At 37.6% G+C, this 144179-nt stretch overlaps 4 protein-coding genes across 4 annotated transcripts; 2 read left to right on the top strand and 2 right to left on the bottom strand.

Moving 5' to 3' along the window:
* Positions 1 to 14085: 14085 nt before the first annotated feature.
* On the top strand, positions 14086 to 15538 carry LOC140172464 (cholecystokinin receptor-like). The gene is given in 2 exon segments (XM_072195614.1): positions 14086 to 14384; positions 14386 to 15538. Coding segments are annotated over 2 exon segments (1311 nt in total). The 3' UTR covers positions 15398 to 15538.
* A 3435-nt stretch (positions 15539 to 18973) lies between these two features.
* LOC140172454 (scavenger receptor cysteine-rich domain-containing protein DMBT1-like) lies at positions 18974 to 45322 on the bottom strand. The gene is made up of 24 exons (XM_072195604.1): positions 45063 to 45322; positions 43871 to 44179; positions 43310 to 43443; positions 42620 to 42794; positions 36981 to 37202; positions 35602 to 35697; positions 35161 to 35307; positions 34731 to 34904; positions 33489 to 33651; positions 31902 to 32047; positions 30929 to 31231; positions 30383 to 30516; positions 29851 to 30028; positions 29081 to 29392; positions 27575 to 27892; positions 26339 to 26647; positions 25662 to 25798; positions 25287 to 25461; positions 24891 to 25039; positions 24151 to 24316; positions 23241 to 23552; positions 21348 to 21656; positions 19811 to 20149; positions 18974 to 19278 (listed from the first exon to the last, which is right to left on the bottom strand). Exons 1-24 carry the CDS (start codon positions 45193 to 45195, stop codon positions 18974 to 18976), a joined length of 5145 nt encoding a protein of 1714 aa, XP_072051705.1. The 5' UTR covers positions 45196 to 45322.
* A 17718-nt stretch (positions 45323 to 63040) lies between these two features.
* Positions 63041 to 75732, top strand: LOC140145736 (uncharacterized). The gene is made up of 5 exons (XM_072167419.1): positions 63041 to 63231; positions 66732 to 66968; positions 67929 to 68113; positions 69393 to 69490; positions 72405 to 75732. The coding sequence occupies exons 2-4, from the start codon at positions 66799 to 66801 to the stop codon at positions 69446 to 69448; spliced, it is 411 nt and encodes a 136-aa protein (XP_072023520.1). The 5' UTR covers positions 63041 to 63231; positions 66732 to 66798; the 3' UTR covers positions 69449 to 69490; positions 72405 to 75732.
* A 1793-nt stretch (positions 75733 to 77525) lies between these two features.
* On the bottom strand, positions 77526 to 142469 carry LOC140172444 (scavenger receptor cysteine-rich domain-containing protein DMBT1-like). Its single transcript, XM_072195595.1, is given in 31 exon segments — positions 77526 to 79835; positions 82318 to 82638; positions 84568 to 84696; positions 87168 to 87353; positions 89030 to 89341; positions 90319 to 90633; positions 92042 to 92353; positions 92907 to 93206; positions 96745 to 97074; positions 97736 to 98074; positions 109753 to 110055; positions 110741 to 111020; positions 114042 to 114175; positions 115577 to 115888; positions 116806 to 117114; positions 120940 to 121088; positions 121791 to 121953; positions 123862 to 124176; positions 127407 to 127715; positions 129115 to 129429; positions 130346 to 130490; positions 133298 to 133461; positions 133652 to 133826; positions 134741 to 134823; positions 134994 to 135193; positions 136305 to 136505; positions 137429 to 137537; positions 137540 to 137572; positions 138673 to 138807; positions 139434 to 139598; positions 142160 to 142469. Coding segments are annotated over 31 exon segments (7053 nt in total). The 5' UTR covers positions 142347 to 142469; the 3' UTR covers positions 77526 to 79512.
* Positions 142470 to 144179: the final 1710 nt, after the last annotated feature.

Here is a 144179-nt window from a genome sequence, read left to right as displayed (position 1 = left end):
ACACAATTTTAATTTTCGCTGCACGCTGGGATCACTGAATAAGCCTTTACCAATGTGCGGTGAATTAAACTGATTTTGTTTTCATGAGTACCATCCTGGTTTCCTTTAGGTTGGTTATGCCTGTTAGAACAACTTCCGTTGTGGCTAAAATATACTTGTTTCAACTTGTGATTTAAGCCACAGTCATTTGCCATTGTTGCCGCTTCGTGCAAATTCCGTCTCATCCAAGTGAGTTTTAATTTCAACGTGGATACATCTTTTGAATTCTACTACCAGAACCAATTCTACATGAAACCAGTAAATTCTACATGAATTTGGTCTCTAGAACCTTCCGTCATCAACATAGTAAAATGAATAACAATCGTTTGCATTTTGGCCTTGCTTGGAATCGCTCCTGTTTGTTTTTACATTTCTGACTGAACTCTTGAAATAAAACTGAACAAGTTTTATTCTTTATTTATCAGAATAAAACACTGCATCTGCCATGCTATGGCTGGGCCTACTCAAGTGCCCCGCCAAATGCACGGTGGCTGTGCCGGACGGTGGTGTAATGAACCTCGTGTTGCATTATGTCACGTAAAGAGCTTGGTTAGGAATGTCTGGAATGCGGGCTAAGTACGTAGGTTGTGAACTTGACATTCACAGGGGTACTAGTAGATTATGTCATGAAAAGGATAGTTACATTTGTTAACATTAACTTGTAACCTTTTTGGGGGACACCTGGTAACACGATAACGTCGGGTCTGTAACGTGTATTGTTATTTTACCACAAAAAAAATCTTTGTAAACTAATGGTATAGCGCCATCTATGTTCTTGTGCAAATTGTTGCAATCTCTCATATCCTCGGTAGGGGTCGCTAAAGATGTTATAAAAAGATAAACCATGAAATGAATCACCCTACTAAATCAATATGCTGATCTGTAACGTGTATCGTTATTCCTCTAAAAATAAAATCTTTGTAAACTAATGGTATAGCGACATCTATGTTCTTGTGTAATTTGTCATATTCTCTCATATCCTCAGTAGGGGTCGCTAAAGATGTTTTAAAGACATCAACCATGAATTGAATCACCCTACTAAATCAATTTGCGGACGAATTATGTTTATTTTGATTTACATCAATTATGCTGATTAAGATGCTTCAAATATTCCGTCAGAGGCCTTCAAAGTTGAGAACAGTGTTTACGAATGTGAGAAAAATAGTTTGATCTGGATGTGATAAAGTTAGCACGTGCTCTTAAACGCTCACAATTCCTGTCTTTACGAGGAGGGCATGAATTGTTACAACATAATGATTATCCATATGATATGAAAAGTGTTTACGTTACAATTTGAAACGCTTTTTGTTCAGGACCATGAATTTAATTCGTCGAAGCAAATGATGTCAGATTTGAGTGTCACGTCCGAATTTATCAGATTTTCCTAACAAGAATCCACCATTTATAGTTCCCCGGTTACTCGATAAGATACGGACATTGCGTGTTGATGTCGTTGTGTATACCCAGTAGACATGCAAAACAAACAGGGGTGCAGGGGTATTACAAAAAATAGATTTTCGACGGAGATCCTGCGCTTGGAAAACATACATTATCCTCATATTTGCAATGCCAGTAAAGCAAGTCATGCAGAAATAAAGGTGTACATGTCAGTGGTACTGTTTTCTTGTATATTTTATAGGTAAATGGGGTGAGGTGTGGGGGCGTTTTTATGGGTGTAAAAAAAAAAAAGAGTATTTTTAAAACGTTACATGAAAACGTTACTAAAACGCATTCAAAACTCCACACTTTTACGTTTTTAAAACGTACTATTGAAACGTTTTCGTAACCAAAGCGAACCGTTTTTTTAACGTTCTAAAAACGTATTTTGGCTAGCTGGGATGGGATTTTTTGGCTGTATGTAGTACATTATTTAATATATTTCTATATTTAGTATATTAATTTAATATATTTCTATATTTAGTATATTTTAGTTTATTTCAGTTGTAGGTTTAGTTATGGACTTTTTACATAATTTATCTTTAGTTCTAATTGATTTAACAAGGCCTATATTGATCCAGGGCTTACGAGGTAATTTACGCTTGGACATTTTAATTAAGAAATAAAGGGTAATGCATGATCCTTTACACGAAAATAATGTGTTCGAGGCAGTAAAACGTAAATAATGGGTGAGGCGCAGCCGAACCCATTATTAAACGTTTTTACTGTTTTTACTACCGAGGACACATTATTTGCGTGTAAAGGATAATGCTGCACCCTTTATTTCTATTCTATTACCACAAAATAGTGTGATTTAAAGAGAAAATATCAAATTTTTTGCCCAAATATTTCAAGTTGTTTACCCCTATAAGCAGGTATGCACATACAATAACACACCCCTGACATTCCATTCTCCCCTACATAAGCAGGTGTGCTGTGCGCTCTGCTGTGATGATAGAAGAACATAAAGTTCGTTGCCCTTGACACTTTATCGCTAATTAATGGTCTGTCACGTGACGCGTTTCAACAAATCACAGTGCGCGATTTTGAATAATGGGTCGTGGGGTAATAGAATTGTTTTTATTGGGCAGTGAATATCTAATAGGTCAGTGGTTTTATTAATGAATTTCGTGATGAGTTTTCAGGATTATCATCGTCGAGTACAAAATCCCAATTGACAAGGGATAGGGAATTTTTAAAGCCTTTAATATTATTTGGTTTGAATTGCCTGGTTTGTTTAGTGGTAGGAAGAGAAATGTTATCAAAACGAGATGAGAGTCTTTTACAGAGACAAAATTTGGGAAATGGTCCGAGAGGTCTGTAACCAGGTTACCAGATGTTATTTTGTTATCAGCATCATTTGTGAAAATATTGTCAATTAGCGAGATTGTGGTACCGGTCTGGGTTGTGTAAACCCGGGTGGGTCGATCAATACAGGGGGAAATGAATAGGCGTACATTAGGCCAATTACAATTGATTCTTAGTTTCCTGTTTCCCGCCCGCGTCCAAAGTAGAGAATTGCAAAATATTTAATTATTTTATTTATATTTTGGATTTTCTCTTTAAAAATAACTTTTAATGACTAGGCCTACCATTTGCTACTTTCTGACTTTGATCATATCATCTATAATGATGAATAAACATAGAACCTAATTGTACCATTACTTATGTATAAAATCGAACATAGAAGTAAAATAATTAAATGCATGCTCCTTGTCCAAATGGCTTGATGTAGGTTGCGACCACTTATTTTAAAATAAAGAAAATAAAAGATAATTAATAATTAATAATTAATAATTAAAAGTCGCCTCATCCCTGGTTTTCAACCATAAAACAGGAAACTAAGAATTAATTGTGAAGGGCCTTAGGTTAACGAATGAATTGACATGTTGGTTTTGGTCAAATTTTAAGAGATCGATATTAAAATCGCCCAGGATAAAACCTTTTTTTCTTTCTTTAGAGATGGTGTTCAGGGCTGATTCTAGGTCAGAAATGAATTGATGGTAATCAACAATATAACCAACGATTATATTTTATCACGTATTTCTATGAAAACAGAGTCGCAGTCTGGGGCTTTTATTTTGAGGCCAGGCCTATGAATGAAATAACGTTTAGAATGGATAAATAGGGACGCACCTCCGCCACATCTAGTGGGTCGTATACAATCTAGTCTGTCATAGTCGTCAAGGTCAATTAAATTGGACTCATCGGTTGAATTGAGCCAGGTTTCTGTAAAACCTATGTCAAAATCGTGATTTAGAAAAGAAATGTAGTCCACAATAAACTTTTTATTTATACTTCTGTTGTTGTGGTGGAATAATGAACATTTATTTTGGCGGAGGGCACTTTCATTAATGATCGAATTAGTATCGTAGTATTTGCATTAGCAGCACAGGTTTAGATCAATGTTACAGGAATTATCTTAAGTTTGGGAATGTGAATTGAGTACGCTACTAAATTTAGACGGAGTGAATTTATGTTCTGACATAAAATTTGACAAGTCGGACATGGTGCAGACGGGGCAAAAGGTGCGGGAGAAAAATTAAATTAAAGTGGAATTTGCTAAAAACCAATAAGGTTGGATTTGGTGGTAAAGGAGGTTATTCCTGAATGAAAAGAGGAGAAAAAGCCATATTACAAGAACAATATAAAACCACTTATAGTCCCCTTTGATAGATACAAAACATTGTAATTCCAGCTGTGTTATGTTAGTCAGCTTTTTACGTGTATCGGCGTCTTGTTCACTTTCTTCAATCCTTCTACTTCCAGGGACAACCACACGTATTGTTCATGGAGCGCGAAAAAATATTTTGCAATATTTTAGCCAAAAATCAAGATATAATACCGAATATTGCCAGTATTTTTATAGTACGTCTACTTAGACCAAGGAAGTATTTGCCGAAACGTGGGGAAGCGACATATGATATTGTGTCCCTCCCATCCCAAAATGTGGAGGAGACATGTCCCCCGTCCCACACCACCTCCCCCCTCCCACCCCCGGATTGACGCCCATGGCTTGACGGCCCTAATTTCGTGAATATAGGAAACGGAAAATGGAATGAATTACTATAATTAAATGACGTATCGAATATAAGAACCGAGAATGTGTGACGGTGTTTCCTGTGTATCACAGACCAGCACATTCCATACCCCACTTCAAAACTCATTTGGCCCCAGGACCGTGATTGGTGCTTTCACTATCAGTAGCGATGTTGTCATTATTAGCCGCGATATTGGCTTCACAAGCCGCGGAAATTGAATCATCAGTACGGACATTGGAGTCATTTGTGTCTCTATCATTAGCGATATTGTCGTTTACAATCTTACTGCCGCCAACAGCCGCGCTATTAGCGCCATCAGGAATGTTATCGGCGACATCAAAAGTGTTATCATGATTATTGGCGACACCGTCACAAGCTGCGTCAATTTTGAAAGCATCGTTATTAGTGTCACCAATGTCATGAATAGTGGATTTATCGTTGTCACCTGGAACGCTATTTGCGTCATCTGCATGACTAGTGGCTTTTCCGTTGTCACCTGGAACGCTATTTGCGTCATCTGCATGACTAGTGGCTTTTCCGTTGTCCCTTGCAATGTTATTTGTGTCATCTGCATGAGTAATGGCTTTTTCGTTGTCATCTGCAGCGCTATTTGCGTCATCTGCAGGGTTTTCAACACAGTCATTTTGATTTGGATCAGAATTGGCCAATCCTTTGTCAGTGTCATTAACAACGTTTCTAGATCTTTCATTGGTGTTCAGTCGTGACATTTCAGTGTCCATCATCTCATAATGAATAATAACAACAACAACAATAATAACAATGATGATGATGATGATAAGATGATGATAATAATAATAACACTAATAATGATGATGATGATAATAATAATAATAATAATAATAATAATAATAATAATAATAATAATAATAATAATAATAATAATAATAATAATAATAATAAACATTTTCCTAATTATTATTTCAAGACAGATTAATAAACAATGTACTTACCCGAGGTTCATCAGATACTTTATTCATCAGCAGCCGCTTCCATTCTTGTTGAAAACTTTTGCGCACCTAATCGGGGAAAATCACTCATAAACTGAATAAAATTCAGTTGTAATTCAATGATATAGTTACCCTGAAGATTGGGTAAACGATTAGGTAATCTCAACTATCCCTTTGGCTTATCATAGGTATTGTGCGAATATAGAGACGGTGAGATGCGCTTGTATGTGTATTATACACTTTAATTTCACATTATTCATTTTTTAAATAGAATCCCTACTCGTTTATTTTTGATCCCGTAACTATTCGTTTTGATGAGATACATTGTATATTTTGATTAAGTATATTAGCACTTTGAACTGACAATCTTATCATAATGCATAGTTTCAATTTTATTTTAATAAGTAACTATTTAAATTGAAAAGATCTTCAACTCATTATTTGATAATTTAATTTGACAATCTTCTGTTATATCCCCCTCAGAGAAGATAAACTATTCAAAAAGTAATTTTGAAAAGAATCTATTTATTCTATAATGATAGAGATTGACTACAATATATCGTAATGAACACGGCAGAGTGCCGAATACGCAAAATTGCTGTTCTGAGTAAACGGCGTTTGAAAATCTTGGTACCATTAGTCCTTCTAAAAAGGTAGAACATTCGTCATGTTCGTGAGCACTCATTTGAAATGTATATTATAGAGGTGAATGTACACGAATTATTGGCAATACTTACATGTTCTGAAATAATCGATATATCCCTTAAAACGCATTTTTACGGTTTTAACAGCTGTTCGGCTTTATGCTGTATCCAGAATGTCTCTACCACTGCGCAGAGAGAGGTCGAATACGCATTCAACTACGTGTAAACCAAAGCACGCATTTTGGATTTGGGGCATTGATGTAGAAATCACTGGTTGTCCTAAGGCTATGTAGACTTAACTTGCTATATAATTTATAAATACTCATTCCTGTAATATTATTTAGCAAAAACTCGAGGATTGTAAAGCAAAAATAACAATATTGACCTATATTTTGCGTATTATTTTCCGTGATTTTTCCAATTTCACGGGCGCGCACTCACATTATTAAACCACAGCAATATCATATGGGGCATGTTTGTACTTATTTTGGTATCACTGAATAGAAGAAATTTCGGGGTTTCCCGCTATACAATACTATAGATCAACATGGTTTGTACAGCTAAGTATACGATTCACAGCGTCATCATCCTATATCTTCGTGTCAAAAATTGCCGTGATAGTACGGCGAGTCCACTCTACGCATGGCGATTTTGTTCGAGATAAGCCGAGCGACTCAGGCTAAGCATATCAATTACACAATATGAGATACCGCAGCGTTTCCATTCATAGTCCTGGCCCTGTCTTATTTTACTGCATTTTCAGCATAAAGATTTTAAATCGTGCGTCAAAATTGTTATATATTAAACTGTTTGAGAATATTATTTATGAAAAGAACGAAATGAAAGCCCATTCTAAGACCACGGTGCTGTACACTGGCTATAGAATATTAAATCACAAATCTATAATACACAGTGAATAGCTATAAAACTTTCTTTATCTGCGTCAATAATATAATATTGATTGAAATGGAATTGAATACATGAGTTTGTACACTCGTCACTGAGCGATCTAGCGATCGGTTTCTAGCCAATCAGATAGGACTCCTTTTCTTGCGTTCGGAAAGGCGAGGTATCTTATTAGTGAAATACCAAGCGCCCGTCGCTCATCAACGGAGTATATTAGGACGTGATTCATTTCAGGGGAAAAGTATTTATTTAGACGCTGTCGACACTGTGCGATTCGTCTCTCTGCCGATTTCATTTATCGCACTTAGGCGCGATTCGTCCAAATCAAAATTTCAATAACTACGTCGGTGAGTAAGATTTGCCATTAATTTTTGGTGGAAATAAAAGATAACCTGAAACATAATTAATCTTCCACACAGGGTCAAAAGAAAGGAAATTCTGAAACCAATCTCAACTGTCATTGAGGCTAATATCATAATAACTATCATACCCAGGTTATCACATCGTAATAATAATATTACATGGTATTTTAAATAATTTAGTTTTCAATTTCTCGCTTTAGAGGTTTCAGTTTCAAGTTCAACAGCAAAATAAACAGACTATATCCGTCCCTACATTTATCACAATTTATTGGTCCAATTATGCTCTGTAATCGCACCGTGTAAAGAGTCAAATATATTTACGAATCATCCTTCGTTGTCAAGCTCCTCGTCGCGTCTTGATTTCAGAGTCCAGTCGTTGGCAGTGCGATTCACAATCAGTGACAATTCAACGGTATTTTACCTTTCGTATGCATAAGTACAATCAAATTGATTGGTTGGATTTTAATCGCCTACTCTAGCTACCGAACTATGAGCCTAGATCGTCATCACCAAGTGTTTGTAGTTCATGAGTTCTCAACGTATTGTTAAATCGGAAATAAGGTGTGTTTGGTAAGTCGTCTGTTCTGTTGTTCTCATAGATTAATGGCAATAGTCACAATGCTGACAAATCAGAGCATAAATGGCAGATCAAATCTTGTTTTATAGATAACACAATGTAATTGTGACTGTGGATTTATACACAAAGCAAGACGTCAGTGCTTATATACGAGTTGATTTTACAAGATGCATATGGCAGTTTAAAAGTAAGTATCACAATTGACATAAAATATCATTTTATTTTTTAAAGAATTACGGCAATTTAGTTTGGAGAAAAGTTTGGAAATCGTATTTTGTGTATCATATTATACTATGCTATTCAAATTGCAGCGATCAAAAGGTGTGTGGGAGTGATTGGGGGTTAGTGTGTGCGGCGAGCGGGTGGTGATTGGTGATGGGGTGGATAGGGAATTTATGTGTCTATGTGAAAACAAGGAAATCTTCATAGATGATAATTATTGTCTGTGTGTGCACTAAAACACTGTTCGTCAAGGAACTTTCCGGAATACTCTCCGCACTCAACAACAACAACAAACCATGGCGCTCTATACCAAAGTCCATTAGGCGCTCAAGTTTTACCAAAAACCCAAAAAATACATAGAGAAAATAAGCAACATTATATTAGTATGCAATTTATTGTAAATAATTGACTTTGCAGAGATGTTTTAAAATTATTTGCAGTCTCAGTGTTTTTCACATGTAATGGTTAAATGTTAATACAATTACGGTACGATTAGGACTAGGGTTTAGATTATCATTAAGATTAAGGTTAGAGTTAAGGGTTAGTGAGGTGTGGTAGGCCTTATTCTTAAGTTGCCCCATGTGTGCTTAATTATAGACTATTTTAGATTTCAATAATGAGCCAATGAGACTAATCGATGATTTCAAGGTACCAACTATCAGACTATTAAAACGAATCGTGTTTTCCACAATGCAAAAATAACAAACAATCTATGCCATGTTGGTGCAATTGATTTATTTTATTGAAAACCGTTTTAGAACAAAAATGACTTGGCATTCATTTACACATTGTCACGTTTTTGATCATCTACAAGTTGAGCGTCATGGCGAGAAATGTGTAACTATTATGGTAATTATGTACCGGAATATGTAAGTGAAGTTTGATCCTTACAACCATGGTATTTGAAATATTAAATTTTTCAATTCGACGTTACTAGCACTCGAGAAGACCATTTTATTTCCCAATTATAACAAACAAAATCAAAGGTGGTATGTTTCAATTATATGTAGTGAGTAAGGATATTGTTTAGCCGTCACTACCAATAGAGGGTGTGCGAAATGCGGTTAAAAGGTTCAACGTCTAGAGGATTATAAAAAAAAAATTTAAAAAGCGCAGTGATTTACAGTGCGCTGCGCACAGGCACCACGCCTAGACGTTGATCCACAAGCCTCATCACACTTTACAGGTTGTCGCTGACCACTACGGCCCACATCATTCCATAAACCATTATAGTGGATTATCTATTCAAAACCACTCTGCCATGAAAGCCTCTAGAAGTCGATGTGAACGCGAAAATCTATAGTGAGCAGTAAATTATGAACGAAAATACGTTAATTTAAGAACAATAGTTTCCATAATTCCTCACAGACTTCAAAATTACCTTTTATGTATTATCTTAAAAGACCAATTATTGGAAATATAATAATTATAGTTTTGGGTAAAAAACACGTCAAATGTTTTTTAAATTTATTCATTGAATTATGCTAAAATAATTTTCTGTTCCAAACGTCAAGCTTGATATATACTTTTTTTCGTGCTCATGACGAACAACTTCAACGGCAAGCGGTTCAATCGTAACGGGAAGAAACAAGTTTATTTTTTGGTTTTGGTTTTAGTGAAACTGGTTTAATAACTAGCTCATAAAAACTTTTTTAAACGATACATTACAAATACATTTTTCAAACTGTTATTGTAAAATATCTTTTGCAAACTTTTGCCAAATATTTCGTCAACGCTTAAACAACATTATGTTAGAATACTTTGAAGTAGGTTTTCAAAAAATGTTTTGAAATGTTATAAAAACGTTTTATACCGTTTATATACACTTTATGTTTTATGTTTCCACTTTTCTGGCAAACTTGTCTAACCTTTTGCAAATAATGTCGAACACGTTGTGTGTTCACTAGATACCTTACAAGATTTGTCTTTAATAGTAATATATGTATTCCTTAATCATTTCTTTCAACGTCATTATTTTATTTTTGAAATTCATTTGTATTCTTCCGTTGTCACATTTCAACCTTACGTACATCCTTTTTGCACGGCAGTCATTATTATTGATGTCTTATGATCAAAGTTTAACGATCATTAAATGTATCTATTACCCAGTAACATGTTTGAGTTGATTCTGCTAGGCAATCTTCATGTATTTACTTACCAAATAATGTTTTAGCTATATGTTTGGCTAAGTAAACGTAATTACTGCACAACCTACACATTTCTGATGCAACAGATAAATCAATTCGACCACCACGCATCAAAGCGACTATGCAGAGCTTATAAGACACCGATTCCAAATGAAAAGATCAAAAAGCATTTGACAAAGTCATTTAAATTCTAATAGAATTGGCAAATCAATTTGTATTTAAATTTTCCGAGCAAATTTTGATTCTTTTAGCTACAAAATCTGTTAAGCCCAGCTTCATGAAAATACTTTGTGTCTAAGTTTAATTAAAGCCATAATGTGTGATTTGCTTCACAGCGACGCCCTCAATTTTACTCGGATTTCTACTTTTTGCATAATTATAATGCCCAGTGGGGTACTAAAATACCACGTAAAAGACTAAGCCTGAAGTGCTTTAATAACAGTAAAATTTAACTTTTTATATTAAAACCGGGTCGACCCGGTTTTATTCAGAATTCATCGATCGACTGCTTGCTAACATTTGTAGGCGCTGGAATGAATTCGCAATTTTCTTCATCATACCTCATTTGTTTGGATCGAAATTAAAAGGGGATAATGTGATCAGTGAAAACAAACATTTAAATAGGAATCTATTCTTTATGCAAATCACACATTATTGCTTTAAGTACATTATAACCAGATAATGGCTATTTTCCCCGTTGATAATTACTGGTCTTTTTAGTGCGAGAGGCACCTATTTTCCTCTTAACCAAACGAAGCTTAACCTTTTGCGAATGATGTCGAAAACATTTTGTGTTTGCTGGGTTATCAGCAATGAAATGTGCATGATTACTAAGAAAGAAACAATGAAAGCAATTAAACAAGTAACATGACAAAGAAAGCATAGCATAGATACATAACAACCCAAAATGTTTGATTAGTTTGGTGGTGATGACATCGATTTTATTCTCTGTTTGTGTACATATCTTCTGTCTTGGTTTGAAGCACTGCTGATAAAAATCTAATTAAATTATTTGAATATGAATCACGTACGCCATATAGGTAAAACAAATAACGGAAGTCTTAAGGTCCGATGATTAAGCTAAAAAAAGCTTTTTCTTTCTTTCTCCCTCCATTTCTTTTCGATCTCTCTTCTTACGTTCTCTCTGACTTCCTTTCCTAATTCAGACGTACTTTCAGTGAAAATAGAGTTCTTAAAAATTGCCTTTTGTGACAAAAGTTTTGTCGTATTTATCATATGATATTTTGTAAGACTATCTCATTTCACTTAGAGAAGCACTTGGGCACCATTACAGTAAGGACAAGTGTGCTTACAAAATATGACATTACGAGTGTAAATAATATAAGTAGCTAAATAAAATTGATCTGAAGTGCCCAATGACAGAAGTAGAATATTACACACAGAAAGATAATACACCGTAATAGGTCTATTCTGCCATGCTTGTTAACGAATCTGCAGGCAATATCTACTTTATTTACAAATACTACGTTTTACTTTGCAAAATCAAAACACATCATCTGCCATGTATAGTACACTTCTAGATATGTTAAAAACATAGTGATTAAAGCTCTCCTGTAGCGTAAAAAGCGGAGTGGGGTTAGAATGGCACAGACATACCTCCTGACAAAACATGAAACACTTATAAAAGCAGGTTTAGATTTATAACTAATTACTTTAGTGAGGACATTCTTTTTGTGTTGTGTTTAGGGAAGACATCCAAAATGGTTCACTGAGCTTAGCCAATCTTCGCTGCTTTCGGTAACGCATTCCAGCGAAGGTGTACTCGGCTTTTAGCAAAGCCTAATCCCATAAAACTGTAGAAAACTGACAAGTTCAACTGATACAACTGTTGACCAAAATCGATCGAATCTATTTTACAACCATGCTTGAAATGACAATCCCTTGGCATTCAATTAACTTTCTATTGACCGCAGACAACGTTTAATGACCATTTGAGAATTTTATGAGTGGGTCGTTACGTACGTCAACACAAAGGAAATTGATTATGGTTGTGTCATCGACCTGTGTTTTTATTCCTGCTGCTTTGATGAAGGCTCTGATACATATCTGCAAAATGGTATACTGTTTTCTCGTTAGTATCGAAGACTCTAGCGAAGCTGACCCGTCAGCGAAGGTAGCAAAGCTTGGCTGAGCTCAGCAAACCATTTGGCTGTACTCCCTTATGTATGTTTTCAAGGCAGGATCTTCATCGCAAAAATATGTATTATGGTTGGGCGAATAATTTCTTCTGGGGATTTATTGAATGATCGATTTTTGAAATTGTGGCAGACAGGAGTTACCACGGGATATTTATTTTTTTATTGCATTGCTTTTGTCTGCAGAATGGAAATATTAGTATATTTTGAAAGTATGTATAAAATCGATTTTTCAGCCTTGATTTGTAAAGCCTGTTTAACCAGCAACAATATCAAATAAAAATGAAAATGTATATCACTTGATAAATGAATCATTTCACGCATCACATATTCTTACGAATATTCCTAAGGAGAGATGTGTGTAATTTAATACTCGTTTTATTGTGTAATTTATGAACAGGAAAAACACGTTTATTTAACTTTATGTTTATCTGTATTTTTTCCAGATCAAGAAGATTGATAACGCCGGAGTTCTACAAATGCAATATTTCATGCAGAAAAAACCGTGCCATATCAACTGGCTTGATTCAGCTGAAAAATCAATAACAGCAACCTCGTTTTATGTTGTATTTTCTTATCAAATTGAATCTGGGTTATGCGTTTTATTGAAAGCATTAGGAGCTTTTAGTTTGAAGACCTGGACATCCATTTACTGTTCCGCACAGCTTCAGGCGACAATAGTTATCTGTATGCGTTGAAATTTAAAAGCATATCTTAAGCGCATGGCTGATTCACTGTGGCATATTCTCGGCATTCATGGCAGTGGAAATTACGAATTGGACACTATAAGCCCAAATGCGCCCATGTTAAATTAACCTCGTTTGCACAGTGTTTGTAACCAGCGCATACATGTCATTCTGGAGTGTGTGCAAGTATATAAAGAACTGCGTAGTGGCAGATTGGCATACTTGGGATTTCGTAGGATTTGATTGACACGATTTTGCATCAAAGCACGATAGTAATAAAATGTTATCAAATGATCATGATGATGGGGTAATTGTGCATAATTCAATGACAGACGAATCATATGTACATACGAACACCGATTGGAAACTACATGGAATACATTCTTGATATTACAAACGTTTGAATTGAAATGAGATCAACATTGTGATCGAATGATTAATGGAGCTGAGCCTGAAATTATATGAACACCATCGTGTTTTATACAACACACAATCGATGCGAACTACGTTTTTATTTCGCCACTGAGTATTCCAACATCATCTCAGAGATACATCTAGAACTTTAAATGACCCAAAGCATTGATTCGATATCGTGAAATTTGGATGCGTACACCAGACTACTATTATTGTGACGTGCTCAGTAATGTATTGTTATTAAAAAGGAATACCACTCTCCATAGAGCGCAATCAATTCTAGATGATAACAGTCTAATGCAACGACTTGTTCCGAGTTTGCTGCTCTTTAATTGCATCAGAACTTGATTGCTTTAAATAGAATAATCTGATTTTCTTTCTTCAAATGGCAAATTGTACTGAATGGTACTGAAGGTCAAACACAATTCATGATTTACAACTTTTCTTATTAGAAATAATTCGCCTATAAGTACAACATCAACAGCAATGGTTTATTCCATTTCTAATGTAACCTTAACAGCGGAGCCGACTCTTGAAGACCAAGAGAGTCTTGCCGAACAAATCGCATTCAATGTTATTAACGCAGTAATTGGTGTCCTTGGGATAATCGGGAATGGTCTTGTCTTGTCCGTCTTTATCACCAACTGGAAATCTTTCCAGTCTCTTACACATCTTCTCATCTTACATCAATCCATCATCGATTTCATAAGCTCTTCAGTGTTTACTCTATTACGTATGGATCGCTGGCAACCTCTACTTGAGAAAGAGGGTATTGTGGGAGATATTCTGTCGACTTTGGTATTCCGAGTATCCATTGTGGGCACTTTTTATGACGTCAACACTAAATTTGACATTACTATCAACAGAGAGGTACATCGCAGTTGTGCATCCAGTAGTTCATTTGAATAAGCTTACTCGAAATAAAGTCAAAGTATCTATGTATGTTATTTGGGTTGTTAGCTTTGCTTACCAGTCATACTTAGCATTCACTAATACAAATATAGACGGACAATGCGTACTGGGGTGGACAGAGGGGACTGAGTCTATACAAACTTTAATGGGTATTTTAACATTCTTATTTGAATATCTGTGTCCTCTTTGTGTAATGTCTGTTGAATATGCACTGATTGCGGTTAAGTTACATGAATTGGATAAAAATAGGGAGCGAAGGCGACGCGAAACGTTAACTGTAAGGAGCTCAGAATATTCTAGTACAGCACGTCTTAATACATCGACAGCACGTCTTAATACATCGACAGCACGTCTTAATACATCGGCAAGAAACTCGCTATGTATTCCTTCATCCGGTACAATTCCCACTGGTGAACAAAATGAAAATGAACACGTCTTATTACAACAACAATATATAGCAGTGAACGGACCAAATGGGGATAATCAAGCGACTCCCAGTCGGGAATTAGGAAGACGTGAACAAGAAATCTCACAACATCGAAGTGTTAGTCTTGTAGTCCCGCCAGATATACGTAGGGCTTCTGTGATTGGTGGACCGGAAAACAAATTTTCGCGCGCTTTTCGAAATGTCATCAGAACTCTCATCGTTGTGTTCCTAGTAAACGTCGTCTGCTGGACACCAGCAGAATTTGAATATTTCATCTATAATCTTGGTGGTAATATTAATTTCGATAGTGTATTCCACAAAATTGCAGTGGTTTTAATCCTATGTAATATGGTGTGCAATCCTTTCGTTTATTGTGTCCAATATAAAGAATTTCAACGTAGTTTCAAACGAACGTTTTGTTTCTGTTTTCGACGAAATAAAGTAGACACCACAAATTAACGCAGATCTGTAACAAATATTTCTTTGACAGTAAAACAAACATTGACTCGCCCTGGTTATTCAGAATGACAATCGTTCATCCTCACTTCCGGTTGGAAGAATCACAACTGTAGAGAATGTAATATCAGCCGGTAGATGATAACCTACTGCAAATATAATAACATAATGTTATTTGAGTGTTGACAAATAAAATTGGCAAAAGTGTTTGCAGAAAATATTTTACAATAACCTTTTGAAAACATTTTATGTCACTTAAACGATTTTATCTAAACCAAAACCCAAAGTATAACATCTTTAAAACGTTTTAAAAACATTTGTGACGTGTCATGTCAAAAGGAGACACTTTTGGGCAGGTTATCAATTTTGAGGTTTTTACATATCTTAAATATAGAGATATTTTGCTCCACAATGCCGTTTTCCCCAATGTAATCGGACATTCCTAAGCGAAGATATTGAGTTCGTAAGTTATGGTATTATAAAATTGGAAATTAAGATATCGGCCTTTGAAAATATTATTGACAATGTTGAGAGTATGAATTACCTTGAAAAATGTCTCAAAAAATACAAGATGCCAGTTATATTCGGGTCTGAAACTATCAGACAATAATTTTAACATTAATAACATCACAAATTCGCAACAAACCGAAATTGTGAAAATATCACCCCGGGCAGATTATTGGCTATTTCTCCATTTACGATCCTGCCCAAAAGTGGCTCCTTTTGACATGACACGTCACATTTTTGTGTTTGCTGGGTAATCACTTTGATACAGCCTGATCTAGTAATATATGTTTGATCTTTGTGTTTAAGACATGAAAGAAATAAGGTATCCTGTATTTTTACTTGTCATAATGTCTGCTTATCATTTTATTAACATTGATTCATTTGAGCGCATAGTTTTATAAACACAACTGAACTTGACTATTGTTCTCTACATGTAAGATTAATGAACCTCTAAAACTTCAATTAAAAGCACGGTTTACCTCAATTACATGTGATATAGTCGTTATTTCATCAAGGCGGTCTAAAGGTCGATTACTACATTGTATGTATGTAATGTGATTTGTCTTGGAAGTAATTCTAATCTATCAATCATATGGCTGAGCGGCAGAAAGACGTATCTCCATCAGCTATAGCGCGAAACCTATATTGTACACCATACACAAGTGAACTCAGACATAAACATATCATTTCATATTGTACACAACATCAGAAAGATGAATGTTACTTTAAAAAATCTTAGCGTAATTAAACTATAAACAAAAGCTCAAAAGTATTTCAATTGCTATCATAAAACTTGATCACACTTGCAGATATGTGCAGAGAAATGGCAACCCTGTCTGCTAAATTTCCTGGTTGCCGCTTATTTATGAGTTGGTCATACATCTTGTCTAGATTATACCCCCGTCTCGGTCTTTTTCATGGTGTTCTGTTCTCTACTCGGTATCCAGATTGCATATAATTAATACAGATGATAACGCATTTTTTAATCTCATACAGAAAACATATTTTGTCACCCTACTATTGTATGATAATATTGCCCAAGTCATTTTTTTTCCTCAAAATTACAAAAAAATTACTTCGACAATTACCGTAGTAGGCTGACGATATTCTGATAATGTCAAGTTGTCGAAGTTGAGGAGACCGCGGTGTCTGTGGACATTATGACAATCAACACGATTGATCACTTATAAAGTGGCTTTAAGGTGGGCTTACACGATGAAATTTCCATTGCAAGGCCCATTACTTAGTGGGTGAGATTATGTGCTCACTGACCATGAAGCTAAGCAATTGAACAAAATACACGGAGCAATGGGTGGCCTTGCACTTCCTTGAGCGTGCTCATAGGTTTGGGGATATACTCAAAACATAAGTAGTGGCTAATGATTTTCGTAATCATATCCAAATGGCTCATGTGTTGTCCTGAAAGCAAAAGATTGCCATCCTCTCCTGTATATCTATACAATTTTCCATAAAGAAAAGGCTAAGGAAAACTAAGATCAAAAGGGCTAAACACCACCACCACCAACAACATAGACCTACAAAGTGTATTATAATGTAGCATGTGCACACATTTACCATGTTGTGGATGGTGAATCAAGATGGTCCCTACATTTCCCAAATGAATACAGCAACCAGCTCGTGTTCACTCAGCTGATTGGCTGAAGGAGGTTAGATTGCATGCAACAACCTTGAAAGTAGAGCATGTCTCTACCTTTTTGCCTGTTGCTTGGGGGATTAATTTGCCTGATGCACGGGGGATTAATTCCTTGCAAATCCAAAATACACGGAGCAATCTTTTTCCAAGGTCTGTGCAACAGGCAATTGCATGGAAAATTGCATCGTGTAAGCCGGCCTTTACTCATAGACCCTGGAAGATACTTTACTGTAGTGTTATGTGATATTAATAAAGCGCGATTTCTTGAATGGAGCAGTTACACAAAGCATTTTATGCCACAAAAATCCTTCATTGTGGCGTTAATTGTATGGATTGAAAATGGAGGACTTGTCATCGCCTTTGTAATATAGACTAATCTAACGATCCAAGTTATGATCAGAATATATTCGGCCATTAAAGCCGCTACAGACGTTTTAGTGGATGTAGAATATTCGATGTAATACGTCTTCGCTATTAAGGTTAGCAACTATTTTAAACTGTTGCAATTTGGTAGTACACAGCATCTTGCGAATTGTAGTGAACTTTGGCCAAAATTGCATTAACCATTTCATAGCGAGCGTGTAGAATCCAAATATGACAGATATAATTTTGTAGGTCCTGTGGTTCTTCAGTAATGTAAGGCTGAAACAACAACACTTTTGTAAAACGTACATAACTTATTAACAACAATAAACCAGCAAGTTTTCTAACTATATAATTTGTAGAATGAACTTTTGCAAAATATCAACATGTTATTTTTCAATAATATATTTATTTAGATAATGAAAATCAATTTTTGGCTTGCTTCGACCAACAATACCTAGTCTACCCTTAAATATATTCCCATTCTATTTCCAGTAATGTTTAATTCTAACGGATGTTTGATGACGTAAAATCGATAACATATTTCCACCAGACATTCTACATAACATATTATCGATTTTACGTCATCAAACATTAATAAACCTTAAATATTACTGGAACTACAATGGGAATAGATTAAAAACATGTTACATCCAATATCAAGAAGTCTGTAGCGGCCCATTGGGGCATATCTGCACGAAATCGGTGTTGTAACTGCTTAATTGGGTGGATATAAGCCACTTAAAAATCCATCTTATATTGTATTGTAATGTAAACTTTCAGCATTCTTTTGACTACTTGTAACACGAGTGATGGAATGCAGTATAAACTCCCCGCCACGACATGCGATCATATTTCAGGTTGGACGGACCCCGTCAATTTTTTGAGGTGTTTGAATGCATAAAATTGGATTCATCTAGTTCTATATGCCAGGGGTTCGAGGGGTTCTTCTTTTCCCACATTTACAAACAAACCACATTGTGAATATATTTACCAAACTACGGAACAACTAAAACTAAAGCAAAATCTAATCTTTTGACTCTTAACCAAAATATTTATGCACAGCGTATTGCCACATCTTCCGGGACATCTTCATAATGTTGGCAGTTATGAGCGCTACTATGCGGACAATCAAATAAGCTGTTTTCATCTCCATGACATTCCACGTTATCCATCAATATGGGCTCCATCTCCTGATCTGGCGCATATGCCAACTGAGCAGACACACCAGACGTGAATCCGAGCTCTTGACAAGCGACTTCAGCGTCGGTGTTATCCCACAAATCATCGCACACACTTCCCCACTCTTGGTTGATGTAGACTTGCAGTCTGCCTTGATTAGATGTACCAATGAGTCTTACTGTAAGGAAACATAACCGTTATTAGGGTCCAGGGTCTGGACAGGTTTTATAAAAAAAACGATACAAAAGTGGGTGTCGTTCAGATGTGACGTAGTACACTATGGTCTCATCATCGATGGCATAGTTCAACGAAGACATACAAGCATATAAGCATAATTTGAACTGCTACCACAAAATGAGTATTACGTCACAAGTTGGTATAGTTTCGAGACCACCTGGCTACTTTGTTGGTATTCTTTATTTCACAGGCACCTGTTCAAGCCAGTAATATGATTGTCATGTGTACATGGGCACAATGGGCCATTCACGAAGTACATTCTACTGGCTTGTACAGGTGCGCGGCAAACGAACATCAACTCAGCATGCTCAGTCAGCCAGGATGTCTCGAAACAACCAACTTGCAACTTTACGCTCATCTCGTGGTAGCAGGTCACATGTTGATATGTAGCAGTTACATTGCTGATATTCATAGTTATTTAACAATTTGGACAAAACACTGAAAAATATAATATGCCAAAGCATAATGTGTACCTTTAGGTGTGCATTTAACGCAAGCATAACCGTAACATATCCCCATTTCGCTGCCCACTTTGTAAAGACAATCGCTCAAAGCGTCCTCAACGCCGGAACACTGCACATTCCCTATTGATGTGATCACTGTTTCGGTAGTGTTGTTGTCAACAGACCCGGATTCCGAGTTGTTATACGTATACACGTATCTCGCCGATGGGTAACCAAGTTGTCTGCACAGAACATTACCGTCTGCTAAATCCCAATCTGTAGAACAAACAGGTCCCCATTGGTTCCCGCCAAAATTGATCTCCACCATGCCTTCACGGTGTGATTCTCCACTGACCAAGCGAACATCAGCTGTTAGTACAATAGTGTATTTTGATATGTCACATTTTTATTAGTTTAGAATTTAAAGGATGTCTCCGGCAATCGCAACATTATATGATATAAAATTAATTATCAAGCACGAATCACGTAGTTTTATTTGAAACAAACACATTGACCATAAAAACAAATTAACACGCGATATTCAAAATTCCCGGGCGCCGAAATTATCCAGTGTAATGACGTCGCAGTAATACAATGAAGGCTGACAACAACAAGTTACCATGACGTCATAGAGCACAATGAGCACAAGTAACCATGACGTCATTGCACTGGACATTTTCGGAGCGGGAATTTTGCGTGTTGAGAGCCGGCTGTTTTTATTCGTTTTTATGGTCAATATGAGTTTGTTTTAAATAAAACCATGTGATTCGTGCTTGGTAATTATTTTTCTAACATATACGGCATATAATGTTATGATTGCCGGAGACATCCTGTAAAATACATTCTTAGTCAGTGGGAGTGGTCTAGTTCGTAGACACATTTCTAATTGGACAATCGCATGATTTCGGGTGTCGTCTATCAGGCCGTAGACGACCCCACGTCATCATACGTCTTGATAATGCGTAACACGCGTGTAGAGGTGCGCGTATGTATCGCGCTGGATGCGTAGACTAGTGCGGAATACGCGACCGCGCTAGCAGTACGCGCAACAGAATAGGTGAAGTTATAAACAAGTTTCGTTCAATTTATAATGAGGGGAGTTTTTATGACGGTAACTTAGTTTTTGCTTTAAAAAAATTGTTTACAGTTATTAAAATAATATTTAACTGACTAAGAATGAGAATAAACGATAGGAATTTTTATTTTGCCTATCCTCTACCTATGATAGACGACATGCAGGTCCATATTTTTTATCGTAGTGGATACCGGCTGCGCCGGCATCCACTACTCAAAATATTGACCTGCCTGTCGTCTATCACACGGTAGAGGATAGGCAAAATAAAAATTCCCATCGTTTATTCTCTAATAAACCTACCGCAAATAACAATATCATAAAATGGCCTGAAGCAATAACTTTCGATCACCTACTACATGCAAATGACATGTACAGGGATTCTGTAATTATGACAATAAGACGCATGTCATTTTATTTTTTAGGGGCGGTTTACGGCAATCTTGGATTCGTTCCTATGTAGTTTTCACGGCTATGTAATTCGCGGTTCCTCACCTGCATCACTGCAGACAACACCTGCATCCTCAGGATGACCACAATTATGGTTACCCAATCCAGAATGCGCACACTCCAATAGAGAGGTTTCACTTCCGGTGCAAGTGACATCATCGAGGTGTATATGTCCGGCGCCAGATCCAAAGTACGCCTGCGTGGTGGCCTGTTTCGCTGAATTGAATCCCAGTTGATGACAGACGACTTCGGCGTCTGATATGTCCCACAAATCGTCACACACAGTTCCCCATGTATCGTCAACAAATATCTCAACTCGCCCCTCCCTATTTGTGCCACCATCAACAAGACGTACTGCAATGTATAGAAACAAGATTGCTAAATGGCGTCATGAAACCCAGTCAATGTAGATAAAATATCCTTCATAATGACCACAAGCACGGTTTGCAACCAACATTGTTTCTTTGAGTAACGATAAGCTGTACACTAATTTTAATTTAAAAACCTCTGAGAGAAACAGTCCCTTTTCCTGTTTTATATATTCCTACTTTTCGGTCATTGCTTCTGTCTGCTTTCAATATCATTTACTTTGTTAGGCGATTTCCTCCATGGCCGCTATTAAGGCGCACTCTATTGAATAGTGTCCAAACAGCATCAGGACAGATTGAAACACTGACATTCGGGGTTAACACCATATTCTTTTCCTTTTCGAACCTAAGTAGGATTTTCATGTACATAGGACTGCACATGGGATAGTTTAAGAGTCTTGTTGAGACATTCAAAGCTTTATATATTCATTCACCTGGTTACAACACTTCTTATTTTCAAACCCGGACCCACAAAACGTCCTACGCACTTCGCTCTGACCCTGCTGTCACATTAAAAGTGCCTCGTTGCAAAACCAAGCTGAGGGGCCACGCCTCTGGAACGAGTTGCCTACCACCATTCGAGGTCAAGAAAATATCACCACCTTGTTTAGCTATTTTCATTTCAAGTTGTTCTATTTTAGAGCTTTGCCTCATTGTACAGGCCGCTTTACAAGTACCATTATGTGTCATGATGCAGTCATGTCTACAGTAGAATTCATCTCGACCTTTGCAGGACTTAACCCCATTAAAAGCTATTAAACCAAGATAACACTCATTGAAACAGCTCAACTGATTAAATCGGATCTTCTCTGGCTGTGCACATGTGACTGCTTTCATGTGCGATATCGCAATAAAGTTTGTATTAAAGCTTCAGTTGGGTAACCGATTATAAAGGAAACGAAAGGAAACAATGGTATGTGTACCATTGTTCACGAAATGAGACAATGGCGTTCTTTTTGTAAACCAGCATTCTTGAAAATGAGCAACATAATGATTGTTGACTTAACACGGTTTGGAAATAATTTCTTCATATTTTTGGTGTTATCTGTCGTTTACATATCCTTCCTAAAACACAAAAGTACGACCCTCTCCAAACACCTAAATTAGCTAAAAATTTAGGACATGTTACAAAACTATATTGTCTAGAATTTTAGAAGAGTACTTTTAATATTGGCCAGTTATTTTTCACACAGCGACGTTAACTAGGCAATGTACTATTACCTATAACATTAATTAAAACACCAAAGTACGAATATTTCCAAACATCTAAATTAGCTAAAAATTTAGGACATGTTAAAAACTATATTTTCTAGAACTTTAGAAGAGTACTTTTAATATTGGCCGGTTATTTTTCACACAGCGACGTTAACTAGTCATATCCCCATACTGTTAACGTAGGGCTATTTGTAGAGGTCACGCGTCAATGGGAAAGAGCACTGTGTATTGTGTATAGGAAAACGGACAGTAACTGCAGTATGTATGTTTATAGTGGCTTATATGTCCCCTCCGAAGTGCAGAATATTTGAATGATTGAAGAAGAAATAGAAAAAGATAGAAACGGAATACTTACCTTGAGGTAGACAAACAACGCTAGCATCCTGACCATGCCCGCAAGTACCACCATCACCTCCACGCATGCATTTCAGCAGAGACCTCTCATCCCCTACACACTGCATCTGATCAAAATGAATTGGTCCCATGCCCTCTCCAAAAGTGGCTTCTTCTAGTGCATCAACCACACCAGGATAACTCAGCTCACTACACACAACGGCGGCATCATCGATGTCCCATCCATTATCACACAGTGTCCCCCATGCATCGTTGTAGAATATTTCGACTCGTCCTTCATTTGATGTTTGGCCTCCAGAGAGCCGCACGGAAGCTTTATTGATAAATATGAAGATTGTACAGGAGAATTATCTGGGTTTCTTTTCCGTTCTCGTCTTCAGTTTAATCCACATTCGACAACGTTTGATTTACGTGACGTAATTAAAACTGTTATCACGCAATCGTTTTATCACGCAATATCTTATCTCATCAAATTTCGTCCGAGAAGTGATTGCTTTTATATATGCGGTTATACTACGTTTTTGAGTTTTCCGTGCGCCTTAAATATAAACAATACAACTTAACCAACTGCATCATCAGGATTGAAAATTACAAATAAATCACAGCCGAACATATGAATATTCTTATTTAGGCCAATCCTTCAGAACAATAATTAATATATACTACTTACAGCAAGATCTTATAAATGAGAGTGATATTTTAGTTTGCATAGATAACACTAACACTTGAGTAGCAAAGAGCGAGGTGTTCAATGCACAATCATAATAGATGTAAGGCAACTTATTTCAAAATTGATGTATCAACGTTGATGTGTCAGTGTGTGGTCTCTGACTGGAGTCCATGGTTCTACGGCTGCATATATCTGCAAAATAATACTCACCCAGGCCTGGTTATAAGCTGAAATATCTTACCTGGCGCAATACAAACGACCCCAGCATCTTCCGTGTGGTCACAGTTATGTCTCCCCATCTGTCCATGCTGACACTCGTAAATTGTAGACTCCTGACCAGTACATCGTACATCATCAAGATGTATTGGCCCAGATCCACCTCCATATGCTGACTGCGTGGTGACGTCCTGCATAAGACAATATTCACATTGAGGTCCTGACTCGTAACTTCAAAGTGCTTGCCAATGTCTTTAGGCATGTTAGGGAAGAGTAGTTCTTGAATCAACTCTGGAGTTCTATTGCGGCATTCAACAGTATGAATATGAACCGAGGTTTTTTTAGTAGCTACTGTCCGTTTTTTGTTTTGTATTTTTGTATTTTTTGTTTTGTTTGTTTGAATGTTTGTTTGTTTTTGTGTTGTTGTTGTTGTTTTGGGGTTTTTTTTTCAACTAAGACCAGTCCACTAAAGAGCAGTCTATTTTTAACAAAGAGGATATGGGAATTTGAAAACTCTTAATTCTAAAGTAATATCGATGTTTAACGTTTAAAATCAATGATAGTGAATTTGTTTCATACCTGTACGAAAATCATCTACTTTATCTGAGCGATCCAATTACCGTACATATTGACCATTGCAGTATTTCCAAAGCCTTTTTCACATCCTTGTCTATTCGCTCACTGCCATTGCGTACGTTCGACATGTTTTGGTTTCTTTTGCAGGGGATTTCTAACATTACCAAAATAGTCAATTAAACTTCTCACCTGTGCTTCAAGATATCCCAGCTGCCTGCAGATCACGTGACCGTCATTAATATCCCATGCGTCATCGCACACGCTACCCCACAATCCATTATGATATACTTCTACTCGCCCTTGATTTGGAGAACGACCGCCCTCTAGTCTAACAGTTTCTGATAAGAAAAAGGATATGTTGTGTGTATATTCTAATGCATCGTCAATACATTTATCATTACGATACAGATCCCTTAAACACTTTGTCATGTTTTACAAACGTTTAAGCTGAAACAGGGGAGGGGCCAATACTATATACTAGTATGACACATATTTAACGGCAACAGTCAGTATTTGACTACAAGTGTGTAAGACGGAAGTCATTGTTCATTATTCAGTGATTAGCATCCGGGGTGCTACTCTCACCTGGTACTTGACATATAACTCCAGCATCGTTGGCGTGGGTACATGTAGTTATTCCTAGTGAAGATGCATAGGGACATTCAATGATCTTATCTTCGGTCCCATTGCATCGTACTTCATCTAAGAATATCATACCGGCGCCTTGACCAAAACGAGCTAGTTTTGTGGCTTCTATTGCCTATACAAGAAAATAACATCTACATGTATTAATCATAGAACAATACTATTGACTTTTACAGTGATGATGATGATGATGATGCTGATGATAATGATGATGATGATGATGATAATGATGATGATGATTTATAATGTTATGGATCAAGTCAAGCTTTCATCCAAACACATATTTAAGTACCACATTAGAACCTTGCTAATTACCTGTGTGAAGCCAAGTTCTCTGCAGACCACATGTGCGTCATCGATATCCCACATCGTGTCACATATGGTCCCCCACATTCCATCAAAGTATAATTCAATTCGCCCCTCATTACTTCTGCTACCACCAACCAAACGTACTGCAGATGAATGTAAACAAAGTTGCCACAGTAAATTTATTGAAGGCATAGTGAGATGGGTCGATGTTACCAATTTTGTTTCCTAAAGTCTTCACAAAAAATTAACACAGTCGTTATAAATACGCCTATTAATCGTATTCATAACGGTAATCGTACTCACAATATTTCAACATAGAAAGAAGGATATTGTATTTACGCCCATTTTGATACTCCCATTCCTCCAATGGCGTTCAATATTAACAACACAGAAGGGGTTTTTTTAAAGAAATATATACTCGAATTTTAATTTTTAAATTCCGATATTTTTCTTTATAAACATTACAGTATTGAACGACATTAATTGACGAAGTGGGTATCAAAATGCGCGTAAATCAGTGGCGTAGTTTCACACCGGTACCAAAATGTAATCTCTTTGAAATGAGGAAACTCTAGACTTCTGCCCGGACCTTCTGAATTTGGGCTCTCATGTCCCTTTCGGCCTTGTCGACGAGCCTCCTCTTACCAGTAACCTCTGACAGTTTTTTTACAGACAACACTTACTTGGTACAGAGCAGATAACGCTCGCATCATACTGATGTCCACAGCTATGTTCCCCATATTCGCTATGGCTACAATCCGATAAAGCTGCTTCCGTTCCTGAACAGCTAACATCGCTCATATGAATAGCTCCGACTCCTTCACCAAAGTTACCAGTCAGACCCGCACCCAGTGCGGAACCGAACCCCAGCTCTCTACATACTACCGTAGCGTCGTTTAGATCCCAGTTGTGATTGCATACTGTGCCCCATGTACCTTCCATAAAAACCTCCACTCGGCCCTCATTAGGGCTAAAACCACCTACCACACGAACTGTGGGCATTAATAGTAATTATGTTATTTATTGCTTGCATATCGCTCAAATATATTGAACAACACTTTTAGTTTTCAAGTACAATTTTGCCTAAATATTTAAAGTACAGTTGGGGTAATTATCATGATTATGCCGCATGTACATGGGTCTTGTCCCTCAAACATTGTCAAAGAAAAATAGAAATTGGTGTCTAATTTCTGTTGGAAAATGCAGAGAAAATGTCATCTTCTACATATACAACCTTCTATGGTCCGCGCCGGTGTCTACTGTTGTCTTCCGCAATAAAATGTAACAAAAGTATATACTTGTGGTACATAAGTACTTTTTAAACACACCTTCCACTCATTCCGGCTAATAGGTATGACGACATTTTGTTTTGGTAAATTTTCATCTCAATTTAAAATACATGCAAAGTTCAGCATTATTCTATCATGGGATGGATAACACCTAAAAGCACTGATACATTATGTGAACGTAATGTCGGCATTTTCATTTTTTGAGATATTAGGCAGGCAACTTGTCCTCAAGATAAGCTTTACATTGATATTATTATATGTCCCTGTTGCTTGTTTGCAAGGTAGTGAAAAATCAGTAAAATAGTAGGGTAATCCTTTGCTTTCTATTGTTTTGGATATTCACATAATTGCACCTGTCCATACCGTAGAATTCCGTCTAGAAGCATATATGCCTCAAAACGAGGTTTTTTTTAACGAAAGATATGAAAGGCCAATACCCTTCTCAAAAACATTGCAATAGATTGGTCTTACAAATATACATGTTTGTACAGACGCCTTTATCAGTAATATAGTTGTTCAAACTTCAAATAACGTTTTTGTTGAGAGTGTCTGCATCCTGTCTCTTGTGTCAAAAAAACCTCGTTTAGAGGCATATATATGCTTGTAGACGGAATTTTACGGTATACCAACCTTTTGGTCTGCAAATCACCCCAGCATCTTCCAAATGATTACAATCGTGGACACCAATTTCAGAATGTGCGCAGGCTGCCAATGAGACTTCATGACCGTTACACTGCACATCATCAAAAGCAATGGCTCCCTGTCCAGGACCAAACAATGCCGACGACACGGCGGCAATGGCTTCACTGAAACCCAGTTGTCGACATATGACATTGGCGTCGTTTAGGTCCCACGAATCATCACAGATGGTCTGCCATTGGTTATCGACGAATATCTCGACGCGACCTTCATTCCTTGTATGCCCATTAACGAGTTGCACCTCAACACCTGTAAAGAAATCATCTACGTAATGTTAATTTTTCTTGCATCTTCTGACGGCCAAAATGAGGTAGGTATTGTTCATTTGCTAAATGCCGTATATATCATGTAAATACCTAATAAATGAAACTCTAATCCTTTATCCTGTCAATATCATGCAGCAAGTGGTTTGAACCGGCGACTTTTGATCCAGAGAAATCCCTTACACTTTTATTAATAGCCGAAAAGGGTGCCACAATAACACGCTCTGCGTTTAAGTGGCATCATAATCATTTTCACAATGTTGACCGGTGTTTGTAAAAGCTTTTACTATTGTAATTATTTGTATGGTTCGTATCTGAACTGTTATCGCCTGCGTGTATTTAGAAATATATTTAACATAATGTCAATGACGCATTCCCATTGCTTGCAAAAAATATATTATATAGGCTATATAATTGAAGACCAAAAAAAAAATAGAATAGTTTGCGTTTGACGTCCTGTCAACCAGACCAAAAGTGATGTAATGCGCAGGTCAGCAACCAATCACTTAGCGCCTTTGGCCTGACGTCAGAAGCAAACAAGTCTTTTTAATTCGGTCTGTATAGTGGCTTTCACGTGCTGCACATCGCCATCATCCCTATATCTTCGTGTTAAAAATTGCCGTGATAGTACAGCGAATCCTCTCGTTTTTTAACAGCTACGCATCGCGATTTTGTTCGAGATAGGCCGAGCGACTCAGGCTAAGCATACCATGACTATCATATGAGATACCACAGCGTTTCTATATTCTACACATCATTACGATTTGTGCATGCTCTAGTACCCCATATGATGTTTCTATTACAAGAAAAAATTTGTTTTCAGGTAAAACCAGGGGTTTGTTTCCAGAACACTCACTCGAAAAGCAGTACACTAATTAGCGGGGCCTTGCAGCTTGCTGTGGATATCTTTTACTGCATTTTTAATGTAAAAAATTTGAAATCCAACGTAAAAATTGAGATATATTTAATTAAAAATGACAATAATACTTTATAGGTATAAAGGAACGCGTTTAGCCCATTTAGTTAAGTTCCAGGTGCACGTCCTATAACACAATGCATATGTAATCTTTCTTTATCTGTGTCAATAATAGAATATTGATTTCAACGGAGTATTGAGCTGTATGGAAAAAAATATTTATAATACAGGGTGTTGACACTGTGTGCTGGTACTTACCCTCCCTACAAATAACCCCAGCATCCTCATGGTGCCCACAATTATGTGTCCCAATCTCATCATGTACACATTCAATCAAAGTGCTCTCTGTTCCGCGACATACAACATCATCCAGATGGATAGGACCTTGACCTGCACCAAACCGTGCTTGATGGGTGGCTTCCATGGCAGTAATGTACCCTAGCTCTCTGCAGACAACTTGGGCGTCCTGAAGATCCCAGGCATCATCGCATACTGATCCCCAAACGTTGTTATGGAGTATTTCCACGCGGCCTTCTGAAGCTGCGCTGCCTCCAACAAGACGAATGCTTTCTGTATAACAAATGGGGATATTTGATGAATGTAAAACGGGAGGTTTACTATAACAGTCACGCAAAGAAAGAAAGCACGTGGAAATGGCATAATGATGTAAGTTACTGAAAAATTGCTTTGCGTTGTAGTATAAGTTCACACTAAAAATCAATCCTATCAACCGTGGCGTAAAAGGGTTTATAACCACTCAGTCAGTAGTTGAATCCCAAGAATTCTAACTGAACAATTTAAGTGTATAATGGAAACGATGCATACTGCACCCTTCCCCACCCCCACATCACACACCCACCGCACGACCGCTATGAACTCTGATGCCTATTCGTACAATTCCGCAGTACATTTTATTATATGACCGATACCACAGGGACAGTGAGATGCCAATGCTTTATGAACGCAAACCCTTTAATTGAAAATCCTCCAGTTCATTTGCGGTCTTACGATCCCACAGAGTATCTTACCATTACTCTGACAAATGGCCCCTGCATCCTCATGATGCCCACAGTTATGCATTCCTAATCCAGGACTGGGGCAATCCAAGAGGTCGGATTCGTCTCCCTGACAATCTACGTCATCCAATACGATTGGACCTTGTCCTAATCCAAACCGGGCTCCCGTAGTCGCTTCCACAGCACCCTCCTGTAAGATAATTAATATAACAGGGTTTTGTTACATAATCATTGGCGTAACCAGAGGGTTGGGAAAGGGGCAGAATGTTCCTTGGGAATATAATTTTAGGAGACATCAGGACAGAAAGTGTTAATGAAAACTACTTTTAAGTCTTTGTATCGAGACAATTCTCAATGTTTATTCCAAGTTTATATAGACTTCATTCTGTTTACTACGAAATGATATATGCATTTTAACAGAGATGGTTTGTAGAATACAAGTGAATTTACTTTCGGCTGGAAAATCTTCTAGCATCTGTCAAAAGATCAACAACATAGGGTATTTTTATCATATCATAGAAAAAGAGGTCGCTATTTGTCTCACCGTGTATCCAAGCTGTCGACACACCACGTTGGCATCCGTTATATCCCATCCATCATCACACACAGATGACCATTCACCATTGAAATAAACCTCAACTCTTCCTTCATTGGGTTGGCTGCCTCCTGACAAACGAACTAGTTGATATCCAATTGAAAAAAAGAGCTTAGGTCACATTTTTACACCACATGCTACATTATTGATTATGGTGCTTCAAAATGTAAAGGATACTTTTAAGACAACTTGCCAACAGTACCGCTGAGATGTTATTCGCTCATATGGAAATCAAAACGGGTCAAAATAATTTAATAATGTCCACAGAAAGGATTGTTTAAATGAGTTTATAATGTGTGAGATACACACAAGAAATGCTGATAATGTGTTTTTCTCAATAGCTCTCAATGTTGAGCTATGTTGTATTATGGCTTCACGCAGTCCTGTGCACCTTGCTTTCCACGTAACAACAATCTTGCTACCACGGAACAACAATCTTGCTACCAAATTTAAGTTTCCCGTGCAAATGTAAGTGCATTTTAAAACAATTATTACCTTTAATGTCACAAATGGCCCCTGCATCTTCAGAATGCTGGCAATTATTAACACCATTATGCGGACATTGAAACAGCGAAGTCTCACTGCCATCGCATTGAAGATCACCCATCACAATTGGCCCTCTACCTTCTCCGAAGAGTGCCCTCACCGGTGAAGCAATTGCGGCGGGAAATCCAAGTTGTTTGCAGACGATTGATGCATCAGTTATATCCCAATTATCATCGCATATCGTACCCCATTGATTATTAGCGAACACTTCCACGCGACCCTTGAAAGATCCAGATCCATTGATAAGACGTACTTGAAAAGAAACCAAGGTGAATTTATACTTGAATCGTATAAAGGCGACGGGTTGGGCGATTACTTACCTACGAATTTGATCTGATACGTTATCGTTCGTTATCAATCGACATAATATTTAAACATTTCATTCAAAGTTATATTTTCATATACGAGAACCATGTAAGCAAAGTTTCCATGTCGTGTTATTACTTTTCTATGCTGACGCCCTCTCAATAAATCTGCTTCAATGGGCTAGAAAATAGATGCACACCCCCTATAGAGGAGTTTGGATATCCGGAGTTTTTGTCCAATCGTGACTGTTGGAAATCCAGACTTTTAAAGTGCCCAAAGGCAAACAAATCCGGCAGAAAAATAGTTCAAAATCAAAAATCCTCAATTTGAGAGCTAATTTTCAACATTTCGGTGATTTTTCCTTCATTTGATTGGATTTCCAAGCTTTTTCCAGTAACATTGGCAACTGGAATTCCAGTCGTTTTCAGAAAGCAGACTTGGAAATCCGGACATTTCTTTGATTGAAAATTTACTCCTCTATAGGGGGTGTGCACCTATTTTCTGGAATAGCCCAATGCAACAATCATTATGGCGCCATCGTACATCATTATTTTACAGCTACAAAAATCCATGTAGCGCCATCACAATTTAAAAGGGAAATGTGGGAATTTAGTACCTCCGACTCCACACACGGCACCGGCATCCTCTGCGTGAACACAATTACTGTTGCCAATACCCACGTGTCCACATTCAAATAACGACTCTTCATTCCCTTCACAATCAAGATCATCCAGATGTATTGGACCAGAGCCTTCGCCGAATCTTAAGGACAAAAAGAATAAGGGAGTTAGTAACGTAATCAAGCTCTAGATCATCTCAGTTTTTCTGACAATTTCTGGCTTCATTTCTGTATTGAGAAATTCAAATGCACTCTTTGGTTCCCTTCAACTGCAAAATGGCTCGAAAGATATATATCACTCGTATATTCTTCAGGAAAAGAATCCCGGTGGGTTCAGTTTGTATTTAAAGGTAGGACGTATGACCGTTCCAGGATTTGAAAATGACCCCTATTTCACGGGGAATCGAGGACATTTGCAGCAATTTTACCCCCTATTTTGCGCGAAATCAAGGACAATTTGCCCCCAAATACCTCCCCTATTTTTATCATTTTGAGGACGCATTTTCATTTCACCCCCTTATCACGAGGAATCGAGGACATTTTTCCGAAATAAATACCCCTATTTTTACCATTTCAAGGACGCTTTTGAATTTCCCCCCTATTTCACGGTTAAATGAGGACAATAACAAAAACTGTAGCGGTAAAACGCGGACAAAAGTCCTAGAAATACACCCTTTTTTTCATTTCAAGGACAATTTTGCTTCAAAACACCCCTAATTTGGACAATCGCGAAAAATTTTGTCCTCGAAAATTCCGCGAACATTTCTTGAAAAGTACCCCTAATTGGAACCATCATGCGTACACATTGTCAGTGAAGACTGAACCCACCGGGAAAAGAATTAAAGCTTAACTATGATTCTAACTTTTAACTTAATCATAAAGTGCATGATAATAAGATAAGCTCAAACCCAATCTAATCATAAAGTTTGGGAGCATAAAAGTATGGTTCTTTAAATCTTCCATGGGCAAACGATGCTGATGATCTTCAGGTGTTACAGTATGATCTCATAACAAAGCTTATTTAAGAAGTACAAAATGATGGACATAGATATGCGGATTGATTTGGCGATCGACAGATCAAGAAATGTCATGGCCAGAAGTCAACCTGGACATCTGTGGATACTTATGGACAAAACATGTAGTTTCTGGACTTCAGGTCTGTTTATGGCTGTTATAAAGTTTCTTGTTGATGAATTTACTTAACGCTCTCGCTCCATTTTCCAGGATGAAAATATGAAACAATTTTCCAAACATATTTTAATGAAGTTTCATAAGAAAATTAAGAAGGAAGGGAAACATTATTCAATAGAGAGTGATGTTGGGCAGTTGAGATAGGATTTTTAAATAATTTCTTCTCTCTTGACCCAAAAAAGACTGACAGCAAAATATTGTTCACATGGGACTGACCTTCCTTTCCTTGTCCTGAATCTTGAATTATGTTTTGTTTTTTGTTTTCATTTCCCTACATGTCAGCATGCTTGTATGGGCTTTTTAACCAGGTTTATCCATTATGCTTGTGTCTGGTCCCATCAAGCCTCAAGTGTGTTTCCGCACGAAGTGACCTTTTTTAACAATTAGTCAAACCTGGCTGAGTGTAGGGCTGCAATGGCGGCTGGATAACCGAGTTGTTTGCAGACGACATTAGCATCAAGGATGTCCCAATGATCATCGCAAATACTACCCCAGTGGTTGTCATGGTATACTTCAACTCTGCCCTCGCTTGGTAAACTGCCTCCAATCACACGGACTGAAAATGAAATTAATTATTTATTTTAAATGTAAGTTTTATACCATAATGCACCCGCTCGGGTCCCGAAAGGGGTGCAAATGATGTACCGCCAGTCATGCTAGTGGGTAAATAAAAATCGACCCAAAATTATAGTTGCAAATCAAGTTATGACCCATTCATATAATACATCGCACAAATGAATCCGCACACTTAAAGGAGTATTTCGTGATCCTAACATTCTCTTTTTATGACATTTTTCAGTAATATCAACGAAAAAAGCTTATTCCCAAAATTTCAGTTGAATCTGTTTTGGGGTTTGCGAGTTATGCATCATTTAGTGTATTACACTGCTCCATAGGCGAGCGTTGTAATTTCGTTCTGGTGTACCAGAACGTAATTCAAATTTCACGATATTTTTGCTAAACAAATGAATCTGCAAGAATTTTTTTGTACACATAAACATTATGTAGCTGGAGGACTCCAGTGGTATATAAATTTCGACTTTTTTTAGAAAAGCGGGGGAGGCTGTTGATTACAAAATGCCTTTTAAAACAAAAGCAATTTCTAAAGACAAAAACGTTAGAAAAATGCGAACCATGCATTAATTGTGTATTATATTCATTTTTCTTGTGAGTTGATGCATTAAATTTGCTTGTATTTCCCAACACAAAATCATGGGAGTGTTTTTACGAAAAAGGGTATCACTTGTAGCGCGAGAAATTGCATTTGTACTTAGATGTTGATGCGTATATCCACTCCTCCCTTCGGGGCTCGTTCATTAGACGCACCAACATCTCAATATGCACCATGCGTGCATTATTTGGATTAATTTCTGGAGCTACAACTTACAAGTGATACGTATTTGTGAACCTATTTTGTACTATTTCACTCCTTACAAGTGATACGCCTTTATTAACCTATATATAAATAGTCAAAAGATGGAGAATTCTGATGTACAAAGTTTTTACTGCTGCTTTTGAACAATGCTAAGAAATAAGTCTGATCCTTTAATTTTTGAATGGTGTTGACGTCTACAATATAATTTAATAATAGGGGTGACTTCGAAAAATAATGGATCAACGTATTATATTTGTTACCAGCTCGTTGACAAATGACACCAGCGTCCTCACTGTGGGCACAATTATGACTCCTTCCCGTCGTATGAGGGCAGTCTAATAGCTTAGTCTCAACACCAATGCACGAGACATCATCTAGAAAGATTGGGCCAGATCCTGGACCAAATTGAGCTGAACCTGGGGCTGCAATGGCACCTGATAATGAAAACAAGAAACCATACTTTATATATTTCGTTAGTTAATAGCTTAGCTTAATTAGAACTCTTATTATTCTTGAGCATGAGCAGAATCACCCTCTTCGCCTCTAATTTTGGTTCTAAATAAGGTTTTTGTAACGGATCGACAGTAACCGGAGCAAGAATCATATTTTTATAAGTAGGAATTTCAATTGAATGGACGCAGCTAATATTTTAATATTCTAGTGTTGCCTAGCTGACAAAGAAGAACATACCTGGGAATCCCATTTGTCGGCATGCAACATGGGCATCATTAATATCCCATGCGTCATCACATAGAGATCCCCATTGAGAGTTGATCCGAATCTCAAGTCGACCTTCATTACTTGTGATTCCATCGACTACACGAAGGTTAGGAACACCTATATTGATTAATAGAAATGTCATTGCTGATGGTGCTTAAAACCAAGTATTATTTTATTATTCGTCATCGTTGTCGTCATCATGTTCATCATCATATTCATCTTCATCATCGTCTTTATCATCATCATATCACCATCAAGTATCATCATGATCATATTGTCAGCATCATCATCAGCAGCAGCAGCATCGTCAGCATCATCATCATCATCAACGTCGTCATCGTCGTCCCCATCATCATCACCATCATCATCATTACCATCATGATTTAAAGCTTAGTAGAGTAAATGTCTTACTGGTAACGTGACAAATAACACCGGCGTCTTCTGAGTGTCTGCAATTATGAGTTCCAATCCCTCGATGAGAGCACTGCAGAAGCGATGCCTCACTGCCTGTAAGAGTATAACAACTATTCTTAAACACTTGAGAATGTTTCTGCAATCTTATTGGTTCTTACCCGTGTGATATGACACGATATTACACGGGTCAGCGCGTGTGCATCGACGCGATACGCGAGCTCGCTATTTGAACCAATCGGAGGCGCATAGCAACAACGGGACTGATCGATTTTAAGCCCTAGGTATAATTCCTTGCAAAATGTAGGATTTAATTCGATTAAAATTTGTAATACTTTATGATATTTTTATTTAAATTGAAGTGTTTAAGAATGAGAATAAAGGTATTGTTTTTAGCCGCTGTTGTGCATCTATCGTCTCATATAACACGGGCGACACATTATTTTTGGCGTAAAACAACTCGGTTCCGCCTCGTTGTTTTACTTAAAGCCATATTATAACATTTTCAAACAAAATAGATTAGCATTTCTTTGCCATAAAATGTTAGCTTTTACTGTCAGATATATCCCCTTTTATTTTTGAGCCGAACAACTACGGCAAAGCAAAGAAAATTAGAATTTGCTACCAGCTCACATGTCGCCAATATGTACCACTCCTTCGGTCATGTTGTGGTACGACCCTTTGTTGTGTATATCACCATCATACCGGCACGCCGTGTACGTACTGTGTGTTATGAACATTGTGTATGCGTTCGACTAATAATTCCATCGTAATAATAAAGCGCCGAATCAGGCGTTTTATTCAAAATCTCGGATTTTGACAAAACTACAGCACCTAGAGTCTTGATTTTTGCAGGGTATATTGGTTTAATAAAGTACAATTTAATCGTTTAAAAAAAGGAATTTTAAAAATTCAGTGAGGGCGTCTTCCTCAGCAAATGTTATAATATGGCTTTAATGATGTCGCCCGTGTTATATGAGACGATAGATGCACTCCAGCAGTTAAAAACAATACCTTTATTCTCTTATTATAATAAATGCTATATTGGATGGGACATTGAATCCTTACATACAAACTCTGAATCATAATTAAATGCTTAATTCTTTAACTGATTTATTTTAGTCTATTTCGTCTTTAATAAGGTATTTTGATGTATTTATTGATTTTCAAGTAGGTCGTACATGCATACTCATAATTTATCTTAATAATTTCTAAGATTTGTATTATATCGCCAAGAAAACAATTTGTTGTGCTGAAAATAAATAATTAAAGACTTTTTTCATCATTGTAAATCAATTTTGAAAGTACGAGATTATTTTTTGAATGACTACCCAGCCATTTAAAATGTTGCATTATTAGTCAATTAGACTTAGCCATACCTGTACACCTGACATCGTCCAGAAAAATCGGTCCAACTCCTCTGCCAAATCCTCGAGCGGTTGATTGTACCGCAGTAGCATCAGTGCCAAACCCCAACTCTCGACAAACAACAGTGGCGTCAAAATTACCCCACAAATCGTCACAAACTGTCCCCCAAACACCATTATAAAATACTTCCACTCGACCCTGAGAAGCGACGGTACTATCACCAACAAGGCGCACTGAAAGTATACAAAAGATACAAAAAGGTTTTCAAACATGAAAATTTGCCCAACTAGAGAATTTTGGAAAAGTACCACACTGCAAAAAAGTTGGTCAAATCTTTCTACCTATTTGGTTGGGCAAACTCTTTTACTTATTTGTTGGTCACGGCTTGCCCAATAATAGTTAAATCTAAATTCCTATTGGGCAACGTCTTATTTTGACCATTTATTTATCTCTATTTTACTACGATAGGAGTAAAGTTGGTTAAGTTTTTGGCCACGTAATTTATATACGACTGTTGTGCAAAATAAATCACATCAGTTGGGCAACTTTGTAGTAAATTGCGTGAATTACAAGTTGTTGGGCAAAAAGATGTAAAATGTTGAGCAAAGTTTTCGATCATGCGCACTGTTATCTTTTCATTGAACAACAGTTGGTCAACATTCGCGCGGTTCGGTTCTGGAAAGCACATTTTCGATCTTATCGTAAAATGGCGGATGACGCATGACAGGGGTGCTGGCAGAGTGGGGGGCTGGGACAGCTAATTGACACCTTTAAAGGTGAGTTTTCTCTAAATTAATTATAAATACATACATTATTACACGGTGTTACTTGCCTCATTTCATTCTGACCACTGTGTATGAAAAATACTGAGAAATTTAGTGAAGTTGTTTTACGACATGTACGAGTCAGACACCCGTGATATGCACGCATGGCCATGCATGCATGATGACAGTCTATACTGAGTAGTTAGTAAGCTTACGTATCAGTTTTTATTAATCAATCAAGTATTTGAAAATAACTTCACTAAATTTCTCAGTATTTTTCATACACAGTGGTCAGAATGAAATGAGGCAAGTAACACCGTGTAATAATGTATGTATTTATAAATAATTTAGAGAAAACTCACCTCACAATTGAAAAATATTTGTCCAACTAATTTGGCAAATATTTTGCTTAATAGTTAAGCAAAAAATAAACCAACATATAAACCAATAATGTGTAAAATGCCCAACAGTTTAATCAAATTTTGTCCAACAATTGGTACAATCAACTATTTGCCAAACAGTTTTATCAAATATTGCCCAACAATTAGTGAAAAATATTTACCCAACTATGTTGGGCAAATATTTTGCTTAACAGTTATGCAAAAAATAACCAACATATGAACCAATACCGTGTAAAAATGCCCAACTGTTTGATCAAATAGTTGATAAATAGTTGGTAAAAAAATTGCCCAACTATGTTGGGTAAATACTTTGCCCAATATTTGAGCAAGTTTTTGTAAACCAACTGTTGGTCATAATTTTTGTACAACTCTTGTTGGTCAAATTTTGACCAACTGTTTCATGTGTTGTATATAGACCAAACTGTTGGTCATTTTTTTGACCAACATTATTTGCAGTGCATACTTCTTTAGAAATAAACCTCTTTAGATTAGCACACTTTTGGTCTGAGACAAACGAAATGGGAGTTCCAGCCCCTTTGCCCCGAAGAGAGTTGCAAGCCCCATCATTGCCCCACATTTTCCAGGATAGGGGGACCCCCCTCCGCCAGATTTTTGTTTTTACTTTTAGGGATAACATGGGGACGGCAAAGAGTGTCAAGTGTCGTTAAAATGGCTAAAATGGGGCCAAAAAATGACAAATATGAAAACGTTTTAAACACTTCAGATAACCTGACATTTAAATTTTTCTGGCAACCTTTTCTAACCTTTTGTGAATAATGGTAAAAATGTTTTGTGTTTGCTGGGTATATACATAATAGCTACATATAATACACAATGACTCTTATAGAAACACCAACATTGTATTTCGTAATCAATTTTGGCAGACCGAAGAGGCAGAGAAAAAGGTCTGGTGGCTTCTATACCTTGACTCTATCCAGGATCCTGTCCAGGATACCCGTAGGCCCGGGATGCGTCCTCCGCGGATAGAGTCCCCATTTATCAGCATCAATATATAGAGTTAAGTGCAAGAAAGCCCCTATCTACAATAGCTGCCAAGTGTCGCACTTTTAGATAATGTGCAATATAGAATGCAGAAAGGGTCAAATATCTATAGGGCCGCTATTGATGCTAGGACCCTCTTGAACCAACCCCTTGCGATGTGTTGTCCTGGAGTGATCTCTCTGCGAGTATGAAATAGCACTGAGTTCAACAACAAGCAAATCAACAACATATATGAAGATTAAGGTTACAACAACAGCTTACCTGGGACTTACCATGTTGTTAGATATATTTACTGTAATGCTCATTTCATACCAAGCAGTCGCAACAAGCGTATCTGAGTTTTTTCAGTGGCGATACTATTGAAAAAAACTCAGCTCCGCTCCTTGCGATTGCTACTGCTTTAATAGTATGAAACAGACACAACACGACTCCTATAGCACCTTGCGTGTTTCAAGGTTTTAAACTGCCAGAGGTATGCCAGATATTCTTATGATCATCTTTGAATGTGTTTTGTAGAATCATTACCTAATAGTATGCTTCTATATTTGACGGTACTTCTCAAGTTCCCCGTCAAGTTTTATGTCCAATTGAAACGTAATACAGTATCAACATATAGTGTTTCAAAAATGTTGCCAAATTTGGATCAGAATGATGTTTCTCCCTCCGCAGGAAGACTCCTTTTCTTGGATTTCGACAGAACCAGGTCGGTTAAACGTTAACGCCCGGGTTAACGTTTACACGAGCCCAATACTATGTACCCATTTACAAAACCAAAACGTAAACAATGAAAGTTTCTGAATTTTTCACAAATTAAAATAGTGATAATCTCTTTGTTACCTACTATTGCGTTAATTGGCACCTGGGATCTGCAGTGTGGTCATGTCGACTAATATGCAATCCTTCACCACAATGATAACATTTTAACAATGCTTTGTTACCTACTATTGCGTTAATTGGTACCTGGAATCTGATGTGTGGTCATGTCGACTGTAATGCAATCCTTCACCACAATGATAACATTTTAACAATGCTTTGTTACCTCCTATTGTGTTAATTGGTACCTGGAATCTGCAGGGTGGTCATGTCGACTATTATCCAATCCTTCACCACAATGAGAACATTTCAACAATGCATTGTTTGCCTACTATTGCGTTAATTGGCACCTGGAATCTGATGTGTGGTCATGTCGACTGTTATGTAATCCTTCACCACAATGAGAACATTTTATCAATGCTTTGTTTACCTACTATTGCGGTAATTGGAACCCGAGGCTGATGTGTGGTCATGTCAACTGTTATGCAATCCTTCACCACAATGAAACATTTTAACAATGCTTTATTACCTACTATTGCCTTAATTGGTACCTGGAATCTGATGTGTGGTCATGTCGACTGTTATGCAATCCTCCACCACAATGAGAACATTTTATCAATGCTTTGTTACTGACCTACTATTGCGTTAATTGGTACCTGGAATCTGATGTGTGGTCATGTCGACTGTTATGCAATCCTTCACCACAATAAGAACATTTTAACAATGCTTTGTTACCTACTATTGCGTTAATTGGTACCTGGAATCTGAAGTGTGGTCATGTCGACTGTTATGTAATCCTTCACCACAATGAGAACATTTTAACAATGCTTTGTTACCTACTATTGCGTTAATTGGTACCTGGAATCTGATGTGTGGTCATGTCGACTGTTATGCAATCCTTCACCACAATGAGAACATTTTAACAATGCTTTGTTACCTACTATTGCGTTAATTGGTACCTGTAATCTGAAGTGTGGTCATGTCAACTGTTATGTAATCCTTCACCACCATGAGAACATTTTAACAATGCTTTGTTACCTACTATTGCGTTAATTGGTACCTGGAATCTGATGTGTGGTCATGTCGACTGTTATGCAATCCTTCACCACAATGAGAACATTTTAACAATGCTTTGTTACCTACTATTGCGTTAATTGGTACCTGGAATCTGAAGTGTGGTCATGTCGACTGTTATGTAATCCTTCACCACAATGAGAACATTTTAACAAAGCTTTGTTACCTACTATTGTGTTAATTGGTACCTGGAATCTGATGTGTGGTCATGTCGACTGTAATGTAATCCTTCACCACAATGAGAACATTTTAACAATGCTTTGTTACCTACTATTGTGTTAATTAGTACCTGGAATCTGATGTGTGGTCATGTCGACTGTTATGTAATCCTTCACCACAATGAGAACATTTTAACAATGCTTTGTTACCTACTATTGTGTTAATTGGTACCTGGAATCTGATGTGTGGTCATGTCTGTCGACTGTTATGTAATCCTTCACCACAATGAGAACATTTTAACAATGCTTTGTTACCTACTATTGCGTTAATTGTCACCAAGAATCTGATGTGTGGTCATGTCGACTGTTATGCAATCCTTCACCACAATGAGAACATTTTAACAATGCTTTGTTACCTACTATTGCGTTAATTGGTACCTGGAATCTGATGTGTGGTCATGTCGACTGTTATGTAATCCTTCACCACAATGAGAACATATTAACAATGCTTTGTTACCTACTATTGCGTTAATTGGTACCTGGAATCTGATGTGTGGTCATGTTGACTGTAATGTAATCCATCACCACAATGAGAACATTTTAACAATGCTTTGTTATCTACTATTGTGTTAATTGGTACCTGGAATCTGATGTGTGGTCATGTCGACTGTTATGCAATCCTTCACCACAATAAGAACATTTTAACAATGCTTTGTTACCTACTATTGTGTTAATTGGTACCTGGAATCTGAAGTGTGGTCATGTCGACTGTAATGTAATCCTTCACCACAATGAGAACATTTTAACAATGCTTTGTTACCTACTATTGCGTTAATTGGTACCTGGAATCTGATGTGTGGTCATGTCGACTGTTATGTAATCCTTAACCACAATGAGAACATTTTAACAATGCTTCGTTACCTACTATTGCGTTAATTGGTACCTGGAATCTGATGTGTGGTCATGTCGACTGTAATGTAATCCTTCACCACAATGAGAACATTTTAACAATGCTTTGTTATCTACTATTGTGTTAATTGGTACCTGGAATCTGATGTGTGGTCATGTCGACTGTTATGTAATCCGTCACCACAATGAGAACATTTTAACAATGCTTTGTTACCTACTATTGTGTTAAGTGGTGCCTGGAATCTGAAGTGTGGTCATAAGGATTTAAGATCCAGGAGCAATTTTGGGAGTTTTTGTGTAAATATTGCCCCTGGTCTATACAAATACACACAGTTTTGTTTCAGAATCAGGGGCATTTTGCCTTTTAGCAGGGGTAAATTTGCCCCTTCCTCCTGCTTATTTCAAGCCCTGCTTCACCACAATGAGAACATTTTAACAGTGCTTTGTTTACTGCGTTAATTGTCACCTGGAATCTGAAGTGTCATTTTGGTCATGTCGACATATTTCCCTATATGAATAACATACCTACCATTAGGTTGGCACCTTACAGCAATGTCTTCATCATGTCGACAGTTATGTACTCCGATACCACCATGGCTACATTGCAGCAGTGAAACCTCACTCCCATCGCATGCGACATCATCTAGATGTATTGGTCCAACTCCTTGTCCGAATTGAGACTTCGCCAAAACTTCTATCGCACCCTACATTAGAAAGCAAAAGAGATTTAAGATGGCTGTATCATAACAAGAACAAAATTCCACAAATCCCGGCACTGTGCCGTAACTATTAAATAATACATTAAAATGTACATTGATTTCGCAATGAATTGTGAGGAAATCAGCTGCTGAAACTTATTGTAATCTTAGTGCATGAAGGTGACACTTAGTCACTTCCTGCTTTTATGTTATAGTGTAATACAATACAAAGACGTTTTGCCAAACTGACACTCGGTGGCACGTGGTCTTTACGTAAAATCCACATTGCCCACTTATGTGCGACCACAGATCCTGGTGCGACTTAATTAATAATTAACAACAATCATAATGATCACGATCCTGCATACTGACGAATTCTATGATGCATAAACCGTCCGTTAATTTGGTATTATAATGACCAATTAGGAAGACGTCTTCGATTGTTTGCAGCGCAAAACCGTTTTTCGCTCCGCAAATAGCGATTCGTCTTTATGCGCAAATCCCAACTTTTAACCATTTACCTCGTAACCAAGTTGTCTGCAGACGACATTAGCATCGTTCATATCCCATGCATCGTCACACACCGAACCCCATTCATGATTAAGAAAGACTTCTATGCGACCAACATGTCCAACAGTACCACCAACGAGACGAACTTGCAGTAAGAAACAAAGTATCAGCAGATTACAACAAACGTGTAGACATTAATTTTAAAATCCCAAAACATGAATTCAAACAGGGCCCACAAAGAGAGTCGTAAATTTAAGAGTGGTTCTTTCAATCTTTCAAGTGTACTTTCATACGAGTTGTCGAAAGACCTAAAACATGTAAAACAGGGGTCAACTTTCAAAGTTCATCACCTCAGTCCATCTAAACACACTATAGTGTATATACATCTTTCAATCTAAACATTAATGCATATAAGGTCTTCTTGAACATGAACATCTTAATGTGGTAATTTCTAAACGACATATATGCCATTTGATATAACATTGTAGCCCTAAAAACTACTTGGCCCATTAAAAAAAAATCAGATTTAATACTGGCTAACCAAATGGGTTGAGTTTCTTCATCATACTCACTAGGACTTTGGCAAATGACTCCCGCGTCTTCTGAGTGCCCACAATTATGTGAATCAGCGGAGGAACATTCTTGTAAAGAGGCTTCATCTCCCAAGCACTCCAAATCATCAAGTAAGATTGGACCCGAACTTCGACCGAATACTGCCGATCCATGAGCGGAGATTGCTGAAGGGAATCCGAGTTGCCGACACGCTACTGATGCATCGTTGATATCCCAGAAATCGTCGCAAACTGACCCCCATACTCCATTCACAAGAACTTCAACGCGACCTTCATTTAGAGATGATCCTCCGACGAGTCGTATAACATCTAAGTGATTGAATCAATACCGTAAAAAAATGCAAAAAAAATGCATACATTTTGTTTTGGCTGAGGGCAAAACTTACAACACTACTTCGCACAAGCGATATACGTCGTAAAAACAAAGATTTGACCAGCTCTTTAATCGGCGGGCCGGGCCTTATAACATCGCGGATTAATATCAATATATCTTATTTGGAGAATTGTCTTGTGACATCTCGCCAGAAGTATTACAAATTATTAATTGAAGTCATATATGTTGTCAACTTTCTTTAACACGCAGATCAACAATATCACTCTAAACGTGAGTCTACTTTCGGCGTAGTAATAAAAGCCTTATAATTTCCGCCGATTACGAGCTGATCAAAGTATAATATGACTTTTCTGACTTCATGGACTTGGGGAAAAATATTAGAAACATTTTTCAATTGGCCTATTAGTAGAAACATATCCACACAAATTGACTGGATTCTCAATAAGACCACAACAAGAGCCAAATTTTGAATAAATGCATTATCAAAATTATGTTCCCCAAAACGGGAAACTTTCTCCAAAACGTTTTATTTTTTCACCAAAATTGTTTAAAATTACATTTCAGAGACTTTCAGAAACAGTCAAGTCGTTCTCTGAATTATTTATCATGAAGTGCGCAATCACTGTGTCAGCTTTGGCATATAGTGGACTTGTAGTCACGTAATGACTCATGACTTGATAACAACAGGTATGACTCGACTCAACTAATGATCTTACGTTTCCTACTGAAATTGTACGGAAACTCGACTCGACTCGCTCGACCTGAAAAATAAGATCTGCCGATCGTCAGTCTGGTCTTTCGGCATTATCGGCAATAGTCCACAACATAGCCATGATATACATTGTGTGACAGTTTTACCTTGTTCAGTTGTTGGGTTGCCGTCTCGTTTTGTCCTCTCATCCTCAAGATCTGTCCCCCATGGTAGAGAAATCGTTTGCCTGAAAAATAAACTGATTAAAACCACGGTTGCGAGAACCGAAAAATTGCCCATTTTACACCACAACACGTTCAGTATTGGCACCTAAATATGACCGTTGGTCGTTGGCAATTACCAAGTTTCTTTTCATACGTGAACTATTTGGTTCTGTTTCAGGAGGATATAGCTAGGGTCAGTCACATTCGAGTACCAATTTCATAATATTTATAAACAATACCATTTAGTGATATATCTGTTTGTCACTGACGACTCTATAATGTAAGTAATACCATTATTTCCGTTACACAGAGGATGAAGAAGACCACGACCAAGGTCTCATTGATCGTTTTGCTGTTGAGGTATTGTCACTGCCAAAAAGCTCACACCCCGGGGCTCACACCCTTCAAGGAAAGACGAATAGAAGAAAAAAAGGAGAAAGCTTATATTTTTCTCATCATCCCGATTATGAAATTGTTTAGGCTAATTGTTTAAGGTATTCAACAAAAAGTGGTAGCCCATCTTAATATATGAAGATTTTAGCTTCCAATATCAAAATGCTAGAACAATAATTTTAACTCAAAAGTTGAAATCAAATTGTTTTGCTGACACTCCTCCATTGGCCCGCGGGAAGCATTAAAATTTATGCGGGAGGACATATTTTTCCGATGTTTTCATGGTTTGGGGACATATGCAAGAGAAACGCTAGAAAATTTTTAATTTTAGACTATCTTAGCCCCAAATGGAGGCGAATTTGGACGGACGGATTGGAAGGACGTCCGGGAAGGACGTCTCCCATCCACCACTCCGCTGCCTGTGCACACCTCCATGTAAGGAAACATACTCTCTAAATGTACACTGAGTGGAAAGAGTGGAAAAAAGAGTGAGAGAGTGAAATGGAACCCATTTTTGAGTGGAAAATTTTTATTCTAAAAGGATTGAAAAAAGTAGTCTCTCAAAAAGGGAACATTGCCTAAAGAAAATATATTTTCTTTCATTTTAGAGTGAAACAAACACAGGTTACCATTCGTTCAACTCATTGAAAGAGTGAAATTCACTCATTTACATTCAGAGAGTATGGAAATATCGGATCACCCGGCTTTAAGCCTTTCGTATTCAAAAGTCAACTTTAAGGTCCACCTGACTGACCGACATTTTGGTTTAATATCCTCGCTCAAATGTCAACCACCCCATCTCAACCTTATGCTAGGATGCCCACAATTAAATGTTATAATATTTCAAGCGGCTATGGTTTCCTTAACTAAACTCCTCAACAATAGTTTGGAAAGTTTTTTCAAGCATCTGTGTCTCCAATTATTTGTGACATATTCATATCGTGTTGCATATCAATGGATAGCTGCAATACTCCCCTTTACAATGACACCCCATTTGAAACAATTAACATTTTTCACGGCTGAGTACACACCTTGTGAATGTAGTGGGGTCTCAAACAGAATTTGCCAAATTGACCATTATTCTATGCTCAAACAACGCTAGCCACTAACCTCAATAGCGGGTGGAAAAACCATAGGCAGCCACAATAGTCAGGCACCTTCTCCTCATGCTGCTCACCGACCTGGTTACACGTAACTATGGGATGGCATTCCTTTCTTCAACAAGGATTCGTCGCAGATCATTCAATGCTGTTGAATATGTGCTTCTCTGGCACGCACAGCACGATCAATCTGGTCCCACAAGTGTTCAATTGGGTTGAGGTCTGGCCCCTGGGTCTGGCCTGATGGCAGGACATTTTGACTCTACTCCCATATTCTGTAGATAGTCGTTGACTACTGTGGCTATGTGGGGAGGATTGCATTAGGTCCCAGATTGTGAAGATATGGGATTGCAGCTTGCTGCACAGAATAACGGTCAATTTGGCAAATTCTTTTTGACACCCACTACATTCACAAGGCGTGTACTCAGCGGGGAAAAAATGTTATTGTTTCAAATGGGGTGTCATTGTAAAGCGGAGTATTGTAGCTATCCATTGATATGCAACACGATATGAATATGTCACAAATAATTTGAGATACAGATGCTTGAAAAAACTTTCCAAACTTTTGTTGAGGAGTTTATGCATTCAAATATCTTCAGGAAAGTTTGCCCTATAGTAGAGGACCAGCCTGTAGAATCCGTGACTAAATCATAGAACAAAAGTTTGAGAGTCATTTTGGATCTTTGATTGATTCTGAATAAATTTAGCTTGGGCTCACCTCCTGAAACTTCCGGGCATGCCGGGGAGGGGTCAATCAAAAAAGAAAACCTGTACAAGGAACCGATGACCTCCTAATTACAATATGGATGTTTTTAGCAGCCTTGTTGCAAAAGAGGGTCACTCATCAGTACCTTCCCAGCAAACACAAAAACGTTTTAAAAACGTTTTAAATAAATTATATTTTGGCTTTTGGTTTAGGTAAAAACGTTTTAATAACAATAAAATGTCGGGTTATATAAAGGCCATGATAACGTTTTAAAACGTTTTGTATGAAAACACACTACAACAATATTTTTAAATGTTATTGTAGACTATTTTTGCAAACATATTATAATGATGTCGAAAACGTTTTGTGTTTGCTGGGTTGTACAGTTTGTTTTTAAATTTGCTTAGTTGTATTTCTCATGCAAGAAAACATATAATTAGATACCAAAATCCCCAAAATCGGACGTTGTTAACTATGGTCAGAATTCAAAAATGTTGTTGACCTTTGAACGTTTTTCGTCATAACACCTCTTGAAAGGTCTGACACATAACCGGGCACATAACAAACTATACATATTTTGAATCCTCATAACCATACGTGTAATTTAATACAATACTTGACATAATTGGAGCATTCTGAAAATTCGACCCCCATGTAACCTTGATTGACCTCTCCCCGGAATGCCCGGAAGTTTCAGGAGGCGAGCCCAAGCTAAATTTATTCAGAATCGATCAAAGATCCAAAATGACTCTCAAACTTTTGTTCTATGATTTAGTCACGGATTCTACAGGCTGGTCCTCTACTACTAAGCATGAGCCAAAGAGCGTATTTCTATTGAGCAAACGCTTGACGGTGAATTCGAGTAAGTACTGGGTGATCCAAGGAAAACGTACGTGTTAACGGCCCTAGTAGAAACACATCGGGTGAAGGTGAATTAGTGGTGAATACGCGGTAACGCTTTTTTGAAGAAAAAAACAAGAAGGTGGTGGTCAATACGTGAACTTCTAAAACAATTTTACAAAAAAAGTTCTACCTGAAATAAAAGAACAAAAGATATTTCAGAATTTTTTTTATAAAAAGGAAGCTAAACATTTTTTTTTACTTGGCCTGACAGGAATAGGTGTCGTATTTCAGTTAACAAAGTGTTTCATGTTAAACAAGACAACAAACAAACACATATCCCGTCCGATACACAAGCCAAGTAAAGCAAGGGAACGTGCCGGCATGTGATTCGAACCCACGACCTTCCGATCACTAGACGGATGCCCTCAACATTAGTCCAGCTCCCACTGATAAACGGTGCTTGAAACTGGGACTAATGTAGGCAGTCGAGGTATGCAATACACGCAAACATAGTTACGTACGTACACAAGTATGGGAGATCATAATTGGTGTTTTATAATACTCGTTTCCCCAGCATTATACAAGTAAAGTAATTGGGCAACGCATCCTGCACATGAATATGCTGGTATAAACACAATTAGCCTTTTTGAATTATGGCGGGCACAAAGGGAGAGGGCGTACTTTGATTTGGGTAATCTTTTGTCAGCTGAGAAAGCATAATTAAGATTACCCAAATCAAAATACGCCCTCTGCTTTTGTGCCCGCCATACTTCAAAAAGGCTTATGCATGGGGAACGATTGTTGGCTACAAGTAGAAACTGCCGTGCGTATAGGTTAAGAGACTGGCGGATTTAGACTAATGTACTCGCACTCGGCCTACAACCCACAGTTCAGTGCCCTTCCATTAGAGAATGAATTTGGAGAAAACCTGATGATAATTACAAACACTCGCTGAGCAGCAAGACCTTCCCTCTAAGCTTTTAATCCGATAAGCTGATTATCTACCGGTATTTGTTTTGGAAGACATTCTTTGATGCATTACTGAGCTCAATCATCTGAAATTACTGGAGCGTGAGCCACACAGGCTGGTGGCTCAGCATAGTATTTTATTAACAGAAGGTTTTCTCCAAATTCGTTTCCTAATGCGGACGCGTTTTTCTTGCGAGTTGATATATTTATATTTATTCTTATATTTCAACATTTTAGTGACAATATGTTATAAAAATACCAAAAATCGTATGATATGAAAAAAGTTAAAATGGTTAATAAATGCGTATCACTTGTTGGGAGTGAAATTGTACAGAATAATGCACCCCTCCCCATCCCCTGCGGATTTCATGTATTCGGACACATCAACATCTCAGTACGCGTGCGTTATTTTGTACAATTTCACTCCCAATGAGTGATCCGCATTTATGACATAGCGCAACATTCAGGCACATTTTTGACAGAGCTTGTCATGCTTGTTGTCAGGCAAAAAAGGCATGTACTCTCTTAGCCCCAGGCACTCCACATGTTTGAATTAACATTGATAGTTGATATCCATCAAATAATTACAAGCATCTCAGCTGAGTTCCTGGGACAACCCTGCATGCTTGACTCGGATGTCTATCTGTCATCCAATACTTCCAGGAAATACATGCTTTCAAAGAAGGGACAAATGGTTTACGCGGACAATATTGCACATTGCCCGAATCTTTTTCGTGCAATGAAGATTTAATACGCGGAACTGTACTGGGCCCATGGATCTTATACTGGCATTTTGCGCGGAGTGTGCGGGAGACAATTTTGAGATTTAATGTTATTGTGCGGGAATGTTAAGAAATATGCGCAGAACTTTCGGAGATTGAGAAGGATTGCGCAGAAATTTCCCAAGTTGCCTGCTCAGAAGATAGTTGAAAATCATTTGCACGAGGTTGCGCGAAACCGCAGATCCTGGAGGCGAAACTAAGTTGCGTGGGATACGTGTCGGACAAGACTATGACATTTTAAATGAAAAATGGGTGATTCTCTGAAAAGGGGAACTTTTAAGTCCCGCGACTTTCGCCGTTCATAAAAGTTTTAAAAGCGGATTTTTTTTTTCTTTTTTGGCTTAGTCATGGACTTTTGTATGTATAAAAATAGTTAAGAACGTCCAAGTGGGGAAAAATTAATTTCTTGGAGTCAAAAAATTCTTTAATATCTGACGACCCCCCTGAAAACCCCATGTCCCGATGTCATGCACCGAATTTTAGTGATTTTGTAGTATTTTTGTGAGCAAGTGTGGGAAGTGAAAATTAGCACTGACTGGGGTAAATATCATGTCTAAGAAGGTTTAAATGCTTAAAACCACTTCTAAAGTCAATTTTATGGAATAATTCCAATATTTGTGTCAAAAAATTGCTGTCCCTTGGTTTTGCATCATTGCCGTCACATTGGCATCAAAAAGGCTGGAGGTGAAGACCAAATATCAGAGGTCAATAATTTGACCCTGTACGCTGCCTTTTACAGACGACGAAAAACATCATCCCGGAATAGGTGCACATTGGCACTCTTTTCCTGCCAATTTTGAGGGTATCTTCAAGTATACACGCGCGTACCTTTATTCAACATCATCTCCAAACGTTTTTGATCAATTTGATATAAGTCTTATTGTTGCATTTTTCCGGAAAATAATGATGGTTGAATATGTCCCACAAGCTGTTGTGGTGATATGTAACACGTGGGTAAGCTTAACCCTGCTATTAATCGTAAGCAATGTCTGAACCATCATCTCCGCTACATCAGTTGGCGTCACAATTTGCCGTGGCGGAGATGATTCTCTAAAGGAATTCGTGTAGAAATATCATCTCCGTCACATCACCATCATCTCCATCACATCACCGGATCTTGAGAAACAGCGAAGTCCAGTTTAGTTTATCAGAAAATGCTTACCAATTCTAAACCTTCTCATCTGTATGAATTTCATTTTCAAGTAGTGTGAAAACATTACTGAAATCAAATGTCTGTGACGGAGATGATTCTCTATAGGAATTTGTGTAGAAATATCATCTCCGTCACATCACTATCATCTCCATCACAGCACTGTCATCTCCATCACAATTGTTGTTGACCTTTATTTGACCTTTGACCCAGACAACATGGAATTTACTATTTGGAAATGTAATTGATATTGTATGTGTTTACTATGTCAATAGAAATTTATTTAGTTATTTCAAGCAAAATTATAAATATACTTAAGTTTGTATTAAAAAATACTAACAGACATGACATTCTCCGTACAGCCTGCCTCTCATTGTCCCAACTAAATGACGAAAGTACAAAATCATATTTTTTAAATGAAAAAGCAAACATGAATCAAGCAACTTACAAGTTATCCATAAAACTCATAATTAAGAGTTTTAACAATTTTTTGTCCTTTTTCCTTTTTGGCCTAAATGTGACGGAGATGATGCTCACCTGGCACAACCTGCAGATTACGCCCTCTATAATATAGAGCGCGCCCTAAAGATTGCGCCAAATATTGTTTTCATGCACTAGAGACTTACATCCTTACAGATATGTAAAGGAAACATTTTTATAATCATTTTCAAATTCATATTTGCCTATCTTCCAATAGTACACCTTTTCAGAGAAATACCCAAATATGTTATTAATCATGATGAACACATTCAGTTGAATTTTTTTATCGCCAATATAGTTTTCAATAAATGGCTACACTGCAAAATATTTAACTCAACATGAGTAAAAAAGTAAAAATTTATTCAACATTGAGCTCATATAGTCACAATTCAACAAATGAGTACAATACTCAAAATTGAGCTCATATTGATAATATTACCCAACATTGAGGGTAAAATCTATTAAAATGAGCTCAATGTTGGGTATTATTTACTCAATTTGAGTAATGTTTTACTCATTTTGTTGAGTTGTGACCTTTTTACTCAAGTTGAATGAAATATTTAATAATAGAGTGCATAAAATAGGTTTAATAGGCAAGGAAAAACATCAACGGAAGCATATATTTTTGAAATGCCAAATTTGGCAAAAAATGAAGAAAACAGCAGTACTGACGAAGTTCAAGCCCCGCCATTCAAATACTTGTAGCTAATTTTAGATACTGTCAGTATCTAAAAATACAGATTCGTGTAAAATGTCTTATTTTGTCTTAAATAGGCCTACACGGCTTTTGGCTGAACCATTCGCAGACTTAGCACATCTATGTAATAACAAAGGTACGGTACCAAAATTTTGATGATTTTTACGATCGTCCGGATGAGCAAATCACTGAATGGGCCTTTAATTAACCCTAACTGAACACAAGGGATTTTTGCTATCGGAAGGGAAAGAAGAAACGAAAAAGGAGAGAAGATGAAGAAAGAAGTCACTTTGCACCCCCGGGATTCGAACCTCGGACCCCTCGCATGCCACGCAGAAGATCCCAGCGTGTAGCCACACAGGTGACGTTGGCCCGGCCAACGATTCCCTGGGCATATATGGCTTAGGCTGATTGCGTCATCAAGTCACGTGCAATGCGTGCACGAGCAGCGATTTTCATAGTGAGATTCAGTGAGATTTAGTTCAGAAAGGGTTAATCAAAATTTTGATGATTTTTACGATCGTCCGGATGAGCAAATCACTGAATGGGCCTTTAATTAATAATAGATAAGCTGCCTTTAAAAATATTATTGACAATGTTGAGAGTAGGAATTACCTTGAAAAATGTCTCAAAAATACAACATGCCAGTTATATTCCGGTCTGAAACGATCAGACAATATTTTAAACATTAATAACATCATAAACCCAAATCGTGAAAAAATCACCCCGGGTAGATTTTTGGCTATTTCTCCATTTACGATCCTGCCCAAAAGTGTCTGCTTTCGATATACCACGTCACAAATACTACACTGCACTGACTGCAGGTTTTAGTTAAAAGGGCATTTCGTGATCCACAGCATCATCCCTAACTTTTCTCAAAAAAGTTGAGATTTTTAAATCACTGGAAACCTCTGGCTACATAATGTTTATGTACAAAATATTTCTTGCAGATTAATTCGTTTAGCAAAGTAATCGTGAAATTTGAATTTCGTTCTGGTATACCAGAACAAAATTGCATCACATTGTGTACACATAACCATGCATAACTCGTAAAGGCAAAATCGGAATCAACTGAAATTTTTTAGAATAAGCTTTTTTTGTGGATATCTACTGAAAAATGTCATAAAAAGAGGATGCTAGGATCACGAAATACTCCTTAAATTCGCCATATAACATAATATAAACTCACCTTACATGTACATTTTTTATTTTAAAATAATTTGATATTAATTCGCAATGTATAGTTTACTATAGGCCTGTGATAGATGGTGGCAAGAACATTTATAAAGGACTGATTACTCACTGCAATCTTCACTCTTGTGTGTTTTGACTGTAAGTTTATGAATCAAATAAAAAAGATAGAAAGTAGCTTCACTTACGTTATGTGTCATTTTATTTATAACATAGAAGTTATTAAATTAATAAAGTAAGACAATTTATTTATCTATATTAAAGTGCATGTCAAATGGGTACATTGTTCAATACTATAGGCCTACATGCATAAATTATGCCCATATTATAGCTAGGCCCTAAAAACTTTATTTTGCATCGGATTTTTCCCGTTGAAAAGGCAAAACTAATGTTCATGATAGCAACTATTTCATCAATAGCATTTTGAGTCATTTTTATCCATAAAACGACACAGGATAGGATAGATAATTACTTTGACATCAATATGGTCCATATGATGAAGATTTTGATTCTTAGATCTGTTATCAACATGATATCACGCTGTTCAGTGGTCAAGGACCCCGGGTCAAAGACACTGAAATGACATACTTTTCTTCTGCTGACCATATGATGCTGTATATTAACTATTATTGTTACATTTTAGGCCTATACCTAAAACTTTTAAAGTCATATTAATTCAAACATAACTTTGGTAATACTCACTCGTTTTCATTCGTTGAAACGGCAAAACATAGGCCTACTTACTTTTCCTTACACATCGAATTAAAATATTTTTAAAAAAATTCAACCACAAAAAGTTTTAACAAAAAGTCATTCCAATACCAATAAAAATTAATCTCTTGAGCATACAAACACGATCCCAGAAACAGGTACCAGCCCGATGGGCTGGCGAAAAGGGGTCGGAATTACCCCAGTCTCCCCTAGGTAGGCTACCGCGTGAACGTTGTAATGAAGGGCGATAATTATATTGTATAATTGTATTTATCTAGGCCTATTGCTATGAAATCCTGTTACAATTACATCATCACTTCTACGGCGAATTTGCATGGCCTATTTAAAGTTTACATAGCAACAGTTACATAACCTTATCATGTTCTTGCGAAAAGTCATACTCCCGGTCATGTAACCCCCATGTGGATTATATCAACACGCTTCCTCATGTCACTCACGGCACGCCATGACCTCAATCAAGGTCGCACGAGCCATGTGTTTCATCACCTCCCTGACACGAGTATAAACGTTCACACGATGCTCATAAACTCTAGCTTTTTGTTCCTAAATTGCTAAGCTTGAAGCTTCTGGACTCTAACGCGAATGTTGTGAATTAAGCTAACGCCTTTGCAAGTGGGCAAGCCGGGTGGGCAAGCCGGGTGGGCAAGCCCGGGAGTTCAAGGGCAAGTGGCTGTAGGCCTATGTCTTTGGCCCAGTCTTTGGACTTTAATATTGAAAGGACAGAATAACCCTTGTCTTGACAGACACAAAATATGGTGAAGATCCGCAAATACTCGGATCATCAAAGACTGCCGGGACTTGAGTTGGGGAGAGTCAGCCAAGTCAGCACACCTTCATTCGGGGATATGAATCAATAGTCTGAAATTGATATTATTCCCGCTTCGCATGTCGACCCCCCCACACACACACACACAAAAAAATGTTTCCACCGTGAAATGATCAAACAGGACCAAATATGTATACGAGGAGTGTTCATAACACTAAACATGTTGCTATTAAAGGTGCATGGTGACGGTGAACTTAAATGTTGTTGACTTCGAGGTAAAATAGCCCCCCCCTAATAACAGTTTCAATACTTGCCCAGCATGTTGCAGAAAGCAAATTGGAATTTTGATCTACCTTTTCATACACTTAAATATTTAATATCCAATTAATTTTAAATTTAATTTTAACTTTTGAAGCAAATTTGAACTTTCTTTATCACAAATCAAGTCTAATATATGAATATGACGAACGAGATTTTTAAAATGCAGAATAGGCTTTTTTGCTTTAACATATTAAAATCCAAGTTTTGAGATATTTTCTTTAAATATCAAGAACTAATAAGAACCACTGAACCAATACTAAACTTCTTTGTACTCATTTTTCACGTTGACCCCAAATATGGTCACAAGTATTTACATTATTTTTAACTTGTCGTCTGCAGTCGACACCCGCGTGGAGAGAGCCTACATGTAAAACCACTTGCTCATTCAGAACTAGATGTATTAAATATAGTTTGTATTTTATCTATTGACATTAACGCTAATTATTTCACTAAAGGCGTAGTTACAATTCTATATTTTAGGGAATAATTATTGTGTGCATCAGCTGAAACTCCCGACTGAACTTGGAAAAGTTCAACTTTTCCAAGTTCAGTTTCCAAGTTCAGTCGGGAGTTTCAGCAAAATATGTGTTGAAGTATTTCTTTTCATTAACATTTTTTTGTTTTGTTTTTGCTTGTTTCATTTTATACTTAAAATCTCTAGACCAATTTCGTAATAATTAATGTTTGAGTCATTTCAGTTTTAAAAAGTAACAAAATTTGCATATTTTTGCTGAAATGTCGTCTGCAAAACTATTTTACTAATAGAATTGTCTGCTGGAAGTATGGCAATAGCAATACCAATTTCACGATATTAATTGTAACAAATTTTAATCTATTTATTTTAAAAAAAGTAACAAAATTGACATTATTTCTCACATGTAAACAGGTAAATCGTCTGCAAGATTTCTGCATCAGTCCTCGCTCGCGTGTACTAGGTAAACGACCTGGTGCATGGTGGAAGTCCTACCCTGGGGGACAAGGGCAAATTGTTATAGATTTGTATCCAACATGTCGATCCTAAGTGACAGACTTCATGTTATCCCACAATGCAATGCTGCATTCTACTTGAAATTGTAAATATGAACGGGGAGATGTGTTGAAATTGATCGTGTATCTATTAAAGTGGAGTATTCTGGGAAGGGTGTAAACCAATCCATAGTCGGTCCCTATGAACAACAGCTGATTTGATGCTGAAAATAGTATGTGTCAATGGACACACCCCATCACACCACGAGGAATTCCACCAATCAGAGGCCCCGATTTGGGTGGGTGGAAGAAAGGCGTATCTCTCATATCGACCAACCAGAGTACACGTCATATTTTTACTTCGAATGAAATTGCCTGGTGCTCTTGCGCAATACTTTGCACAGCTAGAAAAATAGAGTCTTCTAAGAAACTTGCATTTGCATTGATACTACTTCTATGTACTGGCGGGGCTAAGAGTCATTAACCCCTCCACCATGTCCACGCCCGCCAAAAGTTGCACTTTTTCAATGTCAAAATATTTTAATTATTAAGCAGGCTATTTGTGTTTGGGTGAAATCGTTAAAAAATATAATAGTAGTACTATTTATGCTTTAGGTAATAATACTCTTAAGTCTTAAACCATAAAAAACTTAACAATAGGCAAAACAATTTACATATATAATGGGTATGAAATTGTTTTCGCTCACATGTTTGGTAAAACAGCTGGATTGTACTATGGTCAATGTTTGGGCGGGCTAGTGGTTCTTCCATCCAGACAAGATGGACATGTTCAAAAGTAGTTTAGAGTCTATGTTCACATCCACCTTGGTTTGTGTGCCAAGATAATAATTATTCATATTGAAATTGGTCACGCCACCAACCAATTTGCTCAATTCAACCACTTCACATATTTTTGAAAAAAATTACTACAAACGAAAATGGTAAACTTGTTTTTCGTTCAACATTTTATCGATATCGATGGATATTGACCCAAAAATATCGAGCGTTCTTACACCCGTTGATTCAATGGGTGTTAACATGGTTAAGCGATCAGCTGGGAATCAGCTGATAGCGTCAAAACATGCTGCATGCGGATTGAATGCCAGGCAGAATGCCGTGCACGAGTTTGCCAATCATTGAATACACGGCAGGAGAGAAATGAAGAAGAAACTTAATTTAAGAAACTTGAAACATATTTATAGAGAAACATTATACATGTATGAAAGCACGTATAGAGTTACCTATATCTAATATAGGATCGCGTGAACTAATAAAAGGACCGTTGCCATAAAATGATCAACACAAAAAGTAACCCTGCCAAGCTATAAGTGCAGTGATGATGAAAGTAAATGTTTGCTTGGAATTTGAAATGTTCTCATCTTCTCTGCTTTGGTAAATTAACAAGCAATGTCACTGTACTGAGCCAGGATTATTTTAAGGGTTGCGGGGCCCGGCCTAAAAAGTGGAACTTTTGAAGAAAAAAAACTAAAAAAGGTTGATGTCAATGTTTTTACAGAAAAAACAGACCATCTGTGGACTTTTCCTTCAGGAGGCTGATTTTCAACGTTTTTACAGAGAAAACAAACTTTTTTTCTAACTGGATTAATTTTTTGCCGGGTGGGTCGCAATCCTGCTCTCCCTCTTTAAATCATGTTTTTCCTGGTGATTTTTCTTGACCGCGCGATCTGTTTTCATTATAAATGCTGTTTCTATCATAAAGCAACGCCCCTCTTTGGAATCGGACATCTGAAATCAAATTTTGCGTATCCAAAAGGCTACGCGTTGTCCTACAAACACAACGAGTTTGGCTGATACAAAATTTTCAAACATTTTTAAAAATTTGAAGAAAAATATTGAAAAAATGAGGTCATTCATTCAGGGGAATGAGAGATTAATTCCCTATTTTTCTTTAAAGGTGTTTTTTAGGTGACAGGAAAACAAAAAAAGAGGGGTCATTGGGTGAGAGGGAGTTCTGTAAATAAAACAAAAAATGGGGTCATTGAGTGACAGGGAGTTGACAAATGGGGTCAATTTGTCCGCACATCCCCGTCACCCATAGAGAGTACCCCCTCCCCCGGATGGTTGTAACTCATAACTCCGGGCATGTGTAAACATAATATGCAAAACAAATCAATTCCATTAAAAAATATCGTACATTTTCTTGTGGCGTAAGAGGTAATGACGTCATTCGCAATGGCTACACATTATAAACATCATAATAAGCCTACATTGTTTTCATTTAGAACAATACATAGGGAACAAAATGATCTATTGATAGCGAAAAAGAACGTGACATTAATTTTAATAAATGATGCACAGGTGAATTCTTTCTTACATCATTGTTTATTGCAACATATCTTTTTTCCCTGACAACATTTTCTTTTTCAGAAATCACGTCATATCACACTGATTTGGGAATATAGGCCGTTTGGGTTGAGATTGCGCATGTTTCCTGCATATAATACCTGAAGGAACGCCACACGTTCCAATAATTTCCTCTCACTGAATTGATTGAAGATGACGTTCGATTTCCTATAGAGTGAATGACGATTGACGAATTGACGATATTATTGCATCTAGAAGAATAATTTTAAGCAAAAATCAAACACAACATAATATTTTGACCCAACTCTCTTAAATTGCCCTATTATAATCATCAAAATCATCTTTTGCCGTACCGAATTAGGAACTGGGGGAGCAAACCTTTTTCGATTGAATTTTCTGAATTAGGGACAAATGTTTTCCAGTTGAATTAAAGATTGAACATATTTTTTCTAAAACAAAGTTTGTATTCTCATCCCAAATAATGCAACACTCGCCATTTGGCAGTAAATTAGGAGTAACACATGATTGGATAGTGAAATCAGTCTACAAAAAGAGTTCGAGTCAAACCATTTGAATCTACTTTTCAATCTAGATTTACTTAGATTGATTAACCGTTAAAAGATTGAAATTTCAATTGGCCAAGGCGGGTCGAAGAGGACATTGTACTCAAATAAAGCTGATACACAAGAGGAATGGTGTTGGTTCTGTAAAGATGATCCCAAGGCTTAATATAACTCAGGGATGTCACTTCGCCCCATGTGCATGATTTTGTGTATGGAGGGTAAATATAAATGTGATTATCATTAGGAAATGAATTTGGAGTAAACCTTCTGTTAATAAAATACTATGCTGAGCCACCAGCCTGGGTGGCTCACGCTCCAGTAATTTCAGATGATTGAGCCCAGTAATACATCAAAGAATGTCTTCCAATTCATGAAGACAAATAGATAATCAGCTTATCGGATTAAAAGCTTAGAGGGAAGGTCTTGCTGCTCAGCGAGTGTTTGTAATTATCAGGTTTTCTCCAAATTCATTCTCTAATGATTGACTTCCTTTACTCATTAGATCAATGTATTAATATTAATTGCAGTTAAAACTGGAAAAATATTGCTCCTGCCATCCCACTTATCTTATTAAGAACAAGTGAGGAAACAACTTGAGAAAGAAAGAAGAAATGGAAGGGGGGAAAAAGGCGTTCACTTTTCTTGCAATTTAGGAGTTTAACAATTCAGTGCTCCAGTTTGTACTGATGGCCTATGCCTTTTAAACCATTACTTATCACTGTTATCACAGATCCATCATTGGCGTTACTGCATCTTGGTCATGTGTTCACATGTGGTTAGTCGGCGTGCCGTCTCGGATGTCCCTCATACGCTTCCGTAGTTAAGTCAAATCCGGACATCAAACAATTCAAAGAAAGAACATGATCACTGATGATCAAAATGTACAGTACATATCAAATTCAAAACAATAAATATAATTAATCATTAAAGATCACTCCAGGAGATTCGTAATGGTTATGATTTCACAATGTGCAAACGTGCGAGGGTGAAATATCACTGTAGGCCACTGAACTAAACAGCTGACGAGGGAGTAAACACCATTATGCTAAGATAGATCTCGTACATGCATACTCATCTATCAAGTCGCAGTTCTTTAAGCCCAAATATTGCATGTACTTTCATAGAATGACCTTTAATTTATGGGTTCAAAAACTCATACCCAACAACATGAGGTCAAAATTTGAGCTTTACTTGTATACTGAGGTCATTGAGCTGTGTCGTTGGGTATGATGAAATTATGGCTCACGGTGATGGAATCCAAAGGGATCTTGAAACGTGCAACAAATAGATGAAGCTTATAATTGAATTGATAGAGAATACATACATATGGGACGCATCCTCTCAATAAGAAATCTGCTTCCCATATAAAAGGCGCAATGCAGAAGTGTTTCAGCGTGTAACGCGCGTTTGGAAAATAAAATCTGATCCTTAACTAAGGGTTTTGGTTTTTAGTCATGTCTTTTTTTCTGACAAAATAATGTAGATTCTCGTCCCATGGGCATTAGCGTCAATCCGGATAGAAATGTAGGGTGGACAATCGGCCTGAATTGTCAAAAAGTGGCTGAAAAGAACAAAAAATGGGTCATTTTGCCGAAAGGTGTGGGGACACGCCCCCCCCCGGATTGACGCCCATGCCCATGGGAAAATAAATTGCCGGGGTGCATGGGGGCATTAAGCTAGTTTCATAGTGGGGGTATGTGGGGTGGGTGGGTGTGCAGGTGAAAGAAATGCCACCGTTAAGTTTAAGTCAGGCCTAGTGCTAATAAGCTGCGTACATGGATGTTGGTGTGCTTACGGGTTTGCGCATTTAGTGATGGTAGGGTGTGTATGCAAGGGTTATATGTGTAGCGGTGTGTTCGGGTGTATGTATGGGTCAGGGTGTTTGCTCTGAGCTGTGCATTGGTCGAGTGGAACTTGCTCTTATCAACTTGTCATGAATTTCAAATAAGCTACAGTTTTTCAGCATTTCTGATCACGCTGTCTCTTGTTCAAACACAAAACCATTTACAAAATCAGCTCAGAAAAGCGTAATTTAAGTATCAAATTGTAGCTGTGAATGTTTTCCCAGCCTTCTAGAAAACACACACCGCTATCTGCATTCGTTCTTGAGATAATTATTAAAATGCTGAAGTACCCCGTTAATACCGAGATGCTATATTACCCGTTTGTGTGTAAAGGTGAAAAGCATGGTCATCTTCTACAACTCGCAAGATTTGGTTACCCATTATGCAATTATAGCTGTGACCAGGTTTATGATATTTTTAGATGTGTATCAATGCAGAATTGAGTCAGTTGTCTATATGGAAGGGCAGCTATTTGAATATTAAGCTAACTGTTTATTATACATGTTATAGGGCAGTTATTGTAGACAGTTACTTTTTGTACCACTCCTTTGATTTGTTTTGTCATTTTGTGACCTTAATTCAGGAACAATAACTACAATTTTTTTATAATTTGAATTAGGATTAAACGGTATATGAACATGATAAGCATAACATCAATAATTATTAAATTATTAATTACATACCTTGTATTGTGCAATAAAGGACAAAGCCTAAATTTCTTTTATAGTTTGAATTGGCATTGAAAAGTTTATGAACACAATCAGCATGAAATCAATATTATTAATTATTATTTCTCTCGTGTTCTTGATCAATGATTCCGATGCTGAAGATTGTAGAATACATTGACACCTGATTCAGTATTTGTTTCTTCATGTAGGCCTAAGGTACCGTAATTATGATTGGTGTCAAAAGTTCAAAACCGCGAGAACATCCATATTTAGCATGTTTAGAGGAGATTAATTTTTAATACGACGGGATGAAATTACGCCTTAAAAGATTCGTATTGCCCGACCGACCTTAAAATTTGAAAAATAGGGTCGCGGTTTTTTTTTTTCATATTTGAATTTTCATATTTGATATAAAATTAACAAAAATATTGCGAAATGTTTTGCCTGTAATTCGTATGTTTAGAGTGAGGTTGTATGGTAACATATGGCGCAATTACTTATATTTATTTTCAAATCAGTGCAGAGTATAAAGTTAAATGTGAAAATAATTTTCACAGGATATTTAGTGATTTCATATTGTTTATAAGCAAATCAAAATTGTTCATAATTTTTTTTTCTATGCAGAGGATATCCCTCTACACGGTAAAAGAAGACCTGGAAGGCAAAAAACATCCTACTTGTCTTATGTGCAAAAACTTTTGGGGGAATTCGGCAACTTTTTATTGCCAGATGCTATAAGTATTATCGTTTTAGCTTTAAATCGTAGTATATTGAGAAACTTTGTACAAATTGTAGTTGCCTGTTTTCAAATAAAAATTAAAAAAAACTCTGGTAACATTTTAAAGGGGAATTTCGTGATCAACAGACTCATCCCCTCATCCAAAACAATTGAGATATTTATACCACCGCATATCTCTGGCTATGCATATTGTTAAATAATAAAATATGCAAAATATTTTTAATACTTGTAGATTCATTCGCTTTGCTAAATCAGGAACAACAACCATGACAACTGCGGATCAATTCTGATTCATTCCAGCTCCAGGGAAGCTGTGATGAAAACCTGGTGACCATATCCTCGTTTCAACTTCGATTTTCCATCTCTCTCTCTCTCTCCCTCCCTCTCTCTCTTTCTCTCTGTTCATGCCTTTCCATCTCTGTCATTTCACTTACATGCAGAGAGTGAAAAACAGCTGATCGAGCGACACTTTTAGTGCCTGGGGGAAACGTGGGTCTCCACATGAACCCTGGAAAACCGGGAATTGCCTCACTCCTGGCGCGTGCGCACTCCATAAAGGGACCATGCATGACGTCATCTAGTGAGAAATATCAGCTGATAAGGGACCGATCAGCTGGTTAACATTTGAATGAATGGTGCTGCCCTACAGCAAGCGGGATTTAATCAAGCATGGGCCCTATAAAAAGGGAAGCAACCCAGCTGATCGGCGCATTTTGCCTTGTCCGTCTCACCAACATCGAACGTGCAATATCGACCATCAGGATCCGCTCACGGAGAAAACTTAAGTCTCAGAATTAGTTATTTTTAATAATCTTAGCTGAGATTTTATACGGTGCAATATATACCAACACACCTTGAAGAGAAGAAATACTGGCTGGTAAGTTTAAAATTCGTTGTTTTCGTGATTTTATGCTAATTTGTGATTTTATCTAAAAGTTTTCGTTTCACTTGCACTAGACTTTAGTGGAGAATCACCTCGCCGATCTATACAAAAATCATGTTTCTCACTGATAAGGCGTTGCAATCTTCATGTTCTAACATTTTTAGAAATAGGTTATACATGTGAAAGTAAGTTAGCAATATAACTTGTGGTAACATAATTTGTGATTTTATCTCAAGTTTTCGTTTCACTTCATGATTTATACTAGACAGTGTAGAATCACCTCGATCTATGATACAAAACTCATGTTTCTCACTGAGAAGTAGATGGCATCGTCATGTTCAGGTGTTTTCTAACATTTTTAGCTTATAGTAAAGTAACTTAACAATAACTTATTTTTGACAGCGAATCATGCTTGTACCCATCTTCATATCCAGCACGTGTTTTCGCTAGTCCATTATCTGAAAACTTGGCATATGGCATTGACAGAGCATTCGTGCAAAATTTCACGTCAATGTCTTTGATTGTCTTTTCTTTACAAATTCATTTCAACATTTAATTCGATTTCCGTGCAAACGAAAGCCACTTCGAACAATTTATTAATGTTGCTTTACTGTCATGACTGTTTTTATCATGACCGATATATTGCATTGCTCTGCGTCAATCCGTCTTGAAATTAGGAGGGGGGGGGGGGGCAATCGGCATGAATTGTCAAAAAGTGGAAAGCGGCTGAAAAGAACAAAAATGGGCCATTTTGTCAATATATGTCCTATTGTATGTGTTACATTGTATTTCATCATACTGAGTACATAATAATTTCTTATGTAAAGTTGATAATATTGCTCCTTTGGCATTACCATGACATTGTGGGCTTTAAAAAATATTTTTTTATGATTTAATATGTGCTGATATACAATAAGGTACAACTGGGTAACACGTGTATCCTAACAATCCTGGGTTGGGTCTATGGACTATATACATGTGTAGGGGTGTGTCTATGCCTATAATAAGTGTCTATACAAACTTGTCAATGCGAAAACTCGTTAGGACAGTTGATGTTTTGAAGATCAAAATCATGTGAATTGAACATGAGGCTGAAAATGCCTGATACGTTTCATAGCTCATGTTTACATGCTTACTCCCCTTCCCTTCTCCTGGAAGGAGCAAATTATTCAGCGTAACCACTTGCATGACTTGACTATTTTTCAGCATTCAACATTAAATTAGGCGATGCGTGAAATATAATGTAATGTCCCAAGCTTTTTGCGCAGGATTGTAGGTATTCTTCAGATACATTTTTTCGTTTTGATATCGGACACTTTTGGCGAAATCATGCAAGAGAAATCCAAACTGATCACCATACATTAATAGCTATTAATATCGTATGTTGCAACTATTTCTTTGTTATTCAGAAATGTGTCATTCCATTTTTGCATCATATGATCATCATTGTGTAGCCTACATCATCTTGTATTGAAATCAGCTGATTTCAATCAATAAATGCAAAATACCAGTGCTCACCACGTGAACACCATACATATTTTATCGATGAACACTAACAATTGATCATTCGATATATTTCGCAAGTTGCGCAAAATTTAAGTTTTAATTGATTAAAAAGGTGTTGCTTAACATAATCAAATGGAAAGTGTTTTATTGTTTGGTTTTTATTCACAGAAACAATACTAGGGACTTAGTAATTTGCATAATTTTGCATAAACAATAGAATATTATTCATACGTAGACCTAATTGATACATAGAACAATTGAATATCATAATGTATTAATGATATTAACAAGTTTGTAATGGCGTGTCATTATTGTGCAATCATCCCTTACATTTATTTGTTTTACTTTATAGATTGATTGCCAATTTAAATCGTGGATTGTGAAATCCCTGTCGTTCAATATTTATGCCAGGGGGGAGAGTGGGAGCTAATTATTTATCAAAATTCTGATTTTCGATAAATAATTAGTCATTTAATTAGTCATTCAATTAGTAATCAATTCGTGCACGTACATGACTAATTATCAGTCATAAATTCGTCATTAGTCGTGCAATTTCTTATTCTTTACAAATTTAATATTATAAGTCTTTAAAATATATTGAAATGATGCAAATTAATGTGAAATTATATTACTGTTCTTCTAGCATTATAAATACATAGGCCTAATTTCAGCATTATTTTCCGTGAATAAAAAAATTATATCTTGTAAGTTGTGTGACTAATTTTAGTTAGTCGAAAATTATATATAGTCGAATTAGACCTTTTTTTAGATGTGCGTTCCTGTCGTGCAGTATTTTTTGATATATTTCACCCTTCATTAAGTTTGGGTATTCAAGGCCAAGCGCTCCCTTTTAAAGGGATTTTTATTTGACTAGCTCAAGTTTAACAGTGTATACTTTTAAAAGTAAAAAATTACATGAGCTCGGATCACAACGTATCAAATTAATCCTTAGCCCAGACTTTTCCTTCACCCGGCGAACTTGACATTGAACTATAGAGTCAAATTTGTGAATGATGATTTTTCCAGTCGACTTTATAATCTCACCTCAGAATCACACCACTTTTCGTTCAATTCACAAGACCCTGGAATAACAAATCAAATCGCTTGAAATCAGGCGATGTTTGTGTCGAAGTTAATTTTTGCTTTGGGGTAATTGATTAAGGAAACTGGGTCATTAACCAAGGGACCAAGTCTCAAATCTGAGCGTTCACATGGTGTACGTGTCGGCAAGCCCAAGTCGTAGGCGGAGCCCAAAAGCTTTGGAAGATTTTCAACATTTTTTTTGGGGGGCAAAATGAAAATTTGTTGATGATCCATTCTGGGGGGTGCCCAAGGCCCGTGGAGTCAAAAATTGTTTGCAAAATATTCGTCAAAAACACCACTTTTCCTGGTACGTATCATGATGGCACCCGGGATGGCACCAAAAGTATTAGGGGTGGGGCTGAAGGGTATTGGAGCCCCAACTCCAACAGATCTAAAGTCCCAGCAAACACAAAATGTTTTCGACATCATTCGCAAAAGGTTAGAAAAGGTTGCAGAAAACGTAATGTCGGGTTATATAGGCCTAAAGGGTAGGCCCTATTTAACGGGTATAAAACGTTTTCATAACATTCAAAAACATTTTTGATAACTTACAGCAAACATTCTAACATATCGTTATTTAAGTGTTGACAAAATATTTGGCAAAAAATTTTTGCAGAAAATATTTGACAACAACATTTTGAAAACATTAAAAAAATTGTAGTGTGTTTTCATAGCAGAATGTTTTAAACGTTTTCATAACCTTTATAATTACCTGACATTTAATGTTATTAAAACGTTTTTACCAAAAGCAAAAGCCTAAAATATAACCTGTTTAAAACGTTTTGTGTTTGCTGGGTTATGTCAACTGGACGTTTTTCGTAAAAGTATACAATTATATCATGTATGTTGGCCTATCTACACATAATCTAATCATTTTCCAATTTTGCTTTGTTTTCTCTTATTAGGAAAATCAACATCCTGTCACCAAATTTTAATTTTCTCCAAAAGTACCAACAAAACCAAGCCAACAAAATGAGCGCAGCAGCCCTGATGTCACTTTTATACATCCTCAGTATCTTCCTGGTGGTCGAGTCCTGTATGAAAATCACTGATGTTCACACAACACATGGTTTTCCCATAGATGACGAGAACGATAACACAAATGACAAAAAGAGTAGACCAGTACCCCCTCATCCATTCAGGTAAGACGCCCCCTTCATTCACTACCCCTCCCCATTGTTGTTTTAGTAACCCCAGCCCCCCCATGCATTATGATCCATTGCGCATCCTAAAGACTAAGTCAGTTGCTTTATGTAGAATATAGCCTGATCTTTCGGAGACCCCCTACACCCACATAAAGCCTAGTACACATAGCCTACACCGAGCTGAGCACACTTACATTAGGGGCTAAGCAATAATTATGAGCCCTGGGGGAGGGTAACATTTGGGGGGGGGCAAGAAATATTTGGCGAGCCGAAAGAGGGGGGGGCAAGCATTTTTGGCAAGCCGAAGGGGGGGAAGTGATATTTGGCACACATTCATGGGGCGCCTTTTAAATAAAACGCTCAAAAGCCTTAGGAAAACAGTACGGAAACGCTTTTAAGCATTTATGCAGGAACATTTGCATATTTAAAAATATGCAAATTTTCCTGCTCGCAACATATATCTAGACCATTTGAGGTTTGTAAATATTGGAATCCCAAGGGGAAATTTGGCATGCGCAAGGAGGGGGAGGGGCAAAGAATTTTTGGCGGGCCGAGATTGGGGGGGGGGGGCAAGCGATTTTTGGCGAGCCGTTTGGAAATTTTACCCCAGGGGAGGGGCTCATAAATATTACACAGCCCCTTATAGTACAACAAAGGTTCTATACCCATTCACTCACCAACACACACCCCACCCACCCTCTGTAAATATCCTCACTTTCCCTCCCTCATGCATATCGCATTCAAATCCGCATATATTATTATACTTGTATGAGCGTTTACATCCCGGTAACGATAACCATGATAACTGCAAAATGATTAAAATTAGCTATATGAAATTATAAATATGTGAAATTGTTTAAAATATTCAAATATCTGCAGTAAATTGTTGCTGTAACCAATGATCCACCAACATACAATAACATATGAACTAACCACCTCACTTATTTTCGTTTTCAGAAAGCGATCAGTCGACGGCGATGTGCAATTCACCAATTTGAATGACTTTGTAATCGAGAAACTCCATGAAATCTTTGACGATTTAGACAAAAACCATGACGGAAAAGTTACTGTAACAGAGTGGGTGAGGCGGAAAGCTGGCATCTCAGAATATTCAAGAATTTTAAACAAGGTTGACACAAACGGTAAGAAACAAGACCATTTAGAGCCTAATTGTTATCTTTTGTTGTTTGTTTCAGCTTTTCCTGTCCTGTTTTTCAAACTTTATCTGGATCCTCTTGCCATAACTTCTTCCATTCTATCCTCAGCATTTTACTTCTTCCCATTTCTCTTGTTTGAAATTTTTTCCAATTCCCGTATACGCGTATGTCACCGTTATCCCCATTTCTCCGGTTTGTTCACCCCCCCCCCCCCATCCCAGCTTTATTTTACCTTGTTTTCTTCATACTTCATCTTTGTATACCCCTTCTTAAGACCACTTCATGAGCGTATCTACCGATATATAATGAGGGGGAGGGTCGTCTGAGCGTCACGGGTTGCGATCTAAAGTCGCTGAGACAAACTTGTTTATTATATCAATTATTTTGCCTAATATTAATTAAGCTCTATGATTAGTACATACAATTTTTTTTTAATAAGTAAAACATGTTCCTTTATCACACCCTCTTAAATATTAACAAGCTCTATGATTAGTGCATACAATTTGTTTTAATAAATAAGTAAAACATGTTCCTTTATCACACCCTCTTAAATATTAATAAGCTCTATGATTAGTGCATACAATTTGTTTTAATAAATAAGTAAAACATGTCCGTTTATCACACCCTCTTAAATATTAATAAGCTCTATGATTAGTGCATACAATTTGTTTTAATAAATAAGTAAAACATGTTCCTTTATCACACCCTCTTAAATATTAATAAGCTCTATGATTAGTGCATACAATTTGTTTTAATAAATAAGTAAAACATGTTCCTTTATCACACCCTCTTAAATATTAATAAGCTCTATGATTAGTGCATACAATTTGTTTTAATAAATAAGTAAAAATGTTCCTTTATCAGTTATCACACCCTCTTAAATATTAATAAGCTCTATGATTAGTGCATACAATTTGTTTTAATAAATAAGTAAAACATGTTCCTTTATCACACCCTCTTAAATATTAATAAGCTCTATGATTAGTGCATACAATTTGTTTTAATAAATAAGTAAAACATGTTCCTTTATCACACCCTCTTAAATATTAATAAGCTCTATGATTAGTGCATACAATTTTTTTAAATAAATAAGTAAAACATGTTCCTTTATCACACCCTCTTAAAATCGTGCCGAAATACATTTATTCCGTTTTTAATGTGGATGTTAAACTCCATAAGACATACATCATGCTTCTTGTGGGATTTCATTCCCGAAGAATAAGCAAACTAATTTATTCATTTATGTTTTTTTTTCCTTTTTCAGAGGATAGAGTATTATCATTTGACGAGTTCCTGGAAGCATCGACTTACTATTCGTGAGATACCAACATGTGCAATACAAAGATTTTTATATTGAACTAGGTAGGTCCACTGTAATATTATAATACTTGGCATAAGTTTGTACAGCTTTTGTTGTAGTAGTGTGTGTAACAGGAGAACATGGAACTTTTTAGATCAGTGAAATTAACATAAACGGTGAGTTAGTCATGCTCTGTGTGCTAGCCATAGGCTTCAACATAAAAAGTTCAATGTCAAGAGCTATCTCAAGAATCACTGAACCCATTTTAATGCATTTTCATGTTGATTAGTCTAGCCGAGCGGCGGCTAGACTCCTGTTTCCCAGTAGTTTCTTTCTTCTTCTTCTTCTTCTTCTTCTTACCTAGCTGGGGGGTTTTCAACCCCCCGAGCTAGGTACTGTTTTGCTATCGGATCTTTCTTCTTTCCTTCTTCTTCTTTCTGGCAATAAATTTGAAAATGCTTCTCCTCCTGCATGTTACACCCTACAATTACGTAACTTGCACATATGTATTGGCTATATCCAGCGCCCATAGGGTCTAAACGGAATTGGGGTAAATGGTCATTAAGGGGGCATTTCCTGTATTTAACCAAATACCTTCAAAATGCTTCTTCTGCCACATATTATATAGTACAATGATGTCATTTGCATATATGCATCGGCTATACCCCACGCCTAGAACTTGCATACAGAATTGGGGTCAAAGGTCATTAAAGGGCAAAATCTTAGAATTGCATTATCTGGACATCTGTAAGGGGTATGGGGATCAAACTCGGTGACAACAAATCTCATGACCGGGGGAACAATTTGCACGGGTCAGGTCAAAGGTCATGCAGAGGTCAAATTTTAGAAATGAATTTCCTGGACATCTGTAAGGGGTACGGGGCTCAGACTTGGTGACAACAACCTTAATGATCAGGGGGACATTTTGGAACACTTTGCAGGAGTCAGGTCAAAGGTTATCTGGGGTCAAATTTTATAATTTAATTTTCTGGATATCTGTAAGGGTTATGGGGCCCAAACTCTGTGAAAACATATCTCACGATCAGGGGAACATTTTGCAGGGGTCAGGTCAAAGGTCATGCAGAGGTCAAATCGTATAAATGTATTTTCTGGACATCTGTAAGGGGTACGGGGCTCAAACATGGTGACAACAAACTTGATGACCAGGGGAACATATTTGGAACATTTTGCAGGGGTCAGGTCAAAGGTCATCTGGGGTCAAATATCAAAATTGCACTTTCTGGACATCTGTAAGGAATACGGGACTCAAACTCGGGGACAACAAACCTCATGACCAGGGGAACATTTTGGAACCTTTTGCAGGGGTCAGATACCTCCACAACACCAATACGCCCCAGCTAGGTTTGTGGTCTATGACCACCATTTGCCACTAGTTCTTCTTCTTCTTCTTCTTCTTTCTGTCAACATTTAACATAATTTGCTCTAGCTCCTTTATTATTTGACCGATTATGACCAAACTTGGGCACAAGCTCCACTACCCCAGCCTTTACATTTGACATGACCCATTTGGGGTCAAACGTCATGTATGAGTAATTTTGGCTAAAAATGTGATTTTTACCAAAAATGCTTCTTCTCCTACAGATTACATGGTACAGTAATGAGATTTATACATTGACCTTGGCTATAGCCGGGGCCTATGGGGTCCTCACAGATTTGGGGTCAAAGGTCATTAAGGTGGTATTTCCGGCACATAACCAAATACCTTCAAAATGCTTCTTTTCCTACAGATTCTATGGTACAGAGATGCGACTGACACATATGCATTGACATTAGTTGGTGTCTATGGGGTCCTCACAGATTTTGAGTTCAAGGTCAAACAGGGACAAAAATGGTTGATTACTGAAAATCACTTTACAATTCAATATTTTCTGCATATTACGTGCTGTGATCATCAGAATAATGCCAAAAGGGCTCTAGCATTATGTTCATATTCGATTGTAATCAGATTTGGCTTAAACATGGAGGAGGGGTCTGTTTTGGGGTCAAAAGGGGTAAAATTCTAAAGTTTGTCCAATTTAAATGAAAATTAGTATATGTGATCTTTATATGATTCAAAATATATTGGAGGTCATTTCAAGGTCACCAGAGGTCAACGAAAGGTCAAAAGGGGTCAAATTCTAATATTTGTCCAATTTAGATGAAAATTAGTATATGTGATCTTGATATGATTCAAAATATATTGGAGGTCATTTCAAGGTCACCAGAGGTCAACTAAAGGTCAAAAGGGGTCAAATTACAAAGTTTATTCAATTTGAATGAAAATTAGTATATGTTATGTGGATATGATGCAAAATGTGGTGAAGGTCATTTCAAGGTCATCAGATGTCATTTCAAGGTCACGGCTAGACTTCGCAGCCTTACTAAGGATGCAATATATCTAGTTCCACTTGTAATGAAAATGCAGTTGACACCCGCGTGGAATAGCACGTTCAGGTTCAATCGAGATCAAATAGACAATGCTGGTTCAGTGCAGATCCCCTGACATTACAAAATCTGTTTAATACACGATTTCTGTCCAATTTTAATTTGATTATTCCTTGCCAAATAATTATTAATAGGCCTAAATATTATTAGTAACAACTGTAAGGAAACTGTTCTGGTCAATTTAAGCCAAACTATTCTGGCAAAATTAGAGAAAACTCACTGTGTTAACCCTTTAACTGTAGTGTTCTATGAGGGTTTGAAGTCATAATTCACATTTGCTCTAGCAAAACAATGAATTTGGATGAATCCAATAATTCCAATTAGGTGTAAGTTGGAACAAATATGCCATAAAAATCAGGTTTGAAAATTGTTTTATTTTAGCAGTAGCTGCATTGAGCGTGAAAAGCCTGAAAATTAATCATACAATGGCTTTAAAACAGAATGTTACAACCAAATTTGAATTGAATTAAAAATCAGTTACCGGCAATGGCTAATATTAGTGTTTGTGTTGTTGTTTGTCTGTTTTTCCAGATTTGACCAATGATGGAAGGAGTTGAACACCAACTTATATGAGTGAAGACAACGAGTAATCAAGTATCAATGTAAACCATGAAACCAAAGAATTCATAAGGAACCAAGTTTTCAGCACAAAACTTTCACAAAAAGTACAAATGTTGAAATATTTTTCAAGATGATTTGTCACAAGACTTTCAGAAAATAAAGTATTTGATTAACAGAAACTACTTGATTCATATATTTCCAGTTCTAATGTCACTTTGGCAGAATGTGCACGACTATGTACATCACTGCTTGACCACTTCATCACATATTGTATTCTTTTTAAAGACAATTCTTGTTTAAATGGGCCTTCAATGCAGGCTGTGCATGATCTTATAAAAAAAAACCTGAGCACTACCTGCCGATCTAACATTGCCTCTGATTGGTCAATTACATGATACTTTCACTTTAATCACAAATCAGAATGGAGCTTTGTAAATAATTCACCCCAATTTTTTTTTGTGGTGAAATTATTCTAAAAATGTTGCTGATTGAGCCAATTGATAATAAAAACTTCTTTTTGGCAAATCAGCAGGTAGTTCCTATGGGGGTAATTACTTGAATGTCAGTATTGCATTTACTAAATCCTGAATGAGATGAGACCAAAGTTTATATGAAAACTGGCAATCTTGCCAATTTGTAATAAGTATTATCTTAAATCTTAAAATTAATTAATTACTTTTTTATATTTTTGTTTCTACATTATCTAGAAACCATTGCATGCACACACGTATAAACTACTTATAAAAATATCAACATGGATTTTATTGGACTGAAATGAACCAATCAACATGACCAAATTCCTCCAAAATGGGACACATGGCCCACTGATACCCACCTACAGGCTACAATGACACACTCTTGGTGACCGTTACCTGGACTTTCCCTGAAATTTTTTGATTTTTTCATCACAAATTTGATGTTTATGGTCTTATTTCAAGATTAGCACCATTGATACCATCTGATAATTCGGTGACAACTTTTTATGTACCTATATTAAGGGAGTCCATTTTTGCAGCTAGTCACTCCCGGTGGGACTCCGAAAAAACCTGTTGGCGTACAATGAAGACACCCTACAGAACTAAGTACACAACAGGTAGGGCTATAATGGTCCCTCCTAGCTGTCTAGGTATCCAAAAGAGGAATTTGGTTGTGTAACTTAATTGAAAGTTTTTAATTTAACACTGAAATTATGTATCTATGTATGTAAATGTCTGCAGTTTCTTCTTTTAATTATTATTAAATTTGTATAAGTTTAATATTCAAATTCAAATGTACATGACTGTATAATGACAGTTTATACAACTTGAACATTACTGAGTGATGTTAATGTATTCATTTTTATTTTCAGTTCACATTTTATTAATGTAAGTTTTGAGAATGTGTGCTAATAATTTTGGGAGAATGTGAGAAATGAAAGCAGCAGATTTTAGTCAAACTAAAAAATTAAATTCTTGGCTTATAGAAAAATCAGATATGAATTTGATTGTTTAAACATTTCCTAACTATTAGCCTACGGATTTGATTTGAAATAATTTGCAGTTGATATCCATACACCCATTACGGAAGACATGACCTTAAACTCCCACACATGGGGTATTATATAGATTTCAAATGGTGTCACATATTCAGGTCAATTTGAATGTCACACCCTGTGTTGAGGATTAAGGTCACATCTTCCATAGGGGTGTATAGATGTCAAGTGTAATAGCCCAATTTTTCTGGGATAGTGGAAACATTTTTTATTAGCCAAATCATAGTCAGAACTACATTTATAAACTTGACAATGAAGTTTAGATGTGAATGGGGATACTTCACTATTACACACCTTCAATCATGTTTTAAACCAGTTTAAAGTGCGTACTAATCATTTTAAACCAGTTTAAAGTGAAAATTGTTTTAAACCAGTTTAAAGTGAAAATTGTTTTAAACCAGTTTAAAGTGAAAAATGTTTTAAACCAGTTTAAAGTGTGAACTCATCGTTTTAAACCAGTTTAAAGTGCAAACTAATTGTTTTAAACCAGTTTAAAGTGCAACCAAATTGTTTTGTTTTTTTAAATATAATATCATTATAATAATGCAAAAATTCCAGGGAAAGAATTTTCTTTTTTTTTTCAAATTTTTTGAAAATTTGGTACAGATGATGGAGACTTACCAAACAACTTTTGTATTTGGCCTAAGGTTTAAGAGAAAAATATTTTTACTTGCTATGGAAACAGGTTTGTTCTCTATGAGAAGACGCTCAATTTATACAATATGTTTTATGATAAATACTCAATTAATGTTATAAGTAAAAATCAAATGATAATGGTTACTATCAGTGTACTATCAATATTTCTGTATGAAGACGTCAACTGCTCAGTACCAGAAGTGCCTAAGTGCAATAGCTGCCCTCTGAACATATGGCAATTTACATACAGCATATTGAACTCATATACACATGGCAGCTATTGCACTTACCCACTTCTGGTATTGAGCAGTCAACATACATTTTGAACGGATTTAATTTCATCAATTTTGTGCCATTTTCTGTAAAAAAAAACCTGAGCACTACCTGCTGATCTAACATTGCCTGATTTTAATCACCAATAAGAATGGAGCTTTGCAAATAATTCACCCCATTTTTTTTTGTGTGGTGAAATTCTTCTAACAATGTTGTTGATTGGTCCAATAGATAATGAAAACCTCTTTTTGACCAATAGGCAGGTAGTTCTCATGGGGTTAAAAGGTAAAAACAACATAACAGGTTAGCTATATAATAGTGACTACATAAACAAAAGTTTCCACTTTTCCTTCTTTTGACGAAATTCTTTTTTTTAAAGTACAAATTTCCTCACTTTTATTTATTTTCAGCCCGTTTTAGGGTAATTTACGCGCTATTTTTTAGGCTTTTTAATAAGTTTTGAGGCTCTTTGAGTGGTACTATATGGCAGCTCTGCATAATGGTTAAGATAAATTGGGCTATTCCATTTGAAATCTGTTATCCCTGTGTTGGGAAGATAAGTAAAGTCTTCTACACAGGGAGTATGTGTTTTAAATGGATTGGCTACATGTAACATTCATTATTTTGAAATCCACACTTCCACACTGGAGTGAGTATTTCAAATGGAAGTTACCTACTAGTCTATTCTATTTGAAATCCCATACTCCCTCTGCAGACTTTAGGTAAATCTGCCACAGGGGGACTGTGTATTTCAAATTGAATAGCCCATTAAATGACTGTAGGTTTTTATGTTCTGTTTGTCATCATTTGTTACTATGAAGAGGATTTTAATAAATTATTTTTCAGCAAAATTCTAAATTGAGTGTTTTCTGATTTGTCCTCCTTTTATATTATGTGTTTTCATGATGCCAAAACAATTTTGTTGTGTTGCCCTCAGCGACCAACCCAAAATCCTGAAAAATCAGGGTAACAATTGGGTTTTTTTTTGAATGACGATTTTTACAGATAATATTATTATGTTCAAAAAATTATGTTTTCCACTTACAGATATGAGGAGTGATTTATGTGTACCAGAAATTTTCGCGGTACATTAATTTTCGAGTTTTTCACGCTCAATGCAGCTACTGCTAAAATAAAAACATGTGAATATGTTACTTTTATGTATAGGTCTATGTAAGAAAATTCATAATCACAAATTTTAAAACAAGTGAAATGGTTAAAAATCGACAACAAAAATTTACACACAAAAAAATGACCACTTTTACAGTAAATAGTTGGTACAATAAGCATCAACACTAGGGTATTCCAGTTGAAATCCAATCCTACAGAAAAAAAAATCCCAATTTCAAATCAAACCTGATTTTGTGTGCATATTTTGTAATGACAGTGCTAAGTCCCAAGATTTGCTACACCATAGATTCGCTTTGTAGAAAATAAGGTTCTGATGTCAAATCAAACATTACAGCCCCTAACCCTGACCCCCAACCATAACCCTAAACTAGCCCAAACCCTAGCTATCCTATTTCATATTCGATATAGCAAACTTAATTTCATGTTCAACATGGCAAACCTTTCAACATAGCGGACAGTAGCGAGGCAAGGATTTTAGTGTGAGGAGGCAAATTTTCTCCCCCATTTGTCAATTTTTGGTTCCATTTTTAGTCATTTTTAGGACACTTTACTCTTTGCCATCCTGTAGGAGTGTTCTGTAGTTTGAACCACCCACACCCTACCCCTTTAGGGAACAACATTGATGACACCCTATGAACATAACTACTCCTTATTCCAGAAAATTACAGCACTATTTTTTTTTGATTAAAAAAAATTATCTTGTTTTGCCAAATGAAACATAGCTAACTGGCAATAAGTCCAATTTTAATATGTTTGCAATTTGAAGGAAAATGGGCAAAAAACATGCAATTTTGCATGTTTTCTTACAATTAGTAAGAAATTATAGTCAAAAATCCATAACTTGAAATAAGTCTTAGTACAATTCTTTAGGCTTGATTGTCACAGCATACAAAAATACCATATAACACATGTTTTTGGCCCATATTGCCAAAAATTGACCAAGTATTAAAATTTGACTTGTTTCATTTGGCAAAACAGTATATTTTACTAAACCAATAATATCAGTGCTGTATTTTTCTAGAATAGGGAGTAGTTTCATTTTATAGATTCCAATGGGCTGAAACATATGTTCAATAAATGGTAACAAATTCAAATCCTTTCAATCAATCAATCTTTATTTCATTCAAAATACAACAATACAACAACAGCAAAACAACACATTTGAATGAGGAGATGCTCAGAAGGCCAAAAAGGCCTGAACAAGCACCCCCTTAACCTTAGCCTAAGTTTCTTAATTTGTCTAATAAAATACAATTTCATACATACAAACACCCCCCACCCTCTTTCATACATTCATGTAGAACGAACTAAGCAGGAAAAAAATGATGAATAAAGAACATGCAGAATATAAATTAGGATTTCATAACATTTGCTCACGTGCACGATATCGCACAAGAAAGCTGACATTTTGTGAATATAGTATAAATGCTAAGAGATCAGTTAATTTTAATCAATTTTTTGTTTTAAAAGGGAGAAAAATAAAAATAAGTAAATCCAAACTAAGAGGTATTAAGTGTACATTTCTGTTACATTATTTGCTATTTTATTATAATTTTCACCAAATATATAAGCTAGACTGTCACTTCACAGCATCTGCAATCATAATCAATAAAGATGCAATGCTAAATTCTACTATACTGTCATCATAGAGACCACACCTAAAGAGTACCAACTCAAAATTGTACCATGCATACGGGGGGAATTATTTTTAACAGGGATATGCGGCTTGAGCTTCCGAACCCATTTCTAAGGGTAATTTTACCGAAAATAGGGATCCATATCTAAGGATTTTCCAAAAATAGGGACCCATATCTAAGGAGTTGAGCTTGAAAATAGTAAAAGCAACATGTTTATCACAAATATAGCATGGAATATTTGAAAGGGATCCCATGTCTAAGGATTTTTCGTGGAAAATCTACCCATTGGAGCAGCACATCCCCGTATGCCTTTACTATATGAGCACCCCTCAGGCATGCATAACGCTATGGTAAATCAGCCATGCTGGTTTGTCGCACATGGAGGCCAAAGAGTGAACCTACAGCATATATCGGCAAGAGAATGAAATTAAACAGTAATTTGAGTCTTTACTTGAAGCTTACAAAGGCTTGCACATTCAGTGTTACAGTGCACATTTATGGCAAAACATGTTACATGCAGAACGCAGAAAACCATGCACTTCAAAATCAAAGTGACGGACAAATATCAAAATTACTGGGAGGCCCCTTCCATGAGCGACACCCATACATGACAGACTCAGTACTCTTTGGTTGTAGCTCCAGAGCTACAAAATCTACAGTATTCTGGTACTGCGCCGGTTCCAAGAAAGAAAGTCAGAGAAAAAAATCAAGACAGGTGAAACAATATTCCAAGATATTACTATTTTTCTGTGGCTCTGAAAAATTCTGGGAATTTGCTCTTTAAACATTAATATAAGTCAAAAAAAGAAAGTCACTTTCTCACAGTATTCACTTATAGTCATCACTAGTACTACGTCTATATATACATTTTTGCAGAAATTGTAGTTTTCAAAATGCGCAAATATAATAAAGGTTCAAGACCAATTAACACTTGTATGAATTTCACTAAAAACATGAACAACACTGCACTCTAAAAACACTCTATAAAGGAAAAAGAAAATTATACTTCTTACATTAGCTACATAATGTACATATTTTATGCAATAGACATGGTGTAATAAGCCAAATCGGCATTGGAAGTTTGCAATGCATTGTAGGACAGTTTTTGCAGTTTTAGGACACTTTGTCCTTTGACCTTTCAGAAAATTCAGAAATATTGGGTTTTTGTACGTACAAAATATAATCTAAAACGTTTTACAATAACTAAAACAAATATAAAAATATTAGTATTTTATAAATTAATTATTTAGTATTTTAAATGATCAACATTATGACAATAATAAGAAAATTAATAATAATTATGTCAATTTTCCCGATATGTCAGAGGTCAAAGTGTCCCAAAACTGATCTCAAAAACCGGAAGTTAGAATGGCGATTGGGCTTATTGTGATAAAGCAAAAAAATAGTTTGCACTCCCTCCAGTGGGATTTTGGGGTGGGTCTGGTTGGTCAGATTTTTTTAGTGATGACTCATATACAGTAATTATAAATATGATATGCTAATTAGATCCATTAATTCTGCTGAATTCCGTTGTACAAACAATGTATTGAAGCTTAATTATCTCAAACTGATATTTTTAAATATCCATAGCAAGCAGCAAATTTCAAAAAGTAATATGATATGCTATTTACATCCCTCATTTCCATGCTCTTCATGCTAAGCCATAGGCTTCAACATAAAAGTTTTGAGATATTTTCTCAAAATATCAAGAGCTATTCTCAAGCCAATACTAGGCTTGTTTGTACTCATTTTGATGCAATTTTCATGCTGATTCTAAATATGGTCATGAAAATTTACAATTATGAAATTTTTGAATTTGTAAAAAAATAATTAACCTTGTCGTCGGCAATCGACACCCGCATGGAGAGGATTAATTGTCTTGGATACCTGATATGCAAACAACCCCTACATCCTGACTGTGATCACAATCAAACTCTCCAATACCTTGATGATCACAATCACTCAGAGACTCAGTAGTTGGATGGCACTGAACGTTGTCCATAAAAATTGGGCCGGTTCCTTGGCCAAAGTGTGCTCCTCCTAGAGCTGATGAGGGCGCTTGGTAACCAAGCTGTCGACAGACGACGATGGCTTCGAGGATGTCCCAGTCGTTGTCGCATACCGTACCCCATGTGCCGTTCAGGAAGACTTCCACTCGACCTTCGTTGGGGGTGTTTCCATCCACTAATCGAACTGGAACAGGAAATTTATATAAATAAATAAATATTAATTACAAATGCAATGCAATATATGTGAATATGTAACTCTGGGTTGATCACATGATATAATCAAATGAAGCAAACCTTTGACGAGCGCGACTACCGCGATGTTGCAAATTCGGAGCTAACAACGCGTACGGCGCACAGTTCATTCATAAATTTCCACTAAGCAACAGCAGATTGCCTCAGCAGCCAATCAAAGAGAAGTGCGTCCAACACAGTAAATACGCGATGTATACTTTTATATGTGCTCGTCAAAGGTTTACTGCGTTTGATTATAGCCACCTTAGTTTCAAGACATTTTTGCAGAACCGGCTTATCAGTGAGGCATAGTAGGGCCCAGCAAACATGAGACTTCATCAGAAATGAAGGACAACTATATGGTCCAAGGAAATGAGTTGCATACTCATGGTTTGCAGATTTACTGAAATATTAATTTTATTGCTTATACATTTTATAGCATTATGCTATAAAACCTGTAAGCAATAAATTAACAAAAATTTGATTTAAATCACCCAAAAATCAAAATTATTTTACTAATTATACATTTTATAGCATATATGCTAGAAAACCTTAAAGCAACAAAATTAACACAAATTTAATTTATATCACTCGAAAATCAAAATTTATTCGCAATGCGTTCGAGTCTACACATTGAAATAGCCTTAAAATTTACATTCTACGTAATGGTTGGGCAGATGGTGCAGTGGTTAAAGCACTGGACTCCCATGCGGGAATTCCGGGTTCGAATCCTGGTATAGCACCTTTTATCATTGTTTTCTTTTTCTGTAATTATAGGCCTTTTTTCTAATACACTCAATTTCTGCATCAATGTGTTTTTAAGAAAAACATTAAAAATTTGATAACAGTTCTTATCTGCTCTTCTCTTTTATTTGCTAAAGAGTTTTTGTTGAATTAAACCAGCTTTTTTTCTTTTCGTCATAATATAATTTTGAATATTTGACTTTATGCCGGCCAGCTTCAATTATAAGACACCTGAAGTTCATGGTTACATCCATTTGGTCTAAATGTCTTCTTTGTAGATGTAGATTTTCTCCATTTCTGTGACACCAAACTCTGATTTAATTTGCCCACAAGGTGGATATTTAAGGCCCTAGGTTACAATGATGGAAAATATGAAAAGGCTACTACGGTATATGCAGCAGCTGAGATATGAGGGTGGAGAACTTTTTGAATAATTCTCTTAAAACAAAATTGTTTCTTACAATCGCCAACAACTTTGGCTGATTTCAATTAGGTGCAAGTAAGAACATGTGCAAGCTTTAAATATGCCCCAAAAAGAAAATTAAGTTTGAAAAGAATTAACTTAATTTAAACAGTATGGTTTTATTAAGCTATGTCCTATTCATGTGATATACATGTACTGTGTATTATTTCGTGAATATATTTGGAAATGCGAATTAAACACCCACTAAACTGTTCAGAGTTGATAATATAATTTTTCACAATATTATCAACTCTGAACAGTTTAGTGGCTGTTTAATTTGCATTTCCAAATATATTCACATGTGTATAAATATTTTCACAGAGTTCAAAATTTGCAACTGTTCAACCATGTAAAGCGCAATAATTAAACCCTGTGAAAATTTCCCGCTATACAGTATAGCCATGGACGATAAAGATGTACCATGTACAAGCAAAGTCTCAGCATCACCTGATAATGAGGGCCGATTAGTCCATGAAATGCGACAGATGAAACTGCTATGCACTTACCGCATATTTTTACGGTCTATCGCGCAAAGCTGTACCGCGTATATGCGAAGGCATGCAACGCTGGCGTGATTGTTAGACATGGCACGATCGAACAATCGGCCCTCATGAATATGCAAGAATTGACAGCATACAATACACAGGGACTTTGACTGTGGTCTGTAGTAGTCTGCGAGTTTACCATAATTACTATGAAACCATGCACCACATTTCATAAATGTGCCATTCCCTTTGAAACCTGTCATACCCTGTGGAAGATTTAAGAAAAGTTTTCCACAGAGGGAGTATCTTTTTCAAATGGAATTGGCTAGGGTTAATAGTTTTGAAACCCATATTCCTACATGTTATAGTTTTATCTATATATCTTCCACAACTCGAGTGAGTATTTCAAATGAAAGTTACCCAATTCTTTCTATTTGAAACCCATATTCCCTCTGTGGACGACTTAGCTAAATCATCCACAGGGGGAGTGTAGATTTCAAATGGAATACTTACACTTCGGCTCACACACAACTGATGCATCTATATCATGTACGCCCCATATTCCCTCTGTGGACGACTTAGCTAAATCTTCCACAGGGGGAGTGTAGATTTCAAATGGAATACTTACACTTCGGCTCACACACAACAGATGCATCTATATCATGTACGCCCCATATTCCCTTTGTGGACGACTTAGCTAAATCTTCCACAGGGGGAGTGTGGATTTCAACTGGAATACTTACGCTTCGGCTCACACACAACTGATGCATCTTCATCATGTGCGCAGTTATTGAGTCCTATGCCATTGTGGGAACAATACGCCAAGGAGCTTTCCGATCCCGTACAGCTTAAATTATCCAGCCATATCTGGCCTGTTCCAGCTCCAAAATGAGCCTCATTATAGGCCGTCTCCGCTGATGGGTATCCAAGTGAATGGCATATAACGTTAGCATCCTCGATGTCAAATTCGTCGTCACAGACTGTGCCAAAATCTCCACCATTTATGGATACTTCCACACGTCCTTCCCTTGGTGTGCTGCCCCCAACGAGTCTGGTAGAAATGTCTACAAAAATGAGAAATAGTTGAGATGAAGATAATTACTAAACAGACATACTTGAAAGTTCCTTGAACCAATCGATAGCCTCATCCCCAATTCGTCTTCACAAAAATTCAGATTTTGGTACCAGAAGAAATCATTTTTTATAGCACCAGTGAAATTGAATGCCAAAATTGCCAGAGATAATTTTTTGTTTTAATTGTACATGGTTAATTTATAACAAGAAGCGTGTGTAGTGTCCTATAGGGATTTGTTAAACATGTTTTTTCTTATCAACTCAGATTTTGAAAACACATTGTTTTAATGGTAGGCCTCAATGTAAGACAGAAAACAGAACATGACAAATTTGACCATAACCGGATCATATGAGATCCATCTCCATGACAAAATTATGACAAAGAAATAATTAATCGATGGGCTATCCTAGCAAAAGTGTAAAAAAACTAAAAAAAATTTCAAATTGCTTAAAAGTGAAGGCTATGTCAGTTAAATTGTCATTTGGTATTTTTGAAATGAAACATTTGGCAAAAAATTAAGAAAACAACAGTATACATGTAGGAGTTGAAGCCCCTTTCAAATAAATGTAGCTAACTTATATACTGTCAGTATATAAATTACAGATTCATGCAAAATGTCTTATTTTGTCTTAAATACACAGCTATCGGCTGAACCACCAGCAGGATATGGTAGCACATCCTACAATGACAAAGGTACCAAAATCTGAATTCTGATGATTTTTACGATTGTCCGGATGAGCAAATCACTGAATGGGCCTTTAAATAGCAAATTTTCTATGCAGGTCGCATCTTCTTCAAACAATCTCAATAATATTGAAGAAATTTTTATTTTTCAAAATTTGTGATATAATAAAAAAATTTTGGCAAATTACTAATATTTGATATTTTAAGACCTAAAAATGTTAGGTCTTTTGGGGAAAAAATGTTTACCTTCAATACGAAAGGTCAAAATTTTCAAACATTCGTCAGCTTTTCATCCCAGCTACATACACTTCAAGTACATATCATTAAATTTATTAAGTTTACTTTGAGGATTGTTAGATATCAAAAATATAATTGTTTTTATAATTTGCCATAAAATTTGTATTTTATTGTGAATTTCAAAAAATCAAAATTATTTGGTATCAGAAGGACATCCCTCGTATTCAGAATGCCATTTTTTATGTCTGAGGTGCTCTCATGTCCCAGAAAAAAAATTATGCAAACGTTGCTATCCAAGCCCTTAAGTTTGCATGTACCTGTTTGTTTCCTTAGCATAGGTTATTAAAATTCTACACATACACATTCCAGTTTGCAAGAGGTGTATAATGAAAAATGAATAAGTATTATTACTTTGGGATTTTTCGAATTCATATTGTGTTTGATACACGCCCGCATTTGTAATACTTGCTTCGGGGAGTATAATAACAGAATATTCTGTGTGCATGGTCTAAACCAAAGGTCTGCAGTACAAAGCTGTCTTTTTATCTAGTGTTTGGACAATGTTTATTCAACCATTGCTAACAAAAGACTCTGGATTCTAGTCCAAGTATTTAATGGCATTGTATCACAATATGCCCACTGCGGATGAAGTTGCATACCATAATTCTCCACTGACGTATAGAGAACATCATTCACAAACTTTCACACTTCTCGAACCTAAAGATTATAAGGGCCTAAATACTTGAATGATGCTGTATTCATAGTTGAAACCGCTATCGCCGTTGCTTGATGCTAGCCTTTACAAAATGCTTCTTGCTTAGAGTGTGTAAATAAACGAGTAAGGTGTGTACGAAAGGTTAACATCGTTATACGTCTGCAGATGCCCATAGGTGCTAGTATGAACTTTCATTTGATATTCTAACCAATGCACTGTATTGGCTCCTATGTACATGGTGTATATACAGTCAAACTGGGAGATATCAGTACAAATACTTACAAGGCCTACAGTTGACACCAGCAGCATACAGGTGTTCATCTCCTACATGCATGGCATAGTGGCAGTTAAATGAACCAATATGTGGGTTATCAGGACAAATCACACCACCAACTTTGTATGGAGTTGAATCTGAAGAAATAGATGTCAAAAAATATTATTAACAAAATTGTATGTCTTCGTCATCAAAAATACAGACAACCCTCCCAAATAGGTCATCCGATTTGTGATCCATTACATGGATCCACCATCTTTTTCTCCCTGCGTCGTTCTTTTCTAACAATGTGTCAGAAAGCTTCAGAAGACTTTTGCAAAGCATTTGCAGTAATTAAAGCATGCGTATGAAAGGCCTATACTCACACAACATGCACCTTTACATGCATAAAACCTTGTTTTGAAATGACCGTCCAAAGGGTTAAAATGAACTATTGGTCATAAGCAAGATCAGACCTACCAAATGTGTAACAACCCGAAGTAACAAGAAATAGCACACACTGCTTGTGTGTAGGTAAGCACAAAAGAAATGGCCAAATTCTTTTGTGTATGCCTATTGTGAATGTGCAAGTGTGACCTTGTGTGCAGATACACATAAGATGCACACTGCAATTTCAGCTTTTCCATCTATATCTATATGAAGAAATCTATGTTTTTGCTGTCATGAAAGCCTAGAATTGATAATGAAACTTTCTGTCATTTAAAAAAAATCATAATGACACCATTTAACATAAGAAATCTGATGAAATATAATGTGGGCCTATTATACTATACATGTTAACCATGTTTAAAACTATAGAAATCAAAGGGCATTACATGCTTTGTCTATTGGTCTTTTGTCAAGTATCTCTGAACAAGCATCTTGGAAAATGGACTGATCTGGTAAAAAATGGTGTCAAAAATTATTGGAAAGAGCTATCTACTTTGTATTTTCAGTACTTACTGCCAATCACATGTTCATTAATATGTAAAAGTGTTAAGAACAACAATACAAAAACACTGCTACAACAGGGGTTAATTTAAGCAGACACTTAGCTTGTAATCACTGTTGAAGTCAATCTTGAGAAGTGGACTGATCATGGAAATCATCTCCTCTGAACTCCTGGTTCGTTTTTTTGTCATCCTAAAGATGTTTATTTTGAACTATATCATTTGTTCATTTCATAAGATAGGGTTTGGGCCGAATTTTTCACACCCAGGGGTGAGTTTAACAAACTTTCATTCACTTTCTTAGGAAACCATTACATAACATTACTCACCAACAAAAACTTCATTCACAAAAATTAGATCCTTACACAAATTAATCTTTGCCTCAGGGACATTGCTTAGAGTCTTAGCTTTTCTGTGATACCCTATTTGTTAGGAATTATCTTCAAATACTCTTAGAAAATTGAAAATAAGTGAGGCTACATGAGCTCGGTTGTTACGCATTACAGGCCAATATGAGTGCCTCGTTAAGAAATGAAGTGCTAATTAAGCAGTTAATTAAGAACTTTGTTTTTGTTTTTTGGCTGAAAAATATATATTAATATCTTATTCACAAAAAGAAACAATTCAATTGATGTTAATAATAGTTTAGACTGAATTCTACCAATTAAAAGATCAGTGGTGGGAACATAATGCAATCGGTAGGTCTAATCTTGCTTATGACATTAACCAAAATCTTGAGTCTGATATTTAACAAAATTGTCATTGCTATCCTTCATCTCATACAAGGAAATTTCTGTGTGACGAGTAAAAATAATCAGTGACACTATGGACCACAATAGCCTCATCTCAATGGCATAGTCCAATAACCTCAATTAAATATTCTTAGTGCTAATGTATTGGAATTAAAGAACGGTGTCCCTGATACATGTAGATGAGCATTTTCATGGGAGTGTGATAATAATAATGTTGAAAACAGCTCCACAAAGGATTCCATGTGATCGATAGATAGAAAATGGATCTACAATAATTGTAAATTACTGTTTTACTGTGCATTCACATCATTATAATGACACTAACCACACAATGGCATTATGTTCCATAGTTGTATTCTTATTACGCTGGCTTTGGATGTCGACATTTTCCCATTATGCCCTGCATATTTTGACCTCGCCCCCAGCAAACACTGGAGGTGCATCAGATTATGAATCAACCAAATTCCTTGGTTTAGCGTATATGGTGAAATTAGTACAGTAAGGTAGTTTTGGTCTGTCTTGGGTCAGACTTAACAAATCTTTTAGTTGTATACACTTGGTCTGATACAATGGCATAGCAAAGACTTTTTTTTAGATGGGAGGGGAATAAAGGGAGAAAAATTGGATGAAAATGGTCAAAACCGTCAAAAAAAGTACAAAATCTTAAATATTGATCAGGCAGCCAGCATCTCGGGGGGGGGCAAGACTTCTCACAGGGAAAAGCTTCCTCCTGACTAAACCACTGGCTGGATGTAATTGCGTTCATATATCTCTGAAGCGGAACCCAACATTTGGCAAAATATTTTGTTTAGAAATTCTTTGATTGTCCCTTTATAATACCCCCCCCCCACACACACACACACAGTTTAAACTAGAATACATTAAATGTCATTTCACAAGAGTTTTTCACTCTCCCCTATATCATACCTGCAGTGTCATAGCTGTATTCGTGCACTGTCACACCAGCAGCAGATTCCGATCCCAGCAATTGGCAGACGATGTTAGCTGCATTTGTAGGCAAACCAGGTTGCGGTATCAGGATCGACCTCCAGGCATTGACGATGAAAGCTTGCACTTGACCATCATAGCTTGTAATTCCATCGCGGAGACGCACTGGAAAAAATTATAACAAGATACCGATGGCATTCAGTTCAAGCTTAAGGTTGGTCACACCAAAGATACACCATCCCTCGACAAACAAAACAAGATCATAAGACTTGCTCCAAGTCCACTGGCTTTCTGTCTATAGTGTAGACCCGATACATTTTGTTTTTATCAATTGAGCATTTTTTATACCACATACATGTCCATGTCCTAAGTAGACGATCTAGCATCAATTCATGAATACAATATAATCACCTCAAATAAAGGAAGTCCACACTTATGTAACCCATCCTACACCAAAACCTGATCTTGTTATGACATTTTGATTGATACGGTCGTGTGCAGAAACTTGTTAGCTCCAATGTAATACAAAATTTGCTACCAATCAATCTAAATTGACAAAGATTGATACCAGTATATGAAATTGGGTGCATTTTCAAAAGTTGCAAAATGATGCACACAGTCAAAATTTATAAGGAGGGAATTACGTCGATACTACTACTACTATGGCACTTGGCAATACAACAAGCATATTAAGGGGGAATCCTCACATTTGGTTTGTGTAGGGGTGTGCCACTGATTTTTTTCAAACTAGAATTTCGCAGGTTCTCGACCTGCGCAGTTCTCGACGCAAAGCGTCGGCCGCAATGCCTCCACCTTGACGTCCATCATTTTAAACAGTGCAATTTCACTTGACCCCAAAATGACCTTCACATTCTTTGTCTCACTAAGGTGGCTGTTCCCACCAAATTTCATGAACCTGCAGCAGTCTATAGCGATTTGACCCCAGATGACCTAGAATGACCCCAAAATGACCTTGACATTTTTGGCTTGTTTCAGTGGTCATCCCCACAAAATTTTATGAACCTGTGACAATCTATGGCAATTTGACCTTGGATGACCCCAAAATGACCTTGACATTTTTGCCTTGTTTCAGTGGTCATCCCCACAAAATTTCATGAACCTGCGACAATCTATGGCAATTTGACCTTGGATGATCCCAAAATGACCATGACATTTTTTTCTTCCTACAGTAGTCGTTCCCACCAAATTTCATGAACCTGCAACAATATATGGCCATTTTCCCCCGCATGACCCCAAATGACCTCACAATGACCTTGCGATTATGCATATTTTGCATGTCAAGAACCTCTGGCTGTGCTACTCTCTGCCAAGTTTCATCACTGTAACTCGTACAGATCTCCAGATCATCTGTGCACAAGGTTATTTTGCTTGATATGCATAAATTATGCAAATTAGGTACTTAATTACCATATTTTGCGACAAAATCCTGCTAAAATTTGGAGACTCCCAATTGCCACTCTTCCACCAAATTGCATCACTATACGCCTTACCAGTTCCAAGAAATTGCACTCACAAGCTCGGACGGACGGACAAACAGGAAACATAATACCTCCGGTGGAGGCATAAAAATTTGGACCCATCGATATACCAGAAGTCAAAATGTTCACAAATTTTGGAGAAATTTCAAACATTTTGGGTACAGTGAGGCAAAATTAGGCTATTTTCAGAAACAAATTGAGAAAATTTTGAAAAAAGCACCCATCTATAAACCAAAATTGGCCTAGAAAAGGAGTCATTGATATCCCAAAAGACTAAAAAATGCTACCAATTCCCGTATGGTCATTTGTTCTGAGTACCCCTCCTGGGAAGCATATACTTACAAGGTCTTTCACATCGGACCCCAGCACGGTTATTGGGGCCACACCTGTGAATTCCAGGAGGTGTTGGACTTGAGCAATACAACAACGACCTCTCGTTCCCTGCACAGTTTAAGTTGTCCAACAGAACAGGAGCTGTACCGCTGCCAAAGCTGGACCCCGTGAACGCTTGGTCAGCCCCTGGATAACCCAGACTACGACAGATTACATGAGCGTCATTAATATCCCAGTTGCTATCACAGACTGAGTACCATAAGCCGTATGCATAGATCTCGACGCGTCCTTCTAGTATGTTGTTGCCATCTGCCAAACGTACTGTAAAGAAAGAGGCACATATTTATATAGCCCAATTATATACATAAGATCATTGCTATGGCAATAGTGGCATAGAATAAAGGATAGCAATTTTTTTATACTGTCCACTTTCATGAGAAAGAGGATACGTATGTCCAATATTTTATCGTAGGGCATATCGGTTACACAGCACTGGCATCCACTATTCAAAATATTAGACCTTCCTATCCTTTATCACATGATACAGGACACACCTTTGTTTCCTTAGCCTTTTCAAAGTATGGCGTACACAAAAGGAGGGCAATATTCAATCTGGGTAAAACCTGGCAAATTGAAAAGACTTCACCCGCTTCGTGCAGTGCCATCCTATTGTGTCCACCATATCTCAAAAAGGATAATAACCACACTGCGATACGGTTAGTGAGTTCTATCTGCAAACACACAGTGCTCCAGGAGTATGCCTATCTTCTGAGTGCAGGACTATATTTTTAGTGATCCAGGAGCACACTGATCCAGGAGTACTATGAGTGGAGGGGTTAGCACCTTTGATTCATAACTTAGTGATATAGTATAGTTATTGTTTTGGCTATAGCCCCCTCTTCAGAAGTTATTTAATTATATTCATACTTGCACAAGTAGCATTTGATGCCAATTTTATGGGGTTCCTTTTAAGAGCCTTTAAGTGCCTAAAATGGCCTAAAATGAGGCTATGTCGCCCTTTCCAGCTTTCTCTACTCTTCATCCCCATAGACTTTACAGGTAAAATAAAAAGTTCTATTAGAAAAGAACCCATTCAAGTATGTAACAAAATGTAATTGAGCAAGTACATATGCAATGCACTAGTTTGCGAGACAGGTGTATTGTATGTCACAGGTATGCAATGCACTAGTTTGCGAGAGAGGTGTATTGTATGTTACAGGTATGTAGGGTCTTTTGAAAATCAAAAATAAAATGTCCATCTGACAAAAATTGCTATTGTTAATTCTCTACTTGATTACCATTGGGTTCACAAGTCACTCCAGCAGTCATGTTGTCATAGGCACTACAGTCATATGGTCCAATGTCTGAGTGTTGACAATCTAAAAGCTCCCGTTCTTGTCCCACACACTGGATATTCCCAACGATGTGTTTCGAAAACTCCAATGTGACAGCGGTATCAGCAGAATCCAGTAATGCTGATGGGTAGCCTAACTGACGACAGAGTACGTTGGCGTCTACTATATCCCATGTATCGTCGCATATTTTGCCAAATTCGCCGTTGTGGTAGAGAAGGATAAGACCGGCGCTTGAAACACGCTCTCCAATTATGCTGACTGTTTTAAGAAAAATGGAACATTTATGAAAAACTTATGATGGCACACTGGACCCTTTAACCCAACCACACAGCTGACTACTAGAGCTGATTGAATCACAATTACATTTATATCACTGTCTTTTCTGTTTCAAGATAATTTTATACTATAACTTGGCATTTTTCATCCATTTACAGCAGCTTTTTCAGATGGCATAGAAACAAATAGTTCCTCATCTTATTTTAATACATCTCCCATTTACAGCAGCTTTTCCGTGTACTTTGAACTTTGCTTTAAAATGAATATGTCCTACATACCATCAAACAACCGTAGCCTAGCTAGATTAGCCTTGACAAGAAAAGACAAATCAGTAAATTCCAAAGAGATGTGTGTAGTGTCATGGTAACTCCGCCATATTGGTTTGTTACTTATGGCAGGCAAATAATATACCTCCAGTGATTATTTGCTAAAGCCTTATATGGAATGATAATTAGCATCTCTATGATTGAGCGTTAAACTGAATTTATACTCGATTGCTGATCGAGCGATTGCGATGTGCCACATTTGTAAAGCGATGGGCAATCGCCGAATTATGCTATGCATCGCTCGTAACTTTTGCATTTATACTTATCACGGTGATAGCAATTCTAAATGAAAATTAAAATATTCTAAATATGCCACAATACATTATTAGAAGATCCATTGCTGTCAATAATTATTGCTTTGAATTAATTCAATTCATCGCCAAAAGTTAATAATCGAGAATGGTAAAATAATAGATCAAGTTAGATGGAAATGATTGGTTGATGCATAGACATGTCAAGCGATATCGCTTGGAAGTTCAGATTTCTTCAACTTGCAAAAGCCTGAGGTACACTATACAGTCCACAACTTCCCACCTAATACTTTTTAGAATAAAGTCAAAAAATATTTTATGAAATGTAAAAATGTAAAAAGATATGTATAGCCCTATTTGTTTTACACATGTGGACCAATTTATAGTGTCACACATCATTGCGTTCAGTCACAATTGTGTAAGTAAAGAGGCTGTTTTAAAAGTTGCATCTGAGTACATAGCAGTCAGGTTTTCTTTAACAAACACATGAATAGACCTGGCCTACTGTATTGTTTGAGAGCTGACTTGTGTGGACTTAGGTGCAACTTTTAACACTGTTTAAAACTGTCTCTTTTTTTACTTAATGAACTATTATGACTCAACGCAATGACATGTGATGCTATAATTTGTTCCATAAGGTGTAAAATGGCTACCCATACCTTTTTACACGTTTGCATTTTGTCAAATATTTTTTGATTTATTTTAAAAAGTATTTAGGGGGGAAGTTGTGGACCCTATATTTTGCCTTCCAATGAGCGACACACAAACATGGTGGAGTTGGTACTCATTACTAAATGCATCCATGCATCTTACCTGCAGGACTACAAATAATGCCCACATCATCTGTATGCTGACATGTACTATTAGCAGGGTCATGTATCAGCCTATCACAGTCTGCTAGTGACCCCTCCGTCCCAAGACAGTTGACCCCGTCATAATAAATCGGCCCATTTCCTGGACCAAAAAACATAAGCTGGATTGCTCTAGGGAAGCCCATGGCACGGCAGGCGACGGTAGCATCCCGGAGTGTAAAACCGTGGTTACATACGCTACCCCATACACCATTCTTAAGGACCTCTAGTCGGCCTTGGATATTATGTCCTCCACCAACTACACGAAGTGGCTCTGATGAGAATATACAACATAATTGAATATATGAATTACAAAGGCACTATTAGTGAGTGATTTGGTAAATCAGAAAATCACATTGTTTGACAAAATATGCAAATGAGGTCATTCATATTCATAAATATGCAGGTTACAAATTATTTGGCAGCAATACATGGTAATAGGACTCATGCTCTGAGAATTTATACAAAAAAAAGGATTACTTGAGTAACTTGATGCATTAATGTGGTTCCCTGCTCATGACTACGGGTGACTACACACCACTCCTGTATCTTCCTCATGATTGTGATACTAATGAATCTCAGCATATGGTCATTCTAACAAGCTACAGATAAAAGTAATTCTTGGCCAAGCTCGAAACGTTAGTGGCTCTCCGATAAACATGCACACATAGCATGGTACAGAAGAAAGCATACACATGCCTTACATTGCGTACATGCTTAGTACGCTACATAGACGCAACGCGCATGTTCCAGCCTGGCCAAGAATGACTTAATTTACATGTAGCATACTGTGATGTACACTACAAAGCATTGCACTATGTACTCACCATTTGTAGGCTGACTACACACCACTCCCGCATCTTCCGAATGGCCACAATCATCATTCTCATCATATGGACACTGAAACAGATTAGTATGCTCGCCAGTACATTGTAGACCACCCAGCATATGTGGTCCGCTTCCTTCCCCAAATTCAGCCTCTGTGGAAGCCCTTTGTGCTGGTCCTAATCCAAGTATCCTACAGACGATGTTTGCTTCGTTAATGTCCCAATCATCATCGCAAACTGTACCCCAAGCGCCACCAGCGAATAACTCAACTCGTCCAGAGGAGGTACCTGACAGACGCACTGGATGAACAAATAACAAGGATATGATTTATTACATGCTGTGGGTAGTATAAGAGTATTATTTAGAAATATCAAGTTTGTTTGTTGTTGTAGAAAACATATCAAACTTGTAAATGATATTTATCTTCAAAAGTTTAATGAGGAAAAAACAACAAAAAACTTGACGTCAAGGCTCTACCTTTTGAATTCCTTAACTTTCCCTACAATCCCGGGCCACACATTATTTGCGTGTAAAGGATAATGCTGCATCCTTTATTTCTATTCTATTACCACAAAATAGTGAGATTTAAACAGAAAATATATTTTTTGCCCAAATATTTCAAGTTGTTTACCTCAAGGTGGAGAGCCTACGCGTAGCCAAAGCGTAAGTGATAGCGAGAATTGCAAAACGTGTTACCAAGCGTAATGCTTTGCATAGAATGCGTAACGACGCTAATCACGCTTTGCTGTGCGCTGTGATGAGAGAAGAATCGAACATAAAGTTCGTTGCCCTGGCCACTTTATTGCCAATTAATGGTCTTTCATGTGACGCGTTTCAACAAATCACAGTGCGCGATTTTGAATAATGGGTTGTGGGGGTAATAGAATAAGCAATAATGAGCACAAGCGTGGGATTCAACACAGATCAGACTAAATTATTCAGTTGTCTACACTACACATGAATCATACAAGTCACTATTTGCTGTAGAAGTGATGATATAACAGGATTAACTACCATATAGCAATAGGTGAACACAATTTTTGAATATATTGCCCTGCACTACAAGCAGGTTGTACTCATCACCTATGTATGTCTGCAATCATAGATTGAATACAATACGGCTATTTTCAAAAATACTAATCTTACAGGTACGAGTGCATGATGATAAGCATGTTATGAATATTCTATGGAATTACGATCCAGGTCTTTATCCCTGTTCTTTGACATCTATGGTTCAATGCAGAGATACTTCGTGAACGTACTAAAGTTTGTTAGGCTTATATAAGGTGGAAATTATTGGGCTTTCGTTACTGCGCGGGACAATAAAGTCCCAACTCACGCTCGCGTAAATTCACATAAGCATGTGTCAGTCATGCATTACGCAACGTACAACTAGTGTAAGCAGTGCGGCCAACTGCGTGCATGCCATTCTATATCAATGCACAGTGTTATGAGTCTCATTTTTTCCGCATTATATAAACCGAATAAACTTTAGTACAGTGCGATATATTCAAAAATTATTTTGAACTATAGATGAGTTGACCTCAATGTTTATCAACAAAGGCAAGGGACTGGTATATCGATATGCTTGAGTGGACCCCATGCAACCACTACACTGTTCAATAGCCTTATTGTGATGTGGCGGGAGTTTTAAAAACACAAGCCCTGAACAAAAAATGATGCGTGCGCATACTGCCAGGCAAAAAACAATGGAAATTGTGATGATGCATGCGCATACTGCCAGGCAATGATGTCAGAAGTCAACTCATCTATTCCTATGGTAGTTAATCCAGCTACATCATCACTTCTAAGGGGAATTGAGACTGAATTGTATTTGTTTACGATCTCCAATTCCAAAATGGTGAATCTGACAGTATGATGACAGCACTGATGAATCAACACCATGAATTATGCATATATACAATGGTGAGTAGATGCATTCCGAATTGGGTCTGTAACAACAATAATCGCCGATTATACACAATCGTCGATACAATACAATAAAATACATTGTTCCTTCTACTATATGAATGATGGCCGAATATTATGAATTGCGCTCATGCAAAACTTCAAATTAAGCACCAACCAATGATAACAATTTTTTTCAATGGTGGGGTATAATGACAGTATAACGCATGCCTTGATAGAAAACATTGACATTTCTGTGCTACATTTATTTTAAATGGTGGGGTATAATGACAGTATAAAGCATGCCTTGATAGAAAACATTGACATTTCTGTGCTACATTTATTTTAAATGGTGGGGTATAATGACAGTATAAAGCATGCCTTGATAGAAAACATTGACATTTCTGTGCTACATTTATTTTAAATGGTGGGGTATAATGACAGTATAAAGCATGCCTTGATAGAAAACATTGACATTTCTGTGCTACATTTATTTTAAATGGTGGGGTATAATGACAGTATAAAGCATGCCTTGATAGAAAACATTGACATTTCTGTGCTACATTTATTTTAAATGGTGGGGTATAATGACAGTATAAAGCATGCCTTGATAGAAAACATTGACATTTCTGTGCTACATTTATTTTAAATGGTGGGGTATAATGACAGTATAAAGCATGCCTTGATAGAAAACATTGACATTTCTGTGCTACATTTATTTTAAATGGTGGGGTATAATGACAGTATAAAGCATGCCTTGATAGAAAACATTGACATTTCTGTGCTACATTTATTTTAAATGGTGGGGTATAATGACAGTATAAAGCATGCCTTGATAGAAAACATTGACATTTCTGTGCTACATTTATTTTAAATGGTGGGGTATAATGACAGTATAAAGCATGCCTTGATAGAAAACATTGACATTTCTGTGCTACATTTATTTTAAATGGTGGGGTATAATGACAGTATAAAGCATGCCTTGATAGAAAACATTGACATTTCTGTGCTACATTTATTTTAAATGGTGGGGTATAATGACAGTATAACGCATGCCTTGATAGAAAACATTGACATTTCTGTGCTACATTTATTTTAAATGGTGGGGTATAATGACAGTATAAAGCATGCCTTGATAGAAAACATTGACATTTCTGTGCTACATTTATTTTAAATGGTGGGGTATAATGACAGTATAACGCATGCCTTGATAGAAAACATTGACATTTCTGTGCTACATTTATTTTAAATGGTGGGGTATAATGACAGTATAAAGCATGCCTTGATAGAAAACATTGACATTTCTGTGCTACATTTATTTTAAATGGTGGGGTATAATGACAGTATAAAGCATGCCTTGATAGAAAACATTGACATTTCTGTGCTACATTTATTTTAAATGGTGGGGTATAATGACAGTATAACGCATGCCTTGATAGAAAACATTGACATTTCTGTGCTACATTTATTTTAAATGGTGGGGTATAATGACAGTATAAAGCATGCCTTGATAGAAAACATTGACATTTCTGTGCTACATTTATTTTAAATGGTGGGGTATAATGACAGTATAAAGCATGCCTTGATAGAAAACATTGACATTTCTGTGCTACATTTATTTTAAATGGTGGGGTATAATGACAGTATAACGCATGCCTTGATAGAAAACATTGACATTTCTGTGCTACATTTATTTTCGCACTGTTCATGTTCCAAGTTGCTATCGTGAAAATAACATCGCCCGGATATTACTTTTGTGTATAGGTCGATGTAAGGAAACTTAGAATCGCGAATATAAAAACAAGAGAAACAGTTTAAATTGTCCACTTTTAAGGTATGGGGATCAAACCCGACTGCACAGTATGATTAATATGACGTGCATAAATCATGATCGCAAAATATGATATTCTCTAGACATTGTAGTTCTACCTGGAGCGGAGCAGATGACACCGACATCCTCCGCATGTCCGCAGTTATGCTTATCCAAACCATTGCTCTTGCATTCCAATAATGATGATTCTGGGCCTGTACAACGAACGTCGTCAAGATGAATTGCGCCATCTCCAGAACCAAATGCCATGCCACCTGGTGCAAATGATCCACCACCTGCTGTGTAAAGGATGGCTTTGTTGAAACCCAATTCTTTGCACACCACATTGGCTGCCCGCATATCAAAGCTGTCGTCACATACAGTGCCCCATTCACCATTTGCATACACCTCGACTCGACCCATATTTCCTGCTGGGCCCACTAGACGAACTGTAAACAACAACATATTGAGAAACAGAATAAATACAAGAAGCATTTTGTTTAGGTGGCAGGGTTTGAAATATTGAGCACAGCTGAAACAGAAACAACTATTGAAAATTCTATATTAGGCAATAAAACCAAATTAGTATGATCTTTTGATCGACCATCATTGCTGCAAAGTGGATTAATGACTTTGCTTCCACCCATATGGACGGACAGCCAACCATCTGTAGCATAACATAAGCCCCACATAACACATTGTTGAAAAAAATTAAGAGCAATTTTCCTGATAGGTCTTTTGGACATAATATCTCTTCTGGAGCCTTTAAGGAGAGCTGTTCAGAGCATTTACAATAGAATGTAAGGAGAGAATGGTCAACTAAAAAGAACTAAAAATCACTCTCCTATATCAGATTTAAGGATAGCAGTAGAGAGTGATTGCTCTTGTGCTCCTCAAAAGGAAGTCCCTGTAGGTCAGAGTTCAACAGAACTGTACTCAAACTATCCCACAATGAATTGCATGTGTGAAAATCTAATATAGCTTTTACATAACATAACAATTGACCATTTCGGTAAATTTCATGTTCGCTAAATGATATGCGATCAGCATAACATCTGAGGTCTAACCACAAGAAATTATGTGATTTACCAAAAAGTTCAATTAACTCACCATTAGGCTGGCACACAACACTAGCCGAATGATATTGTGATGAGCAGGTCTCAGCAGAACTAGAAAACTCCTCGCCATGGCTATGAAGACAATCAAGAAAGGAAGCTTCATCTCCCCCACACTCAACACTGGTAACTGCTATGCTTACATCATCATCGACCTCAAAGTGTCCATGTGGTAATGCGTACAACGCTTGACTGTAACCCAACTGACGACACACTACATTGGCATCAGGTAAGTCCCAGTCATTGTCACACACCGTACCCCATTCTCTGTTTTCAAATTTCACCTCGACGACTCCCTCATTGGCGGTACGGCCGTTGACCAAACGGACAGGATCTGTAAAACAACATGTAACATCACTTCTTACCTACAAGGGTTATTCAAAAAGTTCTACCTCCATCATCACATCTCTGTTATCTTACGTGTCAGGATATTGAATTTACCCATACTTTTGACTTATACTCTTATATCTTGGCTACAATATAGAAGTTATTTGATGAACATTTTGGTTTAAGCGAATACCGATTTGGTGCGTCGGAAACAGTTAAAAATTATTTGAACAAAAATAAAGCAATTTAATCATTTTCAGAAATAAATCTGTTATGATTTCCACATAGATATGGCCTACCTTTTTAATCCAAATTAGTCTTTCTTTTCAGACTGTTTCCGACGTACCATATCTGTATTCGCTTTAACCACCACATCTAAACAACTACACATCACATTTTAATCAAATAACTTTTATTTTGTTGCCATGATTTAACAGTATAATCATGAGTAATTTCAACTTACTGGCTCTTAACCCTAACGCTCCTGAATACTACAAAATACTACTTGATATATGCGCTGTTCGTGCATGCATCCCACGTGGTGTGATGACGCAATCGCCCTAAGTGATATATAGGCACGGTTTAGCTGGCCAGCGAAGCCCAAGACCCGTGGCAAAGTGTCGCCGACCGAGTGCTTGGCATGCGAGGGGTCTCGGTTCAATCCCACCCAGAGCAAACAACTTCTTTCCTTCTTTTCTCTCTTTATTCTTTCCTTCTTTCCTTCCCGTCGCATAAAAAGCCCCTAGGCGGTTAGGGTTAGGTTACCACTATCGAAACTCAGTATAGGCTTCCTTAACCCTAACGCTCCTGAATACTACAAAATACTACTTGATATATGCGCTGTTCGTGCATGCATCCCACGTGGTGTGATGATGCAATCGCCCTAAGTGATATATAGGCACGGTTTCAGCTGGCCAGCGAAGCTTCAAGACCCGTGGCAAAGTGTCGCCGACCGAGTGCTTGGCATGCGAGGGGTCTCGGTTCAATCCCACCCAGAGCAAACAACTTCTTTCCTTCTTTTCTCTCTTTATTCTTTCCTTCTTTCCCTTCCCGTCGCCAAAGCCCCTAGGCGGTTAGGGTTAGGTTACCACTATCGAAACTCAGTATAGGCTTCCTTAACCCTAACGCCTCCTGAATACTACAAAATACTACTTGATATATGCGCTGTTCGTGCATGCATCCCACGTGGTGTGATGACGCAATCGCCCTAGGTGACATATCGGCACGGTTTCGCTGGCCAGCGAAGCCCAAGACCCGTGGCAAAGTGTCGCCGACCGAGTGCTTGGCATGCGAGGGTCTCGGGTTCGAATCCCACCCAGAGCAAACAACTTCTTTCCTTCTTTTCTCTCTTTATTCTTTCCTTCTTTCCCTTTCCGTTGCCAAAAGCCCCTAGGCGGTTAGGGTTAAGATAACAGAGATATGACGATGGAGTAATGGAGTCAAGGTAACTGGACTTCCATGCCTTGCGGGGCCTGTTATATTGGAACTCACTTGGAGGGTTTAGTCGTTGTATGGGTGTCTATGGCCTCTGGCTTGCCGGCCCTGCGGCCTTGATATTTTTTTACGCATTCTGGGGGCCCAGTATCAACTAGTTGTAGTTCTAGACAAATATACCTTACATAGGGCTATCTGGAGTAACACTACTTGATTTGGCTTATTTCACCATTACACATTTGAATGAAGCATGTATAACTATTTTTGTATTTAAATGTTGTTCCAAGCAAAGAAAATTGAATCTTTTATCAAAAGCAGTGTATTTTTTTTTTTTTTTTCCTCTAGAGCTGAAAATTTGACATTTCTTAATCGAAATTGAATTTCTTAATCCTTAAATAATTATGGTGGATGTCCCAGGTGGCAATTACACATAGTCACATAGGCTAGATAATTGAGGGTATGACCCTTCTCATACCTAAACTGTCCCTGACTTACCTCAACATACGCAGGGCTGGATTTACCTTTTTGGGCCCTGGGCCAGGGAAAAATTTGGAGGCCCCCAAACTCACCTCGAAGAAGCCATTTGCATTCAAGTGGCCAAAAGAACAAGAACAATTAGGGATGACACCCCCCCTGCTGCGTGAACCATTGATCCCTTACAACTAACATTATACAGCATTATCAATAAGGACATTTTCACCTATTGTTTGTGGGACATGAAAGCACACTCCTCATATTCAGAATTCAATTCGATAATTATGTCTGATGTACTCTAAGCTCCCACAAAAAAATACTGTGCAAACATTAATATCCTATTCCTCTGGCATTAGAAACAAATTTTTTCCATCTTTGGATCGACCGTCAATGCTGCTTCGATGCTTGTTATTAATGAACAACTAACAGAATTAATGCTAAATTTATAATTTTTGATATCAATACAGGCAAAGATTTATATGTTATCACAATTAATAATCATCAATTAATTGATTTCATAAATAATAAGAATCACCAAGCATCGATGGTCGATTGATGGATGGAACAAATTGGTTTCTTTTGCCTTAAGCAAACTCTACACCCAATCACCCCTTTTTATCAGCAAGCAAACTCTACACCCAATCACCCCTTTTTATCAGCAAGCAAACTCTACACCCAATCACCCCTTTTATCAGCAAGCAAACTCTACACCCAATCACCCCCTTTTTATCAGCAAGCAAACTCTACACACAATCACCCCCTTTTTATCAGCAAGCAAACTCTACACCCAATCACCCCCTTTTTATCAGCAAGCAAACTCTACACTCAATCACCCCCTTTTTATCAGCAAGCAAACTCTACACCCAATCACCCCCTTTTTTATCAGCAAGCAAACTCTACACACAATCACCCCCTTTTTTATCAGCAAGCAAACTCTACACCCAATCACCCCCTTTTTATCAGCAAGCAAACTCTACACCCAATCACCCCCTTTTTATCAGCAAGCAAACTCTACACCCAATCACCCCCTTTTTATCAGCAAGCAAACTCTACACCCAATCACCCCCTTTTATCAGCAAGCAAACTCTACACCCAATCACCCCCTTTTTATCAGCAAGCAAACTCTACACACAATCACCCCCTTTTTATCAGCAAGCAAACTCTACACCCAATCACCCCCTTTTTATCAGCAAGCAAACTCTACACCCAATCACCCCCTTTTTATCAGCAAGCAAACTCTACACCCAATCACCCCCTTTTTATCAGCAAGCAAACTCTACACCCAATCACCCCCTTTTTATCAGCAAGCAAACTATACACACAATGACCCCCTTTTTATCAGCAAGCAAACTCTACACCCAATCACCCCTTTTTTATCAGCAAGCAAACTCTACACCCAATCACCCCCTTTTTATCAGCAAGCAAACTCTACACCCAATCACCCCTTTTTATCAGCAAGCAAACTCTACACACAATGACCCCCTTTTTATCAGCAAGCAAACTCTACACCCAATCACCCCCTTTTTATCAGCAAGCAAACTCTACACCCAATCACCCCATTTTTATCAGCAAGCAAACTCTACACCCAATCACCCCCTTTTTATCAGCAAGCAAACTCTACACCCAATCACCCCCTTTTTATCAGCAAGCAAACTCTACACCCAATCACCCCCTTTTTTTATCAGCAAGCAAACTCTACACCCAATCACCCCCTTTTTATCAGCAAGCAAACTCTACACACAATGACCCCTTTTTATCAGCAAGCAAACTCTACCCCCAATCACCCCCTTTTTATCAGCAAGCAAACTCTACACCCAATCACCCCCTTTTTATCAGCAAGCAAACTCTACACCCAATCACCCCCTTTTTTATCAGCAAGCAAACTCTACACCCACAATGAAGCAAACTCTACACACAATGACCCCTTTTTATCAGCAAGCAAACTCTACACACAATGACCCCCTTTTTATCAGCAAGCAAACTCTACACCCAATCACCCCCTTTTTATCAGCAAGCAAACTCTACACCCAATCATCCCTTTTTTATCAGCAAACAAACTCTACACCCAATCACCCCATTTTTATCAGCAAGCAAACTCTACACCCAATCACCCCCTTTTTATCAGCAAGCAAACTCTACACACAATGACCCCCTTTTTATCAGCAAGCAAACTCTACACCCAATCACCCCCTTTTTATCAGCAAGCAAACTCTACACCCAATCACCCCCTTTTTATCAGCAAGCAAACTCTACACCCAATCACCCCCTTTTTATCAGCAAGCAAACTCTACACACAATCACCCCCTTTTTATCAGCAAGCAAACTCTACACCCAATCACCCCCTTTTATCAGCAAGCAAATTCTACACACAATCACCCCCTTTTTATCAGCAAGCAAACTCTACACCCAATCACCCCCTTTTTATCAGCAAGCAAACTCTACACCCAATCACCCCTTTTTATCAGCAAGCAAACTCTACACCCAATCACCCCCTTTTTATCAGCAAGCAAACTCTACACCCAATCACCCCCTTTTTATCAGCAAGCAAACTCTACACCCAATCACCCCATTTTTATCAGCAAGCAAACTCTACCCCCAATCACCCCCTTTTTATCAGCAAGCAAACTCTACACCCAATCACCCCCTTTTTATCAGCAAGCAAACTTACACCCAATCACCCCTTTATCAGCAAGCAAACTCTACACCCAATCACCCCCTTTTATCAGCAAGCAAACTCTACACCCAATCACCCCCTTTTTATCAGCAAGCAAACTCTACACCCAATCACCCCCTTTTTATCAGCAAGCAAACTCTAAACCCAATCACAAGCAAGCAAACTCTACACACAATCACCCCCTTTTTATCAGCAAGCAAACTCTGCACCCAATCACCCCCTTTTTATCAGCAAGCAAACTCTACACCCAATCACCCCTTTTTATCAGCAAGCAAACTCTACACCCAATCACCCCCTTTTATCAGCAAGCAAACTCTACACCCAATCACCCCCTTTTTATCAGCAAGCAAACTCTACACCCAATCACCCCTTTTTTATCAGCAAGCAAACTCTACACCCAATCACCCCCTTTTTATCAGCAAGCACACTCTACACCCAATCACCCCCTTTTTATCAGCATTACACCAAATATTTGGGCGCCTTTGAGAGCATTTGAAACCAATTTAAAAGCAGTGACCCTTCTGAATTACTGTATTGTTTGAAATAACGCCCAGGGGCCGTGAATTTTCAATGAAATAAATTTAAAATGGGGTTCAAATTCCCGATGGTGCTCCTGTAGAAAGGAGGGATTTATGACTATTCTAATTCTACTGCAGATTTTCTACAGAATCAAGTACAACATGGCATTTACGTGGTAAATACAACAAAATTACATCCGTAAATACATCATCAAAGCAAGAAGCTGATCAAATTAGTGAAATTCTACCATAATTAGGCAATGAACTTGATGGAAATTTGACTCTTAATAGGTTTTGTCCAGGCAATTTAATGATCGTCACTGACACAACTGATCCAAGTTGTACGATTACTCACACAATAATGGCATGGAATTTTTTGCATTTTTGTCAATTATTCATTGCAAAATTGGATGGGGGTTATTAGAGGGGGAGCGTTTAATACAAACAATACTGCATACATTAAATAAATAAATAAATTTCGGTGTTTTATATAGCGCCTTTTCCGGATCTTAGAGGGATCAAAGCGCTGTAATTTCGCTGCCATGGTGGATCATCACAATCAGATCGCATCAACTAGGCTGGTTGCAGCCGAACTTGGCACAAACCTATCCGCACTTAGATTGTAACATCCACCAATTATCTATGCAGCTCCCCAAATTCCATTGGGTGAAGGATGTTTTTGATAGCCAAACAACTAATCACCGATTTTTTGAAAGCAGGAGGAAACCAGAGATCCCGGAGAAAACCTGCGAGAGCGAGCATGGAATCGGGATAAACCAAGTGCACACGAGTCCTTGGGCCGCGCCGGGGCTTGAACCCGGGACCTCAGTGGTGCAAAGCGAGGGAACTACCGCTGCGCTAACTCGCCCTCCCAGTCTTACCTCGCCTTCCCGGTCTTACCTCGACAGATGACAGCTGCAGCATTGAGATGCTCCGCTCCAGAATGAAACTCATACGTACAATCAAATACTGACTCGGCATCATCTGCACAGAAAAAACTCTGAAACTTAACTGGATGTATCTCGGTGCTGTGAAAGTCAACAGTTGTTGCCACGGAAGCAGGATGGTAGCCCACATCTCTGCATACAGCATTGGCTGCTTGTATGTTCCATGTGTCACCACCGACCATAAGGAAGCGCCACTTGCCTATACCAAAGACCTCAACCCTGCTGGCTTCTCCGTTATCACCGCTGATCAATCGTACTGCAATTGGAATCAGTAAGTTAGCCTAATCAATAAGGTGTTTGCCTATGGTCCAAGAGGTTGAGGGTTCGAACCCTCCCTGGTGGTGGTTTAGTACCCTCTCATGGAAAAATTGAGTTATCTTGAAATTCCCCTGAACAAGGAACTTACTGCTAATTGTCTCGTTGTAACCAGTCGGGGAGCTAATCCTGGTTGTGAAGGCCATTTGTGGAATGTCTAGGATGTGCGCTCTTGAAGCAGCAAAATCCCCGTATTGTTGGTAAATGGTCTATGGAATGATGTGAGGCGGTAGTGGTAAACCTGTAAAGTGTGCTGAGGCTTGTGGGTCAACGTCTAGGCATTGTGCCTGTAGCGCACTATCAATCACTGCGCTTTCTTTTTATCACAGGAAAAAAAGAAAACCAAGGAAAAACTATGCAATGACTTATAGTGCGCTACAGGCACAATGCCTAGATGTTGATCCACAAGCCTCAGCACACTTTACAGGTTGTTGCTGACCACTACGGCCCCACATCATTCCATCATTACATCATTTAACAACACATGGACTTTGCCGCTTAAAATGTGTGCAACAAGACAATGAGCAGTAATTTCCTTGTCCAGGGGAATTTCAAGCCAACTCAATTTTTCCACAAGAGTGTACTGAACCGCAACCTCTCGGACCATAGTAGAATACCTTATTGATTGAGCTAACTTGACTGCTTAAACTTGAAAACATAGAAAGTGTTGGCTAAATGTGACATATATAAGCCAATTTATAGTTGCTATTCAGCTCCTTATCCAAACTCTGGTAACATTGTCATCATTGCAATTGATCATCAGGTCACATATGAATTAACAGTTCATACTGATTCCAATTGCAGTACGATTGATCAGCGGTGATAACGGAGAAGCCAGCAGGGTTGAGGTCTTTGGTATAGGCAAGTGGCGCTTCCTTATGGTCGGTGGTGACACGTGGAACATACAAGCAGCTAATGATGTCTGCAGAGACGTGGGCTACCATCCCGCTTCCATGGCAACAACTGTTTACTTTCACAGCACCGAGATACGTCCATTTCAGTTTCACAGTATTTTTTGTGCAGATGATGTAGAGTCAGTATTCGATTGCGGGTATGACTTGCATTTTGGAGCGCAGCATCTCAAAGCCGCTGCTGTCATCAGTCGAGGTAAAAAGGTATACCATATTGTTCGTATTAAATGCTACCCCTTTAACTAGGGATGACCATCATAATTTCATGTTGCCCCTTTTGCTACAAAAGATTGTTTTCTGGAAAGAACTCATCAACAGAAGTATTTTGGTGGTTAAATGGTCAAAATCGGTCAAAACTTTTCAATTATGAATTTTCAAAGTTTCCCATTCTGACCGGTCATTGAACGAAATAAATTGACAAAGTCTAAATATAGCAATGTGAGCAAAATTGGTATAAGCATATATTTACCTTTTTATATTTCTTTATTTTAATATATATGCAAACATGAAACAAGCATATTGTGAAAGTATCAAAGGGTTTCTTATGAAATGGCACTTTACTAGTCAATAGCATTAAGTATTTCTTCAAACCGAGGCACTGAAATCATGCTTTTAGAAAACATTTGCCAAAAATCATCCATAATGGCCAAAGTGGCACAAAATCAAAAGTCCAGGTGAACTTTTTTTCCACAACAATATACACTACACATAAGAAAAATACTAATGTACTACAAGGGATTTTCAACATAGGAATCCAAACAATCAAGTACCAACATGCACAGCTTTGTCCTGATATCACTTCTGGGGTTTTAACAAAATGTTTAACCTCTATTGTGATTGGCAGCAGCATAAGGTATCTCTTTGATAGCTCATAATGCCCAGCCATTCAGCAAGTGGCTAATAACAGACCTTGATAGGCTTGAATGAATACTGTCATGTGCTACAAAACCATCACATCCAGGGCCTGGTCAGTCCATATGCTACATAGGAGCACAGTACTTTAACAATGGAGTGAAAGACTCATTATTGATTAGGCGCGTATTTTAAAAGTACAGCTCCTGTGCGTGTATAGCAGCAAGTCAGTGCAGATGGTATAAATATAAGAAAATGTTTAGGGTTGAGATCAGGTGAATAATACAACAAATGAGCATGAAACTTCACATTTATGTTCAGAAAGGTGTCTATTTAACATGATTTGAAAGGTGTTTGGAAATTCCAAAGGGAAGCTGGTGATTTAATTTTTAACTCAAGATCTACTTGTCCGTTTTTTTTCCCTTTTTACAGAGGGTATGATAGAGGTAATAACAACAACTCTGCCAAATTACAGCTCAGTAGGTCAAGGTGTTCACCTGATCTTATTCATCTGAATATTTTGTGCCATTCTGAGCAGTGCTGCACTGGGCCACTGGCAATTAAGCGCACTGTGGCGATGGACCAATTTTGACTCACACTTACAGAAAAACCAAATAAGTTATGATGCTGTAATTTGCAGGATAGTTACAAAACATAATTGGCATTACCATCTCTAATTTTTACAGAAAAATTATGAAAAATAAAAAAATGAGCTCAATTTAGAAATGTCTGTGCAAGCAGTGCACAGTTGAGCTCCCTGCATGTCTATGGGAGTGTTCTAATCAAGTTGATGGTTCATTGGTCATCCCTACTTTAACAAATTCAATCAACTCAAATTTCCATCCAGTTCATTGCCTAAAATTTCACTTATTTAATCAGATTCTTGTCTGGTGATACACTTACGGATGTGATTTTGTTGTATTTCCCGCGTAAATATCATGTTCTACACGATTCTGTGGGCGTAGTATTAGAATAGTCGTAAATCCCTCCTTTCTGCGGGAGAGAAAAAAAAGAAGGGGAAGGAAAAAAGGAAAGAAGCTCCCAAATTTACCCGGTGTGTCTACTGCGCTACCAAAATTCTTCTTTCCCACAAAAATTTGCCCTAATCATGGGTCAAAATAGTGCAAAATATCAACGCACATTGTAAAGCCCCTAAAGCTCAAAGACTTTACTGCATATGTATATATCCCGCCTATATTAACCCCCTGAGCATTACCTGCTGATCTAACATTGCCTCTGATTGGTCAATTACATGATGTCTTCACTTTAATCACCTATCAGAATGGAGCTTTGCAAATAATTCAACCCAATGTTTTTGCGTGATGAAATTATTCTAACAATGTTGCTGATTGGTCCAATTGATAATGAAAACTTCTTTTTGGCCAATCAGCAGGTAGTTCTCATAGGATTAAATACCAGGTCAAAATGACGCAAATAGGAATTTTAGTTGTCTTTTCCCCCCATCACACCAAAACTGGGACAAAATTTATTTTGTTTCCCCCCCCCCTACACCAAGAAAGCTGGCTACACCCTGTATAGTTAGATCAGCACTACCAACAGAAAACTTACAAAATAACTATGACCATTTTCATGGTTTGGAGATCAAATATTATGCCCCATGGGGACACTCAAATACAAAAGTGACATACTTATGCCTTCCGGACACTGATACTAGGGGTCTATCTGGGGTGCCGCAATTTTTTTGACAAAACATGGGGGTCCGATTCTGAGTGGGCTCTTTAAAATTGGGGTCATCAGTGTGTGTGGACCACTAAAAATTGGGTGTCATTGACAGTGGAAGATAACTTTCTGTGCAAAAATGTGCAAAATTTGATTTTGCATTTTTGAAGCTAAAATTGCCACAAAAATATTAAATTTGTTTAAAATGCACGCTTCAAATTTGATGTAAAGCTGATAGAAAAGGAGTCATTGGGTGTAGAGTTTGATTAAAAATGTGGGCCTACTGGCAGGCATGTAACACCTACCAATACATGTATATGGGTGTGCCCCCCCCCCCCATCATCCGATCATATATACCCTTGTCTCGTACTCCCATGCTGTAATGTTTAACTTGTAAATTCTTGGTCATTAGGTACGGTACACGGTTGTTTGATGTAATCATTTATTAACTTTTCTAACAACCATTTCATAATGTTCAATTCTAGACTTAACAATAATACCAACAGCTATCAAACTAACAAACTGTATACACATATATTTATATTGTAGCAAATTTTAACATATATTTTCGTTTCTATATCAAATTATTCATATTTTTCTACTTTTTTGTGATAATTTTTATTCTATAAAGTATAAACTGTAAATTTGTGTACAAATTGAGGGCGCTCTTTACATATATTTTAAATTGAAATTAACCAAATGATATGAGTTATACCTTACATTTCATGATAAATTTTTTTTTGAAAATTCCTTTGTCATTTGTTAGTCTTTTTACTGATGTTCTAATGCCATTATACAAGTGTCTACCCCTTGTAAAGATGCAAAAACGATTTAAGATGAATAGCGCCATCATTGTTCAACTTTTCTTAAAAATGACTCCATTTTACATGCCATCAAACAACCGTGGGTATGCAATGACCTTGGTAACTGAACACATGTCTTCAAGCGATCAATTTATCACATCTTCACACAGCAGGGGGGGGGTCATCCCTAAATGTTGTTGTTCATTTGGCACCTTGAATGTATATATGGCTTCCTTTTGCAGAGTTTGGGGCCTCTAAATTTTGGCCTGGCCCAGGGCCCAAAAAGGTAAACCCAGCCCTGCATATGTTGACACAAGACAGAGAATGTTTAGGTATGAGAAGGGTCACTGCCTCTATAATTATATAGTCTATGTGTAATTGTCAGGGACATATCCACCATAATTATTTAAGGATTAAGAAACTCAATTTGGATCGAAAAATGTCAAATGTTCAGCTCCAAAGGAGTACAAAAATCAAAAATACACAGATTTTGATAAAAACTATCTCAAAATTTTCCGCTTGCACAACATTTAAAAAAAAAAGAATACTTTACAATACCTTGTTCAAATGTGTAATGGTATTTAAGCCAAAGTATAGGGTTACTCCAGATAGCCCTATGGTAAGGGATATTTGTCTAGAACTACAACTACTGTTCATAGTACATTGTGTACATTGACTGCTTGAAGCCCACAGGATAGATAACAACCTTTATTCAGGGTATTTCATTCATTTTACAAAAACTGGTCTCCCATGTCTCTGGTACCCGAGGGGTCAGTGGTTCAAACCACAGACGAGAAAAACAGTTTTCTCTTCTTCTTTCTCTCTTCCTTCCTTCACCCTCACCAAAAAGCAACTTGGGCGTTAGGGTTAATATCATTACATATAGACTATATAGAGGCAGTGACCCTTTTCATACCTATACATTCAGGGGCGGATCCAAGAATTTTCAATAGAGGGGGCGCCGAGCCACCGCGGCTCAGCGCCCACACAAAGTCAGGCGCCGATCTGCAAAAAATAGAGGGGGCGCGCGCCGGGTGCACCCCCCTCTAAATACGCCCCTGACATTCCCCGTCTTACCTCGACAGATAACAGCTGCAGCGTTCAGATGCTCAGCTCCAAAATGAATCGCATAATTGCAATCAAAAACTGACTCTGCATCATCTGCACAGAAAATACTCTGAAACTTAAATGGATGTATCTCAGTGCTGTGAAAGTCAACAGTTGTTGCCACGGAAGCAGGATGGTAGCCCACGTCTCTGCATACAGCATTGGCTGCTTGTATGTTCCATGAGTCACCATCGACCATAATGAAGCGCCACTTCCGTATCGCAAAGATTTCAACCCTGCTGGCTTCCCCATTATCTCCGCTGATCAATCGTACTGCAATTGGAATCAGTATGAACTGTTAATTCATATGTGACCTGATGATCAATTGCAATGATGACAATGTTATCAAAGTTTTGTTTGAATAAGGAGCTGATTTCCAACTATAAATTGGCTTATGTATGCCACATTTAGCTGACATTTTCAATGTTTCTAAGTTTAAGCAATCAAGTTAGCTCAAACGATAAGGCGTTCAACTATGGTCCAAGAGGTTGCAGGTTGAACCCTGGTGGTGGTTTAGTAAGCTCTCTTGGAAACATTGAGTTTGCTTGTATATTGTACTCATCTAACACATGGCAGCAATTCCACCTTACCTATTTCTGGTACTAAGCAGTGCCAGAAGTGGGTAAGTGCAATATAGCTGCTCTGTGAACATTGGCAATTTACACAGAATATATTGTACTCATCTAACACATGGCAGCTGTTTCACTTACCCACTTCTGGCACTAAGCAGACGAAATGATCTTACCATTGTAAGCACACTGTACACCAGTATGGCTAATAAATAGGACATAAATTATCGCATCATTGGCGGCACACATTGTACACCAGCATCTCTATCATGACCACAAGTATGGCTAATACGTGGGACATAAATGATCTTACCATTGTTAACACACCGTACACCAGCGTCTCTATTGACCACAAGTATGGCTAATACTTGGGACATATATGATCTTACCATTGTTAACACACCGTACACCAGCGTCTCTATTGTGACCATCTGTATGGCTAATACTTGGGACATATATGATCTTACCATTGTTAACACACCGTACACCAGCGTCTCTATTGTGACCACAAGTATGGCTAATACTTGGGACATATATGATCTTACCATTGTTAACACACCGTACACCAGCGTCTCTATCAACCACAAGTATGGCTAATACTTGGGACATATATGATCTTACCATTGTTAACACACCGTACACCAGCGTCTCTATTGACCACAAGTATGGCTAATACTTGGGACATATATGATCTTACCATTGTTAACACACCGGACACCAGCGACTCTATTGTGACCATCTGTATGGCTAATACTTGGGACATATATGATCTTACCATTGTTAACACCCCGTACACCAGCGTCTCTATTGTGACCACAAGTATGGCTAATACTTGGGACATATATGATCTTACCATTGTTAACACACCGTACACCAGCGTCTCTATCGACCACAAGTATGGCTAATACTTGGGACATATATGATCTTACCATTGTTAACACACCGTACACCAGCGTCTCTATCGACCACAAGTATGGCTAATACTTGGGACATATATGATCTTACCATTGTTAACACACCGTACACCAGCGTCTCTATCGACCACAAGTATGGCTAATACTTGGGACATATATGATCTTACCATTGTTAACACACCGTACACCAGCGTCTCTATTGTGACCATCTGTATGGCTAATACTTGGGACATATATGATCTTACCATTGTTAACACACCGTACACCAGCGTCTCTATTGACCACAAGTATGGCTAATACTTGGGACATATATGATCTTACCATTGTTAACACACCGTACACCAGCGTCTCTATCGACCACAAGTATGGCTAATACTTGGGACATATATGATCTTACCATTGTTAACACACCGTACACCAGCGTCTCTATTGTGACCACAAGTATGGCTAATACTTGGGACATATATGATCTTACCATTGTTAACACACCGTACACCAGCGTCTCTATCATGACCACAAGTATGGCTAATACTTGGGACATATATGATCTTACCATTGTTAACACACCGTACACCAGCGTCTCTATTGTGACCACAAGTATGGCTAATACTTGGGACATATATGATCTTACCATTGTTAACACACCGTGACACCAGCGTCTCTATTGACCACAAGTATGGCTAATACTTGGGACATATATGATCTTACCATTGTTAACACACGTACACCAGCGTCTCTATCGTGACCACAAGTATATGGCTAATACTTGGGACATATATGATCTTACCATTGTTAACACACGTACACCAGCGTCTCTATCGTGACCACAAGTATGGCTAATACTTGGGACATATATGATCTTACCATTGTTAACACACCGCACACCCGCGTCTCTATTGTGACCACAAGTATGGCTAATACTTGGGACATATATGATCTTACCATTGTTAACACACCGTACACCAGCGTCTCTATCATGACCACAAGTATGGCTAATACTTGGGACATATATGATCTTACCATTGTTAACGCCGTGCACCAGCGTCTCTATTGTGACCACAAGTATGGCTAATACTTGGGACATATATGATCTTACCATTGTTAACACACCGTACACCAGCGTCTCTATTGACCACAAGTATGGCTAATACTTGGGACATATATGATCTTACCATTATTAACACACCGTACACCAGCGTCTCTATCGTGACCACAAGTATGGCTAATACTTGGGACATATATGATCTTACCATTGTTAACACACCGTACACCAGCGTCTCTATCGTGACCACAAGTATGGCTAATACTTGGGACATATATGATCTTACCATTGTTAACACACCGTACACCAGCGTCTCTATTGTGACCACAAGTATGGCTAATACTTGGGACATATATGATCTTACCATTGTTCACACACAGTACACCAGCGTCTCTATCGACCACAAGTATGGCTAATACTTGGGACATATATGATCTTACCATTGTTAACACACGTACACCAGCGTCTCTATCGACCACAAGTATGGCTAATACTTGGGACATATATGATCTTACCATTGTTAACACACCGTACACCAGCGTCTCTATCGACCACAAGTATGGCTAATACTTGGGACATATATGATCTTACCATTGTTAACACACGTACACCAGCGTCTCTATTGACCACAAGTATGGCTAATACTTGGGACATATATGATCTTACCATTGTTAACACACCGTACACCAGCGTCTCTATTGACCACAAGTATGGCTAATACTTGGGACATATATGATCTTACCATTGTTAACACACCGTACACCAGCGTCTCTATTGACCACAAGTATGGCTAATACTTGGGACATATATGATCTTACCATTGTTAACACACCGTACACCAGCGTCTCTATCGACCACAAGTATGGCTAATACTTGGGACATATATGATCTTACCATTGTTAACACACCGTACACCAGCGTCTCTATTGTGACCATCTGTATGGCTAATACTTGGGACATATATGATCTTACCATTGTTAACACACCATACACCAGCGTCTCTATTGTGACCACAAGTATGGCTAATACTTGGGACATATATGATCTTACCATTGTTAACACACGTACACCAGCGTCTCTATCGACCACAAGTATGGCTAATACTTGGGACATATATGATCTTACCATTGTTAACACACCGTACACCAGCGTCTCTATTGACCACAAGTATGGCTAATACTTGGGACATATATGATCTTACCATTGTTAACACACCGTACACCAGCGTCTCTATCGACCACAAGTATGGCTAATACTTGGGACATATATGATCTTACCATTGTTAACACACCGTACACCAGCGTCTCTATCGACCACAAGTATGGCTAATACTTGGGACATATTTGATCTTACCATTGTTAACACACCGTACACCAGCGTCTCTATTGTGACCATCTGTATGGCTAATACTTGGGACATATATGATCTTACCATTGTTAACACACCGTACACCAGCGTCTCTATCGACCACAAGTATGGCTAATACTTGGGACATTATGATCTTACCATTGTTAACACACCGTACACCAGCGTCTCTATCGACCACAAGTATGGCTAATACTTGGGACATATATGATCTTACCATTGTTAACACACCGTACACCAGCGTCTCTATTGACCACAAGTATGGCTAATACTTGGGACATATCTGATCTTACCATTGTTAACACACCGTACACCAGCGTCTCTATTGACCACAAGTATGGCTAATACTTGGGACATATATGATCTTACCATTGTTAACACACCGTACACCAGCGTCTCTATTGTGACCATCTGTATGGCTAATACTTGGGACATATATGATCTTACCATTGTTAACACACCGTACACCAGCGTCTCTATTGTGACCATCTGTATGGCTAATACTTGGGACATATATGATCTTACCATTGTTAACACACCGTACACCAGCGTCTCTATCGACCACAAGTATGGCTAATACTTGGGACATATATGATCTTACCATTGTTAACACACCGTACACCAGCGTCTCTATTGACCACAAGTATGGCTAATACTTGGGACATATATGATCTTACCATTGTTAACACACCGTACACCAGCGTCTCTATCGACCACAAGTATGGCTAATACTTGGGACATATTTGATCTTACCATTGTTAACACACGTACACCAGCGTCTCTATCATGACCACAAGTATGGCTAATACTTGGGACATATATGATCTTACCATTGTTAACACACATCGCATACACCAAGCGTCTCTATCGACCACAAGTATGGCTAATACTTGGGACATATATGATCTTACCATTGTTAACACACCGTACACCAGCGTCTCTATTGACCACAAGTATGGCTAATACTCGGGACATATATGATCTTACCATTGTTAACACACCGTACACCAGCATCTCTATTGTGACCATCTGTATGGCTAATACTTGGGACATATTTGATCTTACCATTGTTAACACACCGTACACCAGCGTCTCTATCGACCACAAGTATGGCTAATACTTGGGACATATATGATCTTACCATTGTTAACACACGTACACCAGCGTCTCTATCGACCACAAGTATGGCTAATACTTGGGACATATATGATCTTACCATTGTTAACACACCGTACACCAGCGTCTCTATCGACCACAAGTATGGCTAATACTTGGGACATATTTGATCTTACCATTGTTAACACACCGTACACCAGCGTCTCTATTGACCACAAGTATGGCTAATACTTGGGACATATATGATCTTACCATTGTTAACACACCGTACACCAGCGTCTCTATTGACCACAAGTATGGCTAATACTTGGGACATATATGATCTTACCATTGTTAACACACCGCACACCAGCGTCTCTATCGACCACAAGTATGGCTAATACTTGGGACATATATGATCTTACCATTGTTAACACACCGTACACCAGCGTCTCTATCGACCACAAGTATGGCTAATACTTGGGACATATTTGATCTTACCATTGTTAACACACCGTACACCAGCGTCTCTATCGACCACAAGTATGGCTAATACTTGGGACATATATGATCTTACCATTGTTAACACACCGTACACCAGCATCTCTATTGTGACCATCTGTATGGCTAATACTTGGGACATATATGATCTTACCATTGTTAACACACCGTACACCAGCGTCTCTATTGTGACCATCTGTATGGCTAATACTTGGGACATATATGATCTTACCATTGTTAACACACCGTACACCAGCGTCTCTATCGACCACAAGTATGGCTAATACTTGGGACATATATGATCTTACCATTGTTAACACACCGTACACCAGCATCTCTATTGTGACCATCTGTATGGCAAATGTCTGCATGTTCACTTTGACAATCATCCAACTCCTTCTCATCCCCTTGACACTTCACAGCATCCTTATAGATCACACCACTCCCTGCACCAAAATGCGCTCCACTCAATGCCTCTGTGGCTTCCGGGAAGCCTAACTGTTGGCATACCACATTTGCGTCAGTTAGGTCCCATGCGACATCGCACACGGTGCCCCAGGCGTTATTGAGGTATATTTCAACGGTGCCTTCATGAGATGTAGCGCCTCCAACCAGGCGAACTGTAAAGTAGTAAATAGTAAGCAAATGTTACAAAAAATTGGAACAATTTTTTTTTGTTCATGCTACTTTTGAACTACCTCAAAATATTGTAGATGACTTCTTTTATTACAAAGCGAGAGAAAGAGAATGTCTGATTTGTCTCAAACAATGTCCCAATGTTTTTAAAATGTGCCTTTTAGTGCATTCTTTTCACATCTTGCATTTTTTTATCTATATATAGTTTTGCACCTGCCATATACTGTACATGTGGTAGTATTCACATACATTTATGTTTGCGATTTGGAGTGAGAGACACATGTTCGCAAATGTTATTTTTGCGATTGCCCATTCCTTCCCTATACTTGTATTTCATTATTGCATATATTCACAAGGTGTTATTTTCACGGTTGGAGTTCTAATCGCGAAATAAAACCCTCACGAAAATTACCACTTATATATCATTGAATTGGGCTCTTCCAGTTGAAATCTATACACCCCCATGAAAAACACACAGGGAGTGTGAATTTCAAATGGGTTTACTTGAATGGGTGATTCTATTTGAAATCTACATGCCCTGTGTGGGAGATTAAAGCCATGTCTTCAACAGAGGCTGTATGTATTTCGGGTAGAATAGCCATTCAATTGAAAAGATGTTTATTTTGAACACGTCAGTGTGGTACAGTAAAAGGGAAAATTTCGTGGTACATTAATTTTTGAGCTTTTCGGGCACAACAAAGCTACCGCAAAAATAACAACACACAAATGTTTTTTAATGTACACATGTATATATAGGTCTATGTAAGAAAAATTAAAATAATGAAATTAAAAACAAGCAATGTATTAAAAATCGGCATAGCAAAAAAACTTAAACATGCAAAAATTGCCACTTGTACAGTGCTTATAAATATTGTTCACCCTACTGTTGCAGACAACTTACCCTTTTTCTCACAATGGACACCAGCATCTTCAGAATGATGACAGTTGTGGTTTCCATATCCTGCATGTGAACAATTCAACAAACTGCTCTCTGATCCATTGCACCGCACATCATCCAGTAGAATATTACCATAGCCGTGGCCAAAAGTTGCCGAACCGTAGACTGCCCTTGCGCTGGGGTAACCCAATTCCCGACAGACGACATTGCCGTCATTCATGTCCCATTCATCATCACATACCGTGTTCCACTTGCTATCGTGAAAAACTCTGACCATTCCTCGATTACCTGGGTGCGCGCCAATAAGACCAACTGGCAAAATGGAAAGGCAACATGATGAAATTGATTTAATGTTCTAATAAAACTCTCAAACATCCAGAATGCAGGTTCCATGTTCTTTCTAGGGCTGTCAAATTCTGCTTAATTTTAACAGATTTAAATGACGTTTAAACGTTTTAAAAAATTACATTTTTAATTTTTGGCCAAAACACAAACTACTGGAGGTCTAACACAAGTCAACAATGGTTGATAATTCAGGCTTGGAAAATTTAAAATTATTAAATAAAAATGCACACAAAATTTGAAAAGTGTACACCATAATTTTATCAGACTGTGTGCATTTTAATTTTAATTAAAGGCGATAGTCATATCCTACGGTAAGTTCTATGCATGTTGAATATGCCTCCATTCACTACAATTTACTTTTAAAATCGGCAGCTTTTTTTGTTTACAAACTAAACATTTAAACAGCTGCCTGTCTGTTAAACATGTACACGTTTAAACACAGCAGTCCTAGTTCTTTCACAATCAACAAACAACCTTTTTCACACATTTTTTTGTCACATGTGTGTACATCAATATAGCAGAACATATACTACAGCGCCAAAGAGAATCCAAACACTTGAAAAAGAATCCTAATTTTAAAACATATTTGGGTAAATTTATTTTTTTAAATAAACTCCTCAAAAAAAGTTTGGAAACTTTCAAAATCGCCTGTATATCAGAAATTTTTGAAATCTATCTCCACATTGTTTCATATCAGTCTAACCATTGTTTAGCAATATAGCAGAACATATACTACTGCGCCAAAGAGAATCCAAACACTTGAAAAAGAATCCTAATTTTAAAACATATTTGGGTAAATTTATTTTTTTAAATAAACTCCTCAAAAAAAGTTTGGAAACTTTCAAAATCGCCTGTATATCAGAAATTTTTGAAATCTATCTCCACATTGTTTCATATCAGTAAAACCATTGTTCTCTCCTGTCAACAATGACACCTCATTTGTGACAATAACTCCACGGCTGAGTAACTTTCTTTGAAAGAAAGAGAGGTCTCAAAGAAAATGTGCCAAACTGATCATTGTCTGCGCTCATCTTATTGCTTTGAATGAATGAACGAGTGGTTTAATGCATGAATAAAAGAATGAATGAAAAGTTGTTTGCAGTATTATCATGTTGAATGAAAAGTGCTAGGATGGGATTAACAGTTCTACATCTGGATTCAAATGGATCAACGCAAGTCAATCTCTCTTGCTGGTCACTTCTTCATAGTGGTCATTTGCAAGAAATTTCTAATCAACCATGGTTCGATTATCAGATCTCGATAAGGCTCAAGCTATTGGTCGGCTCGAGGCTGGCATACCTCAGAATCAAAGTGCGGCAACTTTTGGAGTTTCCCACAGTATGATCTCCAAGCTAAAAGCCAAGTTTCATCAGACCAGAGATGTCAAAGACAGACCCAGAAGAACCAAGAAAAACAACGGCTGCAAAAGACCGGTACATCAGACTGGCAGCACTTTGAAACCATTTTTAATGAAACAGTGTGATTCATGTTTGTCTTTCAAAGACAGTTACTCAACCATGGAATAATGGATCTTAATGTTTTTAATAAGCTTTTTGGCTTTTTAAATACAAGTATTGATTTTGTTACTAGTATTAACCAAATTATGCTTATTGCCAGGCGTTATATGAAGAGCTTATTTCCAAACCGTGTTAAGTCCACAAGATTCACTTTGAAGAAAATCAGGAATTTTCTTTATGGCAATGAAATAAAGTTTGATTTCTATAAAATTAGAGTGAAGTGAAGGTGACATATATAGGACCATAAAAACATGTGAAGTTAAAATCTAGAGACTTTTGATTTTTTAAATTAATTAATTTGTTTTAAAATAGCATGGACTTAACACGTTTGACACAAAAGCGCAATTTCTGGCATGGACTTAACACATTTTGACACAAAACATATAGCATCTGTAACACAGAACTAACCATATTTTTCTCAAACTAGTCTTAAAAGATAACAAATTTATTAGAAACATACAAAATGTGATTCTCTCTACTATAAAAGACAATTTTGCCACAAAACACCTTGCATCTCAAACCCCCTCCTCCCAACCATTTTTTACCAAAATTCGATGTTTAAAATAGTTCAAAATTCAAAACTGAGTTGTATTGCATTTCTTAGAATTGAATAAACATCATTTCACTGACAATAAGTGATGACCCGAAATACCCACTTGTTTTATCACATTATCAGTTATCACAATTTCCCCCTCCCCCATGCTGCCACCCTAATCTCATATTGACAGCCATAAGTTTTTAAGTCTTTAAGTCCTAAGTTTTTTTTATACCTTTAACTTTAAAATAATACCTAGAATTTAGTAGCACATTTTGATAATCATAAAAAATAATATCAAAAACTAACTCTACCACCATCCTCTAACATTAATTCTACCATCACAACCTCTCCCCCTTCCCACCCTTTTCATGTCTTTCTGGGGGTATCTATCAGATATTTAAGAAATCCCATACAAACTAGGCCTACTAATTATTAAAAAACAAAAACAACAACAACTTTTTATGCAGACCAAATTCAGGTATACTAGTCTCAGGACCAAACAAGAACGAAGATGCAAAGCAAGGCAATGTTATCAATCATGCAGAACTTGGGCGATTAACTATTGGAAGCCCTATGCCGTGCTACTTGCCTACAAGCTGCCCACAAGGGCATTGTTCGTGGACTTAACACAGTTTGCTACCAAACTGGATTGGACTTAACACGTTTTGGGAAAAAATCGATACTTTGTGTGTTAATATTTCGGGACTTGACTAATTTTGGAAAAAAACACACACATTGCTGGATAGCCCTAGTTACTCACTACCCATTTTCATCAAAATATCAATTTTGAGGGTGGGTGGACTTAACACGGTTTGGAAATAAGCTCTTCATATATATAAATGTAGATGTGACCAGGCTAGACTCTCTTTTAATGGTTTTAAAAATATTTTGGTGGATACTATAAAACTTGAACACTTTTGTGCACAGAGAAAGTCTAAGCTCCATGTTCATTTCCAAAAATGGGATCCATTTCTCAACTTGATTAACTCTTAGTACATGTATGAATGTGGGAAGAGGTATAAAAATGTATGTATTCATGTATATTTGGTCGTGGATGAGTTGTAACTCACTATTTATGTCATCCTCTAGTACCGGTGTGTAGTTGTACATTAATTTGTTGTTGTTTTTTGTTATCTTGTGTGTAATGTTCTGTTTTATTTGCAAGTAAATAAAAGCTCGCAAGAGCAAGAAATACAAAAAAAAAACCATGGAATAAGTTATGGTCACAATTTTGTTATCATTTTTGACAGGAAAGAACAATGTTTGTATTGATATGAAACAATATGGAAATAGATCTCAAATATTTCTGATATAAAGCCGTTTTGGAAAGTTTCCAAACTTTTTTTGAAGTGTTTAGATGCACTATCTTATCCAATGAGATATCAAGAAGAAAAGTTACAAGCATTTGATTAGACGCAGGTTCAGAAAGTGACAAACTGGCCTATATAAGGCGAAAAGAGTCTAGCAAGCGCAACAAAGAGACAACACATTTTATTCAGACGAGCTTTATTAAAAACAGTTCATTTTTATTTCAGTTTTTTTTCTTGTAGTTGTATTTTATTCTTTTGTTTCAAATTTAAATAAAATAGACATGAATAAATTAGCCATCGACCACTCTCAAACCAGAAGTCTAGTCTGTGGATTTTTGAATAGGCCAATTTTTCACTTTTAAAACTGGCCCTGGCGAAGACTTTAGCTAATAAATTTGAAACAGGAGAAGTGTGGATTCAAATATACCTTTGGGTGCACAAGCCACTCCTGCATCCTCAGAATGTTTGCAGTTAGGCGTCGTGGCTCGTGGACAATCACCAACAGCTCTCTCTATACCAATACAATCCAGGTTGTCAAGTACGATAGGCCCGCTGCCTTCGCCAAAATATGCTTCACTAAATAAAGATAAATTTCAGTAATTTATTGGCAGTGGTTAAGTATTTGACTCTGTTGTAAGAGCTCCTAGATTTTATTCCTGGCAGAGACAAAATCATTAAAAATTAAACACTCTCTCCATTACTACATATGGAAAGTGAAAAGATACAGTGGATGACAAAGATCTTGCAGCCAGTTTCAATCAGAAACTGACCCGAGACATTAAATGGCATGTATACAAGGTTCATTCATAACAGTTCTTCCTCCACCCTTGTATCCCACCTCTACATAAGTAGCTGTTTCATATTTTCCATGTACAGATATCCACATAGAAGACATAAGTAGACCAAATTGAAGTGCTCATAAAATACCATTTGGTCACTTCAGTTGGCTTAAAGGTGACATGAAGGCAAATATTGACTAGAATTACGCGGTTCGTAATTAAGGTGGCCCCCACAACAAAGGTTGGAAAATATAAAGAATACTATCGCAAGGCCAATTTTGAAGTTGATCGGTGATTGTGTTTAAGCTGGAGAGTGGATTAATGGAAATGTAGGCAAAATATGCAAATGAACTCATTAATATTCATAAATATGCAAATAAAATGACGTAAAATGACAAAAGAAGCTGCTTCACTCCAACACCGTTCTGAATCCCAACCAGACATAGAATGACCCTCGTAATACTTCTTTGTGCAAATTTACCAAAGACACGTGCATTACCTGAATGTTTTGAGGGCAGACGGAAACCCAAGCTGACGGCATATCACATTTGCATCGTAAAGGTCAAAACCATCATCGCAAATCGAGCCCCAAACGTCACCATCAGTCAACACTTCAATGCGTCCTTCACGTTCTGATTGACCTCCAACCAGACGTAACTCATCTGAAGAAAAATATTAATTTCAATGGGTATGAGTTGACATAAAAGACCCGAATATTTTCATCTGGTAGTGATAGGCGACGAAAATAAACCCTTCTTATGAGAATGAATCATGGGATTATTGTGGCCTGAGTCAGCAGCAATATACATGTAATGTCCAAGGCTTTTAAATTGTCCAGCGGCCCACTTTGTTTTGATCCAATGCATGATGGGAACTTCCGGTTTCCTTTGATGAATATGGCTGCACCCATGTGAGAGGTTTCGTTTAGGGAACTTAATGAAATAAATCTTCAAGAAGTAGAATGTTTATTGAACAAAGGAGTTCATAATCAGAAGTGAAATTAATAAGGCCAAAAAAAAATTGTTGTGTTGCCCTCCCAAGCCTAAAATCTGGTAGTACAGCCGGCGGATTTTTTTTTTTTTTTTTTTTTTAACAACTCAACCATTTGATACCTACTATTTCACAGTAACATGAGTGAAGAGAGGCATGCATAATATTGGCTGTATTTTCTACCCAATGTTGAATATTTATTGAAGTAAATATTAATATTAAGACCCTTCACAATTAATTCTTAGTTTACTATTTAAAGATTTAAAAAAAGGCATGAGATAACTTAATCATTAGTTATTAAATTTATTACTTATTATTTTCTTCATTTTGAAACAAGTGGTCACAGCCCAATATCAACATCCTGCAGGGTACAGTTTGGCACTGCAGATCATATTGCAATTATGATTGATTTTATAGGCCTACATTGATATAAATAATATGTGCTATTTGTTTGTTCAGGATTCATGATCAAAGTAAGAAAGTAGCAAATTAATGTAACAAAAATGTCATTTAACAGAGAAAATGACAGATAAAAATCAAGTAATTAAATATTTTGCAATTCTCAATTTTAGATGCGGGCGGGAAATAGGAAACTCAAAATCAATTGGATTCAATAAGTAAGTCCTACTAAAGTACTATCCAATTAAAGTGCTGGCTTGGGGCACATAGTGAACGTCAGGGATCCGGGAATAGGCTTGGGGGTACATGTATGATTTAAAAAAATCATTTGTTAAAAAATATTAAAAAAATAAAACAAAATAAAACAAAATAATAAATTTGACCCGGCCGCAGAGGGCAACACAACATTTTTTTTTTTTTTGGCCTAAGTTAAGAAAATAATTTCATATTTCATCCTGATGTCTGCATCGTAAAGCTTCGTCAATGAATACTGCAGGCATGGGACTACGCATTTATGAAAAAGTCTGGAAAAGCGTGTAAAATTGGACAAAAACACCTGAAAATGGACTGAAAATAAATAAAACTGGGGGAATTTTGACATCAAAAAAGACTGGTTCCAGAGTTTTGACTGGAAATTCTCATGCCTGATACTGCCAATAACAATATAGCATTTACTTTCGAAAATATTTGGTCGGCAGTTGGCAGCCTCCCTTACACTGTTCAGAACCCCCCCTCCCTACACACACAAACTTTTTAGATTCTTGAGTATCCTGGGAAAAAATATTGGTCAACAATTCAGTGAAATTGAGACTGAAATTGTTAAAATAGTTTAAAAAAACACCTCTGGGCAATGTTTTATACCCCTTCAGATGAAAAAGTCACAATTGAAAAGGTAAAAAAATGTAATATACCCGTTCAGCAAAATCTTAACCCCCTGGACACTACTGCTACTGGTCATTTAACAGCATTTCTGATAACTTGAAATGCTCATTTCAATTGCCAATTATGACTAGGCTTTAAACTATTTAATGTTCAAACTTGCATTAGCAGATGATCTTATTACTACCCTCTTGATTGGTTCAAAATTGGACACAATATTCATTTTGGCCAATCAGCAGGTAGTAGTTCGCATGGGGTTAACAAAAACCCTGTTCCTTTCCCCAATCTACTGCAGTACTCACCCTGCGAAGTTTGACCACACACCACGCCCGCATCTTCTCCATGTCCACAATTATTCACACCAATCCCAGCATTCCCGCAACCAAACAAGCCCCATTCTGATCCGCTACAGTCCACATCATCAAGTTGGATTGGTCCGGGTCCTTTCCCATACCTGGCATTTGATAATGCTTGTTCCGCAGTACCAAACTGTAACTGACGGCAGACAACATTTGCATCAACGATGTCCCAATTATCGTCGCATACTGTTCCCCAAACATTGTTTGCAAAGACTTCAACTCTGCCTTCTAAGGGTGTGGCACCGTCGACAAGTCGAACTGCAATGAATCGGTTCAAATAGATGATTTCATTAACATTGGGTTATTCCAGTTGAAATCCATACAACCCCTATGGAAGATATAACCTTAATCTCCCACACAGGGGGATGTAGATCTCAAAAAAGAGTCAACTTCACATTCTCTGTGCCGAGGATTAAGATATTGTATGTATTCCATCGGGGGTGGATGACTTTCAACTGTAATAGCCTACTGATATTCATGCCTGGTAATCTATAAAATGACAGGCAGGCAGGTGGCTATTATAATCTAACAATTACCTGACCAGGGTTATTTTTGAGTTCTGAGATGGTACCGCAAAATCGGAATCAACTGAAAATTTGGGATTAATCTTTTTACGTGGATATCTACTGAAAATGTCATAAAAAGAGGATGCTAGGATCACGAAATCCTCCTTTATAATAATTTCCTTTAGTAGTTAGTAGTATAGGCCTAAGTAACATATAATTATGTTATTATGTAAAATGATCAAGGGGAATGAGTCACATGTCAGCAATTTTCAATTGCAAGTTTTTTACATCATTTTCTGGCAGGTTACAAATGCTACATTTTGATGCCAACCCTATCAAAATCTGACATCTGGTTACTGAGTTATGAACAATTTATCAATGGCTCAAAACAATATAAAACAAAAGAATTTGAACATTGTTTTTGTCAATATCTCAAACACAATATTATAGTAGGGATGACCAATGAACCATCAACTTGATTAGAACACTCCCATAGACATGCAGGGAGCTCAACTGTGCACTGCTTGCACATACATTTCTAAATTGATCTCATTCTTTTATTTTTCAATATTTTTCTGTAAAATTTAGGGAAGTTACTGCCATTATATTTTGTAACTATCTTGCAAATTACAGCAACATAACTTATTTTGTTTTTCTGTAAGTGCGAGTCAAAATTGGTCCATCGCCACAGTGCGCTTAATTGCCAGTGGCTGAGTTTAGCACTGCTCAAGAATGGCACAAAATATTCAAATCAGTAAGATCAGGTGAAAAACGTGGCCTACTGAGCTGTAATTTGGCAGAGTTGCCAGTAATACCTCTATCATACCCTCTGTAAAAAGGTTAAAAAATTGAACAAGTAGATCTCGAGTTACAAATTAAATCACCAGCTTCCCTTTGGAATTTTTATATTCCTTTCAAATCATGTTAAGAAGACACCTTTCTGAACATAAATGTGAAGTTTCGTGCTCATTCGATGTATTGTTCACCTGATCTTAACCCTAAACGTTTTCTTATATTTAGGCCTATAACATCTACAACTTGCTGCTGGCTATACCTTGTTTAGGACTTTCAAAAGAAGTACCTGAATGTGCAACCATAACTGTTTCAAAATAGCCCGCGATAGTCATGCAGGTAACTCCGAGGTCAAGCATTGAATTGGTTTGAACAAAGATAGGGCCTACTCATAATGTATTGAGTGCTACTTTGGTTTGAATGAGGAATACTACAGGAATACACATGAGCATGATGAGGATAATCTCTATTGTTGTGAATGAGTCAATGACCTTCAAAACTTAAGATTTTGTTTACATATAAACATACACCTACTAATTGGTCATATTAAACCCAATAACATTGAAATTCTTGGTTGTGAAAAAAAAGTTCACCTACTTAGTGCAATTTTGATTTTGTGCCATATCGGCTATCTTGGATGATTTTTGGCAAATGTCCTCTAAATGCATGATTTCAATGCCTTGGTTTGAAAAAATAAGTTATGCCAGTGACTAGTTAAGTGCAATTTCATAAGAAACCCCTTTGATACTTTCACAATATGCTTGTTTCATGTTTGCAAATATGTTAAAATAAAGAAATATATAAAGGTAAATATATGCTTATGCCAATTTTGCTCCCAACTGCTATTTTTGGACCTTGTCATTTTATTTCGCTCCAATGACCGGTCAGAATGGGAAACTTTGATAATTCATAATTGACCGATTTTGACCATTTAACCACCAAAATACTTCTGTTGATTAGTTCTACTTAGAAAACAATCTTTTGTAGCAATAGGGTCAACATGAAATTTTGATGGTTATCCCTAATTATAGTGACATCCGACTCATTCCCCTTGATCAGGCCTTCTCAACTGGCAGAAGTCGAAGCAGTGCACAATAAATTTACTAATTTTTTTCACTTACATTTTTAACAAAAAAGGGGTGAAAATATCACATCTGAGCCTTTAGAAAGCCCTAAAATCTCAGAGCTTCCAGGGGCACTGCCCCCTGGACCCCCGCAGCCGGGATTTCACAGGCTGGACCCCTCCAGAGGCCATAAGGGGAGCCCCTGGACCCCAGCCACTATGCATTCTGTAGTGCACACGCTCCCTCACAAAATCCTCCCTTAACATGTTGCCACGTCATGATCACTAAATTTCCCAGTTGGCACTTCAAATAAACTAGTTGAGAAGTCTTGCCCTTGATCATGTCACATATTTTAATATTTGACATTCTTGCCGGTTAAACCATGGGTTCTCATTGCCCACTAGTGCACGTAACTGAAATACATCATAGCAAATTCAAAACATTTTCATTTTAAGGACTTGATATATTTTGATTGGTTCATTTTTAAAGCTGATAAACAATAACACACAACTCAAAAGTTGTGTGTTATTGTTTATTCATAACCTCATTAATAAACGCGATGTGTGCGATCCAATCATATTTTATCATTTGTGAAAACGCGAACACAAATCGAGGTCTATAATATCTCACAATTGACCGCAAAATGCGTAATTGTTCCAATGTCGCACACAATTGACTGGCGCTTATGCGTGTTGGTGTCGCGTCAAACAAACTGCGCTGCGCTGGCTGCCGATTTGGATTATGCGCTACCATATTTGCACAGATTGTGATACGCACTTTTGTTATTGGTCGTCCTGTTTTAGCCTGATCGATTTTTGGAAAGGGAAGATGTAAAAATCATCTATTTTTATTAACTTTTGAACAAAAATTTTGTGTTATTTTGTAAGGTGAAGAGGATTAAAGTGGCGGTTATGAATGAGATGAATTGCTTTGGACCTCGGAATATCCCTCGGGGCTCGGGATATTCCTCGGTTCCAAAGGCAAAATGTTTAGATTTTTCACAATGCCCTCCAAATAACCGATGCAAAGTTATTAACCTCTAATCAGCTTTCTGTTTTATACTTTACAAGGTCTTTTTGACCTAAAAAGAAGATAAACAAGCAAACCTATGAAAAGTAGCACTTACCCGGGGGTGAGCAGACGACACCCGCGTCCTCATGATGTCCACAATTATGTTCTCCTAACCCACTATGTGTACACCATGCAATATCAGTCTCACTGCCAACACACTGCACATCATCATAATGTATTGGTCCTGTTCCCTGTCCGAATCGTCCCGCGAATGCAGGAGCTTGCGCTGAGGTGAATCCAAGCTGCTGGCATACTACATTCGCAGCTATTACATTCCACCAGTCATCGCAAACCGTGCCCCATTGATTGTTGACGAAAATTTCAACTCGACCCATGTTTGGTGCTGGCCCACCTACCAAGCGAACTGAAAATAAATGATAATAATGAAAAGATTAATTAATTATATTTACCTGCAATGTACATTTGTCCCGTTACATTACCTAGTAGTGACATATATGGTCTTATATACCTCATATATAGATTCCTGTCATCTGATTGGCTAAAAGTGCAGTCATTGAATTATCTATGCCCTCCTTTTTAAGAATTACATAAAAACTGAACTATTCCACAGGTATAGTCATTTTCACATCATCCGTGTGCGTCCCGATCAAACTCTATGCGCGCGATGACGTGTTCGCATTACGCGCGCGATGACGTGTTCGCATTACGCGCGCGATGGCGTGTTCGCATTACGCACGCGGTGCCAACGCGCTGCCTGCCAGTTGCGGTGACACGATCGGTTCATAACGAAAAACTTTTTTTGTAAATTTTACCATGGCCTATGAACAATAAAATAGGGCTTTTAACCAATCAGATGACAAAAATCTATATTAATGAGGTATATAAACAAATATTGACTGCTTTATTCGGTCATGGTAAACATTATAGGCTCGCGGTGATCTCAAAACCATGCGCCTTGGGTCATAGCATAGTTTTGAGATCACCTTGGGCCTATAATTTTAACCATACCCCTCATAGCAGTCAATATTTGTAGAAAAGTTCTGGACAATTTCATTACAAGGCTGCATTTTTTAATTTAATGTAATATGCAAGGGTCTCTCAAACATTATGTCCGCCCTATAGAAGTGATACCGTTTTAATGATCCTGGTACAATTATTCATTCTTCTGACAATGATACTGTAACCCTAATGCTATCAAAATATTGGCAAATTGGAGCATTAGGTGACAAAAAAACAACGGGGTAATGACTTGCCGAGTAGGTCTGTCTTTTTTTTTTCAGAAGACCCTAAATAACCCTAAAAAATAATAGAAAGCTTCACAAATCTGAAAATTACCTTTTTTGTAAAAATATCAAAAACATTCAAAATCAATCCACTTCAGACAAAAAATGGCTATTCCAGTTGAAATCCACACTACCCCTGTGGAAGATTTTGGCCACAGAGGGAGAATGTTTTTCAAATGTAATTGGTCCGGGCTAATCATTTTGAATCCAATACTCCCCTGTATGATACCCCCTGTATTATGGCTTTACCTGTACCTTCCACAACTGGAGTGAGTATTTCAAATGAATACTAAGACGCTTCAGATGAGCTGCAGAATTGTTTTTGTTCATCTTCGCACACAGTCGTCGAATACCCCTAATTTTCTCACCATATCACTATTGTACGGAGTCCGGGTTCTCCTTCTCTAATTCTGTGACTACACCTCATACATTTTACATACATGCCTTGATTGTTTTGCAAAAGCAAAAATCCAGCAATAATTAGCATCTTTGAAAACAAAATATTATTTATCAACATACCCTTGGGTTCACAAATCACGCTTGCATAGTCTGCACTGCTACAGTTATCAGATGCCTCCACATGTGTGCAATCAATCAGCAACTCCTCTGTCCCGTAACATTCCACATGGTCAAAGGCCACCTGCTTACTTGCATCCAATACAAACTGACCACCTTGGTACGCTCCAATCGCTCCAGGATAGCCTAACTGACGGCAAACAACGTTAGCATCTTCTTTGTCCCAGTCATGACCACAAATGTACTGCCAATCTGCTCCACTGTTGATTAGGACAAAACCCTCGTTTGATGTGCGACCACCTGCAAGGCTTAAGTCCGCTATAAAGATGAACAATTTGTTGTATAATTAAAATTAGTTTTGTGATGAAATGACTGCAGTTACAGTGACCCAAAATGGTACCCATGGCAACCATAACCCACATTTGACAATCATTTCTCAAAATGTGACCTCAAGTTGTGGAGTTATGAGTCTGTATACCTGAATTTTCAAAAGTCATTCTTATACTGACATATTGGGTTAAAGAGCTGAGTATGATAAATGAACATGGTTGGTCAGTACCAAAAAGACTAGAATTGTTCAATTTGTATGTGCATGCAAAAGTATACTGGCTTATGTGCCAGATTTTTGGTAAGTGCCAGTCCCATATAGTTATTACATGTAATTTGCTTGTTTCAATTCAATCTATCATTTTTGAATCAGTCAATCATATTTCCATAATCAAATTACTAAAAATTATAAATCATATAACAACAATGATCACAAAATTTCCCAGGAATGAGCTTTCTGGGTTCCACGTTTTCCAGACATGTTTGTGTTGTCTGCTAGATTTGGTATATCCCGCCTGCCACTTTGACAACAACTTTGCTTCGCTGTGCAGTTGCACCAGAAACACTAGCGGTGAAATGCAGCAAGCCAATTGATCACCCCACCGCTTTGCCCAAAGCAGCAGATCGCAAGGAGTTGAATTAAAGTCAACTCAGGAGCTCCACTTGCACCAAAGTATAATCGACTTGATGAAGCGTCACGCAAGTGGCAGAAAGTATGATACCAGCATTATTGTGTCGTCAGCTACATTTCTATTTTCATTGCATTATTATTAGATTGTGATTGTGGCCCCTGAACATGTTTAAAACAAAACTGCCAAAAAGTTACATAAGAGGTTTCGCTTTAAACATGTTCAGGGGTTAATGACACATAGGAGGTTTTTCCTGCCCAACGACGCTATATACTTACTATATGTGTTACACATGACCCCTGCATCTTCGCTGTGGGAACAGTTATGGTTGTCTGCATAACGACAATCTAAAAGCTCCTCTTCTGTACCGTCACAGGACACATGATCCAGTAGTATATCACCTGTGCCTGGGTTTAATGTGCCCTGCAAAAAAAAAAAAAAAAGGAAAGTATTTAGGACAATTAAAAAATGTCTCCTGAACCAATATAATTATAGAACACTTTTCATAATTTGTGTCCATTGTGAAACACTCAACACTCATGCAGCTTTGCGTACAGTAACACACAAGCGTACAGTAACACCCAGCTGAACCCTTTGCAGAACTGACCAAACATGCTCGGGTAAACTGCGTCTTTTAAGCTCTTTAGTAAAATGAGAAAAGATTCTTCTCTGGTAAAATGCAGTTTAACCAAAAGCCCTCACCAAACGTCAACCTGCAATCACCATTAACCCAAATGTTTGAATAAGACCAAATAATGTGTCTGATAAAGAATCCAACATGAATAGGCTAGGTTATTAGCCTCCCATCCTCTTGAACCCTTATTCAGACCCATATTCAGATACTTTTTAAGACAATTATAGGATTAAATCACTTGTAATCACATAATCCTTTATTACACACTTGTAAGCTATCAACTGTCTGAATATGAATTGGTAAGAGGACAGAGGCTTAATGGCCTACTCATACTATAGTAGGAATTCCAATTGAATGATTGGAAAAGGATGTGCAGTGGTGTTGTAGTTTGAAATACGCGATATAAGGTTGTATCAAGTACAGCTGTTGAAAGCTGTGTTCTTTCAATTGAAATTCCTACTGTAGCTAGTTTCCGTAGCAATCACTCAACAGCAACTACCCTGAATGATGTTCAAGATTTCATTTTAAAAAACATGGATAATGGACAAGCCACTGGTGCAATATTTCTTGATCTCAAAAAGGCTTTTGATTGTGTTAACCATTCTCTTTTAATTGAAAAACTTAGCAACTATGGTATTAAAGGTACAACACTTGAGTGGTTTGAATCTTATCTTGGTAATAGAGCTCAAGCTGTTAACATTAATACTACATTATCTGATTTTAAGAACATTAATATTGGCATTCCTCAAGGCTCTATTTTAGGCCCGCTTCTTTTTATAATATTTGTTAATAGTCTTTCTAATAGTGTTGATTGTAAATGTACTATGTATGCCGATGACACCACATTACTATGTACTGCTAATGACTCTTCTACTCTTCAATCAAAGCTTCAATGTAATTTATCTAAAATTGTTGACTGGTTCAAGAATAATAATCTTACATTAAACATTCAGAAAACTAAGTTCATGGTGTTTGGCACTAGCAGGGTGTTAAAAAACTTTACAGATGTTAGTTTATATTACAATAATGATACTATTGAGCGTGTAGATGTATTTAAGTATCTTGGTGTTACATTTGATCCTACCATGGCTTGGTCTGATCATATTAATGCAATGTCTTCCTGTATTTCTAAGCGATGTGGTGTAATTAAACGTGTCAAACCTTATATTCCAAAAGATACCCTCATCATGCTTGCTAATGCAATTGTTATGCCTAATTTTGATTATTGTAATACTGTTTGGTCTAACTGTTCTGTTGAGCTCTCCAACTCCCTCCAAATTCTTCACAATAGGCTTGCTCGTATTATTCTTTCTGCTGATATCAGAACACCAATTGATGACATGATGAGTACTCTTCATTGGAATAAATTAAATGATAGGTGGTTCAACTATATGGCAACACTGACCTTCAAATGCCTGAAAGGAATGGCTCCTGGTTACCTTTCCTCTCAGTTCACTTTTATGCATGATATGCACTCTAAAGGAACCAGGAGTCAAACCAACTTTGCTCTTTTTGAACCACCATATAATATTAATGCAGGTAAAAGAACTTTTCATTCACGTGCTACTAAATTGTGGAATAGCCTTCCAAATGATAGTAGATGTAATTTTAAAGAAATGAGTATTGCTCAATTTAAGCAGTTGTTTTTGATAAAACCAGTGTAATATGTCTTTTATCTGAATTTACATGTTTTCCCAATTGTTCACAATTTCATGTGCCATTTATAATTATGTATTTTCTGATTTATTACTGTATATATATATATGCTTCTTGTTCACATTGTAAATGCAGGGCCTCCTTGGAAATCAGTGCTTGACATTGAAGGAGCTACCCTGGGTAAAGAAAGTTTAAATAAATAAAAATAAAATAGCTAAAACTAGCTCATCACTGCATTTGCTGCAGTACATTTCACTTAGGCTTCAACAGAAAAAAGTCTTTTGAGACATTTTCTCAAAGTATCAAGGGCTATCTCAAGAACCACAGAACCAATTCTAGGCTTGTTTGTATTCATTTTAATGAAATGTTCATGCTGTTTTCAAATATAGTCATCACAATTTACAATTCTGAATTTTTGAATTAGAAAAACAAATGTTGTCTGCATGCAGTCGACACCTGCGTGGAGAGAGTGAAGGTAAATAGACAACGTCTATACTATGTAATCTATTCACAGACATTACGTTTTACCTTGGGTGGGTGGGCAGGTTATTCTGGCTGTCTGCATAACATCACTTGCGATAGATCGCTTCTTCCCATTGGCTGCTTTTAAAGAGATTTGGCTCTTCCATCTTGCCCCCTCACACACGAAGGGGACGCTTACCATTGCATTCAATGGGGAAATCACAAATCATGCCATAAAATATATACCTCTTGATGAAACAATTCCAAAAAAAATTTGATTTCTTCTCAGGGAAATCAATTTTAAATAAAGACAAGGCATATTGGTATTTTCTGTGATAAGAAAATTTACTTGAACTGAAAGGCCCTGTACAAACCATTAGGGATTTCCCGAGGGTGTCTCCTTTGACAGACATGGGAAGTGGGTAAGTGCAATAGATGGAAAAATCCAGACCGAGAGAATATGTTGTTCACAACTTACTCCTACTACGGCTGCTCTAGCAGAATGGAAACCAAGCTGACGACAGACGACATTGGCATCATTAATATCCCATGAGTGATCACACACTGTACTCCACTGTCCGCTGTGATAAACCTCCACACGCCCCACTCCATAAATGTAATCACCAGCCAGTCTCAGATTACCTGTGAAAATTACAAACAAGAGTGCACATCTGAGATGAAAATATCTAAATGGATTGGCAGCATTGCCTGAATGATGTGCGTGCAACAAGCCAGGTCTGATACAGCTTTATGTGCACGCTCAGATCAACCAAACTCGTTTTAATTTTTTGTTCCCTTAGCGACAATACTACACGCCCTATTTGGTACCCACCTTCTGATCGGCATATAACACCAGCATCCTCAGAATGCCGACAGTTGTGCACACCAAATCCATTGCTGCGACATTCTGTTAGCGTACCCTCTGATCCACCACAGTCAACGTTATCCAATACTATTATTCCTGTACCATAGCCAAATCTTCCATTACCTGTGGCTTCTTCTGCTCCCTGTGAACAGAGAATACTGTCAAAGTGGATAGTTTCACGCTACATTTCATCGGGAGAGTGCTACACTATCGTAAGTGTCGCCACATTTTATTTTTGCGTAGCCATTTCTTTCCAAGTAGCCATAAAATGACATGGGAATGTAAAACAATTTAATTTTCAAAATATAAACTATATAAATGGTGTTGAAGTTATTAAATAAATAAATGAATTATTTAAGAATTGTCGTAAGCGCCACATACGATAGTATTGCACTCAAACAGAAATGAGTGTAGAGTGCACGACTATCGTATGTGCCATATACAATAGTATTGCACTCCAACAGAAATGAGTGTAGAGTGCACGACTATCGTATGTGCCATATACAATAGTATTGCACATAAATAGAAATGAGTGTAGAGTGCAAAATCCACTGCTAAATTAGGATATGCATAATATCGGCTCTGATGCCTAATATTTGTCAATTTATGTTACTTGACAACTTATTTTATTTTGGCACATAATATTTACAAGACACCTTTCGCCCTATGTTATCTCTCAAGTTTTATGAATCTAAAAATCATCTCTATTACCAATCACAAGAACTATGAACTTAGCCAGCGTGGTGACAACGCCTACACCCATTAGCATCACAGTTAGTGATGTGTTAGAGACTGTTTTACACATAACGATGGTGTAGCCAACGACTGCAGGATTTATTGTTCTATTGTGTCTGATTAGCGCTGACATATTGGAAAATGTTGCCAATCAATATTCATGAGAGTGTACATTCAATGTCCAGTTTTCATAATTGGGTTACTTGTGTTTAGCAGGTGTGAAATACATCTGACTGGGTGTTTCAAGTACGTAATTGCATAAAGATTCTGGTAAGACCCCAGGAGTCATCACACACAGTGCCCCATTCACCTCCCCCTCACCTCATATCCAAGTTGCCTACACACAACATTGGCATCAGTAAGATCCCAGGAGTCATCACACACAGTGCCCCATTCACCTCCCCCTCACCTCATATCCAAGTTGCCTACACACAACATTGGCATCAGTAAGATCCCAGGAGTCATCACACACAGTGCCCCATTCACCTCCCCCTCACCTCATATCCAAGTTGCCTACACACAACATTGGCATCAGTAAGATCCCAGGAGTCATCACACACAGTGCCCCATTCACCTCCCCTCACCTCATATCCAAGTTGCCTACACACAACATTGGCATCAGTAAGATCCCAGGAGTCATCACACACAGTGCCCCATTCACCTCCCCTCACCTCATATCCAAGTTGCCTACACACAACATTGGCATCAGTAAGATCCCAGGAGTCATCACACACAGTGCCCCATTCACCTCCCCTCACCTCATATCCAAGTTGCCTACACACAACATTGGCATCAGTAAGATCCCAGGAGTCATCACACACAGTGCCCCATTCACCTCCCTCTCACCTCATATCCAAGTTGCCTACACACAACATTGGCATCAGTAAGATCCCAGAAGTCATCACACACAGTGCCCCATTCACCTCCCCCTCACCTCATATCCAAGTTGCCTACACACAACATTGGCATCAGTAAGATCCCAGGAGTCATCACACACAGTGCCCCATTCACCTCCCCCTCACCTCATATCCAAGTTGCCTACACACAACATTGGCATCAGTAAGATCCCAGGAGTCATCACACACAGTGCCCCATTCACCTCCCCTCACCTCATATCCAAGTTGCCTACACACAACATTGGCATCAGTAAGATCCCAGGAGTCATCACACACAGTGCCCCATTCACCCCCCCTCACCTCATATCCAAGTTGCCTACACACAACATTGGCATCAGTAAGATCCCAGGAGTCATCACACACAGTGCCCCATTCACCTCCCCCTCACCTCATATCCAAGTTGCCTACACACAACATTGGCATCAGTAAGATCCCAGGGTCATCACCACAGTGCCCCATTCACCTCCCCTCACCTCATATCCAAGTTGCCTACACACAACATTGGCATCAGTAAGATCCCAGGAGTCATCACACACAGTGCCCCATTCACCTCCCCCTCACCTCATATCCAAGTTGCCTACACACTACATTGGCATCAGTAAGATCCCAGGAGTCATCACACACAGTGCCCCATTCACCTCCCCATCACCTCATATCCAAGTTGCCTACACACAACATTGGCATCAGTAAGACCCCAGGAGTCATCACACACAGTGCCCCATTCACCTCCCCCTCACCTCATATCCAAGTTGCCTACACACAACATTGGCATCAGTAAGATTCCAGGAGTCATCACACACAGTGCCCCATTCACCTCCCCCTCACCTCATATCCAAGTTGCCTACACACAACATTGGCATCAGTAAGATCCCAGGAGTCATCACACACAGTGCCCCATTCACCTCCCCTCACCTCATATCCAAGTTGCCTACACACAACATTGGCATCAGTAAGATCCCAGGAGTCATCACACACAGTGCCCCATTCACCTCCCCCTCACCTCATATCCAAGTTGCCTACACACAACATTGGCATCAGTAAGATCCCAGGAGTCATCACACACAGTGCCCCATTCACCTCCCCTCACCTCATATCCAAGTTGCCTACACACAACATTGGCATCAGTAAGACCCCAGGAGTCATCACACACAGTGCCCCATTCACCTCCCCTCACCTCATATCCAAGTTGCCTACACACAACATTGGCATCAGTAAGATCCCAAGAGTCATCACACACAGTGCCCCATTCACCTCCCCCTCACCTCATATCCAAGTTGCCTACACACAACATTGGCATCAGTAAGATCCCAGGAGTCATCACACACAGTGCCCCATTCACCTCCCCCTCACCTCATATCCAAGTTGCCTACACACAACATTGGCATCAGTAAGATCCCAGGAGTCATCACACACAGTGCCCCATTCACCTCCCCCTCACCTCATATCCAAGTTGCCTACACACAACATTGGCATCAGTAAGATCCCAGGAGTCATCACACACAGTGCCCCATTCACCTCCCCTCACCTCATATCCAAGTTGCCTACACACAACATTGGCATCAGTAAGATCCCAGGAGTCATCACACACAGTGCCCCATTCACCTCCCCCTCACCTCATATCCAAGTTGCCTACACACAACATTGGCATCAGTAAGACCCCAGGAGTCATCACCAGGGACAGGCGATTTGCGCGGAAAAAAATAGCAAATTGCGCGGAGATTGCGCGGAACTTCAAATCATGTATCCCTGCCCATAGGAAAAAAAATAGCCAATTGCGCGGAGATTGCGCGGAAAAAAAGTTCCGCGCAAATCGCCTGTCCCTGGTCATCACACACAGTGCCCCATTCACCTCCCCCTCACCTCATATCCAAGTTGCCTACACACAACATTGGCATCAGTAAGATCCCAGGAGTCATCACACACAGTGCCCCATTCACCTCCCCCTCACCTCATATCCAAGTTGCCTACACACAACATTGGCATCAGTAAGATCCCAGGAGTCATCACACACAGTGCCCCATTCACCTCCCCCTCACCTCATATCCAAGTTGCCTACACACAACATTGGCATCAGTAAGATCCCAGAAGTCATCACACACAGTGCCCCATTCACCTCCCCCTCACCTCATATCCAAGTTGCCTACACACAACATTGGCATCAGTAAGATCCCAGGAGTCATCACACACAGTGCCCCATTCACCATCATAGTTCACTTCCACTGTCCCTCACTGGCTGTGCTACCATTTGTCAACCGTACTGAAAACAAAATAAAACAGTGCAAAATGACTAGTCCTACATGGGTACATGTAAGTTAATATTTTGTTAAGTGCAATACAGATTACACTTGAACGCATTACTAAATTATACAACGCGTCACTTCGATCAGTAAAACTGTGAAAAGTGTAAGATCAGGACCTTTTGTTAGAGCTAGACAGTGGGAAATTAAGGCCATGTCTTCCATATGTGACCTGCTACCACGAAATGAGAGTAAAGTCACACGTTGGTAGTTTTGTGACATCCTGACTGCTGAGTTCTTTGTTTTTACACACCTGTTCAAGCCAATGTCTGTATGGCCTTTGGGATTGGGGGCACAATGGGTTTTTCATGGCAAAACATTACTGGCTTGTACAGGAGCATGATGGCAAACAAAGATTACCAACTCAGCAGCCAGGATGCCTCAAAACTACCAACTTTATGCTCATCTTGTGGTGGCAGGCAACATAATAGGGCACAGTGTCAAGACCCTATATTATAAATATTTTTTCATACAGCTCTATACTCCGTTGGTGAAATCAATATTCTATTATTGACATAGATAAAGAAAGTTTACATATGCATTGTGATATACATGTTTGATTGAATATTATAATACAAGCACCTGGATTTTAGGTGAATGGGCTAAATGTGTTCCTTTATATAATTGTAATTCTCAAAACTAAATATATCCCAATTTTAACTTACAATTTAAAAATCGTTACGTCAAAAATGCAGTAAAAATTTATCCAGAGCAAACAGCAATGGCCGCTAATTAGTGTATTTAATTTCAAGTTAGTGTATTAAAAACAAAACCTGGGTTTTACCTGAAAACAAATCGAATTTCATTGTAATAGCAACACCATATGGGATACTAGAGCATGCGCAAATCGTAATAACGTGTAGAATAGAACTTTGTGGTATCTCATATGATAGTCGTACTATGCTTAGTCTGAGTCGCTCGGCCTATCTCGAACAAAATCGCCATGCGTAGCTATTGAAAAACGAGAGGATTCGCCATACTATCATGGCAATTTTTGACACAAAGATATAGGGATGATGACGCTGTGTAGGGGTTATGTATTAAGAAAAGCCCAAGTTACCTTGGTATCCACAAATAACGGCTGCGTCTTCATCATGCTGGCAATCATGTTGTCCGATACCCTGGGACATACAATGTAATAATGAGTTCTCTGTGCCTTTGCAATTGACATCATCTAATAACACCAGTCCAGTACCTGAAATGAAGTCAGAGGTTCATTAAATATCTTTAATATCATTTCCATCGAAAAATTGATTTGTATTATTTTTCATGCTAGTTTGAAGGCTGAACCAATAACTGGATTGGATATTAGGTCAGCCCAACATTATGCATTATTATGTTTTGATGGATCCAAGTTGTGATAATATTGGATCCAAAACATAATAATGATAAAATTGGATGCTTTACGCCCAATATTTATTGGTCTCGCTATGAGTTATAAAATATTAGACTCGACTACGTCTCGTCCAATATTTTAAAACTCATAGCTCGACCAATAAATATGGGCTCAACCGATCCAATTTTATATCATTATCGGTGAAATATCAGATCAGTATTAATGGATACAAAACCAAAGTATCTTTAACAGATTATGAAGTGAACACAAATTATTACATTACACATTTTGATACAAAATTGTAATATTTGGGCAATTTTTTTCCATTTTTTTAATAAACCACACACATTATCCTTGCAAGTTGCTCTAGTAAAAAAAAAAAAAAAAAAAAAAATCATAAAATTACTTGAATCAAGTGACATTATACATGTAGGTAATGAGCAAAAATGTATTTGTATCATTTTTTTTTAAATAAAAGCGGTTACCATTTCCCATATATGGTCCTATTTTGCCGGCCGTGTATCCCAACTGACGACAAACTACGGTGGCATCTCTGTCATCCCAGGCATCATCACACACGCTACCCCATTGGTCATGGACATAGACTTCCACTATGCCTTTGTTGGGACGATTAGACCCTGACAGACGAACTGAAAAAAATGAAGGAACAGATTCCATTTTGTAGTGGTTCAATTCTCATTCATTTATTATTGAGACACTATAAGCAGTCAAGTTTGCTCAATCAATAAGATGTTCAACTATGATGCGAGACATTGCAGGTTCGAACCCTAGCAGTAGAGACCTTGCGAAATGAAGTTACTTTAACTTTAACTTTAACTTTAACGTCTAGAGGATTATAGAGGATTATGTATTCAAAACCACTCTGCCATTAAAGCCGCTTGAAGTTAAAGTTAACGCGAGAATCTATAGTGTGCCGTAAATTATGATGAAATACGTCATAATTTAGAACAATAGTTTGCCTATTTCCTCATAGACTACATAATTACCACTTATGTATTATCCAGTTAATAGACCAATTATTGGAAATCTAATTTGGTTGGGTAAAAAACATGCTACATGTTGCTGAAAATCATTGATTGAATTATATCAAAATAATTTTTGTTCCAAACGTCCACACTTGATATATAATTTTGTGTGTGCTCATGGCGTACACCAAATCAGCTTATGGAACCAAGTTTTTAGCTTGACTTCAAAGCCAAGGGGATTAAGTTCCCGTAAAATGGTCTGGTTTTACTTGAGCCAGCAGTATACGATACTTCTGGAAGAGTAAAGCAGGTGCATAACATTTTTATATATAACATGTCATAGGTTGTGCCTGGTAAGAGAGGGGTAGGGAGGAGGAGAGTGAGGGCATTGGAAGTGGACAAGGAGGTGCTTTGCTGGTAGCCAGGGGGCGCCCATGGGACATCTTGTCTTCCTTCTTGACCCTCCCTTTTGGATGCTGGCCAGTGATATTTTACACTTTTAGGCCTTTTTCTGCCATTTTAAGCCCATTTTTGTAAAAAACGCTTGCCTTTGAGAATCTGCCCACGCCTCCTAACAGAAAAACCCTGACAAAATCACTGGGGAGGGGGAAACAGGAGTGCGAGTGGGTAATTATAGGAGGGTCAAGTTTGAGAGAGCGAGTACATGTACAAGATAGAGGGGAGAAGGAGGGGAAAATAAGGAAAATGTAGGGAAGGGGAAACAGGAGGGGAAGGGGAGAGAGATTCAGAAGGAGGGGAAAGAAATAAAGAATATGTATTTCATTAGGCTTTGCGAAGTAAATTGGAATATGAAATTGACAAAGCTGACGAGCCTTTATTAAATAATATTATATAGGCCCTATATAGGCCTATAACTATCGTAAGAATATTAATTGAAACGTATAGGGCCTAGCTAGTTTCAAAATAATATGATAAGGAGATTAACGCTGGGTCCCGACATAATCCATGTTGAGTGGTATCGCGAGTTCATTCATGTTTACTCAAACGAAGCTCTTTAGGTAGAGTCTTTTGTCTTGAAGTGGGACTAATAACCACTTGACTAAACAAAAGAGAGACATTTGGATATAGTCGGTTACAAGCTCTTACACATGCCCTTCTATTTTGAACGCACATTGATACACATATCCTGAGTTTAAGCGACAAGACGCTGTTGTTGCAGTAACCAACCATACGTTCGCGTTAGAGTAAATTTGAGCAAGAAATCCAATCGATATTTCTGAAGTTGCCGTTCCAGTTAAAGTAACTTCATTCCGCAAGGTCTCTAGTGTTTAGTATGCCCTTGTGTAAAAATTGAGTTAGCTTAAAATTCTCCAGGACATGTAACTGTCCAGTTGTAACCTGTACAAAACTTGGCTGTAAAGGACAAGATGAATAGCTAGGTTGTGTGTAAAGCCCCTATTGTGTTAATGGAATGATATGGGGTCATAGTGGTCAACAACAACTTGTAAAGTGTGCTAAGGCTACTGGATCAATGTTTAGGTGTTGTGCTTGTCTGTAGAACACTATCATTTTTAATCACTGCATTGTGAGAAAAATCCTTAGAATAAATATAAAAAATTATCAGATGAAAAATTGTGTTTATTATATTTAATTGCTGTTGATCATGCCACTGTTTTATAATGATCCAATCATGGGTTTCAATTATGTAACAAAGAAAAACAAACCTGATCATTATTGGGCTTTTCCATTTATATCCACACTCCCTGTAGAAAGAATTTGTTAGTCTTCCACAAAGGGAGTATAGGTTTCCAATAGAATATATAATTGGGTAACTTCTATTAGAAATACTCAATCCAGGTAAGCCATATAGGGGGAGTATGAGTTTTAAAATAATTAACCCTAGCCAATTCCCTTTGAAAAACATACTCCCTCCATGTTTCTTATCCACCACATCTACCACATGGGTATTGGGCTACTCTATTTGAAATCCACATTCCCCCTGTGGAAGATTTTGGAAACATGTTCTACAGGGGAGTAAGAATTTCAAATGGAATGAGATATTAGGCAGCTCCATTTGAATTTCATACACCCTCTCATGAAAGATTTAACCTGAATCTTCCAGAGAGGGAGGGTGAGTCTCAAATGGAGCTGCTTAACATGTTCATTCCATTTGAAATTCATACTCCCCTGTGGAACATATTTCCAAAATCTTCCACAGGGGGATGGCAGATATTAAATGGAACAGCCCATGCATTGTGCCTTACCTGGAAGTTGACATGATACGCCCGCATCATTACCATGGTCATTAGAATGCTCCACGTCTCCCGCCTCACAATCTAACAGCGTCCACTCATCCCCATCACAGTCAATATAACCCAGCTGTGTTTGGTTGGTACCTTCGCCCAATTTGGCATAGCTACGAGCAGCGATGGCTGATGGGAAGCCAAGCATGTGACATACGACCTCCGCATCATCGATATCAAAACCATCTCGCAAACGGTTACCCAGCCAACATCTGTGTGGATTTCTACTCTTCCCTCAGATGGCGAGGAGCTTGATTCATCATCTTTGAGGCGAACTGAAAGTAGTATTGTGTTGATCATTATTATTTATATGGTCGCATGTCATAAGGTGGGCACATTTTTGTAATAATACACAGGTGCATATGTAAAGATCAATTTTCAAATGCGTTTTCTTGAATTGGACATAATTGTGACACGATCTGCTCCATGGGGCCCAAAGGAGGCATTTTGACAAATGAGTTACTATAATTATTACCTTGTAGTAACATTAGGCTATCATATACTGAAAACACCAAAGGTCTAGCATACTTGGTTCTAAAGTTATGAGGCACAGTGTCGACTTCCTATGTACGATAAATATAAATTTAATACTCCGTTGGTGAGCGACGGGCGAGTGGTATTTCACCGAACGCAAGAAAAGGAGTTCTATCTGATTGGCTAGCAATCGATCGCTTAGGTCGCTTAGTAGTCAACTACAAACTCAAAACTGAGCAATGTGTTCAATTCGATTGAAATCGATATTCTATTATTGCCGTAGATAAAGAGAGTGATAGTGTGTCAATAATGTACATTGTATTGCACCTGGTTTTACATGCATTCCTTTATATAAATATTTTCTCAAAGAGTTAAATATTATCACATTTTTTACAGCGGATTTCAAATGTTTTACATCAAAATTGCAGTTAAACATATCCACAGCAAAATACCGGTCCTCACTAATTAGTTAATTTAATTTCCAGGTAGTTAATTTAAACGAAACCTGTGATTTACGTGACAACAAATAAAATTTTCTTGCAATAGAAATATCACATGGGATACTGATATGGTAGGCGCAACCGCCATTAACGTGGAGCTGCTACGCGATAGCTGACTTTTTGCTCCGTGGAGCCAAATTGACCAATCATGATCATGTTAGAGTTTTTCATTACTCGGAGGTAAAACTGACCAATCAAGTACGACTTACTCATTACGTGAAGCGACTTTATTCATTCAGAATTTGCCAGACGAGCGTCACGTAGTTGCAAGATATCCTCGGTCACGAAAGTTATGATTCAAAAAGTAGTTTATGAAAAGTACGAACCGACTTATTATTAAGATGGAAATGCACTCATAAGAAACTCATACCGGGACTCATACAGTATTGTACACTATATAGCTAGGCAGAGTGGTGGTAAACCATGCACACAGTTCTGCGATCTGCAGTGTATCGCCGGGAGCTAATTTGTATAACTTGCGCGGTGTGGCCTGCGGAATTCGACCTTCAGCAAACTGCAAACCAGTTCGGATTTACTATATATACTAGTAGTAGGCCATACATACTGTAGTTACTGTCCGTTTTCCTATACACAATACTCAGTGCGCTCACCATTGACGTGTGACCTCTAGTATGTTAGAAGTATAGGCCATTGCCTAGTTGACGTCACTGTGTAAAAAATAACCGCCAATATTTAAAGTATTCTCTGAAATTCTAGAAAATATAGTTTTGTAACATGTCCTAAATTTTAGCTAATTTAGGTGTTTGGAAATATTGGTACTTTTGTACCAAAAAATATGAAGAAATTATTTCTAAACCGTGTTAAGTCATTAAGCTTCTCATTTTCAAGAACGCTGGTTAACAATAAGCAGACTATTGTCTCATTTGGTAAACAAAAGCCCACAGTATTGTTACCTTATGTTAAGCTTTATAATCGTTCACCCAACTGAAACTATAATACCAGCTCATTGCACAGGTAAAACAGACACAAGTGCAGTGTGTATTTTT

Source organism: Amphiura filiformis, chromosome 2 (genome assembly GCF_039555335.1).
Source record: "Amphiura filiformis chromosome 2, Afil_fr2py, whole genome shotgun sequence".
In the NCBI taxonomy this organism is placed as follows: Eukaryota; Metazoa; Echinodermata; class Ophiuroidea; order Amphilepidida; family Amphiuridae; genus Amphiura; species Amphiura filiformis.
The sequence above is the reverse complement of the archived record's forward strand: the minus strand, read 5'-3'. Positions and strand labels throughout refer to the sequence as shown.

Bases quoted from the DNA above. Each gene is read 5' to 3' on its own strand.
- LOC140172454 (XM_072195604.1), bottom strand. From the start codon at position 45,195: ATGGGCAATTTTTCGGTTCTCGCAACCGTGGTTTTAATCAGTTTATTT. The intron at 35,698-36,980 runs GTATGGCTAAGT...ATACTCTTACAG, and splicing joins GGACGATGTCAGGTGTACAG to GCAGTGAGGCATCGCTTCTG. The intron at 29,393-29,850 runs GTAAGATACTCT...TTTGTTATACAG, and splicing joins GGCCATTTGTCAGAGTAATG to AAAGCATTCGTCTTGTTGGA.
- LOC140145736 (XM_072167419.1), top strand. From the start codon at position 66,799: ATGAGCGCAGCAGCCCTGATGTCACTTTTATACATCCTCAGTATCTTC. The intron at 66,969-67,928 runs GTAAGACGCCCC...TTTCGTTTTCAG, and splicing joins GTACCCCCTCATCCATTCAG to AAAGCGATCAGTCGACGGCG. The intron at 68,114-69,392 runs GTAAGAAACAAG...TTCCTTTTTCAG, and splicing joins AAACAAGGTTGACACAAACG to AGGATAGAGTATTATCATTT.